The sequence below is a fragment of the Pantherophis guttatus genome, chromosome 5, assembly GCF_059756535.1.
Source record: "Pantherophis guttatus breed Tessera chromosome 5, ASM5975653v1, whole genome shotgun sequence".
NCBI lineage: Eukaryota > Metazoa > Chordata > Lepidosauria > Squamata > Colubridae > Pantherophis > Pantherophis guttatus.
Window position 1 is genome coordinate 37102019 of NC_142067.1, and position 144179 is coordinate 37246197.

The 144179-nt window shown below is 36.7% G+C and overlaps 3 protein-coding genes and 2 long non-coding RNA genes across 25 annotated transcripts in view; 3 read left to right on the forward strand and 2 right to left on the reverse strand.

The window, feature by feature from the left end:
* Nucleotides 1-31687: 31687 nt before the first annotated feature.
* Nucleotides 31688-84262, reverse strand: LOC148113328 (uncharacterized). Of its 5 annotated transcripts, XR_015734428.1 has the most exons (5): nucleotides 84207-84262; nucleotides 68893-68975; nucleotides 68060-68158; nucleotides 38509-38660; nucleotides 31688-31757 (listed from the first exon to the last, which is right to left on the reverse strand). It is a non-coding gene; the product is annotated as an uncharacterized LOC148113328 (long non-coding RNA). The 5 variants fall into 5 exon arrangements; XR_015734429.1 differs by lacking the exons at nucleotides 31688-31757; nucleotides 38509-38660 and adding an exon at nucleotides 64291-64495; XR_015734431.1 differs by lacking the exons at nucleotides 31688-31757; nucleotides 38509-38660 and adding an exon at nucleotides 64585-64682.
* On the forward strand, nucleotides 35409-92515 carry PHLDB2 (pleckstrin homology like domain family B member 2). Of its 16 annotated transcripts, none has more exons than XM_087894914.1 (21): nucleotides 35409-37186; nucleotides 43683-43795; nucleotides 46301-46386; nucleotides 46639-47975; nucleotides 58112-58492; nucleotides 59475-59618; nucleotides 60917-61054; nucleotides 70025-70153; nucleotides 71259-71414; nucleotides 72032-72142; nucleotides 72690-72779; nucleotides 74061-74204; nucleotides 74756-74929; nucleotides 76520-76654; nucleotides 77739-77838; nucleotides 82432-82639; nucleotides 83641-83731; nucleotides 85426-85572; nucleotides 86266-86485; nucleotides 87528-87613; nucleotides 89850-92515. In XM_087894914.1, exons 4-21 carry the CDS (start codon nucleotides 46650-46652, stop codon nucleotides 89988-89990), a joined length of 3921 nt encoding a protein of 1306 aa, XP_087751040.1. In that variant the 5' UTR covers nucleotides 35409-37186; nucleotides 43683-43795; nucleotides 46301-46386; nucleotides 46639-46649; the 3' UTR covers nucleotides 89991-92515. The 16 variants fall into 16 exon arrangements, with proteins under 16 accessions (XP_087751040.1, XP_087751045.1, XP_087751044.1 ...); XM_087894915.1 differs by having other exon boundaries at nucleotides 35419-36428; XM_087894919.1 differs by lacking the exon at nucleotides 74756-74929.
* A 2877-nt stretch (nucleotides 92516-95392) lies between these two features.
* ABHD10 (abhydrolase domain containing 10, depalmitoylase) lies at nucleotides 95393-118502 on the forward strand. 2 transcript variants are annotated; one of them, XM_087894929.1, is made up of 7 exons: nucleotides 95393-95568; nucleotides 97138-97321; nucleotides 98839-98950; nucleotides 99953-100090; nucleotides 105265-105380; nucleotides 110034-110101; nucleotides 118398-118502. In XM_087894929.1, the coding sequence occupies exons 1-7, from the start codon at nucleotides 95469-95471 to the stop codon at nucleotides 118460-118462; spliced, it is 783 nt and encodes a 260-aa protein (XP_087751055.1). In that variant the 5' UTR covers nucleotides 95393-95468; the 3' UTR covers nucleotides 118463-118502. The 2 variants fall into 2 exon arrangements, with proteins under 2 accessions (XP_087751055.1, XP_034269224.1); XM_034413333.3 differs by lacking the exons at nucleotides 105265-105380; nucleotides 110034-110101; nucleotides 118398-118502 and adding an exon at nucleotides 101816-102449 and having other exon boundaries at nucleotides 95394-95568.
* LOC117663298 (uncharacterized) lies at nucleotides 107276-110066 on the reverse strand. The gene is made up of 3 exons (XR_004590669.3): nucleotides 109932-110066; nucleotides 107522-107587; nucleotides 107276-107402 (listed from the first exon to the last, which is right to left on the reverse strand). It is a non-coding gene; the product is annotated as an uncharacterized LOC117663298 (long non-coding RNA).
* Nucleotides 118503-138716: 20214 nt separating the features above from the next.
* The window catches only part of TAGLN3 (transgelin 3), an 11384-nt gene continuing 5921 nt past the window's right edge, over nucleotides 138717-144179 (forward strand). Inside the window, exons 1-3 of the mRNA XM_034413355.3 lie at nucleotides 138717-138906; nucleotides 139245-139426; nucleotides 140471-140645. Coding sequence (XP_034269246.1) covers nucleotides 139247-139426; nucleotides 140471-140645 — 355 coding nt within the window. The 5' untranslated portion in view covers nucleotides 138717-138906; nucleotides 139245-139246. The remainder of the gene's footprint in view (nucleotides 138907-139244; nucleotides 139427-140470; nucleotides 140646-144179) is intronic.

Sequence of the window (144179 nt, forward strand, 5' to 3'; positions counted from 1 at the left end):
GTTTTAAAGAATTCGAAATCTCGCCACTGTCACTCTCATCACTCGACGCCATTTTAGGTCAGTCAACACAAGCTACAATACATTTTAAAAATGTGAAAAAAAAGACAAAACGCGATTCTCCTATCCTTATTCTCTTAGACTGTACAGCTTTAGATTACATACCATTTCATCATAAAGCTTTTGAATAAAAAAAATGTCCACTATTTTGTGAAAAAAAATAGTGAACATAATGTGAAAAAAGTGGACTGTCCGCTCAAATAGTGGACACCTGGCAACCCTAAATCTGATTCTTATTTTTAAAAACTGTCTAACTTTCTTGCAAAGAGATAGACCACTTGCTATTGCCTGCTAACCCATGCTTTTCCTTAATTTAATTTTTTTTAAACTTAGCAAATTTTGAATGTTTTTTCTATAATTAATCTTTGTGATAATTCATTTAGCTGTAGCCTGGAAACCAGAAATGTAAATACAGTATATCATTTGAAATTTATGTTGAATGACAGTTGGTCTTTGCTTTCTTTTAAGTTCCAACCTCACATATGCCTGAGTGGAAGTAAATTATTTGGCCTTTAACACGGGTAAAAAAAAAATCATGCTTAGCAATCTAATATTGAAGAACTTGTTACTTTAAAAGCACCAGGGAAACAATTGAATGGTACAATGTTTATAATCCCATCCATTCCTAAATATGGAATACAAACAGCAAGTAATGGCATTGGGATTTCTCCACTGAGCCAAAGGGTTAAATTGCTGCAGTTATTTTTTGGTTGATGCTGTAGTCTACAGAAATCCCGGAACCATAATAACTGTTTTGGAACAGACTGGTAGACTGAATTAAACTTCTCAGACTTGAGAAAAGGCATATTGTTCAGGAGAGCCCTGTGTAATCTCAATTTGTGTACCAAATGTTTATTTCAGTGCCAGTCCTCAGATATCTGAATGCCTTGCATGGTTCACATGCAAAGAAACATTTTTTTTCCTCAAGGGAAAGATGCACTGTGAACTTTGATAAGAATAGAAACATTTCTGAAGACATATTTTTTATTTTTTGAAAAGATATAACAGGGAAATCTTTTTTCTAGAGGCCAAATTTTTTTGATAACTTCTCATTTATATTCTTTGTTGGTAAGGCCCAAAAAAGATAACCTTGAGTATGCATACATGTAAAACACATAAGAATGCACCATATTCAATTGTTAATATATTTCATTTCCTAAGGAAAACATCTAGGGCTTTTAAGCCTCACATCTAGCTTCTATTCATTTTTTCTTTTCTTCTTCTTCTTCCAGACCTGGGCTCTGATTCAAGAAAAGCATACCATTCATATCTTCTTTTCCTTCCTTTCTTTTTTTTCTAAGCAAGAAATAATAAAAATAAAGCTCTACAGACATAGCCTATTGCCTTTGAAACTGTACTAAGTACTTTTAATAGCAGCAAGCAATGCAAGGTATTTTCCAAACTGGTAATCCTCAATTCTTCAAAAGTAGTTTAAAGATAATATGCAATATTTTTACTACTTACTACTTTAGAATACTAATGAAATTAAATGAAAAGCAGCAAAGAATACCATTCAGTAAGTGAGTGTCCCATGATCTAGATTTATAAAAATCTTATCTTTCCATGCCTTTTCTTGGTTTTTGTATATAGGATATATCCTAAGCATGCAACTTTAACCCATTTTGGAACACTGGATTAAATAGGATTCATGTTTTAATGTAGGTTTTCATAGTTGCTATAGGTAAAATGACTTTTGAGTAATGCCATGTGAGATAATGAATACAATCTCTCCCCTTTCACTCCTCCACTCTTCCAATCTATTCAATCTGTTTTATATATCGGCATAATTAGGGAAAACTAGTCACCACATTTATTATTCAACTCTAGGGTGTGAAAACTGTGGGAACCAGCTGGGGGAACAGAAGTTCAGTTGGTGTCAGAAGGGACAAACCAGTCCAGATGTAGAAGCTGTGGGAAGGAAATGTTTCAAAGAGATTCAACCTTAATTGGCTGCTCCAAGCTTGTCTGGAAATTTACCCTTACAGATTCTGTTTTTACATTGACTAGGATTAAAGATGCTTTTCTAAAACCTTTGTGGTTCTTGCTTTTGAGGTTTGCCAATTATATGAGCTTGACACACCATGTTAAGAAACTGGACTCAGACATTAGATAAATTTCTGATCTGTTGACATCAGAGATGGAACATTTTGCCTTAGTGGGAAAAGCAATGGTTAGTCTCAAAAAAAAAAAAAAAAAAAAAACCTCCAACAAAATCCTCTGGCTTTATATCTCCATATTCTATCAACTGAGAATAATGTATAGAGAAGGGGAAAGAAAAAAATAAATTGTTCCAAACAGGTGCTCTCTATTTAATTTTCCACTGCCCAATAAGTGCTACAAATTTTGATGCTCAAAGTCTTGTTCAAAACAGGAAATACAGAATTAAGTTAGGACAAATTCATTAATTTCAGTTGACATTCTAGGTGATTTTTTTTCCTTACCTTGTGTTTCCATTCTCCCCACCCCCACCTCCCCAAATTTGTTTAGCTAGAGCAGAGGTCTCAAACTTGGCAGCTTTAAGACTTGTGGACCTCAACTCCCAAAATTCTCCAGCTAGTATAGCTATGAGCTAGAGATTTAGCTTCATTGGTTTTAAAAAGGAAATTTCCCATGATTTGGCTTCATAGATTTGAAATGGAGACACTCTCACATGTGAAAGATGACATACTTCATAATTACCTTTTGTGATTTCGGATTGTTCATAAGATTTTTTTTTAAAAGTTCTTTAGTTTTTTACTTTGGGCAGGAAGATTTAAAGCATTGTTCTACTTTGTTTTAAACAGAACTGAAGAGTGATAGCTTTAGAAAAGCTAGGACTATTAAGAGGAGAATATACGGTACATGAAACTCTTTTGAGCTCCAAGACAAACCACTTAAATGGGACAATAAAATTAGAGATCTGTGTATCTCTTGGTTCCCATCTAAGAATTATCCAGATTTTTGCAGCCCAGACATGGCTATGTCTCTTCTCTTTCACCCAGTTTCTTCACATGCAGAAAAGAGAAGAGTTAGAAAAGAGCATCCAGCAACCATTATACTCTAGAGAATGCTGTTAGGAGCAACAAGGGCTTTACTTCTACTGTACTATATGTGGTGGCTACTGAGCAATAGCTGATCCAGGAGGAGCAAGAAAGAAGACAGAATAGGAACAGCAGTTTCCTTCTACAGCAGTCTTTCACTAGGTCTCTTATTGGGCTTTGTGCTTAGGCTAAAAAAATCTAGATTATCACAGACACAATAGTTCCCATATGGTAGCCCTACCATGCCTGACCAGGTTTGTGGGAACTTCGGGGCAAGGAGAAGCCAGCCTGGGGAAACCTTGGGGTCTAATAATAGTTTTCCTACTGCCTTCACTATATTTCTACCATTGGGCATTTTCTGGTCATATGCAAAGCCAAACCAAACCAGTAGTTCCTCTCTAAGAGCAGAGAGTGCAAAGGTGCCAAACAACCTTTCCTTTTGAAAGACCCTGTAGAATAGCCAACATCCAGGAGCCTAAAATAGGGTGACACAAAAGTCCCTGCAGATAGGACAATGTGGAGCAGATGCATTTTCCACAAAGCCACAATGCTGATTTTAAATTACAGCTGAATCAGTATATTCTCATCCCCCTGAGGTGAGATCTGCTCCCACTTTTTTATTTTCTTAAAGGCTGTGCCAACTAGCCTGGGGCCCTTTGGAGGTGACTAATGGAATAGATAGGACCCTACCTCTCCCTGTGCATACTTTGCTCTCTCCATCTCTAATCTGCTTAGTTTTATTTTCATTGAATTTTTAAATTTAAGATCCTTATTTAGTGTTTTAATGTTTTATAGTGCCTTTTATTCAATATCTGTAAGCTACGTATGACTATACGGGCAGCATAAAAATATAATAAACTAATGAATAAATAAAATATTTAAATATTTTATAATATTTTAATTTAGTTTTTTAATAAAAAATGAATTCTCCTGTATGGAGAATTAGTGCAGGGAAAGTGCCTCAGAGGGAGACCACCTCTGCAATATAAGGATATCTGCAAGAGGGACCTAAAGGCCCTGGGAATGGACATTAACAACTGGGAAACCTTGACCTCTGATCGTTCAGCTTGGAGGCTAAAGACGCAGTATGGCCTTCTCCAATTCGAAGAGACACCTGTTCGGCAGGCTGAGGCAAAAAGGCAGTCCCGGAACCAGTGAAATCTGGGGGCTGGGCAGGGGACAGAATGTATCTGCCCTCAGTGTGGAAGGGATTGCCACTCTCGAATTGGCCTTTTTAGTCACACTAGATGCTGTTTTAGGACCTCTTTCCAGAGCATGATACCATAGTCTCTTGAGACTGAAGGATGCCAATGAAATAAAATATATTATCTCAATTGAAAAATATAGAAGATAATAAATTTCACAAGTGTAAAACAGATTCCGGAGCAATAGAAAGATATTTTGTTAAGTTAGTGTCTATTAGTTTATGTCAGAGTTACAAGAGTCACTTTCAAGAGGAACACATCAAAAGTTGCACTGTGTGAACTTAAATCTTTCTGTGCACATTCCAGAGAAAATCGGATAAACACAATTTAAGCTGGAAGTGGGCTGCCCAGGGTTTTAACAGCCTATAATTTCTTTTTTTGTGCCTACCTCAAAAATCACTCTAACCATGCCACATTATTTTGGAGACACAGCTGCCAAAAATAAAAAACATAGTTTTCTGCCATTTGTACCAATGCATGAAAACAACAGTGTTTGAGCCCTTGAAATAGGATTAACAGATTTCACTTAAAAGTGACCTCCAATTGTCCTTTCCTCAATGCTGCTGCTTAGCATCTTTGCCTGACCGTAACACTTTTTCATCTGACAGAAATATTGTACAGCTTTTGGCCAGCGTAAGTTTTTCCATCTTCTTCCAAATAGTCTCATGTGTGATTTAATACAAAAACATAGATAATTCTTTTGTTTTTGAAGAAAACACTTTTGTAATGTATTTCAGGATATCTTTTTCAGGATGCATGAAAGAAAGGCACATGGCAAATAATTTTCCATGCCCCCTTTCCCCTTTAAATCTCTCCTTTTTACCTTTAAGGGCTCCATAATTCAGGACACAAGTCAGCTGTTTCAAAAAGAAAAGATTTAGCAGATACACTCTGGTGAAACAGGGTACTTTCAACAGCAAAGATGCTCTAATGGCAATGGAACATCCATGTTATATGAAACCTTATCAAATGCTCTAGACCAGTGTTTCTCAACTTAGCAACTTAAAGATGTTCAACTTCAACTTCGAGAATTCCCCAGCCAGTGTGTTAAATTTGCTAAAGTTGAAAAACATGGGTCTACAAGCTTAGGATGCAGGTACTTGAAAGCAGGCTATATACCGTAAGTGGTATTTAGGCAAGAGGTCCAGAATCTTAGCCACCATCAACTCTGAAAAATCTCTGGTCCCAGAAGCTACAAGAAACAAGTGTGAGAATGCAAAGCCAGGCTCAAATGATATTGGAAGTAAGAATTGTTAGTACTGAATCTGTCTGACTGAAAATGCTACAGTATTTCCCAGCACTTAAGTGATTCTACAGCAGTGGTGAAATCCCAATTTTTTTTTTACTACTGGCTCTATGGGCGTGACTTGGTGGGCGTGGTGTGGCTTTGTCGGTGTGACAGGGGAAGGATACTGTAAAATCTCTATTCCCACCTCACTCCAGGGGAAGGATACTGCAAAATCCCCATTCCCGGGGCAAGGATATTGCAAAATCTCCATTACCACCCCACCCGGGGGCCAGCCAGAGGTGGTATTTGCTGGTTCTCCGAACTGCTCAAAATTTCCTCTACCAGTTCTCCAGAACCTGTCAGAACCTGCTGGATTTCACCCTGTTTTACAGCCCTTCTTTCAGGTGGACTAGGAAGTAATGTAAAAAACTGTTGGTATAGATTGTAGCCTAAATTATTAACAGTAGAAAGAGAGAATAGTGTAAGGCTAAAAATGAGAAATAATACAGTACATAGATCAAGTGGAATATGTCACGTGATCAAATAGATTTAAGATAGAGGTCATCCTTCATTACAACCATAATTGAGCCCATAATTATGTTTATAAGTCATTGTGTTTGGAAGTCAGGCCATCTTGTGACCGACCCAATTTTTAGAGTGGTTGTTAAGTGAACACCATGGTGGTTAAACAAATGTGATGGTTTTTAAGCAAATCCATTTTTTCTTGTTTATTTTCATCTTAAATAATGGTAACTGATATTTCAAAAGTAGTTATAGAATCCAGCTGTTATAACTTCTAAATTGGGTTGTAGCTAGCTTTGAGAGAGTGGTCCATTGTAATTTTGAATAGTTGCTAAGTGCTTCTCACAAGTTGAGAATTAACTGTAAAATCTTTGTATGCAGGAGTTCACTGGTTCGGTCCTTGGCATTTCAGGTGGACTGGAAAAATTCATATTTGAACCCTTAAAGAAGTGCTTTTAGTCAGAGTCAACATATGGGGTTAAACCAGGGGTGAAATGCTACCGGTTCGGGCCAGTTCAGGTGAACTGGTAGTAAAAAATGCTACCGGTTTGGGTGAAACAGTATTTCCGACGATCAGCTGGATGACGATCAGCTGTGACGTGTGATTTGTATTAGCTAGAATTGTCGGATTTCCTGCTTTCTAGCTAATCTAAATCACGTGGCACAGCGGATTGCCCCCCCTCTCGCTGTTCTTCTTACCTTTGCAGACTTGGAAGGCTTCAAAATGTTCCTTTTTTAGCGTTGCATGGGTGCGCCTCAGGCGCGCATGTGTGCAAAGTGTGCGCTCGGTAGCAGACTCACAGAACCAGTAGCAGATTTCAGAGGATTACACCCCTGGGTTAAACAACAAAACTATTTATTCACAGGCAGCTTCCTGTATTCCTATATCATGCAAACCTGGAAGTCTACATATCTCTGATTTTGTGCCAATAAATATTTCATGGCCAAAAATGTTTTGGCTCTGTCATTTGCAATGAAACATTGCAATGCAACCAAACTGATCCAGGCAATGAGCAGTTTTATATCTGAAGACCTTTATGTCGTTAGGTCTTTACAACAAAACTGTCATGCTGGTAAATTCTGAAATAGAATTTCCATGTGATAAGTGAAAAAATATTTCCCTGAAATGTAGGCCAATCATGTTTCTTTTGGCTAAAATTCCAACTCAGAATATCACACCATCATCAAAGGAACCAACTGTTGAACCAAGAATATCATACCTATGTCATCATTTGAAATGCTCCTGACCGCTTAAAGAAAATTACAGTGCTGTGAAAAAGGAAATAATGTCTGTCAGTGAAGATTTAATAAATTACTCTTTAAGCACCATTCCACATTCAACTGCAGACTAAAATGGTGAAAACAATATCTACCTCTGCTATTTTCCCTAATAGCCAGAAGCCTTCTAGCTGTAGAGAGTACCTTATTCTCATTCATTCTTATATTCTTCATATGATCAACTCACTTTTTCTATACAACGTGACAATAGTTCATATTTTGAAATATGTTTTAGCATTTTCACCAGGGTGAAATGCTACCGGTTCAGCCCTGTTCGGCCGAACTGGTAGCAATGGTGGCGGGTGGTTCAGAGAACCGGTAGTAATGGCAGCGAGAGGCTCCGCCCACCCGCCCAGTCGTACTTCCTGGTTTTAACCAGAAAGTAACTTATTTTTTACCCTCTGCGCATGCGCAGAAGAGCTTGTGCATGCACAGTTCTAGTCTGGTCTGGTCTGGTCTCCAAAGCATCAGAGGCCAAGACAAGAAACAATGCATGGAAACTAATCAATGAGAGGGGTCCACGCGGCTCGTGCACTTCCAAACCGGTAGGGAAGGTAAGTAGATTTCACCCCTGATTTTCATCCATAATTAAACACTCATATTTGTATTCATTCTCTCCATTCATGTTAAGTCACTCACTCATCTTTTTCTTAAGACAGAAAAACTCACTCCCTTAATAAAGTACATATCAGAAAACAAGAATTACACTGAAATAGCAGACTTGAGTGGCATCTGCAGCGACATAATGATTTAAATAGCAATACATATGCAGCAACATCATTAGAGAAATCCTACCCTGATGTACTTGTATCCTGACATCTGAAATACTGTAGGTACATATTGTAACAAATATTTCTTCATTCTTCATGGACCCATACGGTAGGTATGGTGATGCTTCAGTATTTTCTACTAAATCTCCAAGAAAGGTGATTGTAGAATTGTGATAAACGTATTGTCACTCTTCAGATTATCATATTTTTATATGTATTCATGTTCTGAATCATCTACTGAAGGCTAGGCTATCATTGGACACTGTTCCAATGTGTTCACTGTGTGACAACATGCCCTTTTGAGAAATGAAGACAGACTTTTTTTGTTCCTTTTATAATGCTAAATAGTATAGTTCATGAATTCACCTGTGCTAATCATCTGTCTCCAACAGCAACTACCTCTTTGTATGAAACAGGAAGGCCCATCCCACTATTGTATATACAGAATAAGGAAATCAATTTTTGTTCCAGAGTTACGGTGATCTAGTTATACCACGAAGCATGAAACACAATTACTGTTATTCAAGGCTAGACCTAAAGGGGGTGATTGTTAGGATCATACTTTAGAATATAAGGGAAACCCTAGGAAAGAAGAAACAGGAAGCAGATGTCATAATTTCAATGAGCCATCACAAAACTTCCCTAGTAACGTACATTCCTACTGGTCTTTCTCAGAACTTAAGGTTTCTATTTTTATTTTGTGTACTGCTTGCTGTTGCTTACTCTGCTTTCCTTATGGAGATGGAGATCTGCCCCAATTAAGTAGTTCACATTAATTTCACAACATCCTGTATTATCAGGAAACACTTAGTAATCTGATCACTCACCATTCATGGCTACATTTTTTCATTTCTGATGCTTTGGGGAAACAGTGGAAGTAGAAATCCAGGACAAGCCATTCAAGAGTTCAACTGTGGAGTCCTTGGTGCTCTCTGAGCTTGGCTCTTTACCAAAATTATCCAACTTGGTAAAATGATTAGTGCAAGAGTAACAGTTACCTTCTTCAAGCTATTCTGCAGATTTCTGGCTATAGCTTCTAATTTTTTTCATTCTGAAATTAGATAGGAAAATGGTTTAGCTCAGTCTTTGGCTATAACTTCTTCTAATTAGTTTCTTCTTTTACTCCTCTTTTTGAATATCTAAGACACTCATCTCTATGATACTCATAGATTTGGATAAACCAAATGAAAATAGCATTTCTTTCTGAAAATAAGAAAACAGAACCAGATGCAATGCAATTGATTTTGCAAATTGGCAAAAGCTAACTTGACATTTAGTACTGAATTCATTACACATCAGTTCACAGTAAACAGTAGTAATCAACTGCCCAACCAAAGAACTGAACAAAGCAAACAGAAATAGCAGAATAGAAAATATAAAAATTACAAATGCTTCTTAATATAATTTAATGTAATGATTATATGCACTGAAAGACTGCAATATATTCCTTTGACCACCCAAATACTACAGATATAAGTAATAGAGAAGGGGCTGTAGCACATGATTTGCATACAATTAATTCCAGATTTAATTTCTGGCCCCTGCAATTAAAAAGATGAGACAGCAGGTGACGGAAACAGACTGGAAAAAGTCACTGCTGGTCAAAATAGACAAAACAAAAAGCCCTGCTCGGTTAAGACAGATGGCAGGCTGAAAGTTTCATTCTTAATTAGTCCAATTTTAACATCTGTGCCAAGCTTTCTCATACAATGGGTTCACCACCTCTTGGGTGTGTGAGACGGAGACAAAGAGAAAGAAAGCAATGTAAGGGGGTTGGTCACATTTTTAAAAAAAGAACTGATCAGGCTTGTACAGGAAATTAGAGCATTATCAAAACTTGCTCAAAAGGTTAGGGTTTTTTTTCTACATAAGCTTGAAAGGGCAATTGCTGTATTGCAAAGTTAGGGAAATTCTGCATATTTATAAATTAATATTTAATTACTAAATGTGCTATATTTAGTTCTTGCCCAACCCTAACATCAATGAAATCATTTGTTTGATTCATGGGGAATCACAACCATTCACTTGCCATTTTAGGAAGCTGAAGTACTGCTAAGTTTAATCATTGATTTATGCTTCATTTACACATGTTGTGAGGAAATATCGCCCATTTTTTCTGTAGAAACAAAAATGGATTTATTGGATATTTCCTTGATATCTCCTTTCAAATTAAAGGTTATCCATGTTCACTTAATAAATCTACCTAGATAGATTGTAGATTGTACAGTATCTACTTTTAGAAACAAAGATCACTATCTGTTTCGGTCTCTTTGTATAACTTGTGATCCACTAAACTACATAATAGGTCAGGGGCCATAGATTACCAGCCACATGCTCAACAAATCATCTACAGGAAACCAATTTACAGAGCTGAACAAGAATCAAGTTTATTTGGATAATTGATAGATCATGTATCAGGTTTGGTGAGTTCCAAACTAAAACTTTACAGTACAATTTGGAGGTTTGATTAAAAAAAACCTGAAGCTTTAGAACTTTTATCAAAGTCCACAGAATTGCTTTGCAGTGAGAGGATATATGGTACATATTGTTGGCCATAAAACCTCAGACGCCACACCATGCATTTTTAGTACCAAGCACACTGACCTAATGAAAATGTAACCATAGGCAACAGTTTTGGATACCACTTTGGAATAAGAATTACAAAGATTGAACAACTGAATCAGAAGATTTCTGTTATAGTTACAAACTGACAAATTAGTGATTTAGGGCAGGGATGGGCAACTGTGGCCCTTTTACAACCTGTGGACTTCAACTCCCAGAATTCCTGAGATAGCCAAGCTGGCTCAAGAATTCTGGGAGTTGAAGTCCACAGGTTGTAAAAGGGCCACAGTTGCCCACCCCGATCTAGGGCATCAGCCACTATAGTGGCAAGAACACATCCACAATACTATTTCTAGTCAAATCTTTTTGACTAGAATGTTGGTAAGAGTAGGCCCTTGGGATTGTATGTGTATGACCTTGCAATACCTTCAGTGATAAATCTCTCATTTAAGCATCATACCAATTTGACTAGTGACAACAAGCCTGTTTATCTTTTAGTTGCAAATCTGTGTCTGCATGACTTCAGATAATACATCTGTTTGAATGGGGAAGAGGAAAAAAAAGTTCCTTTAGAGCAACTGGTTATTAACTTCAACCATCCTAGAAGGTTTAATCATACACTGTGTACAAAAGGACAGCTGTGGTTTGAACAGGAACAGCTAACAGGGAAAATAGCTTTCTGTGTTTGCATATTAACCAAAATCTCCTAAACAGCATTTGTGGACATTAGAGTCACTAGATTTCAGTCAATAGATTTTGTCATGAAACAAGCTGCTTTTAAAGAGATAATATTCAATATTGATGTAACTTGATGTACGTATTCTGTGAGCTTTGTAATATACTCTAAATATATACCTTTATAAAAGGAAGATTAGTAGGTTAGCCTCAAGGAACTCTTAATTTTTTCCAAACATTAGACTCTATAATTAATCGGGGTTTTTTAAAAGGTATTTGGGATATTATTAGAATTCTTAGTTACAGATGTTGAGGATGGTCTGTGACACACATACAAAATGCATTAATGCATAAGAGTCATACCTCCTTTATATCTTAAGCCACCAAAGATTATACAGGTGAATCTCCCAAACGGTAGTGCCTCTGTGGCTGGTCGTAAGGCAATTGAATGTGAGGCGCTGCAACAGCCATAACTTCAGAACTGTGTCGTAAGTAGCTTTTGGGAGGTCCACCATAACTTCTAACCGCCAATAAATAACCAATAATAAATCAAGAAATTCCTATAGATGGGTGTAAAGAGTGTTGGCATGTGGAAGACTGTCAAATTACTGAGTACACTAATAAAGCAAACAAGGTGCTTATTAAGTCTAGTTTATGGTGATCATCCAATGAATTTTTTATATGTTGTAGATGGCAATTTTATATGTTATAGATGACTTGGCATCTGAAAGCAGTAGGGATGTGTAGAATTGTCCTGGATATTCTGAGAATTTATGCAGTAATGGTGAGATGAAGGTAATATGAGAAGCAAAAATAAACCATCATTTATGAATCAGAAAATATTGTTACACGTTTAATAAAATTAAAGTTTCTAAAAGAAAGTAGGTTTTAATTGTCTGTGGACTTCATTGCAAGAAAGTTCCAGAAACATAGGGCTGCAGAAGAGGACTAAAAGTCTGGAAACATAGATTACAGTAATCAGTGTTAAATATCTAAATCTCCTCGAATTCTTTCATCTTGGATTAGCCCATTCCACATTCCAAAAGATCCATTTGTTTGCTTTAAGCCTACTCTCCTCTTCTGTTATATAAACATATATATTTACTAGGAAATAATTAAATGGTTTCTATTCTTTGTGGCAGATGACTCATCCTCTCCAGCTGAGTTTGGGGGAAGTATCACTTCCAATGATGGTATGTGGGTTCATTTTTGAATTCTTAGGTTTCTCCTCTTATAAGCATATCAACAATGCATTTTTGGTATGTATCGTGATCCACATGTCCTAAGGCTACAAATCAGAAGTTATGTTTATGCCATACTTTTAATACTTCCTGAGATGGTAAATCTGTGTATTGTCTGTACTCTTTCTGATTATGGGGATGTGTATGAATATTATAATTACTATAAATGAATTATAGGGATGTGGTGGCTCAGTGGCTAAGACGCTGAGCTTGTCGATTGAAAGATCGGCAGTTCAGCGGTTCAAATCCCTAGTGCCGCATAACGGGATGAGCTCCCGTTACTTGCCCCAGCTTCTGCCAACCTAGCAGTTCGAAAGCACGCAAAAAATGCAAGTAGAAAAATAGGGACCACCTTTGGTGGGAAGGTAACAGCATTCCGTGCACCTTTGGTGTTTAGTCATGCAGGCCAAATGACCACGGAGACATCTTCAGACAGTGCTGGCTCTTCAGCTTTGAAACAGAAATGAGCACCACCTAGAGTCGGGAACGACTAGCACACATGTGCGAGGGGAACCTTTACCTTTTTACTATGAATCATGAGGACTAATGAATCCTCAGCCCATGCATTTTAAGATAAAAAAATAAACCTGCTGATATCAAATTATATTCAAAGCTTCTTTACCTTTAATGGAAGCAATCATCTGATGAAAGGTATCTTCTTTCAGGACAAAAATACCTTCCCATTGGGGAAAAACATCCCTTCTTGTAACAGAGGAAAGCAATAATCCTTTTGTTTTTTTTTACGGGTGGACTGTATATTGAGGCATATTACCATATATTCCTTCCTTAAATTGTTTAGTACATTCAAAGCAGGACTTTGCACTCAACACCTAGGCTTTAAAGGTAGCGACAAAGGCATAGGCATTTGCAAGGACGAATCAAATGATGAAATGTGCATGAATTTGTTACAAGGCAAACAAATAAATAAAAGGTTTGCAATATATCATATGACATACATTTCATTAACTCGGTATTATTGTTAGAAACAGATGCTTATAAGTGCAAGCCTACTACTACACTACATGTTGCCACACACCACAATCTGCTGTGCTTGCAAGGCGGTCCTTTGCTAATGGATAGGAAGCTCTCTTTCCTCCCATCTCACACTGCAGGTAACTTTCTGCAGCTTAACTCACTGTCCGCAACAGAGACCTTCAGTTTGCAATATCCAATCATGAACTTTGCAGTTTAATTGGCATTTTTTAAAGAAGAAATTCTTGTATTTCATTCAAAACAGCATTGGCACACAACTATTCAAAACAGAGTGATGTTTCTATGTGGCAACCGCATTTAATATGCATTTTGGAAGTGAAACAATGCTGTTGCGTTTGTGGGAGCAGTGGGTGGAATCAGCAAAGAGAAGCTTGTTTAATAAAGAAGCAATTCTTCATTGCCACATCTATAATGCCACATTCAGCTTTAGGCTGAGAAATTAGACAAGGCTTTATTCTGATCAACTATGCAAATCAGAATTTTCCAGATAATTTTTTTCTGGTAAAATTCTCAGCTGCAGCAATTAGTGAACTAACCAGAATCCAGCTGGATATCTCTAGTGCACTACTTTGAACATCTAAACATCCACCTTCTGTGTGTGTACACCAGATGCATTGGAATTCTAACTCCAATAATTCCCAAATGGCAAGGAATAATAGGAGTTATAATCCCCACAAACTTGAAAATTGCAAGTTTAGTGAAGGTAAGTCAATCTCTAGAATTTCAGACAGGGGTCATGCATTCTTCTTTCCAGACATGCCAGAACTGTGTCTGTGACTCGCATGAAACTGCCCTGGAAGTCTATTAAGGAAGGAGTTTGTTATTTCTGCCCACGTGTAGTTTCTGTTTTTCCTTAAATAGATGCCAAGCTAGCCAAGTTAAAAGAATAGTGGAACTGCTAAAACCAATAACCGTGCAATTCAGTGGTGGGATGCTCCCAGTTCTGTCCTGTTCTTGCGAACAGGTAGTAAAAGCAGCGGGAGGCTTTGCCCACCCGCTTGTCATAACTGACGATATGCGCAGAAGCTTCTGCACATGCGCAGAAGCACACACAGGCACTCCCATTGCGAACCGGTAGTAAAGGTAAGTAGAACCCACCCCTGATGCAATTCCATAAGAGCTATAATGTTACAGAGTACTGCTCATATTAAATAAAGTTATCTCCAAAAAGTTGCCAGTATTTTAAAAAGATTGACTCTAAGTCTACATCAGGTTTGACCAATTCAGATTTTTGGATTAAAAAAAAGCTTACTTATAAAGACTTCCTAACAAATCAAGAATTTGAGAGTATTCAAATATTTTTCTTGTGTATAATAATACCTTTGTTTCCTTCTGGCAATCTATTTTTTATCAGCAGTCTTATGTACAAAAGATTTGGTTTATTCCAAATTATCCTGAACTCATCAGCCAAGACCCACTGATTCTTCTGTGATCTTTATTCAAACAACTATAAACACTTTTAAATGTGTTGGTTGGTGAAAGATTGACAAAGACTGCATTAACATTTTATCAGATTTTTATATTATTTTGTATTGTTTTTGTAAGTAAATCTAATTTAGAAAAAAGAGAAGAAAGACACAAAGTGCACAAAAAAGTGCATAAAGTGCACAAAAAAAGAGAAACAACTAAAGATGACTTTTTGATCTTTTTTTTCAATAGATATTAACAAACCCATCATCTTCCTTTCGTCTTAATTATTCCACAAATATCTCCTGTCCCTTATTTTATTCTCATTTTTCAATCATTAATTTTTAGTTGTTTTCATGAGATACTGACCCCTTGGAATAAACCTTTTTAATGACCTGAAAATGGGATAGTTATTCCTAACTAGAGAACAATAAATACTTTTAAACTTTTGAAAAGTTTGAAGAATAAAGTTTGCTGCAAACAGCTGAATTGCAACACAATCAGAAAAAGTATTTGAGATATATTTGGCCAATCTGTTTTACTGACATTTTTAAAATGTGAAAAATATATAATAGAATATGAAAGAGAAAATTGGAATTTGTGTTGCTACAAAGTCAATTCTCTCAAGTTTAAAGAACTGTTAAGTACGCTCCTTTTTATTTTATCAGAGCATTATTTTTTGGTCTATTAGATACTTCAGGAAATATTTTAAAGGATTAGTTGCTGGTTTTATGTTGTGGATGCAATAAATGAAAATATATTAATGCACATTGTTTGAACTTGTCCCTTAGTTACTTATTGGTTGCAAATTGTTACTATGGTAAACTAGGTTCTTTTAAAGAAATGAGTCTATGTGTGTGTGTATTGTTAATTCAAAAATGTGACTTTCTTCATGAAAAGCTTTATGTTTGTCATGCTAAAATGGTTGCCAGAAAGGGGATTATATGTTCTTTGAAATACACTTGATATCAAATACTAATGATTGATTTGATAAAATATATTAACCAGTGGTGAAATCCTCCACAGACTGCCACTGGTTTGCTGCCCGCGCATGCAGTGCACACCAAAAGCATGCTGCGCGCGCATGTGCAATGCACACCAAACACATGCTGCATGCACGCATGCACAGTGTGCACCAAATACGCTCTTTGCACAGAAAAAGAAGCCTTTTCTAAGATAAGTAGAACAGCAAGGGGGGGGACAGCTGTGCCACACAATTTAGATTTGCTAGACAGCAGGATATAAATCGCGCAGCACAGCTGATTGTCGGAAATACTGGTTCGGACTACCGGTTCACTACCCGAACCGGTGCGAACCGTTAGCATTTCACCCCTGATATTAACTCTAGCCTTTGAATTAAATCTTCATTTCTATAAAACAAATACTGAACAGTAAGATTCTATGTGGTTATAGGTAAATTTATAATTTAAAAAGGAGTCTTATATAGTAATTATTATTGTGTTTGTATTTTTGTATTTAATTGATATTTCTCCTATCTGGTTTTATCTGTTTTGCATGTCTTGCTTTTATGTATTATATATTCATACATTTAGGGTATTTTATCCTCTTTTTGTAGTTTAGTTTACGGAACACCTAAATAAAATGAATGGAATTCATTTCAAAGATCATTTCTTTACATTTGAACACCATGAAATTATGCTCTGATGCTTGTTTTCCGTTTCAGGACCAGAAGGATCTTTTATTCTGTATCAAAGATTGATATCTGAATAAAGCACTTTCTGAATCAAATATTATTATTATAAAATATATGGCTCCATCTTTTTTCTGAATGTCCAGAAGAGTTTGCGGTGCTGTTGTGATTTTGATGGTTAAGCAGGGAACTTAGAATTTGTAGAATAACGGTATTTAATCTCTCCATCCAACTGTAATTATCTATTCCCCCTTATTTCTATTTTTAAATAAAAATGTGGTAGATGAGAGAGAATTTCTAAATGAAGTTATTGTTTAACCTTTCCATTTATACTTCAGCACTAGTATCTTTGGAAAAAAAGGTCTTGATTCCTTCTGGGTGAAACAACACTGGATTGTGTCTAATAGAAGCTTGAGGTATTTTTAAACTTCTTTGTATTTGGATCTAAATATAAAGACTGCAGAGGGTTTTGTATGTTTGTAGATAGATACAGTATATAGATAGATGATAGGTAGGTACGTAGTAATTATCAATCAAAAGAGAAGCTTTTTGCATATTTGTTTTTTTAAGTATTAAAATGCAAGAATTTTTGCCCTGTTTATTACCTTTCTGAGTCCATCATTTTTACAACATTACAGCTTCTCTTGTTCCTCACAGCAGCCCAAAGGAAAACCTAACATAAAAGCAAAGGTTCCAAATGAGTTACCAGAACTTCGCAGTATACAGTACCATAATGTTGTGAAACTAAGGGCATTTTTAAAAAGTTTATATAGCACCAGGGCCATCATGATACTTAATGGAAAGAATTTACATTTACATGCAAGAACCACTATGGAGACCAGCCAAATAGTGCTAGTTCATTTTGACTAATAGTGTGGACAATTACCAGTTGGTCAATGCTTAGTTGCTGGCCAATAACAGTCTACATATTATTATGAGAAGGGGTTGTTAAATTAACAAGTTAAAGATCATGACGTAGAGCAAAGAAAGACATCCATAATCCAATCTAATTGCTTCAATTGTTTTGTCTTGTTTTGTTTTGTTATGTGACTATCTAATTTAACTCCCAGTTAAATTATGTCCTTCCTTTTTGTAAATTTCTATTTGCTTTAGCCCCTCAGTTTCATATAAAATGGATTATAGAGGATGAAAGCCAGGAATGTGTACAGTAAATTTAAAGTCGATGGTATCAGTTAAAAAGCTAAGTTAGGATTAAATAGACCTAGCATGAAATAACTTTTTTTTTTTTTTAAAAAAAGAAGAATCAAAAGAGGGAAAAGAGTCATAGTGAACAATCAAAGACAAAGAAGCTTATAGTATTGCATGAATATATTTTCCAGCTAATATATGATTCTTGGATCAAAAACCTCTTAAAATCATTCTCACACATTTTCTATAGCATTTTATAGGGTCTTTGTTCTTCTGTATATCTCTTCATTTGGTCTAATAATTTCAAATATGTTAGAAATGCTTATTTAATGTGCTTAAGGAAGATTATATGTACATGGATAATTTATCATTTGAAATGATTCTGTCCTGCCCTGCTCTGCTGTAAAAATAAAAAAAGTCAGGAAAAGCTCTTGAGGTAATAGTACGATAAGAAATATTTTGCAACCTACTGGAGTTCTCTAATTCTTGTTGTGGTTATTAAAAACCATAAGACATCTGGATAGTTTATTGCTTGTTTTGGCCTTTTATGCAAATGCTGATCCTGGAGAACACTGGAAGTAAAGGGGAACATTCAACAATCTGATTTAAATAGATATAAAATGTATAAGTATTATCCATTAGCTGTTATAGGTAAAAATACAGTATACAAAGCTGCTTATTGAGGAAAGGTCTATTGATTTATTAGTCTTCACTAATTTAAAGTGAAGAATTAAAAGATTTATGATACCAATGCAATATTTAAACTCTATTAATAATCTTGAAATGGGAATATAGTTTATATATTTATATATCCTATTGTTAATTATACATTTTATGGGCTGCTAATTAGATTGGAATATAAGAGATGTCAGCTGATATAAGATTTAGATTTAGCTGATCTAGATTTTGTCTTTCTAGATGTGCTTTTTTTCTAAGTATGACACACATCTATTGATTATATATCAATTGGAACATAAACAAGCTGTGCCTTTTAAATAATTCTATGATTTTAGCTCTTTTTCTAAATTTACATCATCGTTCTCCAATTTTCTGAATATCCTTGAAAGATTGGCAATCCTTTTCATGTGAAGTTGATCCAAGGAAAATAAGTATAGGGAGATAGATAGATAGATAGATAGATAGATAGATAGATAGATAGATAGATAGATAGATAGAGATATAGATATAGATATAGATATAGATATAGATATAGATATAGATATAGATATAGATATAGATATAAACATTTTGCTATCTTTTTCTTTCTCTAAATAGTATTTAGCAATAAGCACATACTAGGATATGGGACTTGATGGGATTTCGTTAGCAGGGAGAAATGTTAAATAATCCAGTGTAGTATATAAATGAAAGAACATGAACCCAGCTTTAATAAACTTAAAAACAATAAGTATGTTAAAGTGACATCCTGTTGAAAATGATAACCTATAATTTCTACAACATGTCATTTTCATTCTTTAGTTCCACAAAAGCAACCTGGAGCTGACTTCTTTCTTTGTCGACCCCCCGACCCCCCTCAAATATATCAGTCACTTCTGGTAATCTTGAAGTACTGAGAAGGGGAAGAGGGAGAGAGATAACTATAATCCAATCAGTTTCCCCTCCAGTTGACTGACCCAGGAATGCAAAAATAGCATCCCAGTTTTCCACCCTCTAGACTACCATAGCTCCTGCAGTAACAGCACTTCCCCCTTAAAACTCACATAGACAATGAAATAAATTGCTATCACTTTACCATATTTTCAGTACAGTTTCTGTTTATTTGTCAGCTATATGTCGTTACCAGTGGCACCTACCCAGTTGCTAAAGCACCTTTCCTTTTATTTTATTTAAAGCCCGTAGAAATTTGTGTAAGGATGGAAGCCAATATTTTTGTAACCATATGTTGTTTTTATCTGTAAAGGTTGGTTTGACTTGGGTCAAGAGGCAAGATAAAGAAGAGTTCCCACCAATGGGAAATTCCTTCACCCCGAAGCTTAACATTTAAAGAATTCCAAACAAAATGTTATTTCACTGCTATTTCAAACATACCACAATTGAAGTGTAAATAAATCAATTAGTTTCCAAGCATTAATAAGTGCTTGCAATTATAAAAGGCCCAGGACTACTTTCACACTGATTCTGAATCCTTCTCTGGAGATGCCTATTTATCATCACATTTGCCTATCACTAAAATAAGGCCTACATTATTGAATAAAAAGAAATCAGATATAAGGAAAAATTCAAAGATATGCACTAAATTGTAGAATATTTATAGTACATGAGATAATTTGTGCATGTATATACTTAGTTTATAAAATTAGCAAATGATTTGAGTTTTGCTTTCTAGAGGAAGTCAAGGACCATAGTTTTTACTGATATTTGAACCAGAAGAATAGGTTAAAAAATGTATGATACAATTAGTTAAGAACTTTTGCAATAATATACAGGTGAATCAATAGGAAAATATGTGGGTGAAGGGACTGAAATTCATATTATGTTATAATTCAAAAGACAATTTCCACAAAACAATGTTCTGTTGGTACATAAAACCAGAAAAAACTTTCCAGAATTTGTAATGTTGGAAACGTGGAAAACATTAAGAATTATTTTATCATGCTTGGTGGATTTATAAAAAGGCTAGAAAATTTTGGCTCAAAAGCACACAGTGATGCGAAGAATTTTATAGATTAAAATTCAACTGAAACATTTTTTTCTCTGCTGGAACTAATAGACAATTAAAAAAGAATTATGGATGATTGTTTTTGAATACGGTAACTGCAGAGAGATTATTACATGGACAAAAATGGAAATATCTATATGGAAGAATGATTGGTGAAGATAATAGAATTGAGGAGATGGCAAAATTGATTTATTTGATTTGGAAGAAGACAATAACTATATTTGTTAGTGACTGGAAACCCTTTATGGATTTTTGGTGAAAATTTGTGGTTTATGGATTTGATTATTAAAAAAGAGAGAATATGGAAAGAAGGGAGCCATGATGTAACCTTACAAAGAGGACAAAATATGAATGTGTTTATAACTGCTGTAAGAAACATTGGAAGCCACTTCTTTTTCTTTCTTTCTTTCTTTCTTTCTTTCTTTCTTTCTTTCTTTCTTTCTTTCTTTCTTTCTTTCTTTCTTTCTTTCTTCTTTCTTTCTTTCTTTCTTTCTTTTCTTTTCTTTCTCTCTCTTTCTCTTTTTTATTTGCTCATCATTTTTCATTACTATCTTTTTTCTCTCTAAATTTGTATTGTTTTTACTTTGTAAAAGAATCTTTAATAAATTTTTTTAAAAAAGAAATATCCATTTATGTGGGCTCTCAGTTTAAGGCTGTAACACAAATTCAATTATACAGGGTACAAATTTTCAAGTAGGTGTATTCATAGTAAGCCATTAAGCATATCCAAAATTCTTAACTATTCCTGTTCTTTGAACTTGTCAGTCTGAGTAGCAAAGTTTCAAGATAATCCTATCCATATTTTCTTGAATATAGCAGACGTCTTGTGCTACTGGCAGTTCCAACAATGCAAAGTTTCTGATCTTATGGAGATGTCCCTTCAAACAACTGAATGGAAACTTTCTTTAAACCTTGATTCTATCATTCGGAATATGGAAGTAACCTGTGTTGTCTTATGCATAATTCATAGCCTTTTTATGCTGAACAGAACAAGGCTTTTACCATATATTATGTCTTTATGAATTATTTTTCAGCATTTACAAAAATATATCATAGGCTATTGTCATTCCTATTAAAGACCTCTGACTGAATGACCACACCTATTGTAAGAGACATTTTTTTTTCTCAGTTTCCTTGTTTCCTGATTTCCTTGTGATGTTCCAGAATCCAGATGATCAAACTTTCTGGCTGATTTTTGGATGATGGGAAAGAAACTCCTAGGAATTTAAGGCTCAGACTGCTTTCTGTTAAAATGATTTTGGTTTATTTTAAAATATTTTAATTTAAATAAAGAAAAAGAGGTGGGATCATTTTAAAAAACCCAAGCCTAGAAAAATTCTTACATTTGCTGAAGATGGAGCCAAGATTTGACCATGCTTGAATACTCAAATCAAGCATATGAGTGTAGGAGTTTGCTTTCTCATCCTTCTCTTGAATATGTACACATCGTGGGTGTTAAATAACAGTTATAACTGCACATAAGGATACACAACAATTATTTAATGTCACATTTTCCTCATCTGTATCTAGGAAATAGCTGACAGTTGGAGGCAGGAAAATAACCTTAAATAACCCAATAGTTGTCTATTTTCCCCATGCTTTTAAGTGATCCTAGGTTAAAATGTGCTTCCTGAAGGTGCACCAAACATCCAGGTGTGGGGTATGTTAATTATAGATGCTCTGACCTCACACCTCAGTGAAACTTTTCTTTACTATATGAGCCGGATTTCCTTTCTTATTGCACATACTTTATAAATAGCACTTTACCAAGGGAATGACTCCTATTAATAAAACAGAGAGAGACTACTGCACTAAAAATACATACAATAAACATGGAACCCTACCTGGCAACCGGAATCAAACTTTGCAACTCAGGAGTTATGTTTCATTATTGGGAGTACAATTAGAACTCTTCCTTTCATAGATTCTGCTTCTTGAAGGTGCACTCAGAGAGCCCCAAACAGCTTTTTAGCACTTAACTGAACAATTGCATGCATTAAGAATATTACAAGGCTTTTGCAATTGTGAAATCTGGATTCCATTTATATGTTTATTGGTTTTATTTTAAATTTCCATTTTTGTTTCCAAAGAATCTCCAAAGAAACTTAAACATATTGTAATTCAATATTATAACTCTGAGGCCACTTCTGCATTGACCATTCCCCAATTCCGTCAAACTAAGCTGAAGCTGATCTGCAATGTATTTATTACTTCTGCTTATTTTAAAACACTTGGATTATTTGTCTGTCTGTTACATTTATATGCCTCCCAACTCACTCTACAAAACAATTCTGGGTGCCTTACAATTAAAATTGTAAGTATTAAATATTTACAAGATTAGAGTCAAAACTGGAAAGCCGAAAGCAAGAGTGGTACATTGAAACATAGAACTGAGTTGCTTCCAAATCCCATCGGTAAAGGAAAACATTATTTTTTAATGTCCAAGGTATACAGACCACATTAGTCAAAGCCTTTTGTTGCAGAGCATGCCTACAGGTCTGGCTTTATTCACAATAAAATGCAAGCCAAATAGAAACCCTGCACCAACATGGTAATGAGGAGAACAACTGTGGAGAAAATTTTGCTGCTGCTGCTGATGTAGTTATCCAGTTGTGAATGATTTGTTGTTTCTAGCAATCAGATGAAGGGGAAGAGAATGCTTGTTTTTCTACCTTTAGAAAAGACTGAGGCATGTTTTCAACTAACACTTTGACACTGTTTTTAAACACGTTTTCCTTGTTTCATTTTATTTCTGTTTGCTGCTTTTATCATCCTGCGGGACAACATTAAGAAGAAAAGCAGGCTGGCTGGCTTGAAATTCCATTATGTCCACTATCCCACTACAAGGCCCAGAGAGAGCAGAAACACATTTCTCTGGAATTAATGGGAGTACATACAATAAATAATGTAAATTGCTATTGTATGACTGAGACAGCAGCTAGAGTGAAAGGAAGGAGAAAGAGATTAAGATTTCCTTTAAAATTCAGCAAGACTTAATTATATCTATTTCAAGACTGGATGGAAAAATAATTCAAGAACAAAAGGATGAGAATCTGAGACAGGTCACATATCTGCCTCCTTCACTTTATGAAGCTGAGAGATTAAATCTGTCTCCCTTTTTATTATCAGTCTAGCTCTTATTACAGTCGAGAAGCAGTATTGGAATTTTGATCTCTACGTATCGTATCACCATATTATTGAGGTTTTCAGCTAGGTTGTTGGGCAGTGCATAACAAACATGTACTCTATATCAAAGAGCATTCTAATAGCAAGGTCCTCTGTTAGTTCCAGAGGCTTTCTTCTCTCAAGGGACAGACTAAAACTATTGTCATGTATTTGTTTTCTCAAAGTAATCAAGCAACAAATGTAGCCAAATGCTGAAAACTGAAGAAAGTCATAGATTGCATTTCTTTTATAGCTCTTTACATTAATAGAACCCCCCCAGCAGTCCTGTTTACAGCGGCTAATTAAAACACTGATGAGAAAAGCATTTTAGTAAGAGAGCCGATATATAAGTTGTGGAAAGGAGAGGCATAGAAAAATACTTTCTTGGAGTCATCTACAACATACTATGTAAGGTCACTATGCAACACCACTACTAGGACTGAGAGGCAGAAGACTAGCAGAGCGCACCATGAACACCAACTAGCAATCAGAAACACAATGAAAACTCATTAATTTCACAACACATGGACAGACTCAACCATAGTTTTAAGTGGAAAATTGTAAGCAACCTAGACCAATTTAAATCCCAAAATGCTACAGAATTCCTGAAAGCATGGCATGTGAACAAATCAACCATCAGTAGACACATAAACTACATTTATACATTTAAAAAAAGACAATAAAAAACTCAGAAGAAAACAAAAAGACCAGACCACATCCTCTCAAGCAGCCAAAACCCAAATAAGCAGGAATTAACACTAGACAAACAATCAAGGACAAAACAATACCCTAATCAAGGAACTACCAAGGAGAGAGCTCTGAGCACCAAGGACTCCATGACTATCTCAATAATTTACTAATCCTGCTTACCTTTTGTATTTTTGTATTATAATTTTGTGTTATCTTCCTACAAAATGCAATGAAGTAGCGGGAAAGCTGAAAAAAAAATTAGTCCTAATGGTTTGTCAAAGAGAAGTATTAATAGTAGACAAATCTGTAAATCTTAAAGAACAAACTTAAGAGCAGATGTATTTGATTAAGCCAAGAGCTTCTTTAGCTGACCATTCCATACTGAGGGAGGGCCAAAAAGATATTATGGAAGCCAACAAGCAGGACATCAACCTATTCATACTGTCCTACTTAAAATGCATTACACTGAGTTCAATCAAGGGTTACCGAGATAAGTGGAAATAGCCTCAGTGTTAATTAGAATGATTTCCAGAGAAATACTTTATGACATGATAAGTGGCTCCTCGTTGTGACAAAATGTATTCTCCACAGTATCTCAAGAAATTTGAGCCTTATTTTGATTGGAACAAAATCTCCAAAATGCCTTTCAAATATGCATTCCAATCATTGGCCAAATAAAGTTCAATTCAATTCAATTTTGGAAGGTCCAGAAAGTTTGTTGTGCCAGCCTGGTCATTGAAAGGCTACTTAAACTGTGATGTTGGATTGCATCAAGCCTGTTTTTTATTGCTGTTGCTTGCAAAACTGTAAAATAGTCCATAATTTTATGTGTTCATCCATATGTTGTCCATCCCTATAAAACTAAATATTGATCAGCTTGGGGGGGGGGGAAACACACACGCACACAAAATTCATACATATGCCAACAGGTTACTTTTATTTTTTTAAAAAAAATCCATTAAATAAAATCTGCAGGAGAAATCACTGCAATTATTTTGTATTTTACTGATCTCCGTACTAAGGACAACAACAAATTCACATAAACTAAGTTGGTTGTTATTTAACACAGTTGTGTTTAAAGCATGCTATGGGTAAAAAGTATTATTTATCTTCATATCCATTTTTCTAAACATAGGTAGAGTGGCAATGTTCAGATCATTTTATGATACATATTTCCTTTAATTTATCTGAAGCATGCCTACCCCAATATATATATATATATTGCAATTTAAATACTAGAATATACAAAATAATCAGTTGAATTCACCTTGCTCATTGCTCTGCATTCATTCTAATTAGTGTCTCAAAATCAATACAAAAATAGTAACAGTAATTATATTGTTTATATAATTAGAAATCGAACAAGATTATAAGATGAAATAAAGTGTAAGTTCTGTGAATGTCTCAGTAGTGACCTCGTTTGGCACCTGCTAAAGGCCAAGCACCATGGCAAACCGAACCAGTAGTATCAGCCACAGTATCCATTAATTATTTCCTCTACTCCAACTGTCTAAGCAGCACCAAGCAGCACGACTTAAATGCTAGTTTAATTTCTGACAAATTCTATAAATTAGCATCACTGTAAAGTACTGCAAGAAATATAACACTGGATGGAACCATCTGTCCAGTACCAGTTAGAAAATTATCTCACAGCAAATTTAACTTATTAGTGTTCATTAAATATAAGGATCTAGAAGACGACATATCCAAACAACTATCTACATCTACTCAAATGGATGATTCAGATGGATAATTATGAAACAACCAAAAAATGGAAGAATGAAATATACAGAAAATAACATTCAGAACACAGACAACTTTAATTGTTGGCCTGTTTTATTAGAAAGAGCCTACAATGCTTTCTTGGAACAAAGAAAGCTGCAAAATGGAAAAGCTACAGATACTGCTTCTTGTAGATGCAAAGGCCTTTTGGCCAATTTAGATCAAACTGTCCAACATGTCTTTTATAAGATCATGCCATTGATCGTTGTTTTGATGTGTAAAGACTTACAAAGAAAAAAACATTAACTACTACTAGAAAAATCAGATTATTTGTAAATTATATTTATTTGTCCTGTTATCTGAAATAATCTCTTATCTGAAATTATCTGTTATCTTAAATGGTGCATATATTACTTAAGTAGCATAAGGTAATTCATGGATAAAAGGTACTTCATGGATAAAAATAATTGGAGTGGCACATAACCTGTTTATCAGATCATGCATCCTATGTTGTCGACTAAAGTTTAAATCATAATAAATTGGTTATTTTTTATAAGATGCTATAAGATTTGTTGCTATTGCTTTTATTTCAAGCTTTATTTAATTAAACATAACAGGAAAAAAATAAGAAGCCAGATTGGTATAGTGGTTAAGGCTCTAGGTTGGAGACTGGGAATTTTGGTCCTGTTTTAGGCACTAGGTCAGTTGCATAAATTGGATCGGCCAGTCTCTAAGCCTTGGTCTCTCAGCCCTCGGAAGAAGGTAATGACAATCTTCTAAAATCTTGCCAAAAAAATTGCAGGAATTAATCTAGGCCCGTGATGGCGAACCTATGACCACAGCTAGCACGCAGAGCCCTCTCTGTGAGCACGCCAGCCATCACCCAGCTCAGTTCGACTGCGCATACGTGCGTGCCTCCCATCGGCCAGCTAATTTTCAGGTCTCTGCCACGTATGCGCGAGGGTGGGGCACATGTGGGAAACACGTGTGCATGTGCGGGAGGGATTGTGCATGCATGGGTGGGGGACAGGGGGGCACAGGGGGTGCAGCGAGCCCTCCCCCGCAGCCTGTTTTTGATCCTAGGAAGATGCAGGGAGGCCTACTAGGCCCAAAAAGGGGCACAGGGTGTGTGTGGCATGCCCCCCCGTGGCCCGTTTTTGCGCCCAGGAGGCTGAAGTGAGGCCTACTAGGCCCAAAACGGAGTGCGGGGTATTCGTGTGCACATGCGCGGGGGTGGGAGGGCACAAGGAGGGTCATGCACGCATGCACAGGGGTATGGGGCACTTGAGCGGGTGCGCAGATTGTATTATGGGTGCCGACACATGGGCATGCTGTTGCGCGCCCACGCGCACACTTTTGGCATGCAACAACAAAAAGCTTAGCCATCACTGATCTAGGCAGTCACCAAGAATCAGCAGTCATATGATGGCACAAGAAAAAGAAAATGAAGAAATATAACAAAACAGCATACAGTAAATACTGTATATTATACCTGTGTAGGTAGATAGATAGATGAATGGATGGATAAATAAAATTGTACGCAATTGTTACAATAAAGACAATCTTTCACTGCAATTGTCCATACAAAACCTATATTTATAAGCAATTTCTAGATAACCTATACGCAACAATAACAATATTAATTGTTCATAAAATGATCTAATTCCAGTTCTTCAATGCATTGAGTAATTTATCTATTGAAGGACCCTTTTCCACTGTTGTCAATTTCCATATAATACATATGCAGTTCAAAAGGCATAGTAAATCCAGTCTCAGAATCAAATTAAGATATGTAATTACTTATCACAACATAACAAAAATGGCAAAAATATGTTTCAACAAAGCATTATTCTCAGTGCATGTTGGATTCTTGCTGTTTATGCTGCAATGTGTTAACATAACTACCTTTCTGGAAGATGTTTTTATATGCCTCACAGCAGAAGTGAAGCCATGGGAAAAAAATGTGAAGCGTCTACCCAAGAAATGAAAAACAAATGTGTGCTCAAAGTGCTATAAAACTGATTATCTGGAAAGACTCTTAACCTCCTTCAAATGAAAAGGAGTAACATTCATTAATGTTCTACTTATGTAAACCTAAAGTTTAATTTAAACTTTAAGTTTAAACTTTATTTTTTCTCCTATGTCAATATTAATGAGTCCAAAGTAATATAACATGATTTAAATCATATCTCATGACAAAGTGAAAAAAAGCTAACTAAATTGTATAAAAAAGAATTGCTTTGAAAAATTCTTAATTAAAAAATTCTTCATTTTTCAAAAGGCATAGAAGTCACATCAACATTTACAACCAAGTAGTTCTAGTTTTATTCTTTCTGAGACTATAAGACCAAGGTTATTTCTCTTATATGCAATCCTTATTTAGTGACAATTCGGACTAGTAACTTGGTTGTTAAGCAAAGCTAATCACTAAGTGAAAATGCGACAGCGCTTATGATCTTATGTCAGCTTTTCTGTGCTTTAGAGCTATGAAAATCATAAATGCAAAGATTGGTCGCAAAGTTGCTTTTTCATTACCATCATAACTACGAATAATCACTATCAGAAGCAATGGCTAAATGAAGGCTACCGTACCTTATTTTTGAATTGCATTTTATCTCAACAAATGTGTTGCCCTCAAGGTTGTTAATGCTTAACAATGGTACAAAGTGTCTGTTTCAAAAATTTATTTCACTAAAAGCTGTGAAGGCATCCAAATATAACTGAGGAAGGCTAATGCCCTCTGCCATCCTTGCTCTTTTCTATGCAGCTTTACATATTTTGCCCTTCATCCATTACAGTTTATGGACCTTTTTTCCCAGCTCCTAGAGTGAAGCAACCCAAGATGAATCTGATTGTCTCAATTTTCACATTACAAACTCAGCAAATCAGGCCTTATTTGCTCATCAAATCTCCAATTTGAATGTAATTAGGAGTGATTTTCCCAGGAACTGTTTATACTGTATTTTTTGCTCAATAAGATGCACTCCTCCCCCAAAAGTGGGTGGAAATGTCTGTCGTCTTTGGTGAATAGCAGCCTGGCCGCGGCGGTGGGGTCCTTTTACAGTGCTGAACCCCCCTCTTTTGTCTTTGTAACTGCCCGCCTCTTCTGTCTCTTTTCCACAGTGCAGGAGTTAATAGGCAGAGCTGGGACATGAGAGGACACCTATCTGTGGTCCTCTTGGGCTCTGTCTGAAAGTCTTTTGTCTTGTTTTTCTCCTCTAAAGCTAGGTGCATCTTATATTAAGGTGCGTCTTATGGAGCGAAAAATATGGTAATTATGCAAAAATTTCCTGCATTTTAGTGAGTTTTAATATGTTATAATCAACAGCCCATTTCATCAAACAATTCAGTGAGACTTTAATATTCATATCTATTCATCTACTCATGGGATTATAACTAATACTTGCAGCAGCATTATTTTAATGTATCTTCTGCTGACAATATTCCCTTTCATAACAAGGCTAGATGCCAAAGCAGATTGTTTCATTTTTTTAGATTCCTTAACACCCTGGCACAAATAGAAGTAATTTCCTGAAAGTTAGAAACAAAAACCATCAACTTCATTTCTTCTCACATCTTCTTTTTTACAATATAATGGCCTTACATTACTACAGTATGCTTGGTGGTTACATCGTCTACTACTATGTACAAAAATTGGGGTGGGGGGGAGGGAGGAAGGAGCCTCTATCTGTAGAAGGGACAATGCAAAACGGCAGATAAGAAGCATTATTAAAAACAATAAATTAAAAAATGACCATTTTAAAAACAGGCCGAATATAGAAGCTACAGGCACACTTAGGCAAGCATGCAATAGAAGTAGCAAAGAAAAACGTTTTTCACTTTTGATGGATAGAATAAACAATATGTCACATGCAAATGCAAATAACAAAGCATCAACTTTAACACACACAAGTCACCCTGGGGAGTTGAGATTTTGAGATAAGAAATTGGGAACAACTTTTCTACTGTCTGCCAGCATTAAATTCTAGATGCTACCTATCCCCAGGCTTCCAAGTACTTATCTCAAGTTGTGATAAAAGGTAAATAGTAAAAATAGGGTGGAGAAACAAACTGGAATAAGAAAAATTCCACTGAGGCAGGACATATTTAGGCTGTGCTAGAAAAAGTCAGGCTGAATTTTCATGGTGATGCTAGAGCTACGGAGAAAAATGGAAGTTAAACATTCTGTTTAAATATACCACCCTGTATGATTCCTAATTCCCATCTTGTATGGACTTTGGTTAGTAAAATCCAAAGCATTTTCTTCTCTCTTTTCTTATAGATGGCTGAAAAATGGTGAGAGGGCTTTCTTGTGTTATCAAAAATGTGCCTAGAGGTTCTACCTGACTAATAGCAATCTTTTACTGGTAACCCTTGGAAGAACTAATTTGCCAAGGAGATTTAATTACACTCTAGCAATGGGTAATAACTCTTAGAGCCAGTTTGGTTAAGAAACCAGGCTAGAAACCGGGAGACTGTAAGACTCTCTATACATTTAAAATTACAAGTATGAGCGCCCCAATATACAGTAGCTGACTTTCTTGATCATGTATGTAAGAGCAAACCAATCTTTAAATGTTTAAAGTTACAAAATTAATCTCGACTAATATGAACATAATATTACAAAGTTTAAAAAACAGACAGGCAACCAACCTGTGATAAAAAATCTCAAGCTTAATTCTAGAGAAAAGATTCTAGCAAGGGCTAACTATATTTAGTAGAAAGGAAGGCTCATCTAAGTTAATATGATGTTATTCTGACTAAACTTGTTAGAACTAGCCAGTCAATTATTTGAATTAATCAGGCGTCTGTCTGAAGACTGTGAAGATTGTATTTTCAGGAAGCTGTGAAATGCAAGCAACAAAAAAAGTGCTGTAGCAGAATAAGTCTGGTTTGATGGGGCTGCGCTGCAATATTGCTCTGCAAAGCTGCAACATAATCAGTTTAGGTTAATGGTTAAGTTAAATGTATGCAAAATCTAGGGCCGTGATGGCGAACCTATGGCACGCGTGCCACAGGTGGCACGTGTAGCCATATTGGTGGGCACACGAGCTCAGCTCCAGTGCACATGCACGCGCCGGCCAGCTGATTTTCGGGCCTTCTGGGCCCACTGGAAGTACGGAAACAGGCTGTTTCCTGCCTCCAGAGGGCCTCCGGGGGGGGGGGAGGCCGTTTTTGTCCTCCCCAGGCTCCTAGAAAGGCTCTGGAGGATGGGGAGAGCAAAAAACGGGCCTTCCAGTCCCACTGGAAGTTGGCAAACGGGCCATTTCCAGCCTCTGGAGGGCCTAAGGGGGGTGGGGAAGGCCATTTTCACTCTCCCCAAGCTCCTAGAAAGGTTCTGGAGCCTGGAGAGAGAGAGAAACGTGCCATCGCGTGCCAGGAGCAGGCGGGAGATCGCACACACATGCACAGGGGTGGGGCACATAGAATTATGGATGTGGGCATGCATGCACGTGACACCCCCTCTCCCCCCCCCGCTTATGGCACACGATGGCAAAAAGGTTAGCTATCACTGATCTAGGGGCAACAACTTACATGATTTAATTTGATACATTTCTTCTATAACAGAGTATCTCTCCATTTTCTTATTATCAACTCAAAATGTGTTTTTCCCTATAATGTTTAAATGTATCATTTAGACCTGTTATCATGAACAGAGAATGAATCCTGACCTCATCCAATGCTTTTTCTGTGATCCTTCATTGCTGCTTCAGCTAATGCTAATGTTGACCTTGGCTGATCCTGAAAAAGGAAACATGGTCAGACAATACAAAACTAATAATGTAGTACCTTTCTATATTCACCTACACTGAAAGATCACAGAGAGAAAACATGGTAGCAAAATTCCTCTACAATCATAAGCAAAGTACTTGGAAATAGAATGACTCGTCTACTTGTGCCCTAGGCCCCAAACTAATTTTGGCTGTTTTAGTGACATGTCATATTTTATAAGTGCCCAAACATGTACAGGAAAGAAGCCAGTGAGAAGCTGGAATATAAATCAGCTGAAACAGCAAATAAATTAAAATATCCTTTGAGCTAATCTTGAGTGCTACTGACTTCATGGGCATGTCTGTGTAATTTTATTTGCAACAGTATGGGAAGCCTTTCACCACTGCCTTCATCTGAGAGATATGAAGGGTGTACCATAAGCCAAGCCCCTGACTTATTAATCATATAATATGTTGTCTGTAGGTCCTGGCTTTTGGTACACCATACATACCGGTATAAGTACAATTTCTAGTGTGATGAACATCCATGGTAGTTTTCTATCCAGGAATGCATTACCGGTATGTTTCAGACTTAAACTGAAACTAGACATGTTCAACTAATTGCCTCATTTGTTATCATGTAACAGCAAATGTTTTTTCCACAAATTTTGCTTCCGGACAGTGGTGGGTTTCAAAATTTTTTACTACCGGTTCTGTGGGTATGGCTTGGTGGGTGTGGCATAGCTTGGTGGGCATGGCTTGGTGGGTGTGGCAGGGGAAGGATACTGTAAAATCTACATTACCACCCCACTCAGGGGAAGGATACGGTAAAATCTCCATTCCCTCCCCATTCCAGGGGAAGGTTACTGCAAAATCCCCATTTCCTCCCAATCAGCTGGGACTTGGGAGGCAGAGAATAGATGGGGGCGGGGCCAGTCAGAATTTTTACTACCGGTTCTCCGAACTACTCAAAATTTCTACTACCAGTTCTCCAGAACTGGTCAGAACCTGCTAAAACCCACCTCTGCTTCCGGATTAAGTAAAACTTAAAGGAAAAATTTAATGTTCTTGAGTTCTGAGCAGCTGCCTAAAGATTACAAGAACTGAGACTTCTCTTTTCTCCCTGACTCCCCCCACCCCCAAAAAGTCAAGGAGGAACAATGTGCCATTTTATTCACAGATAACAATGTGATATTACCCTGTATTAGATTAGAGGAATACTGTAACATGAAAAGTGAATGGGAAACACATCATCATCATCATCATCATCATCATTATTATTATTAACTAAATTTATGTAGTATGCCACCAACTTTCAGTAACTTTAGGCTGTTTATAAATGATTTAAAACTTAAAAATAAGATAATAAAAACAGCCAGAAAACAAAAAGAAATAATAAATTGTAGAGATTGCAGAATCACAAACTGGATGAAACAAAAGAAAACCACCTGCATTAAATGGAAGCTTCAGTCATTTCCACCAAAGGCCTAGGTGAAGAGCCAGGTCTTCAGTCCCCTTAGAAATACCAGCAGGATGGGAACATCCTTCACCATCCTAAAAGCCAACAATAACTCATTCTCTGAATGAGTATCCTTATACTGTCAAAAATGCACAATAAGAAGGGGAAAAAAGATTTGGAGAAATTACAAAGTTTGCAGAAGTAGGCAACATCTACGACTTGGAATGCCCATTCTCAAAATGGAAGGGTAGAGGAGGGCTAAATGGATGGTCATTGGACTGACCTTCCCACCCAGTGCTAATTAAAGAATAGACACTTCTGGATGACATGTTGTATAAATCATTCACCAATGTAAATATATTATGGCCATGTGCTATGTGGCAAACTGCCTGCTGGTCTTCATCATCCCTTTCATTGGCTGTGTTAGGAAATAGTGGTATTGGCTGCCTTAAACAAAGGGCTATCATCCTCAAACACAACACTTAGAAAACAAGCACAGGCAGCACAGAAACTGACAGACTTGTTCATGGAGACAAGTAAATGAAATATCCTTCACTTAGTTCAGCTGCCTGCCTGGAATCCTAATAAGAGCATTCCATATTGAAATAATTTTGCTGTGGTTCCAACTGTATTATACTGATATCATTAATGTTTACGACTTACATTTTTTATTATAAAACCCCAGGGCACATGCATAGAATCCCCATATAATTTTCAACATAGGCAGTATAGATAAAGCACAAGTATACTGGCTTCATCAGAATTGTTGTCATTTGCTTCCATATGATAATCTGACACCCAAGGTAATTACCCTTAGCATGCATATGGATTTCATTGCAACAAACTAATGGACTAGCTATTTAAAAGGTAGTTCTGCCAGAACACTGTTTCCTGTTTAAGGGAATTTATAATATATATGCTATTGTAAATATGGCATTTGTGCAAAGCAAAACTGGATAATGCATTGTTATGAAATCCAGGCAAATTTCTTTTTCTTCCTCTGTAGACAGAATTTGTAAGAGCTATGCTATAGAATTCTCACTGCTAACAGAATCAACTGATCAAGTACAATATATGCACATACACAACATCAAAACATTTCTTACAATTCAAAAACAACTAGCTCATCAAACCTTATAGAAAACAGCCATCTAAAAAAGAATGATCATTATGTTTCTTCTTGGATTGATATGGAATTACTACGATATTCGTAGTAGACAAGATGTTATCATATTACAAAATATGATGGTTATAGTTCTTTTGTCTTTGGAGTAATCTAGACATCAGGAATTATATGAATTATATGAATAGGTTTAGATATTAGTTGTATTATAATGTACATTGCTCCTATCCAAATTAAATATTGGTTTAGTTGCAATTCACTTACAAATTAGGAATATATTACAAGACACTGATTTAAATATAAAATCATATTTTCAAGAAATATCTAAATAGACTTTTACATTAACTTTACATTTAAGTGCAGAATGATATGGTTCTGATTGAAACTGCTGTGTTGCAGGTATTTGCAGTGCTAAAAAAACCTAAAACTTCAGACTATATCAAGTTGAAGATAATATATCAAAATAGGTGGTAGGATAAAACTATAGGAACTGAGAGGCAGGGTAGAATCTGACAATCTAAGAAAAAAAGAGTCCATGGCAAGTTCTGGCATGTCTTCACCAAGTAATACACATTTCTTGATAAATCCACCCAAGGACAAGCAGTAACTGGAAGCAATCTGTTTTCTAGAGCAATGGGAACTATATTCACCAGTGCAGGGATAGATTGAACAGACTGTTACATTTGTCTTAAATAGTTTTGTAAAGTATATTGTATAAAAAGAAACAACTAGAATAAAGATACCAGAACAAAACTGAATTACTGTAATACCTTTGTTAAACAAACTTGCTTGGCAATTGTAACATTATTTTGAACATCCGCAGAACTTCTGCATGACATTTTAAAACTGTAACTTCATGCAGCCTCTGTCCTATTTTTCCACAATTCAGTTCAAAATGATAGTTTTGACCTTTAAAATCCTTCATGGCATGGGGCCAGGTTATTTGAGGGACTGCTTCTTCTTGATTATATGAGCCCGTACCATCAGATCCAGCAGAAAAAGCATGCTATGGATCCTGTCTGCGAGTGGGCTATATGGGCCTTGGGAGGTGGTCCTTCTCTGTTGTAGTGACCATTTTCTGTGGGAATGCCTTATGGAATATTACTCCCCAATTCACTCCCCCAGTGAGGTTGGCTCCATCTCTGTTGGATTTTTGAGGAAGTCTCCCAAAACTGGTTATATCATCAGACTTGGGTGTCCTGGGGATGTGTGAAATCTTGAGGTGGCGCCATTGGAGTTAATACTACTATTCTCTTAGCCTTGTTATTTTTTTTTAAAGTTTTTAAATATTTACTGTTTTATTATTTTGTTGTACATCACCCAGAGTTACTTTCAGTGAGACGGGTGGCCATATACATTTTATAAACAAACAAATATTTTTATTTTTTCTTTCTTGCTCTGTGAATAGCTTGGCAGATCTTGCAGGTTTAACTTACAATGCCCAAGTTGTAGCAGTACAAGACAGAAATATGTTGTACCGTATAAAACTCTGAACCTAAATTTGGCAAAGTGTTCAGATGACAACATTAATTTGTTGAGTTCGTGATGCATTCGATTGCCTTTGTCTGGAACAGAATTTTCCAGGATGCCCAACAAAATAATTTTAGGAGCTTTGACCTAGAGGAGCCCAAAGAGAATAGTAATGTTAACTGAGTCTCTGTCTACATTCTTGCAGCCTCTGTGAAGACGGCCGAAAAAACACAGCTGGATTCATGTGGGAGTGGGGCTCCAGCAGACATCCTTTTCCTGTCAGTTTGAGCGCCGTCCAACTTCTGGACGGGAGAACAAGGAGGGAGAGGAAAAGCCAAGCATTTTCTCTCTCCCCCCCTCCCCCCCTTTTCTGGCTCGCCTTTCTTAAAACCCAGGTCTATTTTTCTGCTGATGTCAGAGCGATAGGAAGCTGACTCAGGGTGAAAAACTGTTTGCTTGTTTTCCTAGCCTGCGCTTTGCAGAAAATTGGTCCAAAGTTTACGGGATAAATTTGTCAAGCTGAAAGCAACACCCTTCACCCCTCTCCGGGTGCATTTTTCGAGAGATTTGTTTGCATGATGTCACTGGAGAGTAATTCTGGCGGGGAATTTTTTTTTTTTTAATCACCAGCGAGGAGCTGTGCCTTTACAGTAAGTCAACTCTCTGATTTGCAAGGCGCCCTCCAGCGATCGGGCAAACAGAAGGTACAACTGGTGGCTGATACGAAGCGTGTGGCATAGGAGGTACTGCACCTTTAAAGTCACTTCCAGGAGGTCTGAAGGAAAAGCTGCTCGCCGGACCAAACGCTCCTTTTCTCATGAGAGAGCTGAACACGAAGACAATGGTCTTTCTTTGCCACTTAGAAAAAAACTTTAGCCAAAGTTAGCTACCGGGTATAAAAGCGCAGTTGTTATTTTCTGGGGTACTTTGTACTACATGGATGGAATTTGAAGTTAGTGTAAATTAACACTCCAAGATATTACCTCTCATGGTACTCCAAAGTCATTATTGGGAGGGGGGGTCACATAAAACGGATGCAGAGCGATCCGGTGAAAAGCTTTTCAAACGCCACGAGAATACGAGCACGAAATTACAGTTTCTCTCACCCACCCACCCCCTTTTTAATATGTTCTTCGGTCCTGCCTTCTAACTCTTTTCCCGAAGGGAACGAACCATTCTAGGAGCGGGAGGGGTGGTGACTTGCTTCTTCTGTTGGAAAACGGAGGTGGGGTACCCTAATGGGCGGGACTGATTGTTGCTTGGGTTAAGCTTGAGGGGGGAGGAGAAGGACGGCGCTGGATCCTGTCCGGCTCGGAAGGGAAGACTCCGCTGAAGCAAGTGACGGAAAACGAGTTTCTGGAAGGGGCTCGAAGAGAGAAGGATGTACAGCAAGCTCGAGGACGCAGAGGTGAGTGTGGATCGACGCTGGGATCCGGGCAGCTTTTGTCCTGCGCGCGGGAACCAGCGGAGGATCCGACTGGGTGGGAAGGCAGGGAAAGGGGCATCGCTTGAGAAAGGATCCCCACGCTTGAATCTGCGGAGTCCGGAAATCGAGCAAGCAATGCCGGAGGAAACGTTTAACACTGGTCCCTTGTTTCTCCCCCTCCCCCTCTATTTACCCTCTGGCATTACTATTTTAAAGCTCAGACTCTTCGCACTTCTTTCTTTCCTTCCCCGCTTTGCCTTTATTCTCAGGAGGCAGCCTGTTTTGTCTGAATTGGGGTGAGTGTTTAGCTGGGCGGTGCTTTCCATGGATTTTTTTTTTTATTTTAAAAAGGATCTTTCCGTCCTTTTCTTTAGCAATCCGGGATGCTTTATTATTCCCCCCCCCCCCCTTTCCCAGTTCCGCACATGTCTGCTACCGGATTGCTTAGATTAGGTTTCCAAGCTTTCGGATTAAAATGGGACAGCCAGTGTTTGAAAACCGAAGTACTGCTGACTTGGTGTAACTGTTCCCCTTCGCTGGGAATAATGTGCTAAGCAAAAGATTTGGCTGGATCCCCTGGAATTGAGGAGATTAGCGTTTGCCTTGAGACAGATTTTATGAAAATATAGAACTAAGCAATTTTCTTTCACCCAGGTAGTAGTTCCCCCAGGGATTCCTTACTTGCTATGTGTTCCTCTATTAGTTGTGTTTGAAAAAAAAAACAAAGCTTTTTTATATACTTCATTGCCTCTTCCTCTGGGAATTTTTAATACAGCAAAGTAGTTTTCCAATAGTGGAAATTAAAATAGAACAGGGGGCATTGCTCTACAAGAAACCAGTAAATGAAGATGTATATTCACTGTAGACAAACGTGTGCATTGATTTGTTTGTTAAATTTATATGGCCACCCATCTCACTCAAAGTGACTCTGTATGGTGTACAATAAAGCCAACAATCAAAACATTCTACAAAACCACTTACAATGTAAGAGAGAAGAGGTAGAAGCACATCTTTCGTATTGCCTAAGAGCTAAAAGGGCAGCAGTTTCAGGCTCAGTCTATTCTAAGCCAAAATAGGTTTTGGTGTTCTTTTAGAAGAGCTGAAGCTAATGAGGTTGGAAGGAAGCTTTTTGACTTTCTCGAGTGATATCCTTCTGCAAGTCCATCATAATTTCTCCACTTTGCCAAGTGGTTTTTTGGCACAGTGGGAGAAAGATAATTTGGGTGAACAAAATGACCGATCACATCTTTGTGGTGCTTTATGAATTGGAAACTTTTTAGTCTGTTGGCCTAATGTAGTCTTACCATGCTGACTTCTTTATCCCATGGAGCCTTAAAGAAGACTCCCTATGTTTCTTCTAAGTCCAACATGTCATTTGTTTGAAAACATGCCTGCCATTATTACATTTTATAAATGGGAACTTGTGCAGGAGAGATACTGAAATAGCTTCATTTTCCTATGGAAGAAATACAGAGAAGTGTGAGGCATTTCAAACAGTTACTATTGTTATCCACAGTTGTTTTAGTAACATCTAAACAACTATATGTGTAAAAATAATGGTAAAACATTCTGCATCTTGCAAAATAGTGGACAGAATAGCAGTTATATATGAAAGCTGTTATTATGTCACTGTTAGATTCCCTTAACTATTGTTCCAGTCTACCAGTGTTATGTAGGTGACTGATTTGGTAATGCTGGTCACATGTACTGAGCAGAGCTTTAAATATACACATAATAATTAACTGCCTTGCAGAACTATGTTAACTGCCATGGAAAGCAAGTTACAGAGCTTTGATGTCAGCTTGATTCTTGTTCCTACTTTGACACAACTAAATGGGAGGTTGAGAGGGAGGGCCTCTTTCTTGGAATAAATTCTTGGAAGTTTTCTAAAATCAAAACTTTAGCAGCTCTTCCTTCAAAAAAATGTGTGGTTAGGGGGAGATGGACTTAAGTATTCTAAATCAAGGAAAAACTTCTCTTGAGCCTGGCCTTTAGAAGAGAATAGTAAGTTGACCCAAGATTGCTTGGGAAGCACATCTTGTTCTGTAGCCTGTGCCTGAGGCACTGGTAGCCTATTTTACATATAATTCCTCTACTGATAAAGGAAATAAAAGTTGCAAATATTTCAGCAACATATTTAAAATGCTCTCAGAATTCAAGGACCAGACATTTGCAACTAGAAATCAGTGTATTTTCCTGCCATCAATATCTTTTTTTATAGTACATTTGTGTCTTTCTTATCAACCTTTCAGATGACAATGAAACTGGAAAGCTACAACAGCACTGAAAAAAAAATGACTTATGACCGTTTTTCACACTTACAACCATTGCAGCTTCTCTTTGGTCACATGGTCAAAATTCAGACAGTTGGCAGCTGGCATAAAATTATGACAGTTGCAATGTCCTGGGGTCATATGATCATTTTTTGCAATCTTATGACAAGAAAAATCAATAGGGAAACTGGATTCACTTAACTGTATTAACCTAACAGCTGCAGTGTGGCTTAACTGTGGCAAGAAATGTAAAATGGGACAAAACTCACAACATCTGTCTTTCTTAGCAGGAGAAATTTTGGGCTCAATTCTGCTTGTAAATCAAGGAGTATCTATAATATGTGTCCACAACTTGCTTTGCTAAATATATGTTTAAGATCTAATGGATTGTAAAGAATTACTCATGACTAGAAAACCCTCTGACTCATTGGGCTATCCTTTGAGACAAAGGTATGTAGTGCAGTCTGATATGATCAGAATGAATATTAACTTTTAAGCCAACCACATTTTTTTACTCCAATGCTGCATGATCCCATGATCATCTAAGAAAAGTATATACCATAAATATAAAAATAATTGTAATGGCAAGCAAACTTTGAGTAAGTCAGTATTTAGTTATAGATAAACAAAATGATCATGTATGGGTAAAAAAGTAGTGGGAACATGAGTGATATCCACTTTCTAACGGCTTTCCTATTCACTTTGCTTATGGAAAGATAGAAAAATCATATTGGCATGACTGTGAGATGCTGTGATGGCCATAACTTTGTAAATAAAACTAGTCTGAACCTGGAAATGTCAATTCCATAAGAGAAATGAAGCCCATATTTTTAATGCGTTATTTAATTTAGCAGCCTGGATTCAAAAGTTGTGTAATGCACCATTTAGATTAATTTAAGAGGACAAAACAGACAAACAAACTAGCAAACAGTTTTAGTGTAGGTAGATAGGTAGATACAATGCAAAAAAAATTTCAATGCAGTAAGTCCTACTGATCCACAAAGGGATTTATTTCTGATACATTGCTATTCAAGCTGCTTTCATAGAAATGCATAGGAGTCAACCCATCACAGCTCTCTAGAATTGTCTATATAAACCAGGGATGTCAGACTCGCGGCCCATCAGCCGGATAGGTAATGCACTGGCCAGGCCCATCCCCGGTTTAGCAAAGGGGAGGAAATCGTGATACATCACATGACAATGTGACACCGCGAGTTTGACACCCTGACATGAACTGTCAGACTTTGTTGGAATATTTTAACGAATATTTAATATTGAATTAAACATAACTTCCTGTGTCGTCTCAATCCCGATAAACTTGTTAAACTAAATTCTAGATAATGGAAGCACTAACCAATTAGCAAACCAATTAGCAAAAGTTGATGAAGCTGCCTAACTATAGTTAAAATTAATCACAATTTAGAGTTCAGATTAAACACTTGCAATCTGCTGTCAACTGGAAAGGAAGAGAAAATTAGGTTTACACCTATAAATTATATAGGCTTTGGTTGTTCTGTTTTCTTTCTTTTGCTTCATTGTACTGTACAACAGGCAGAAAACTCCTGCAGCCACATGGTTCTCCTCATATTTGCTGTATTCCATCCTTTGAAAATGTGCATTTACTAACTAAACAGAGATAGTAACTTTTCCTCAGTCTTAAAGCCTGAAAAGAGTATTGGCTGTCACTGGAAGATTTTTATAAAACTCTGCCAAATGAGAGAATAATTTACAAGTGGGGCTGGGGTGGTCACTGTTCGGGAGAAAATGGTTCACCTTCCACTTTAAAGTGTTCTGCCTGTTCCTTAAATAACCACTTCAGGCTTTGAAATAATTTTAGCTATTGTGAATGAAGGGAATGTTTCTGTGCATAAAAGTGAATATGGTATGAGTTTGAGAAGATTGACGGGTTATTTGCATATCTGAGCCACTTTATTGGTGGCATCTCACCTCATAGCATACTGACCTAGTTCCTCTTTTGAGCCGAAACAAGAGTCCATCATTTATAAATATGTATATAATCACTATTGAGTGTATGCCACTTTTTTCACTTGTGGTTGATTTTATTACTTACATATTGGTAGAAGTTTTTGTTGTTGTTGTTCCTTTAAGGCAATAAAATAGTATGCTTGGTTAAAACTTCTTATTCCATTGAATTTTATTTTCTTTTGAAAGTGCAAATGCAAATGATTATCTTAGTATCTTTCAGAGAAACTTGACTGATAGAATTCTTTTGATAAATATTTATAAAGCTACGGTAGTTAAACTCTCTTGTTTTCTACTAAATATTCTAATATGTGGGAGCATAAATATGTTTAGACTAACTGCTCTATGAACTCATGAGCTTATTTAAGGGGGAACATGAATAGACCTTTTAGTATTTGTTGTACTTTCAATTATTTATGCCTGTTTTAGATCACTCATCTATGACATATATTTTCAATGCAGCAGACAAAAAGGGGAGTCATTTAATAATCTTTGGTGAGAGCACACTTCAACACGGCATAATAACATGAAGAAGATAGGAGTGTAGACATGTGCTGCAGGTCTTCTCTCAAGAGGGCCCCACAGAATTCATTTGGCTTTGGTCCTAATTAAATGAATATAAGGTTGTAACTGCATGTTAATAATGGGTTCCTGTGATCTTCCCTGTGGTCCTTTCAGATGATTCAGTAGCAATTTTTTTTTTTTTTTTGCTTTTGTTTTCATCCAGATTCATTTAACATGTTTGTTGTTGCAGATAGAACAAGTTTGCTTGTATGTATGTACATATGTATATATGTATGCCATCCATCTCACTGATACTGCAACTTTGGGCCACTTACAATAAAATAAAAAGTTTAAAAGTACTAAAAACCATTAAAATTAGAAAAATTGAATAGAGAAGTTAAAAGTTAAAAATTAAGATAATGGACATTTTGGGGGTGAGAATCTGCTTTAGCTCGTCAGCCAACCCCAATGTAACAGGTTCCTGTTTGGGGCCTCAGGCCAAACAACACAGCCATAACTCTTCCAGAAGGCCAGGAATGTGAGGGCAAACTTCACCTCTAATTGCAGAATATTCCAGAGGGTGGGAGCCACAGCAGAAAGGGTCTTCTCCTGGATCCTGCCAGTCAAAATTCTTTGGCTGACAGGATTTGAAGTAGCCTTTTCCACTGGAACGAGTAAGGTGGGTTAATTCCATTGGGGTGCGGCAATCTCTGGACTGTATGGACATGCCATAAAGAAGTTCAAAAGCAATGAGCAACATCTTGAATTAGACCCATAAACAGCCAGTACAACTTACATAACAGTGGTGTCACATGTGTTACTGAGGGCCTCCAAAACAATGCACACTGTACTACTACATTCTGTACCAATTGTAGCTTGTGAACACTCTTCAAGAATAGCCCCACGTAGAGCATGTTGTGGTAATACAGTTGGCAGATGGCCAGGGCATGACTGACTGTATGCAGGGCCTCACGATCCAGGAAAGGGCACAGCTGCCTTACAACATGAAGTTGCAGAAAGGGTCTCCTAGACATGACAGCCACCTACTCTTCGAGCAGGAATTGCAAATCTAGAAGAAGCCCCAGATTTTGCACTGGGTTTGTCAGGGATAGCACAACCCCATCCAGAACTAAGGATGATAACTCTTAGGTCTTGAAGCCCCTGGAACCCTCCAGCTGAATCATCTTGAACCCCCCCCATTCCAAGTTGTATTCCATTATAACTAGAGACCATCAAATTTGAAGGCTTCTATAATCCCCTGTTGTTTAATTGAAGGAAGAACTGCTTATTAATAAACGGAACCAAGAGAAAATGCAAACAAATGGTCAAGCAGATTTGACTTTTATTAAAACAGAGATGATTGCATGGACACAAATACTGTAGATAACATTTTAAGTTGTTTTGTTTTTTTAGATTTCAGTTCTACACTAACACTGAAAGTATATTTATTCTATTATGCATCTCTTCTGTCGTCCTCATGTTCCCTGCTTAAATTGTTGGCTATTTCCAGTCTCACTTTCCATTTGTTTCATAAGAGATTTGTCTGCTTTGGGTTTTTTTTTTCTTTTTTGACGACTTTTGGATTTTAAACATATTGTATATAAACTAGAAGTTTTTAATTTAGAAAGCAAACTGTAATATTTTAATATATACTTAGTTTTTAATTTTTTTAAAAAGTATTGTTTATTATGAGTTTACTGTTCTTGCATTGTTTACAGGTGTCAGAATTTATCTGTTTTCATCTAATTTGGCTGTAATAATCCATCCCTTTTGGCGAGTAGCAACATGATGTCAAATAGAAGCAATCTTGCTTACCACAGTCTTAGAACAGGTATGTAATTTATTTCTTATGGTAATGCTTCTTTAGCATTTAATGACCTACAACTATTGATTAATTATGATGCAGTCCAAGTTACACTAGGCTGTGTGCATGCTATCTCCTCATTAATGATCAAAATAACTTATTCATCTGCAAAATGTTCAGAATTGCAATATCTACAGGAGACATTGTTTGAATATATTCTACACAAGATAAACTTTGGTTTCCTATCCTAAGTAATGTTGAATCACTAGTTTTCTGCCTGTTTAAGAAACTAACAAGACAGCAAATACATTGTTTTGGTATAACTTTAATAGGCAAGTATTTACTAACATATGAAATAGCTACTGTGCAGTGAAAGTTAATCAATTTCAACTCTAGTTGACCTACAGAGATCTTCTTTCCAAAACAAGCTGTTATGTTTGTATTAACCTGGAAGTGCCAATTAAGGCATAACAGAAATCATATTTATGACAATATCATAAATAAGTCATTTTTTAAAAATATTGTGGCTGAGTAAAATTAGCACTATTCATATTTTGCTTCTATGTTTGCTATGTTATTTTTTTTAGATAAAAAATAGAGAGCCGGTTGTTAGGTTCCATTTTTCCCTTATATTTTGGTTATGATGATGTACTATGGATATTTTTTAACTTATTATGGATGACTGTATATTTTTATTGGACTGCTGTAAACTACTGTGAGTCTTTATTGATTCATCAGTAGATAAATGGTATAAATACGGTAAAGTAATTTTCCCTGTTCCTTTATCTCCATTGAAGTTAATGGACTTAAAGTATTGCCTATAAGTACAAAATGCTGAAAATAACTCTTGGAATTATGTTTGAAACACATGCAAATATTTCAATCTCTGGAATTTCCCAGATGATTTAGAGAGCTGCTGCTAATCAAAATAGACAATAGTGAGCAGGATTATTGCTTCCCCCTCTAAACCTCTTTTAAGATTCCATATATTTAAACATAACCAGATTTGCAGATGCTCAAAATCTGCTTTCAACAGCTTAATGTAACTTTGGAATGAATATAGAAACAATAATGAGTTTAGAATATTGTATGTGTTAGCACTTTAATCAAATTATTCTTGTATGTGCTGGGTGGAGTAATACAAAGTTCTTGCTAAGGCACAATATTTTCCATGCTTTGTTCCCTCCCTCTTGCATATATATATATATATATAAAATTACCACTGATAATTTGAAATGCATTTTAGGAAAATAATGCTGTGGTTTTCGTTAAAGACCTGCAAAGTGGGGAGATTCTCTCTAGTACTGTAGGTCTTTTCCAAAGACAAAAATAATCAAAAGTAAAAACAGGATTTGAAGGTGAACATATTTCACCTTGAAATTACAACCTGACACTGCTAGCCTGATTAAATTATTTCTATAGTAGGAAGTTATTGATATCTGATAATTTGATTGCAGTAGTAAAAACAGTTTTGATATTGTGAATTGACCATGCAATAAACCTTAACATTATAGTCCTCAGTACACTTACATAAGAATTAATTTGTTGGACCCAGTGGGATATACTTCTAAAAAGTCATGTATAAGATTGCAAAATTAACATATTTACACCTTTATTTTTATGAATGTTGTCCTAGATTTCATCCAGATTCTAAGAAGTTTTCAACTGAGTTTTACTTATTTTAATTGGTGGTGGGGATTAAAAGAAATGAACCTAGGATCTTATATACCCCCTGTTGCCTGGGATTTTGGCATCAGAGAACTATTAAATTTTATTATTTTTCTAAAATCAGCTTCTGACATCCTCAATAAAGAAATTATGCTGGATCATGTATTAGAAATAATGTTTATCAATCTGGTAACTGTGATGAGAATGATCCAGTTGAATAATGCCCCCTTGTAGACTGATGAGCAATAAAATTCCTTTTCATGTTATGGCATTGTTTTAAAATAGGTTTCTACTTGGTAGCCAAATTTCCCAATGATTCCAGAGAGCTTTGGAACAGGGAGAGAGATTGAAAAGCAATACTCAATCTATTCAGGAATCTTCTCCTTCTACTTGCATAAATGAGGTGGCAGACTGAGATATCTCTCCCTTTCTCTTCAGTTACATCCTGTATAAATTGGAGTGTAGAGTTATTTGTCATTGTTAACATTTACAGTTTTGAACTCTTATTTTTCAGGGTTTTATGCAATAGGAATGTGGGTTGTTGTTGAAAAGGTTCATATATATATATAAAGTAGTGCAAGATTTTCCCATAAAAGGGAAGTGTTTGTATGTGACTCTGAATATTATATTATCACTAATTTAATGTCTACCCATTGCTTGTTGGGGCAAAATGAGAGAAACCATTATAAGAACAAATTTAAGTGGCAAGAATTCACTTAACTTAATGCATAAATAAATTATTCCTGAAACTGAGACAGCTTTATCAAGCTGTTTCTGCCTTTTATCCAATACAATCTATTACCTACTTGTAAGTAAGAATCTTGACCCTTCCCCCATCCATTCATTTTCTTTCTTTCTTTGCAGGCAGCTAAGATAAATAGCTTATACAGGAAATTTGTTTCTGGTGTACCACTAACATCATTGATTTGGTGGCGTCTCATCTTGCACAGGTCTATCTTGATTCTTTTTGTATAACAGGGCTGTTTAAAACAGTAATACTTTTTTAATCCTGTGATTTGAAAATAATTTCTAAAATTACTCATCTTTATATTCACTTTAATCAATATTTCTACAAATTTGTTGTTGAGTTCAAGTTGCATGAAGTATGAATTGTAAAAGTACTGCAAGCTAGGAAAAGAGTGAATAATTCACTTGTTAAAACTCTTTCCTGTTCTTCTCTCTGTTCTTTTTTCTTTTTGCAGATTCCAACAAGATGTTGGAAGAATATGGCCATATGCAAAACCAGGTGGAATTACAAAACACCAGTTTGGGAAAAGAAGTAGTTATGAATTCCCTGGAAACTGATCTCCAGCACATAATGGACAAACTCAGTCAGAAAAAATACTCATCAAGTCTGAAATTAAAAACAAATGAAGACTACTCTGGTTCTTATTTAACTCTCTCCCAGCCTCTGGCACCTAAATTGAGTCCTGCATCCAGTGTTAAAAGTATGCCATCTGTTTCCAAAATTCAGGGAATCAAACCTTTGGCTTGTGAGAACTCTTATCTTTCAGATAAAAATACTTCTCTAAAGCATATGGGCCCCATTTCAGGCACATTCTCATCGTTAAGTGGGTGCAGCCTTGGAAAGAAAGACGTCGATGTTTATGCTACCAGGGAAAATGAAAAACAGTTTGGACATCTGAGTAAATTTCCCTATTCAAAGTACAGTCAGAAGAATAAATCTCATGATAGTGTCTATTTCCCAGGAGCACTGGATGGGTGGAAAAACTCTGGATCTCTTCTTACAATGTGGAATGGGAATTCAGGAAATGATATCATTATTTCACCATTCGGTAGCTCTGGAGCTGCCAGTATGCCCTCTAGTCCAAAACAAAGCAGGAAAATAAATATACATGACATTATGTCCGTTCAGGCTAGGTCAACTAAACAAAAGGATTCAGCAATGGAAGCTCAGGGGCCTAGAACCAGAAAATATCCGGGTGGTTCATTGAGCCACATGGGAGTTTATAGTCGGTCATTGCCCAGGCTTTATAAACCAACAGAAAACCAACTCACACCACTGAGTTTACCACCTAGAAACTCTTTTGGGAATTCCAAAAGAAAGAAGACTATTGAAAAAGACCTTCTACCTCAAAATATACTGGATGCCGACAATTATCTTCATTTTTCATCTTGCACTTCAGGAGTATTGCCATACTCAAATTTTCCACCTGAAGTGAATTCTTACATAAATTCAACTCTCAGTGTTCCTGCAAGCCCCCGGATAGCTAGGAAAATGCTACTGGCATCTACTTCCTCATATGCATCTGATGACTTTGATAGGGTTGGATTGTCAGGAACAAGCCCTAATAATTCATTTCTTCCCTTTGATGCTGAGAGAGGGTTTCCTGCAAGAAGAAGGATTTCCAATAGCTCCATGGAGTTTGATGAAAAAGATTTGGAAAGCCACAGGCAGACTCCTTCCATTCGGGAGAGAAAGAGCAGCATTAGTTCTGTTTCTGGAAGAGAAGACCTAATGGACTACCACAGGAGGCAAAGAGAAGAAAGGCTGAAAGAACAGGAAATGGAGAGACTGGTAATATATTTTTTTTCCCAGTTAATTTTTAACAATGTTTTGCTGTTACTATATCAAATATTACCCTTAAAGTTACTTATTATGTGTGCAGCTGTTGTAGTAGTTTACAATGCAGGTGTTTGATTTTTCATGTGCGTCAGTGTTTGCCAGTGCACAAAAACTGGTCAAATCACATCATGTTTGAAAATCTAAGCAGTGCAATGAAGCCATCTATTCCATCAGGAAGTTGAAAGGAATTTATGGTGCTTCGACTTGTGTGTTCTGACAAAACGATCAGGTACAAATTATATCCTGCAGGTATCCAGAAAAAAAAACGTTGATGACACTGTTGTTTGCAGTGGTAAGATATGTAAAACATGTTTCCCACCTAAGTTCTATAAATGATAGTCATAGGTATTACTTCAACAGAGAATATTTCTTTTTTGGCTTAAATGGTATTTATTTTCAAAATCAGTATATATTAGATAAAACGTAGGCCAGGTCTATACAGTTTGTAATTGCATGTGCATTTTTTCTAAGCCATTATTATTGTCATCAGTTTGCTTTTAAATTATCTAATATTAATATATATATATAATATTCTTAATTATAAGAATTTTCTTTTTTTCTGTTTAAAATGACGTGATTCATTATTTTTTTTAAAAAAAACAGTGGAAAACCTATTAATTTGAGCACATTGAATAGTTCCCATATCTTAGAGAAAAACCTTAAGTCATCTGTGATATTTTTTTCAAATCTGTGAAACATTTTACAGTAGGGAGGCATAATTTCCAGAATACATCAGAAATGAATGTATATCTTAAAAATGAAATTTTGATAATGGAAATTCACTATTCATTTCATTTTATGGGTGTAATACGTGAATCCTTCATCTTGACTTATTCGCACTTAATTGAGTGAGACTTGCAGACAAGGACATCTTTGCTTGGAATTGTTCCCATTGTCTTTTTGTGGAAAAAAAAATGGCAGTCAGCTAAACAAAAGTTGAGTGCCTGTGCCAAATATAGTAGCAGTTTATTTGTTCTGAAGAAATTGTTTTTTCAACCTCATCTAATTAAACAGATAAAGTGCACATTGCATTGAAAAATAACTAATTAGTGTCAGAAAAAAGGAAAGAGAAAATTGGAAACCACACTGTTAATCATAGGCAGAATCTAGTTTAGTCTTCTGCTGCCGTTAGTTTGGAACTGAAAATTCCAAAACTTCTAGGTCTCATAAAGTGGAAACAATAAGTGTCTGTCTACAGAATGTCTGCATTTAATATTTAAAAAATGAATTGAGATAGTCCAGATAAAGACACAGGTACAGTATGGGAAAAATTCTGAATTCCTAGGTTCCAGTTCACCCTTGCTTAATGTGTATACAGTTTATAGTTTTCCTTTTTAAAAATAACTTTGTCTTTTGTATGTGCTTGAATTAGAAAAACCTCTACTATGAAACTACTTGGGACACATTAGGGATGGACAGGGATGAAAACCTTAGATGGGTTAAAACTGATTTAGAATTGCCTCATAGTTATACTCTAATTTTAGGCTCCCAGTTCTGGGCTGACAAATATTACTCTCTACTGCTTTTGATGGAAAGAGGGAGAATATTCTGTATCTACTGTTTCCATCTAGTAATTGTCTGGATTTTTGTATCCAAGAACTTTACCCTACCTAACTATTGTAAAAAATTTACTGTATTTCCCCAAAATAAGCCCTCCCTGAAAATATTTAAATGCATGCACAGCCGGTCCCTGCCATTTCCTCTGGTTAGGGTTAGGGAGACAGAGCTGGAAATCAAAAATCAGGTAAGATACGGTAAGAGGAGGCCCGTCTTGCTCCATGCACACCAAAATAATAAGACCGCCCTGAAAATAAGACCCAAGTGCTTATTTCTGGGTTCAAAAAAATATAAGGCAGGGTCTTCTTTTCAGGGAAACACAGTCATTAAAAAGTACTAAAAATGGTTTTGATTTTTCAATTCTCATTTAAGTCAGTAGAGGCTGATCTATGCAGCCTGGGAAACAATATAAACCCAATATATTTTGTTTCCTAAGAATCAATGGTATACCTTCTTTAGTCAATATACATACTACCCAGGGATGGGTTCCAATTTTTTTTACTACTGGTTCTGTGGGCGTGGCTTGCTTGTGGTCATGTGACTGGGTGGGCATGGTCAACTCAATGTCACTCATGTCAAGGGGTGCCTCGCCTGGCCCCTCCCCTCCCAGTCATTCCTTGTCACACCCAGCCTGAACATATCTATAGTTCTGTAAAAATGTTGTTCACCATTTTTCAACTTTATTATCTACATACTATAGATGTACTTTCATGGACCACTGAAAGGAGGAAATGGCTCACATGCTTTGCCCAAGAGTGTGATAGGCAACAGGCTTTTAAGGGGCTGCCAGAAAAAAGGAGGGGGCAATGTATTTTCCAAAGCACCAGAAGGCAAAACAAGCAATGGATGGAAACTGAACAAACCTAAAACTAAGAAGAAACTTCCTGACAGTGAGAACCAACATAGGTGCAGAAATATTTCAGTCATGATTTCACATATAAAATAGCCATGCGTGTAATACAACCTGCATATTGTTCAAAACAGTAATTAGTATTATGGCTGCTGTTTGACAGCAAGCCTAAAAGTCAAAGATCACAAGAGTACTTTCTCTACATACAAAACATCACTTACCCAGAATAGCATATTAAGCTGGACATATGCCACCTGATGTACAAAATAAACACACACATATTTATGCTCTGGACTATAGACATTGAATGCATGTAAGTCTCTGAAAAATGTGGTAGCCCTGGGCAAAAGAAACACAGTAAAATCACTCTAGGTGTAGGGACAGTGTAAAATATTAATACATGATAAATAATGGAACAATTAAAAATAATAGCACAGAGTTTTTTTTTTCTCTCTCTCCCTTCCTTCCTCTTTCTTTGTCTTTTCTCTTTCTCTCCTCTCTCTCTTTCTCTCTCTTTCTTTCTCTCTTTCTTTCTTTCTCTCTCTCTCTCTCTCTCTCTCTCTCTCTCTCTCTCTCTCTCTCTCTCTCTCTCTTTCTTTCTTTCTTTCTTTCTTTCTTTCTAAATCACTCTAAGGTTTGATGAAAGCAGTTACAAGCTTAGGGTGAATTAAATCTTTCTCCAAAACTTAAACCAGGATTCCAACAAAAAACCTCTAGGTTAGCAACAAATTCAGGTTTTGACTTTTATCCAGAGCCCACCAGCTTCAAAAGTTCGGGACAGACCAGGTCTCTCCAGCTTAGATTTCCCAATTAGCCCTGGCAATCAGGAAACCATGGGTGTGTGCCACCTCCGAAACCTCAGCCACCCTTGATACCACAAGAGGACTTATTGATGCTCCACTATCATGGGCTTTGGGAGAGTGGCCACCACAAGGGATGGAAAACAAGCAAGGCTAGGAGGCATCAGAAGGAAGGCTAGGATGAGGGATGTCTATGGGGATTCTCAGTCATCCAGGTTGTCCCAAAGATGCTCTGAGGAGCTGAAGAAGCTTCCTGGAGGAGAAGCGAAACGTCTTCAAAGAAAAAGCAGAAAGTCCAGCTGCCTCTTGAAAAAAAAAAAAGCATAATTGAATTCCTTCCAAAAATGTGTCTTTTGAACATCTTATGAAATTGCATAAGATTCTGAAATTTTTGCATGATTTCTTAGGCAAGATTGATGAAATATATAGCAACTGTATGAGATATTTTATTATCATAAAATATTTTTATTTTAATTTACTGTTCAGGTTCCAGGCCTTGATAGGCATTGATGAAAATGGAAAAATGCATGCTTTTTGAATTGCATACAATGATCATTTGCTGCTGTGCAACAATTAATGTGATACTCACTAACCTACCTTACAGAGTTGTTATTATGGGAAAATAGGAGGTGAAGGTGTGTTGGATATATTAATTGCCTTGAGTTATTTATAAAATAATAAAGGTGGGATACAAATAAATAAATGCTTAAAAAATAGGAAAAGCAGGGATAATATGTTTCAGAAGCAAAATAAAACTTCTGAGAAAGATGTCTTAAAACCCTAAAAGTAATCTGAAATATTCCTATATTGTTAAAGACTCTTGATATTAGTGTAAAAATTAAGGAGAAAAATATGCAATGAATTATTTTGATGACTTCTTCAATTATACCTTTATAAAGGCTGAAAGAAACCATTTTCTGTTTAGAGCCTGGGTAAAGGATTTTTTTCCCCAATTTATTTGACAGCTGTTTCCTTTGTACAAATAGTGTTGTTTTTCTGAACAGGATGTAAGTCCTTTGCTTGAAACATGTTAAAAAGTTAAAGCGAGTGCATGTTTATATATAAAGGAATTTCCTCCCACTTAATTGGTTTTCTCTTTTAGCATCCTGTGAGGATTATTGTTGTGAAAGATCCTGGATTCGAATATACATTCAAATATTATGCAGGCATTCACAAGTAGAATGATGCATCCATTCGATAAATGTTTTGAAGGTCAACTCACTTGTAGTGCTAGTTCAGTTGTCATTTCCAGAAGCTTCTTGAAGTTGTGATTTAGTTAAAACTGTTGGTTGTACTGCTACAACCACTTTTTGATTCAGCTGTGCTTGGAGAGGGATAATCAGAACAAAGGAAAACCCAAATTCCCTTGAATTGAAGTCAATTTGACATTTATTCCTTTGAAAAAGAATATACATTCAATATTGTGAATTCTGATTTTAAAATTCTAAATTTAAAATTAACAGTGGCCAACATCCAGATAGGCAAGCAGTTGAATGGAAAAAAATATTTTTAGAGGGGGAAAAATGAGCATCTTCAAAAAATAGATATGAAAGGTAGTACGATTTATCTGGGAATAGACCTCATTAAACTCACTGTGATCTGACTTTATAAGAGGCATCTGGAGGAAATGAAAGATGGATGGATGGATGGATGGATGGATGGATGGATGGATGGACGGACAGACAGATGCATAAACATCCACACCCATTCGCTGACTAGGGATATTTGTGCTGTAAAAATCCAGACCACTGGAAAGAATAAGTATTTAAGAGTTTTCTGCATCTGATATTTAATGTTTTCCCAGACTTTTACCATTTAGATCTGTAATCTTAGAACTGATTCAACTTTCAATACCCTGGAGGCAGGCAATACTATATACATATTTTAAATGTTTGAAATATGTGAAAATTCTGAATCAAATTTTGTCAGGCTGAGAAAGAAAGAAAGAAAAAGAAAGAAAGAAAGATTAATGTGAAAGCAAACACTTGAGTGCTGAGTTATTTTTCTTGTTTGGTTTTTTTTGAACTAAACTACAAAGGCCATTTTTAGTAAGGCAGGTAAATAACTAGTTATATGTCAAAGGTGAGTCAGTATCTATACGTAAAAACTTTGAATAAACAATCTTATTTTTTAGTAAAAAAACAACATTTTTTTCAATTTGTTACCAAATAACCACTTGTTAGTAAATGCATTTCAATTCTGGTTTTCATATCTGGTTCTGGAGGTTTGAAATTAAATGTGCTTCTGCAGTAAAGCAGTAACTTAGTTACTGGAAAAAGAGAGAAGACAATAACAAGGAGAGTTTGATAATTTTGCCCCTAGTGCCTAAGATGAGAATTTCACATTCAGTTTTTTAAAGAAATTCACACTTTTACCTCTAGATGGTAGTCTTAAATTAAAAATAATTGATTTTCATTCATATAGTCAGATAGATATTTGGTTTCAGTTGTTTCATATCATACCAATGAATAAACTGCAGATGAGTCTATATACTTACATTTTAGTCCAGCGATCTTTTAATACTGCCTGGGCATGTGTATGTGTATATATGTGTGTGCAATGTATGTATCTATACATGTTGATTCCATATTTCTTAAGATGCTTTTTTTAAACCGGAAAAACCTATTTCTTTTCATTAGTATAGTTATATATTTATTTCATAAATAACCTTATAGAAATATTTTCTTCTGTATATTTCTCAGTAAGAATGGCGACTATTAAACAATTTTTAACAAAAAGTTATTGCACAGTAGCTTTAACTGTATATGTATGCAGAGTTTATGGATGTATAATTATTACCTAGTTTTTTTTAACTGCCTAGAAACCAGTGATATTTGTTAATATATCATCAGAGGTTGCAATCAGTTATCTGGATAGCTATACGTAGGACAGTTGTGATTTTTAAATAGCTATCATGTGATTATAGCCATGTAATTTTATTGTGAATTACATTATTGTAATAATCCAGACTGCTCCTGGATTACTGTTTATATTACTGGTATAATTATGGTAATCAATAAGTATTGGAAATGTAAATTTGTATATAAGAATATGTAAATAGTTTCTATTTTTACTTTCTGATTATTGGTCTATATATACATGGATATTTTGGTGATGTTACACCGTGATAGAAAAACTATTATACATTTGTTTTTATTTTTGTTTTTTTGAACTATAATAAAAATTTATTTAAAAAAAAAGATTCTGAGGAGACGATAGCTATCTTCAGTATAAGAAATTAAAGAATTATTAAGACCTGTTCCATAAGACAAAAAATAGTTTACTAATAATTAGAATAATACATAAAATAAGTTTTGGTTGAACATTGGGACAAATCGTATCAGTAAAAGCTAACAATGAAAAATTATCTTGAAGTTGTTTAAATAGACAAGATGACCATTTAGCAGAAAGTTGAAGGAGTAGATTTCACTGAAAGGTGATTGAATTAGATGATCCAAGGACCCAAGATAATTTTTCATTGTTAAATAGCTTTTAGTGATATGATTTTTCCCAATGGTCCCTTCCAATATTTTATGATTCTATTAATAAAAAATAAAAAAGTACTTAAAATTCTGTTAGAGTACATTTCTTATCTTTGACTATTATTTCAAAGTTATTTTCCTATCACTTTCATTGCAAACAAGCAACTAATTTGATGACCAACCACTCAGATCAGCTATCTGTATTTTAAAATACAATACTCTATATAAAGATAAACTGTTGGCTATGTATTTGTATATACATATTTTTGAATTGGCTTTAAAAACACAGTTTACTGTAAATTTGTAGAACGAAAGTAAAGTGAAATAAGGAATAGCTGGAGACCTGTGATGAAAATAGACACCACAAAATAGCAGCCCAAAGAATTTCCTGCACATAAGTTCTCTGATATCACGTTGTGCACTTTGAAATAGAAATGATGTAATGTAACATGTTACCCAATTACTACTGTAGAAGTGATTAAAGCCAAGGAAGTATATTTCTTGCTGAAAGATAGAAGCATTTTTGTAAAAATGGGGTAAGCAGCAAGAATTTGTCGTTTCCTACTATTTTCAGCCCTCTCTCTCTCTCTCTCTCTCTCTCTCTCTCTCTCTCTCTCTCTCTCTCTCTCTGTGTGTGTGTGTGTGTGTGTGTGTGTGTGTGTGTTTGTATGTACATGTGCAAGAGACAGGGAGAGAAACTTCCCTTTACCAATTTGTGTTTTTAACTGCTGGTAATGGTAGATTTTTTTTTCCTCGCTAAGAATCATGCCAAGATAGCATTCTGTCCAAAAGTAAGTTTGGTACATATCATTGTCAAAGTACACCTCAGCTGCATTCATTTGGAACTGGGCAGGGGAAAATATTTGTGTGTGGGCTACTATTTGATACATCCTGCATTCTGAAGGGTGAGTGAGGAAAAAGACCAAAACGAACATATCCTGTCACTATATGTGGGGGTGGGCTCAGAGAACAAGCATTGTTTATTTCAGTTCTTAATTTCTGCAGTGAAGGTAGGATTAAAGTCGAGGAATAATGGCTGAATGTTGGTGTCCCTGGCCATCAGTCAGACGGAGCTTTCAGAAATGGGTTGGGTACTCCAAGGACTCGGGTTTAAGAGGAAGAGAACAAACACTGTTTAAGCAAAAGAAGAGAGAGCTGAAGGCTTACGGTGAAAATGCTTGGAAGGAAGAAAGGAGTTTTAAGGTGCAAGGATTTCATTGTCATTTTATCTTTCTAATTTAATGTTTTGTTTGAAAAGAGGAAAGAAGGGAATTTAAATTAAGGGATAATTTAAAAGAATAAACTTAATTGTTAGTACCACATTTGACCTTTTCTACATAGGTTAAGCAGACTTAAAAATCAACAGAGTTTAATAGTTAAGAGATTATTTCCTTTTTAAAGAAGTTTCTGCATTAATTTCATAGATATGCAATTCCTCCAATTCCTACTAAAACAAAGGGTTAAGCGAACTTCAGTACTTATTATGTCCATTTATTTAGGATTATATCCTTTGAACTCAGCAGGTTTTTCTTATTAATTAAGCAAAGGCTTTGATTACATCTAATTCCTACCAGTATACCTTCACTTTCTCTTACCTTTGCATTTAAGGAAAAGCAGAATTTGAATTCATTGTTTCGGGTTATCTTGGAAAATGAGCACCACTTTGAAATACTATGAAGAATATGCGTCTTGAGATGAAGCTTCTCAGTATATGTGTTCATTGTTACTGCTTTTTAATGCAGAGTAGTCTTTTATGGTACTTTAGCTCACAGATTGAAAAATACAGTCTCTTAAAATTGTGACATATTTCACTTAAAGATAGAAAGCTCTTGAGTTTGCAGTAGATTTTGTAATATTGTTATGTTGTAAAATAACTAGACTTTCTCAATAGGTATGATTCAGCAATACAGTTAGATGTTACTAAAGTGAAATTACCGTATTCATACAATTTGCTGTTTGTTTCTTTAGGCTAATATAATTTTGTACCATCATCTTAATTACTTTCAGACCAATTATGGAAACACAAGAAGAAATTCTAAGGGCGTAGAGTATAAGATATTGATTTTTTTTAAATTATACTTTTTCTTTAAAAAATATGTCTTACATGCAGAAGATTTATGAAAGACATAACCTTTGAAGGGTTCTTCATTAGTAGGTAGCCACCAGTAGAAATATAGAACAAAATTTGTTGCCGGCCTGAAATACAAAAGTGTAACTGTCCAAGCTGGCATTAGATAATACTCATTAAAGTATTATCTAATGAGAAATTCCCATATTAAAACAATGAAGCTGAAGCTATAGATATTTATTTATTTTAAACAAATTTATAGGCCACCCAATTCACACACATTGACTCTGGCTGATTTACAACATTAAAATATAAAAGTGTAAAACCCCATAAATGTCCCTTCCATATTCACCCCAGCCACTTGATTGACTCCATATCAATGAAGCGTCCCCAGATCTCCTGACAAAACCACATATTCAAGTTCTTCCAGAAAAGTTAACAAGGTTTTATTTTGTTAAGTAATTTAATCATTGGGAGAATGATATTCCAAAAGGAGGCAGGCACCATAGAGAAGGACTTTTCCTTAGTCCTACAAGTTGTGTCTCTATAATGGATGGGCCTACAACATACCGTTTCCTTCCTGCTCTGGAAAGGCAGGAGAGATGTGGTCCTTCAAAAGATCTCACTGGAAAAAGAGGAATGTGGGGGAAAGCAAGGGAAGACAAAAACACACAGAGAATTTCAAAGCAAAATCAATAGAGTCAGCATAGTAAAACTAGTTATTTCCATGAATAGTCTTGACTTAATTAATGCTCAGGGTTTACTGTGGACTTGGAAGAGATACTGTGGACTTGGAAAAGATTATTTCCTTGGATGCCCTAAGATAGGCCTTTGTTCTTTCTTTTGTACTTCTTTTTTATGTTAAGAAATGTCTTCAGTTTTACAGAATGGAAGAAAATGAAAGCCGTCATTTTACTGTCATTTTGCACAATTGAATATTTATCAATGTTTGCTGCCCATGTCATGGTTCAAGGTAACTCTTGAGTGCCTTGAAATGCGAACTATATTCAGTCTCTGATTTTATGAGTTTAGTAATAAATTCTAAAATAAATGGTGGGTTGGGGGTTTGAAACTGCCTTTCTTAAGGCCCTGTGATTGAATGGTAAAGTGCTAGCCAATTTTCACTGATAGTGCCATTCTGATCGATCATTGGATTCTGATTATCCATTAATACTGAAGTTCTGCTTTAATCTGTATATTAAATATCAATATTAATAGTTAAAGTTTAGTTGACATTGGTAATTGCTGCATGCCTGAAAAAATGTTACAATGCCCACAAAATATGTGAATGTGGTATGTATTCTACTTTTCATTATTTGTTTCAATATTAGGAGCGCCAGAGATTAGAGACCATTCTTAATCTTTGTGCAGAATATTCTAAGGCTGACAATGAACCTGCCACAGTCACTACCGTAGCTGATGTTCAGAAAATTAATAAAGAACTTGAAAAACTCCAGTTGTCTGATGAAGATTCTGTCTTTGAAGATTCTCAGATAATAGCAGACTCAAGATTCAGAGATCATTTGCAGCTTCCAGCTGAAGATTCTGATTTCTCTGAATTCAGTGATCTTGGACAAAATTCTATGGGTTTCTTTTCCTCAAGAGGAATCAGAACGAATAAACATTTAAATGGCAACAGGACAAGTTCACCTTTATCTTCTGCTTTCCTGAAGGATGTCACTGAATCTCCCTATCTAAGCATTATGTCAAAGGTAAATACTTTTCTGGTGGAAGAATCATAGATAAATTTTAACTGTTGGTATATTTTGCCAAACAGCAATTCCAGACATACTTAGTTTTTTTTTCTTTTAGGACTGTTCCAAAGACTCTTTTTTGGAGGATGGGTGGGAGAGGAAAAGACAGTTCTTTTCTGGAGGCAAACACAGATTGCAGTGTAGTTAGTGATTGATTATCATTATCAATACACAAAAGAAAGCTGTGTAATTTTCCGGTGCCACTTCTTTTTAGCAAAATCTGCTTTCCAGAAAATATATCTTTGATATGACAGGAAAGAATCATAAGCACCATCACACAGATTGCAGTTATATCAATAGTCAAAATTAAAGAGGGCAGCATTTTAATTTTACATGTTGACATCTAGTTCAAACAGATTGTCACCAAAATTTCTAGAGAAAATGATCAAGAGATGTTTTCAATAAGGGAAACAACGTATCTCAAAGGGAGAATGTGTATCTTTTTTTCCTGATCAAGTCCATGTTGAGTCTTAATGACTGCCTGGACCAGTCCCGGTAGGGTTTTTTTGCAAAATTTTGGAAGTAGTTTGCTATTGCCTTATTCCTTGGCTGAGAGAATGTGACTGTGTAATCAAGGTTGCACAATTGCCTAAAGTGGAGTTAGAACTCATTGCCTCCCACTTTCAAGCTAGATTCCTTTAACCACAGCATTGTAGGAAACACACGAAATAGGATTTATAGAATTACATTTTTAAGAACTTTAGTACCAAGCTTTGAAATGATTTAACAATAATTATGCTTTCTGTGTGTGTTTGTGTTTATTTTGTTCATAGAAAAAAAAGAATATTCTAGATAGAATGTACTGTAACAGAACAAGATTACTTAATGTGTATTAGGTTACTATTATTTAATTTTAAGTTAGTTGTTTTTAGAAAAAGAAAAAAAATGATAATTGCATGTTCATCCTTTAAAAGCTCTTCTAATTATTGATTTGTTACAGTCACCAGAATGCATAAGCAATGAACAAGTAACTTCAGAACTTAATCAAATGGAAGAACAGCGCATTATAATACTAAATAACCTGGAAGAACTTGAACAAAAGATCAAAGACTTAAATGATCAGATGGATGAATCCTCCAGAGAGGTATAACATCTCTTTTGTTTATTTCTGAATGATGAATTTTCATCTTTAAATATGCTATAAATTCTTGTTATAGAATCCATACTTATTTTCAAGACATTTATACAGATAATTAAAATAGCATTTCTCATAAAGAACATTTCATAACCACAAATAAAGTGAATATACAAAGAAATAATTATGTCAATTAACTTGGTCCACAATATTAACTAACTCCTTTAGCACTTTCCTACATGGAATTAGTCCTAGAAATTAATATATTTCAGATGCAAAACTAAGATAGGGTAGGATAATTAGATTTAGTAGTTATAATCTGGACTGTAAATTGGATACTGGTAAATTAAGACTTAATTTAAGTATTCCAGAGTTGTTTGGTGTAGAGATGAGCAGCATACAAATTTAATTAATTTAATAAAAAAAATAATTTGCGGCTACACTCTTGCTTTTCATACTGCCAATGAAATTATACATATTAGTTCAGAATTAAACCCTCCCACATATTCTGTACAACATCTTTAAAGAATTGTACCTGTGATGATTAGTCTGGCAGAATATTATAATATGTTGTATTTATATTTTGTACATATAAGAACATTACAGATAGATATCAATTTGAATTGACTACTCCTGGCAGTGATAGCCAATATAGCAATTGCTCTGGATACTGTATGATGTTCAGTAAATTGTACTTCTGAAAGCCCAGAGCATCCAAAGGCATGAGCCGTATGACACAGTGGTTAGAATGCAGTATCGCAGACTAATTCAGCTCACTGCCAGGAGTTTGATCCTCATCAGCTCAAGATTGACTCAGCCTTCCAAGGTTGGTAAAATGAGGACTGAGATTGTGAGGGGCAATATGCTGACTCTATAAACTACTTAGAGAGTCCTGTAAAGGACTATGAAGTGGCATATAAATCTAAATGCTATTTGTAAAGTGTCCTCTCAATCCATTCCTACTAATTTTGGCCCAATTATGTACATTTCCATTAATTTTATTTTATTGCAATCTTACTTTTGCTCCAATGTGCTAGTGCAATGATTTGTCATAAGGAAGTTCTTAAACTAGAAGAGCTATACATTCTATGAAAATAAGCTTGTTGAAGTTTGATTTAAGCATTCAATATTTTGCAGCATTTTCTGTTTGTTTAAGTATGCCTATCTATTTAAAACATTATGTTTCTTTCTAAGGACAATGTTTGTATTCAAATGTATACCACATATAAATAAGCTTTTAAGATATACTGTATGTTGGAATTACTTTATGAAGAAGATTGAGGCAAAGAATTATTTTATGTTCTTAGATGGATATGGAATGTGCCCTGTTGGAAGCAGAGCAGAAATCTGAAACAGCTGAACTGCTGAAGGAGAAGGAAATAGTAGATCATTTGAACAGGAAGATAGCAGAGTTGGAGAGAAATGTCATTGGTGAAAAGGCCAAGGTAAATAAGTGGATGATATCACATTTTTTTCCATAGGGTTGGAATTTTAGAGAAGGATTTTTTTTAAAAAAAGTCTCATGATACATTGTTTAAAATTAAAGGCAGAAAAATGTTGCAACTAATTAAAAGACAATTGCTGATTTTCCAAGTTTGTGGAAAATAAAATAGAAGTATAAATTGATGCTGACATTGATATTTACCATATCAGATAATAAAGAAAATAAATAGTATCTTGCATTATAAAAATTTTATAATTTAAAAAATTCTATAATTTTACAATTATATAAGAATGAAAGAAAATCTGTAATTTAATACGTCTTAAAATATATACATTTTATATATGTATAATTCTCTTTCTCTCATAATGAAAATATATGAATTAAATATTTTACTTTGCATTCTGTAGCTATACAATTATTTAAGATTTAATCTTACACTTTAGGAGACTTTGTCATAACATAATTTAACATTTCAGACAGAACCTTCTGATGGGGATGATGAGATGGAATTCCTGCACTAAGCCATAGGATTGGGCTCAATGTCTAAATAGCTACCTCCTACTACTTATTTTCATTTCTAAGTGATGCACATTAGTTACATGTGTGATATATTCTTATAGCCATAATTTTGGCAATAATGTAATGCTAGTTACAGTATGTAAACAGGAAAAACTCCTACAATCTAAGTGATAAATGAACATCAACTATTTAACTGTTTAAAATTAAATATTTGTAAACTTGAAGAAGAGCAAAACTGTCAAAACACTGAATATATCTCATAGGCTCATCATATCATATATGGCCATTAATTGTACTACCTACAGTATCTTGGGAGGGAAAAGAAATATAGGGTATTTATTAAATTTTAATGGATTATCTAAGGGTTAAAGAGAGATGCAGTTAGAATGTTACTGCTACATAAAGAGTATCTAAAGGGAAAACCAGAGAATATGAGGATATGCTTTTCTCTTCCTGTTATAGTTTTGACAGCTCTAAAGCACTTGCATTTCTAAGCAAATTCCATGGCTTCTTTTGAAAAGCAAATAGCTTGGAAAAATAATTTTGGGAGATCGCCGGTCAAGAGTAGATGGCCCCTCCCCTAATTTTTACAAATAGGATCAAATATCGTATTTTTCAGAGTATAAGACGCACTTTTTTCCCTCCTAAAAGAGGCTGAAAATTTGGGTACGTCTTATACTCCAAATGTAAACCACCCCTACCCGCCGGCCCCCACCCTTTGGCCGCCGCATGTTCTATTCCTGACTGCAGAGATTGCCACCAACAATGACTTGTGTTTTTGGGCTCTGCGCGTCGCGCTTTCAGCCTCCCAAGCACTCCGTTTGAGACCCCTTCAAGGCTGCGGGGATTGCCAAAGCACATTGGTGTCAATCGCTGCCCGAAAATGGAATGCATTTGGAGGCTGAAAATGCGACGTGCGGTGCCCAAAATGGCTACCCAGAACAGCTGTTGCCTTCTCTTACCCCTTTGGCGCTTCGCCTGCTTTAGTCACTGGAGCTCCCTCCGACGATCAGCTGTGCTTTAGAAGCTGTTTTTTAGTCCCAATCTCAAAACCAGCGAGCGAACTAATGTGCTGAAGCTGACCAGGCTAAGGATGCTAGCCAGATGAATACTTGGTAGGCAGAATATTTTTTCCCTATTTTACTCCCCAAAACTAAGGTGCGTCTTATACTCCAGTACGTCTTATACTCCGAAAAATATGGTAATTATATATCAAATGTTATGCAATCTAATTGCCTTTATACACAATGAAGCTTATTCTGGTCCTAATACAGCTCTGGTACATACTAATCTAGTAGTTCCTTATTTGATATAGCTTTTTATTTCATATACACAGAACCAGCTCACGTTCAGGATCTTCCCCATTCACTTCATGGAGAATAACAATATAATTTTATAGCAATAGCGTTGGCTTAGATTCATAGATTGGATTACCAATAGAAAAGGAGATTGAATTACCTTGCACCATTCTAGAAACTCATTAGAATGTCTATACTATTCTGATTAGAGAGTCAAGGTGACATTTGTAATTGTTGCTTATGTTTATGTTTCAATCTGTTCTGAAGGCTTTCAGCAAGTTTTTAAAACATAGAAAAAATAACCCTGCTTCATTTAGGCATGCTTTGTTAATCTCCAGTTAGTGAGGCATGTGCTACTCTACATAGCACATATAACTGGTGGGAAGATGTGAAGGCAGGGGATATGCTAGTTTGAATCTCCTAACTCCCCCGTCCTGTTACTTAATACAGCTCATGAACTATATTCATTCATTAGTGATGAATGAATCTTATTGGCTTCCATTTCAGTTCCAGGGACAATTTAAAGTTTTAATGTGAATAATAAAATATAAGTTTGTCATATCCTATTGCTTATTCTTCTCTTTAGAGGTTAGTTTTCAATATTATGCTCAGTAATTAAATTGTAAAAGTTTTTTTTTCCCTATATGGAGTTTTGTAGAAAAAGATCTATTGAGAATATTTTGGTAATTTATTTTATATTTTTTGTAATTTCTAAAAGAATTATTAATAATTCCAAACAATAGTGCAGTCTTCCAATATACATTTCTTTCTTTTAGATTGGAAACATCCACTTACTTCCTTGAAATAAACACAGCTGAATTCACTGGGACTGTTCGTTAGTAAAACTATATAATTTATATTAAATATTATCCTGAAACGGATATCATGTTCCTACCAATTTCCATTTTATGGTTTTGCCTTTCATTTCTTTTTTATAGTAATGTTATTAATGATTATAGTTACAACATAAAAACTAATAGAAACTAAAAAGATAGAAGAATAAAAAGAAAGAGCAGAAGGTGCAGAAAAGAAAGAAAAAATAGAACTAGAGAAGAAAGAAAAGTACAAATAGAAAAAGAAAAATATACAGAGAAGTAATTTACCATCTGCATCACAAATACCCTGTTTTCCCCAAAATAAGACATCCCCTGATAATAAGCCCAATCGGACTTTTGAGCGCATGACAATAAGGCCAAGAACTTATTTCATGGTTCAAAAAAATATAAGACAGGGTCTTATTTTCGGGGAAACACAGTATAAATATTAGTAATTTATCACCTCCTCTTAAAATATAACAAATATAACAAATTGTCTATAATCCCGGATCCTATTCCCATAAACAAATCCATAAAGCATCGTCATTTCAATTTTGGTGTCATTCAAAGTCTATTGAGGGTTACCAGAAATAATAAGACACCTATTGTTACCTTGATCAAATAAGCCAATTTTATATCCCTTTCTTTTATAACAATCTTCTAAAAATTATAATCTTTAGGGTTGTCAGTTCTTTTTTCACAGAGCCTCTTCAATCTGCCATTTTTTTCCCTCCAGAAACAGCTCTTCTTTTCTTAACAGTTGTGATGTTTATTAGCAATTGGATGTTCATGAAGAGTGAAATATTAGATCTATGAAAGATAAAACACTTTCGCTCATTAAAATGTAGCAGTTGTATTTGTACATTTGATAGCCTTGTGTTCAGGAAAAGGGTTAAGAACCCCTATGAAGTCTTGATCTGGACACCTGCTTGATAGGAAATCTTGTTCGGATTTGTATGACGGTTGTAAAGCATGTGTTTCTGGGGCTTGTGAAATTCTGAAAAAGCAATGCCATGAATGAAAATGGAACCAGATTTCCATCTAATTGATCAGCAGCTGCACTGGCTTCCTCTTTCATATGATTATTATTAATGGCAGTTTTTCAAAGTGACTGCATTTATGAGCAACTTTATCTGCAAAACATTAAAACGTTATATAGTACACTGTCAAGGCAAGGAAACTTTTTACAACTCTTAGACCTGGGTTTATGAATTATTTTTAATTATTAATCAATTTAATTAATAATTTGATATTATGACTTTTAGACAATGAACCTAAGTATGGCTTGTGAATTTATAGGTATACCTCTCCCTTGTCCTCTCTACCTTTATTCTGTTGTGCAGTATCTTGACACAACATTAATCCAGAGATAAAGTGTGATATCAAAAATCAGGAAATCAAGTTAATGTGAGGATATTTTGTTTTGTTTTGTGTTAATACTTTGGAATAATTTGGAGCTCTGGTTTATCACAAGCTTGATTATTCATTGTAAAGCCCTGATGTGACCAAGATTATGATCATTACATTTACCTAACTTAACATCTAAAGCCTTGTTTTACAAAGCCTTGTATGATTATCCAAGTGAGGTCTATTTGGGATGTAGTTCTGGAATTCTGGTATTTTATGGAAAGTATTGAATCATTTTCTAATGGGAATTTATAACTTTTGAGGGATTTGAAGTTCAGCTGATACAGTTTTTTTCAGTTATACTGCTGGCTTAACAAACATTTCTTAAGCAAGTTTGAAGTCTTTTGGGAGAAGGAGGACTACATTTTTCAAAACTGAATGTTAATACTTGGGAAACTACAACATTAAATTTTACAGTTTGCAATTTGTTTCTTGTGTAAAATACATTTTTTCCCTCCCTAACAGAGTTTATAGCTAATTATTTTCATAGTAGAAAAAGCTTTGATATAAGCTGAGACAAATAAAACAGGTGTTTCAAGTGTAATTTTCTCCAGAGAAACAGATTTCTTGCTTTGTTTATGTGAAGCAGACGGGGTTTATAGGCTCCTGCCACAGCTGGGAATCCAAGCAGGATTTGGATTTTGTTGGTGATATTTGATACAGTCACAGCTGTCTAAGGGAAAAGGACATATATTCAGAATGGATAGGGACTTCTCCCTTCTTCCTGCCTTAGGACTTCAGCAGGCTTCATTTCTCCTTTGCTATTTATCTCCTGGTCAGGATGCTCAAATCTTCCTAAGAGCAAAGTTCCAGTGGAAGGGCAAAGAGATAGCTGCATTCAATCATGCATGTTCATCTTGTTGGAAAAAGGCCTACTGTGAAGAGGGGAAGGAAATGGAGAATGATAGCAGCAGCACTAAGAAGCAGGAGTTTGTTCTGGGCCAGTTCCCAGTTGAATACTTGGCTAAGCTTGTGGCTTCCTTTGAGGTATCAAAGGGTATGTAGAGAGATAGGCTATTCCATAATACCCTTTAGATTATGCATGTGGTCATCTCTAGGATTTCCTAACTATTAGAGAAAATAACCCAGTTCCCGTCTAGCATCACAAACTGCTATTCGATTTCTGATATATTTTTTTTAGTTATAGATTTTTGTGTGGCTTGTTTATAGCTGCATGCATTATGTCAGGCCACTGTATTTTATAAATGAAATACACTTTGGGATTTGTATGTAATAATGAAGATATAAGTTGCTGTTTTAAAAACAAAGTGCATGAAACCAATGACAGGAATAAAATGGTATATAAATATTTTCTTTTGTGAAAAATATATGGCAAATATAATCAAAATAATTGTATATGTATGGAGGGGATATACATGATTATGTTGATTCTGTTCTGATCAGGGTTATATACCGTCTAGAAATTGTGACTAACTTTTAGGGATAAGAGATGCAGGCAGTGGTCTATTCCATTTTCCTCCTTTCATTCTATTTTATGGACATTCTATTTATAGCAGAAATTTTAGAAATATGTATATTAAATTAATAAGCAAATTGTATAGGCACAGCATGCATACATGTGGATTACAAAGTTTGTATAAAATATCTACTGTATTTTTAAAAAAATACTTTGAAAAATCTTTCCTAGGTATTGCTGTTTTAATCCCAAGTATCTATATGAGGACTTTTAATGATTTTTTTTAAAACAGAGGACAATAAACAATTATATTTGTGTCTAGATACAATTCTGGCCAATGTACACTTTTATATATATAATTAATACTTATTAAATAACCCCTTACTTCCATAAGGGTTTGCTGGAAATTGTACAACTTACAGAATTTAGTCTTATTTTACAAAACAGATATGTCTTGTACTCCATAACATTTTATTCAGAAAAAAAATGTCCCATTGTATCTGTCTGTAGCACATAACACAGTAAGTGTATTATAGGGTAGTGGAATAAATCTTCAATATATGGTGGTCACTGTCTGTTCAAGATAGTGCCCTTTTTTTTAAAAAAAAAAAAACCACCCTATTCTTTATAAATGTGTTCCTGTTGTATAAAAGACATTAATTCTCATCTAACAAAATGTATGTCTCCAGTCTTAAGAAAAAATAGGAAATGGCTCTTCCATTTGGCATTATATTTCCTTGTCTATCCATTACATGCAGCTGTTAACCTTCCAAATTAATGACTTCCCTTGTAAGATGAGCTCAATGACATCCTTGTATTTAGTATCACTGAACAACAGAAGATGCTAACTTTTCTCATTAGCTTCCTTGTTACCCTGGCAAATGAAGTGTTTGAATGAGAAGCTCTAAGAATTCATAAAAGTACCAAGAGTAGTTTATAGGATTATTTTTTGTTTTTTAAAGGCTCAGTAACATTCTGGGAGATTAAGATAATTTTCAGTTTTCATTGCCAGTGGAACAGATACAGATAACTTATTTTTCATGAAACAAAAATTGGCTAAACAATTTTTAAACTTATAGCTGTAAAAAACTAGCTTTGCGATGGATTTTTTAAAAAGGGATCCAGGAAGACCTAATAAGTTATTAAGCCAGCAAGCTTAACGTCTATTATGTGCAAACTGATAGAAATAGTAATCAAAGAAAATGTAACTAAGCATGTAGACAAATACACCCTAAAATCAGCATGGACCCTGTCCAATCAACCTGCTTAAGAACATTTAGGTAGACTAAGGTTAGCTTTAGTATGATTCAGCAGGATTATTGATATTCTCCTACATTCATCAATACTGCTACAATATAAACTGAAACTTAACAGTATGGCATCCCCATGGAGTCCTAGGAACCCTTAAATTAAATATAGAATCAATGTGCTTTATATTATAGAAAATTGCTTATAAATCAGAGAAAGAGATAGAATAAACAGTTCTCATTGATAGGGCAGCTGTGGAAGTGTGTAAAACCCTGGTAGACAGCTGTGAGATATTGGCTTACCTCTTCTGCTTTGTATGAAGTTCTCTGTTCCCAAAACTTTTTCTTGTTTTATAGGAGGAGAATATGAAGATATGCTTGTGATGCCCCTATACCCCTTTTCTTGGAACATATGAAAGTAAAGAAAGGATTAAAGGAAGATTTAGCTATGAATGAGAAAATTTTGTGACTCGTAATCAAGTTTAGAGTCAAAAGAAGAAAATTAGAAAAAAAAAAGATAAAGCAATTAGGTGAAAAGTTAAGAAAGATGCTTCTTAGAAACTTAGCAGATAGAAATAAAAATATTTTATTCTTCCCATTAGAGTTGCACTATCAGCAAACTTATTGCAAAAATCATAGGAGTATTCAGAAAAAAAAAGAAACCTTTAATCTTACTTGCCAGTGGAAGTTAAACCTACAAGGGTCTATTGACAGTGGAATAACACAAAATATCTGGCTTATATGAGAATATAGTTGATGAAATATCAAGATTTTATGGATTTGTAGTCTTTTTTTTTTCAAAACCAAAACCAAACATGTTTATGATAAATTTGTAAAGTAGTGTAACCTTAAAATTTAGTCTGCTTTGATTTGGGGTAAAATAAATCTACATGACTATGGAAAAATGTTTTGCCATATTTGAGACCGGAGCTAATTGGCTTAGAATTTGTGTTATCTGATCAGGATAGGCTTCCTTCAGCTAAACTAGTTTTTTTCCCCAGCATGTCTGATCACTGAAACAGAATTTCCTGCCCCAAACCACTTATTGTTGAATGATCTGTCTTTCTCTGCTTATATACTGCCTTAAGGACTATTTATCTCTTTGTCTGTTATCTTTATGTCATCGCGAATAATACCTGTTTTCTTCACACTGGAAAGCATGATTGTCCAACCTTTTGGCTTGCCTGGGCCACATTGAGTGAAGAGGAATTGTCTTGGGCTGCATATAAAATATATAATTAATGCATATAAATAACAAACTTTCTTAATTTTGTAATATTTTTTTATTATAGTTGGATTGCATTACTTAGCTGTCCAGGGCCACATGCAGCCAATGGGCCGCAGGTTGGACACATCTGCTGTAAAGCCTTTGCCTTGTTTTCCGTCTGTCGTTAGGAAATTAACATGTTATCATTTCTGTTTCATCATAGCTAATGTATCATTGAACTTGAACACTTCATCTGGAACAAAACCCCAGAAATAATATGATAGCTCCTGGAGTATAATTACAAATCTAACTGTGACTTTGTTTCTGCTAATTAAGAATGCATACAGAGAATGGAAATTAATTAATAAAGTTTATACTGGGAACATATATGTTCTCAAATCTGAGTATGGCTTTGTTAAAGATACAAGTCATTGTACAGTAATGTTTTATCTTCATTAATGTAAAGATAAGTTTGAAGAATTTGGAATTAATAAAATCCCCATCATAAGGTTCTTCACTTACGTTGTGATTATGACTTCCACAATTTCTGTTCACCATGCTGAGAGTTGTGATCCCCTATACATCTGTAGGGAGCTAGGTTGCTGAAGATAGCCTTACATCACACAACATATAGTATGATTTATGGCAACTCTATTTATGTAACATTGTAACATAGAATTACCATATGTTCCAAACTACAGGACAGTTTCTCTTTGGTTACCATAAAGGTCCATATCTTCTGAATATACCTAAGATTTTTTTTTATTATTATATGAGATTAATCTAATTTTTTCATATATGATGTTAAATATCAAAATATATTTTGACAAGTATCTATAGCAGGCTGACTAAAGCACCTTTTGGATATTCCCAGGTTGTTAAAATTATATTCAGAATATTGCGCTAATATGCAAAATTGCTACAGCCTACCAGCATGCAAAGCATTCTTTTGAAGCATTTAGCTCATTCCTTCAGTTTCACCTCTTTGCCCTTTAGAATCACTAACTACTGCTTGGGTTTGAAGGTAATTCTGTTGTTTATTTTTCTGGCTCAAACTCCAGGAAAAAATAAAGCTTGATGCTGAGAGGGAAAAACTAGAAAAGCTTCAGGAGCTTTACTCCGAGCAGAAGACTCAGCTTGATAATTGCCCCGAGTCCATGAGGGAACAATTACAGCAGCAGCTTAACAGGGTCAGTAGCATGGATGTGGTGTTTCTTTAGTGATTGTAATTAGATCAAGCCCAAAGATTTCTAACCAATTCTTTTTCATGGCTTCAGTGCTGATTTTCTATATTGCTGTTAAGAACATAAGTGCATGGTGACAACTAAACAGAATGTCAAAAGCTGGATTAACAATGGATGTGCACTACATGCTTCAAAAGTTATCAGTCATCTAAGGCTTAGCACTCTGTGGCATTGAACACTAAAGATGTGTCTGACTGAGTATGAGTGGAATTTTGATGTTTAATCAGATTAGGAATCTATAAGATTTATCTGTCTAAATGAGGAAAGAATTCTCAATTAGGCATGAAGGATTACTCTCATTGCAGCATTATAAATCTTAATTATACATACTCATTTTGAAAATGAAGACATGTATGAATTAAGTCCTTCCCCCAAATTATTCTTTTCTATTAAGATTGTATTTTCATCATTCCATATAATTCGATGACTGCTTTGTTTTAATTTTACAACCGTTGTGAATATAAATTTGTAACAATAAAAAAGAAACATAGGAAATAGTGGGAAGTTTGGGAATATGAAAATGTCATCCACACTAGAACCATCAAACATTTCCAGATCAGATTATTCTGACAGCAAAATTCATTTTTTTTCTTTCATGAAAAAGAAAAAAATTTAAAATGAAATCCGGTTAAAAAAAGAAAGAAATCTGAGGGATGTACCTGACGTCAAGCAGCCTAGAACTGTTTATTCATGATCCAAGCCGCAATAATGCCCATTCTAAACAGCAACAATTCTTCACATTGGCACCCCCTTTAATTTAATTTTAAGGTTTGTTCTCTTTTTTGAAGTGCATATTTAGCACTCACCTCTGTTCATGATGACTAGGCTAAAATAAAACAACGGATATGTTATTATTAATTTAAGGATGTACATGATAATTTTAATTTCAAGTCAACAGATATTTTAAAAAACATGCTTAAATAGACTTAGACTGCAGTTGAACTCTTTAGGATTTAATTTTTGTTTTGGATTATGCTTTATGTCATTCTATTCCTTTTCGCAAGGAATAGAATGCCTTTAAAACTGATACGTTTATATTTTCATATTGAAGGATGCAGACTTGTTGGAGGTAGAAAGCAAACATTTTGAAGATTTGGAATTTCAGCAGCTTGAAAATGAAAGCAGATTAGATGAAGAAAAGGAGAATTTAACACAACAGCTTTTGCGTGAAGTTGCTGAATATCAGCGTAGCATTGTCAGTAGAAAGGTAATTTTTTTAAAAAATTGATTAGATCGTTATCTTTGAATAATTTAGTTCAGTGCTAACTGATTGCAGTTGTTAATCTAGCCAACAAGGAGCAATTTATTAACAATTCAGTTAATTGTTAATTTGCCCACTAAGGTTTAGTAATTACTTAACATAGGAAAAATAATCTAAAGTATTATATTTCCTTTTCTTTGTTTCTTAACAAGAAAGGTGTTTTTTAATTTTTAAGAGAGATGATATCTTTCCCAGAAATGTATTTGTGTTTGTACATGTGTTCCATAACTTTCATATAGTCATATCCTCTCATAATTCTTCTCTTTCTGCTTACTCTTCTATTTTGGAGTAGTAGTAGTAGTAATAATAGTAATAGTAGTAGTATTGATAGTGCCAGCTACTAGTGCTGCTGGAATATGCTTGCAAGCATATTCCAGCTGTGATTGAAGTCCAATCACAGGACTTCTACCAATACAAAGAAGAAGAAAAACTTGTGAAATGTTACTGGTGTACAACTTCTTCTATAGTTTTCTTTGTAAATTTGACTTTCAAATGGGTAGGAACTGTGTGAACAATATTCTAAAGCTCATATTAAGTATGTATTAACATTATCTTTATGATAGGAAAAGGTTTCTGCTCTCAAAAAACAAGCCAATCACATTGTACAACAAGCACAAAGAGAACAAGATCATTTTGTGAAAGAAAAAAACAATTTACTAATGATGTTGCAGAGGGTAAGCAATTCTTCCTTGTTCTTCCAAGAACTTAATTAAATGTTAAATTACAAATATTATGTGGCTCAACTTCCTCTTTTTTTAAAACAAGTATGTAAACACGTGTTAATATTATACCATGTATCATGGAGAGGTTTGTAATATATAAAGTCCAATGAAGAAGTGAATAATGTATATAGTGAAGCCAACTGGAGCTGTGTTTTCCATAACAGTGGAATGTATATGAATCTTTACATTACATGCAGATGTTATACAAATATTTAAGTTGTATTTCTTTTCTTTCAAAAGTAACTAGATTTGTAAAAACATTTAAGATGTTTCAACTTTAAGATTGTTCATAAATGCATTTTTAAAATTTTTGTTTCTATCTTCACAGTATAAACAATACAGATATCCTTCTCAATTTGTTTGCTGGATTGGTTTTAATACCAAAATTTCCCTCAGCAAACACTTGATGATATACAAAATACACTTGTACTTTTTCTGATAAACCTGCTGGGGAAAAGTTAACAAACCCACTGTCTCAAATGTAACTCATTTTCTACAGGAGAAAGAAAATCTTTGCAATCTAGAAAAGAAGTATTCTTCACTATCCGGAGGCAAAGGATTTCCTCTGAATCCCAGCAGTCTAAAAGAGGTAGTGTGAGATTTGGGAGAAAGGGTTTGAAACAATATGGTAACTGCCTTATTTTTCATATTATTGCAACCATTTCATAAAGTTCAATGAAAAATGACTTGTACTTCCCTACTTCTTTAAAAGGGCTCATTAATTTTAATTGCTAATATTTTGAAGGTGGTCAGTTATTCTAAGGAGGATTTTTCTAATAAAATGTGACATAGACATGTGCACTAAAAGGAAATATGTATTGTTTTGAACCACAAACAAACCATTACATTCCATATGTTCTGCCTAAGCTTTTGGATCAAGGATGGTTGGGCAAGTTCTTTGGGTTTGAATGAAACAAAATCAAGAGGAATCACAGATTATTTTAACAGGGCATATAGTATAAGGCTGTAAGTGTGGTGCTGAAATAATTGGCATTCCAAATGGTCTTCAATTTCCTTAGATTTCATGTCCTTTTTTTCATCTTACTCCATTTGCATGCATATTTCAGTGATCATTCATTTTTTGATTATGCAGACATTTATTTCAGTGTTAGTAGAGTTATTCCAAATGTGACATATTAGAAAGAAAGAATGGAAAATCAGATTCTTTGAGTGCATCCTTTCAGTTCTTGCTTATGCCTAAAACTTTTCTGCTACTATTGCTGCTGCTCTAACAACTTACTTATTTTTACTGAGAATTGCAGCTGTTATAATCCTTGTAGTTCAAAAGAAAGTATTAGCGTATTCTGCAAAACATTTGATTTCAAACATCCCTAAATTATTAATGGTTCATGAATTTTTTTTGATGGAATTGAAAAAGTAAGTTTCTGTCATATTTTTGTTTCATCTAATATTCATTACTGAATATTAATGAATACATACTGAATACATTAATGAATATTGTAATATTCATTACAATATTGATTAGGGAGCTTCATATTTTAAAAGACTTTTAAGTGTTTGCTTGCTTAAAAAAACAGCTTAATTCCCATTCTTTATTGGGATCATGCTTGAAAATTCAAAGAGTCAAATTTTCAGAGTGCTACATAGTAAAACAATTTTTTCTAGAATATGGTAGTGTTTTAAACAGTTACTATATTAACGTGAGTTAATGAAAATTGTAGTAAATTTAAAGCATGGAGGGTTCAGCATAGATGATTGAAAAAGTATGTCAAGAAAATAGTTTTCTAATATCACAGCATTGGCTGTATCACTCTAAACTAACTTTCACAGAGAATTTCAAAATTTAATATTCTTGCATGCCTTTTGACTTTTGCTTTTGTATGTTTAACCTCTGAATTCCTCCTTTTAGGATTTTATGAATGTAAATGACATTAGTGACCTGCATGGCAATTCCACGAATATCTCCCCTTCCACTCAGGCCCCCTCTGCTGCTGATGCTGTTCCCACTGAACCTTCCACAGCTGGCCTGATAAGCCAGTCACAAAATAAAGAGGTTTGTTGGAGAGACATTTCCCATGTGTAAACATGCTTTCAAATTTTGTTCCCTTGGTGTTCACAGGTTGTGGTAAACCTTTTTATTAAATTAAAAAGTTGGGTAGGGAGCTGAGTTAATTTTTCCCCAATGGGTCTCATTCAGGAACAGATGTTGTGTGTATGTCTATTTGTCTTGGGGATATCTTGTATCTTCCTTATGTTCTTTTCCAGAGTGCTGATAAGTTAACTGGGACTTTATTATACTCTCATTGAACACCTTATGTTTACACCATTCCCATTTTGATTTCCAGGAAAAACAGCAAAGCAAGGTCTATTTTCCCCTAGTAGGATAACACAAACCTAATATCAAAATATTAGATGCAGTGGGAGAAAAATACCATTTGTTTATTTGGTTTTTTTTCCTGTAAATTGTTAATAACACTTCATTCATCTGAATAAGTGAACTCTGGCTTTTAAAAAGCTTTTCCCATAATAAACTTCTTTGTAGTATTTGCGTCTTGTATGTATTTTTAAAACTCTCATTCCATTTCTTTTTTTTTTTCTATAAAGCCAAGATCACCTTTCTGTTATGGATCTGTGATTCCTCACTCTCTCTCTCCTCGCCCTCTTACACAACTCTCACCAGCCGACTGGCCTGAGGTCAGGGCTGCCAATGTAGAGTCTTTTCCTTTACCTGATACACCACCTCCTTTACCAGCTAAGAAAAACCGAAGGGAAGCCCAGGTAACATGCCAGAAAGCAGGCTGACTTGGTAATGATATGATTATCGTTGCATGCCCCAGTTTGAAAAAGTGCATGGAAAACAGCCATTAGTAAGCTCTTCAGAACCCTAAAGGTCTGAATGTATGGTCCAATGCTCTTTCCCTTAAAAGTGACTGATGGAATTCTAGCATTTATAAAGGATTTTGCACACAAGAGTTCTATGTACATTAGTTGAAAAAATTTGCATATGCATCTTGTTAAGGACCACCCACTTAAACATCTTCTTACGCATGCACAATTTCTTTATTAAAGCCAGTGTCTTTACTCTTAAGTTTTATTTCACACTGACATATTAAGACCAGTGTCTTTACTTAACAGTTTTATGTCACACTAACATATACAGTGCTGATTACTAATATTACAATCTTTTTCTGTAAAAGTAGGAGTTGAAGTCATGAGTTGAACATAACTGTTAAAATTTATCTTCATTAAAACTTTGAATGGCTATTTTCTCATTCTGATATCAGCATAGTAAATAATTACATCTGGTGTGAAACATTAAGAATGCTTCAAAAATAATTCTGAAGGCACATTCACTGTTTACAAACAAAGCATTCTGAAATCTGTTGTCTGAGATTATATTTCAGTGAAGAATACACTCATGGGATCTCCTGTATCTGTAGCCACAAGTCGTCTTTGAGCAGATCCTGAGTTCCATAAAAGTTACATTTTTATTACATGGTAAACTTTGCTGGTGTCCCTGTGTGTTACTGTGAAGAAATCAATTTTTTACTACATTCTTTAGCTTCTTCTGGATAGAACAGCTCAGAACCCTTATTCTTTACAGTATGGCAAGACAAGTTAAACAACTCTACAATAACTAATTAGTTTTACCGTTATATGGAAGGAATCAGGTATTACAAATTGGTACATTGATTGGGTAAGTTGTAAAATAGGTTAACAGGACTTAGATTAATCCAATGAGAAATGATCATTTAGCATGCAGTTGGCAATAATACATTTCATTAACATTAAACTAACCTTCAGAAACATCAACCATGTGAAATCTTCCTTTCTTATTAGTAAGTGACCACTTTTATTATACTTTGCATTTAAAACAAATTAGAGCAAATAAAATCACCAATAAAAGATCAGTGTAACCTTTTTGTCTTTTTGTTCAAATGTTGTATATCAAACTGTATTATATGTGCCACTGTTCTAGTTCAAAAATATTTTTTGTACTTAAAATCACAGTGAAAATATACTATTCTCTTTGCTTATATTCAGCTATTAAATAGAACAGAGAATTTATGACAGGTATAACCACAAAACACTTAAATTTATCCCTTTAATATAAGGATATATTGCTGCAGTATGTTTACATTAAAAATTACTTTTCTTGTGGAAATAATTCATGTAACGGTAAATGATTTAAAGAGCTACTTTATCAGTATTTTAATTTTTGTGACTGGAGATGTCTTGACTTTTTACTTGAGTTCAATCTTTGGCAATTTTCAGTTCAGTTTTAAAATTAAATCATGACTTTTCAGAAACATTAACATTCATAGAATGTTATCACACTAGAATTTTACACAGTATTTTTATTTTAAGCATTTCCGAAATTTGGAAGAGAGAAAGAAGCAGCACAAAGAAGGCCTGTACATGAGTGATACTTTGCCTCGTAAGAAAACAGCTCCTCCCATATCACCTCATTTTAGTAGTTCTACTCTTGGACGAAGCGTTAAGGTAAGGAACTGTACAGCTCAAAGAATTTCTTAATTCTTAAATTTAGTCAGAGTAATTTTCTCTACTTTGTAATCATTGTGCTTAAAATTACATTATCAATATTTACACAATATGATAATATAAAATTTTATTACTTTAATGTGCAAATAAAAGTTTTTGCTAGCAGACGTGAGACATAATTCCCTGTAATTTCCCACCTGTGAGAGAAACTAGTTGATTTTAGGCAGCCAAGCTGTTTCATGGCTGGACTAAATTTGACTTTAGAGCTCCTTGTTAAAGGATCAATCAGATAATCATGATGTATTGCATGGTAAAATTCAAAATATTTTATATTCATATAGTCCCTGCAGGGTCTGATTTTTTTTTGGGCTCCATCTTCTGTAAACAAGGTGAATTGCCATATTTTTCAGAGTATAAGAGTATAACTTTTTTCCCTCCTAAAAGAGGCTGAAAATTTCGGTGCGTCTTATACTGCAAATATAGCTTTTTCGAAGCTTTTTTTCAGCCCTAACGAAGGGCTAGCAAGTGAAGCAATCTCCGTGCTTTCCCTGATCTCTCCGACTCTCAGCTGTGCTTTAGAAGCTTTTTTCATTGAAGCGATCTTCCAACTCTCCATTGAAGCTTTGTCTTCCAACTCTCACCTTTGAAGTTTTTTTTAGCCCTAATAAGGCGCTAGCAAGTGAAGGCTCGCCCGTGCTTTGCCTGCTTTTCTCATTGCTTCTCTCTCCAAAGATCAGTTGTGCTTTAGAAGCCAGACTAAGGATGCTAGCCAGATGAATACCTCCCCAAAAAGTAAGCTGCATCTTATATTCCGGTGCGTCTTATACTCCGAAAAATACGGTAATTTTAAAAGAAACACTCTGAGTGTATGCTGAGCATAAACTAGAGTTAATGCCATCAAATATTTCCTTTGAATTTATCCTGGATTCAAACCTCCAGGACATGCACAGATTATGTTTTAAACTGGATTGCCTTAAGCTACTTTAAATTAAAAGCAATTTTTCAGTTACACATAAAGTTCATTTGAAAAAATTAGATATAAAAAGTAGTAGCTCTAAATAGTGCTCTCTTTTTTTTTTGGCAGGGACACTTGCCACTTGGACAAAGCAGTAGCTGTGGCAGCATACTTCCTCATTGTTCAGGATCTATGACCAAAGATTTGGAGACAAGGAGAACACATAAAGGTAAAGATACTTAGAATTATTCCATATATTTACATGTAATAATGTCTTAATATAAATCCTATTAAGTACATATTTCCTTTAATTGAATAAACACACGATAAATTAATTCAACTTCATTCAGCTTCGGCTGTTTTAAATGAACTCTTAAATTTTCTCATGCAAAACTTGAAGCATCCTTATTTGTATACTTCATTGTTGCACATTGTCTATGTTGAATTGACGAAATCTTGACTCAACTCAGTATGCATTCATTTTCAGATTGATCATAAATAGAATAGTTTTTTCTTGAAAGTAAAGTCCTTTAGCTGTTTTTGATGCTTTGTTTATTATTTGTATAGTGCCTGAAAATTACTACCATGCTAAATCTCATTTGCATTGTTGAAAATCAAGGGCACATTCCCACCTTTGCATGCATGCGTGCGCGCGCGCGCGCGCACACACACACACGTATTCTATACCTATATAGAGTAAAATACACTGGGAATATATTTATACATGCTCACATTCAGTCTTCCTACACTTGGAGCCTTTAGATATCAGATGAAAAGCTAGAAGGTCCTTCCCAAGACATGCCTAATTTTATTGGGCCTGCTGAGTGAGCATTTGGTATCTAGCCAAATCTGTTACTACCCTGCTGGATTAGAAGTCATATATAGGAAGGGATATACACTGTCATTTTAAAATATTTCTAATATTTAAGACAAAGTACAAAATCTCTAATTAATTGAAAGTATAACAGTATAACTCTTACGCTTATTAATGTTCGTAACAGCAACAGAAAATATATAGACAAACAAAAATATACTTTCAGCTGCCTTCTCTGATTATAAAATTAGATAGTACAGCCCTAAAATTACTTAATTAAAAGTAATAGCCACTAAATTCAAAAGGATTTGTGCACTTATCTTACCTATTTAAAATACAGGCAGTCCTCAACTTACAACAGTTCATTTGGTGACAGAGTTCTGACAGCACTGACAGTTTTTCACACGATGGTTGCAGCATCCCCATGGTCACATGATCAAAATTCAGACGCTTGACTACTGGTTCATATTTATGATGGTGGCAGTGTCCCAGGGTCATGGGGTCACCTTTTGTGACTTCCTGACAAGCAAAATCAATGAGGAAGCCAGATTTATTTAACAGCCGTGTTACTAACTTAATGACTGCAGTGATTAACTCAACAATTGTGGCAAGAAAGGTTGTAAAATGGGACAGAACTCTGTCTCACTTAGCAACAGAAATTTTGGGCTCAGTTGTAATCGTAAGTCAAGGACTAATTGTAGTTGATTTTTTTCTTTTTTAATTTATTATGCATACTTTTTTTCCCAGTTCATTTTTCTACAATTTCATTTCTTTCTACATTTGTTTGATTTGTGCATCTCAATAAGAATATTTGGTTTTAAAGATTTAATATTTTAAAATATATTTTTTCCTTTCTACTGCTTGTGTCATTAAAATCAGGTAAAAGCAAAAAAGGTATGACAAACATTTTTCTGTGGTGTTATATGCTTGATTTTACATTACTAATGGCAGAGGGGACACCGTCAAGTTGTTCAGAATCAATGTGTGTGTAAACTTTGAATTTCCTATTCCACTCAAAAACGTAAGAAAGGTATTAGGATTTAAACAATCCCATGTTTAAATCATACATACTCTCTCATATAATTAAAAATAGCATCCGATGGAAAATAAAACTATGCCCACTGGTTTTTGTCCCCAAATCTGGAGGGAGGGAGGGATACTGCAGTGGGGGAGCCTGTTGAGATTGATACCACCAGGATTCAAATGACAGTATTTATTCAGTAAATTCATATTCTTGATATGTTTGAAGATAATGAATCCAATATTGAGCTAGATCAGTTGAAACATCCTACTCTTTTCTGCCCCTATTTATTAATCACATGGACATAATGTAAAGACAGCATACAAACAAACACTTCAGGTTTATCTCAATTAATCTAGCTTGGATTTGCAAATAGAACAAGCCCGGTTCACACATTGCAGCTAGGTCTTGCAAAATATGTTGACAAATCTAAACAATTGTGGCTTTGTTACTGCAATTGATATCACAAAAATATTGACAATATTTATTTTCATGAAAATGCTGACACTGATTAATGAAGTCAACATTTGCTTAATTTTGAAGAGAAGATATAAATATATAATATGCACACAATTGGAAATATAGCCTGGTATAGAATAAAAGTAGCATTGTTATAAATTTGTAGTGAGCTATTTGTCCATATATGTATGTATAGATCTGTGTATGTTAATTATTTAGAAATTTGGTTCTCTTCCAACTCTTTTTTCTGAAAATCACTGTTATTTGCAGAAGACAAATTAATGTTTGGCTGTCTAAATAAAAGGAAGAAAGTTATCTTATGAGTTCTGTTAAAGCAGTGGTTCTCAACCTTCCTAATGCCGTGACCCTTTAATACAGTTCCTCATGTTGTGACCCCCAACCATAAAATTATTCCTAAAATCATCGAAAATATGTGTTTTCTGATGGTCTTAGGCGACCCCTGTGAAAGGGTCGTTCGACCCTCAAAGGCGTCACGACCCACAGGTTGAGAACCACTGCTCTTTCACCCCTCTGCTGCGGCTCCCTGTTACTCAAAATATGCATCACAACTGCCAATGTGCGACACCCACCGGCATGCGATTTATTGAGCTTTTCAAACCCCGGTAGGCCAACCACGGATAAATCCAAGGGGGGAAAAAATTCATTCAACTACATATGCTAGTTTTGTGGCCGCTCAAGAAATAGTCAGGCACGGGAAGGGTTTTGTGGCTCCCAGTGTTTTCTTTTCTGTGGGAAATGGGTCCAAATGGGTCTTTGAGTGCTTAAGGTTGCAGACCCCTAGACTAAGGCAACCATACATGTGGAAGAACTAGCTGAGGTGTCAACTACTGATTTTCTGGATTGGCAAAACTATTTAAAATTATTTCTATTAGCATATTGAAAGCATCTCTGATCCACAATAAACAAAAACGGACTCTTGACTGTGTTCTTTGGTGTGGTTTACACTTTTGTGTGATTTCAACTCTGTTCTGTTATAATGCTAATAACAACAATATAACAGGTTTCTATTTTAATTTCAATATGTTTCTGACAACTGTTTTTCTGCTTATTATTTATGCTACTGTCAATTAACTCGGCTTGGGTTGGGTTTTTTTTTTTTTGCAACAATTTTGTGCAATGCTTTGAATTAATGATATGTTGAATTGAGACATTAATTTGAGTTTTTCATTGTCATGCCAATATTAAAAGTCACCTTTTGTTTTTAGCAAATCTATTCATATTTTTAGCAGGACATAATATATGGATATTTATCTTACCTAGAATCGCAGAGTAAATAAAAATTAAAAGTGTGGATTTCATCTGGTTTATCAAACTCTAAAATAATTTTGCCTGCCAAAATATATTCTCCCAGCAAATTTAGTAGTCTCCTGAATTAGATATGCCACTACTTCCTAAAATATATAATGTAAAGAATTGTTGTCCAAATATACAATGGAATACTATTTCCATAGAACATTTTTAAAACATCACTTTAATTCAAGGGACACAAGCCTATTCAACCTTTATTGCCCAAGTTATTTAAATGAAAACTCACTTATCAGAAGCAAAATTCTTTTTCATATTGGATGTTACATGTCCAGTAGAACAATGATTCACATTGCAACCTTACAAAAACAATAATCCTAGATCCTTTCTTTAAATGAGCTCTTAGCTTCCCCTCTCATGGTGCTCTAGTTTTCAATTAATAAAAGTTACAAAACTGTACAGATTTTTCTTTCTCCTTCCTTGACTTAATCCAGTTTTAAAGTTGTCCACCACCACATGCTATGTAACATAAAACAAACATGTGAGTGGATGTGGATGGATGGATGGATGGATGGATGGATGGATGGATGGATGGATGGATAGATAGATAGATAGATAGATAGATAGATAGATAGATAGATAGATGATAGATAGATAGATAGATAGATAGATAGATAGATAGATAGATAGATAGATAGATAGATGGATGGATGCAAAAAATTAAAATCTCAGGTGATTTCCCGCGTCATATTAAATAAGTTAGTAAAAAATATTTAAAATTCTGATTAAAATCCTAGCTTAAAATCTTCTTAAAATCCTTACAGGGCACTCTGCAAGGTCCTTTAAAACCTTAGCTAAAATCCTACCAGTAACTTTAAACGTTTTTCTTATAGCAACGTTTCGACAGGCTCACAACCCTGTCATTTTCAGGCTCTTATCTAGTTTAGAAGCTGTGGGTGTGTTGCGAGGTCGGAGCTGTCGCTTTTCTATGTTTGCTACTGCTGACGTATGCTGGTTAGTCTGTAACTCTATGTTGTGATTGGAGGACAGCAGTTTTTCTTCCTGCTTCCTCATCCTGGCTGTTTGGCTGCGTGTTACAGGCCTAACTTTCTCAAATAAAATTTTACTCAATAAAAATGGCTTTTAAAACAGATTTGAATTTAATATACTGTATTTGTGTTCACTATCACAAATTATTAACCCAGCTTGTTTTATTAAGTCATACTATAAAACATAAATCAACACTTTCCTTCTATTTCTAGGTTATAATCATCAGCACCTCCGTGAGGATCAAAGCCAGAAGTCTCCTGAATTCTACAGCAGAACTGCCTCAGAATCAAATGTGTATCTGAATACCTTTCATTATCCTAATTCTAATTTGAAAGACCACACTTTTGATACCCTTAGTTTAGATAGCTCGGACAGTATGGAGACAAGTATATCTGCCTGTTCCCCAGATAATATTTCCAGGTATATTGTGACACTGTTTAATTTTTCCAGAAAATACAACACAATAATTAAACATACCAGAATATATGATTATTAAATATGAGTTTATTAAAATGTAGTTTTGTAGATCATAGCCAGTGCAAGAAAAACATTTTATATTTAGAAATACCCAGACAATACTGAGAACTATTTATGTAAGCACCATGTTGCCCTTAAAATAAGACCCTGTCTTATATTTTTTTGAACCCTGAAATAAGCGCTTGGCCTTATTGCCATGCGCTCAAAAGCCCATTTGGGCTTATTATCAGGGGATGCCTTATTTTGGGGGAAACAGGGTAGTTATAGTTATTATAATTGAGAAGATAGGAAATTGGGAATATTACATCTATTCTGCCTATTTAATGACCAGTTAATTCTGGTATTTCATCAATTGTTAGTTAGCAGCCATTTCATCAGAGTACCTGAAATGTTTCCATCTTTACTGATGGTTGCAATATAAGACTCTTTAAGTACTCGTATTTTTTTCTTCCTTACATCTCTTATTCTGTGTCACATTTTCCTGTGTATGATTTCAATGGTAGGAAGTCTTGTAATAAGAGTAATAAGATTAAATAACACATAAATAATAATTAAAATTTAACACAAACTGTATTCTTAATGATGATTTTGCTGAAAACATAATTTTATCTACAGCGTTGATTTCTTTGGAAGCTTCTGAGACTATGTTGTCTCATAAGTAAAATCCTGGTCTACTTGAACACCCATGTTGACTCTCAGATTAATCTGACAAAAATTGTTCTGCGTTTTTGCTCTCTCTTTTTTTTTTTGCTGATTGATTGATTCTTTGCTTTTTCTGTACATGTGTGGACAAAACAAGCAGTTGGCTAAACAGTTCCTTTTGATAAGTAATTCCACTATGAAGGAAATACATAGAAAAACAATAAAAAGCCTAGAAATATATTTTTAATGGATTGAAATGTTTTCTCAAATATTTCAGTTATTATTGCTGGTTTTTGTTACAGTGCCAGTACTGCAAATGTGGCAAGAATAGAAGAGATGGAAAGACTTTTAAAACAAGCTCATGCTGAGAAGACACGATTGCTTGAATCCAGGGTAATGATATACATAGAAACTTCAAAGATACTCCGTTGTTGAAGTTGTACATTCATTAGATTTTGAAATTAGTAGATTTTCATAGAAGTTGATAGGACTTGCCTTGTAATTAATTTCAATATGATCAGCCAAAAGATTTAAAAGTGTACAGATACCCCGGTTTATTTATTAGATTAATAAGAAATATGCAATATAGTCCAAAACTAGTCTGGTAAAGTAAGCAAATTAAGTTGTTGCTTGAGATAATCTTATTTTTAAGGACATGAATAATAAAGCTCGGGGCCTAAGAGAGGTATCTATTAGACATACATTGTGCATTGTAGAAAAGGAATCAAACTCCTATTTGCTATGGTGGTTGGAATACTGGTTTGGAACCAGTAGAAATAGAAATATTCAGGTTATTACGACTTTCTGTCAGTGCAACCTACCATATAAAGTTATTTTGAGAATAAAAGAGAGAGACAATAGTATTTACCTTACTTTGAACTTTTTAGAAGAGGAATTTTGAAGTTTTTTGAATCTATGGAACCTGTTAGTTACAAAAAAAAGGTAAAGAAAATTTCTGAAAAATTCTAGTAATAGAAAATAGCCTGCATTCAAGTGAAGTTTAACAAAATGTTTTTTGCCCTTAATTTTTCATATAACTCAATCAATATAATTGGAAAACTTCTTATAAAAAGTAAATATAAAAAATATGATTGAACAAATAAATGTTGAGTCTGCTTTTCTGAACCAACACAACTCGTCCTATCTAGCAACATGCATGTTTAGAGAATAAATCCTATGGCCCCTGACAGTCTGAATATTCAGGACACTAAATTTGGATAATGTTTTAAGAGAAACTGTAACTTCCTCTATATTTGGAAGTCTTTAAATAATCTGTCTTAATACAACATTGATACTGAACTTGAATATATTAAACCTAAATCTGCTTTAAAAGCTATTTTTATTGAGTCCCATTGTGTTATTCAACTATCATTACAAGGAGGATGCAAACTATGTGTTATCAAGGCTCCAGAATTAAACGATGGCTATCTATAATGCCTAATGGTAGTTGTAAACTTGAATATTATACATGTGGGCATATGTCCTTAATTGTACCATAGATCCATCCAGTATTTATATTTGTATTTAAAGTACGTCAACAGCTTTTAAAAATAAACATCTCAATAGATTTTATAATCAGTATCATAATCCAGTGATTCCAAAAAATGTTGACAAATAAAATTTTATGATTGGGGCAAAACCACCCCAGGCCCCAAGACAGAGTGGGTGAGTGGACTCCTTATGTGATAGTCTTGTGTGTCAGATGTTTGCTAATATTTTCTATATTTTTATATGTTTTTACTGTGTATCGAAGATGAACCATTATTGCTTTAATTTTTATCAAGTAAAAAAAATGCAAATCAGTGCCTTGCCCCAAACTGAAGCAAGAAAATCCCACTCCACACGATAAGAAAAGAGATAGGAGACATGCACATATCATAAATAGACAGGCAATAATCAGCAAATCTGAGGAGGATATAAAAGTGGCAAAACTCACCACTTTCACTCGTTCCTATTTACCGGGGCTCAGAAACTGGGAGGTAGATTAGAAAGCAGTAAATTTAAATTAGATCAACTTGTGCTAAACTATGCATTTTTTAAAAAAGTGGAGAGTGTTCATTTATGTTAAGCTGCCTGTATTCTTTTAGGAACGAGAAATGGAAGTTAAAAAAAAGGCACTAGAAGAAGAAAAGCGTCGCAGAGAACAGTTAGAAAAAAGGTTACAAGAAGAAACTAGTCAGCGACAAAGACTAATTGAAAAAGAAGTTAAGATACGTGAAAAGCAGAGAAGCCAGGTATGTAATATCTTGAAATAGAGAAAATACAGCTGTTTGAAAGGAAGAGAAGAAGTTCATATATATTAATAGCTCATTTTGTTGGACCAAGATTAGAAAGACCTTGGTACAAGTCTACACTTATCAAACGTGACAAAGACCAGGATAGCTATTTTTATTAAAAAGTAGAGATAACGTTGCAGGTTATATACAAGTGATGAAAATGTAGGGCAAATAGATTTCTACCCTGAAAAGATAGGGAAATGGTTTTTTTTAAAATAAATGGGCAAATGTAGGCAATAAATTAGTGGATAATGTTCTGTCTGTTGTGAGGATTGTATGTTTATTAAAATAAGCTAGAATGGCTATCTATAGACCAGGGGTCTCCAACCTTGGCAAAGCTGGCTGAGGAACTCTGGGAGTTGAAGTCCACAAGTCTTAAAGTTGCCAAGGTTGGAGACCCCTGCTACAGACCATACTTCTCATTTTGTTAGATGAATTATGAAGGGGAGATGTCAGGAGAAACCTAAGCTAAATGCAGTTGAAACGGGGTCTTTAAGAACACCCATCTTTTTTCTATATAACATTTTCTTTGCATAACATTTTTATCCTAAAAGGGAAGAATTGTAATGCCATGTATTGAAAAAAGTGGACTAATTGTAGTAATGAGAACAGAAAATTTTAATACCAGTATTAATTTTATCTTTATTTTAGTCTCGTCCCCTGACCCGTTATTTACCAGTCAGAAAAGAAGATTTTGATCTGCGCGGCCACATAGAGACAGCTGGTCATAATATAGAGACTTGTTACCATGTCTCACTCACTGAGAAGACTTGCCGAGGCTTTCTTGTTAAGATGGGAGGGAAAATTAAAACATGGAAAAAACGATGGTTTGTGTTTGATAGAAACAAGAGAACATTTTCTTATTATGCAGGTGAGTTATGGTTTTAGTTTCAACATGGCATTCTTTCTGTTGCTGTACTAAGATTATTAAATTCATATATTCTATTATTTTTGTAACTTAAAATATTTAGATTATTGCTTACCAGTCTTGTATGTTTACATCTTGGAATGGAGTTAAAGGTTAGAATTAGTGTTCTTTCCTCATATGCTAGATCTCTAGAAGCAGGGAAATGCCCAGTACAACTGTGTGCATAGATGGAATCAAAACTGGTGAGTTTATTTGCATAAGCTATGAATCAGTATTCTTCAAATTAAGGACCTGGTCACTAATTGTTTTCTAAGATTTTTTTTTTGTACAAGTCATCGGTATTTGGAATCATATATATCTATTTGGCTAGAAAATTAGGACTATTTCAAGTTCAACTTGCAATCTGGAGAATCTCACATCTGCCGAAAGTTGATTTTTTTTTTCCTGCTTATTTTCTGTAATTGACTATCTGCACTGTGCAGTTTACATTAGTCAATATTATAGCAAACCAATAAGATTGGCAAGGAGACAAATGGACGCTTAAGAGCAAAGAATGCAAAGGCAAATGTAGCCTAAAGAAATACAGTTTTTGTGACTTTTATTCCTGTGCTGTCTCTCTTGAGAGAGTAATAATGGCCTTCTCCAACTTTTGTTTTACCATCAGCAATCTCTCTCTAACTAGTATTTCAAACCATAGCTAAAAGCTTTTAGGTTTGAGATAGAGAAATTTAAAAATACAGCTGTGTACCAAATGGTCAATAATTTTGGGAACCAACTACAGACAGACAAACTGACTTATCTATTGATTAGTTGATTGAGTGATAGATTGATTTTAGGACACAGTAAATACATGTTCCAGATAAGAAATACTGTACTTTATTAGGAGTATGCGTTGTTCATATTCTGATGTGTTAATGTATTGTCAAACCAAACTGATACCCAAGTAAAACACCAGTTTATTTTAAATTAAGTAGAGGTCTTAATGTTAATCTGTAATCTCTATGATGGCTTGTTTATTTCAACCCAATTTTTTATTTTACTCTAGACAAACATGAAACTAAATTAAAAGGAGTAATTTATTTCCAAGCCATTGAAGAAGTCTATTATGATCATTTAAAGAATGCTTGCAAGGTAAGAAAAGATGCATATCTTGCTTAGCACATATTTAGTGTTGCCAGGTGTCCACTATTTGAGTGGACAGTCTGCTTTTTTCACATTATGTTCACTATTTTTTTTCACAAAATAGTGGACATTTTTTTTATTCAAAAGCTTTATGATGAAATTAAAATGTAATTTAATATTTTACATATTATTATAATATATTTGATGTTTTGAATTTTAAGTAAAGTTTTGAAGTGATTATTTTAATACGTGTTAAAATGTTTGTAAGAAAATATATAATTTAATTGTAATTTTTTTTAATTTTTTTTACTACTTAAACACCCCCTCCCCCCTGTCTGCTATTTTTTGGAAGCAGACCTGGCAACCCTATACATATTTTTAATGTTTAAATGAAGTAGACACTAATTATTATATAGATAATAGAAAAGGCCACTTAACAGCAAAAAGCTGATGGTTTGAAGAACAGTATATGAAAATATAAGGGAAAATAGAGGGAAATTAATAAATCCTTTGAAATGAAATGTGCTATCCAGATGCTAAGAAATTTTAAATATCATTACTTTCTTGCCATTCATTAAAATTAATTTACCAATAAATGTTATATTTGGATCAAGCTCACATGATTATGCTTAGGTTGTATAGTATCCACATTTATAAGTGTTTTTACTGTAATGAAATGAAACTGAGGCAGAAACGGAGGAAACTAAGTTCAAAAAACTTAATTAGACTATAGATCCTATGCACATTCTGATTTTGTCAGTTTATAGAGATCATGGTTTTGTGCTAGTTTCTTTGGTTCCCTACCTACATATAGAATTTCCCAGCTAATACAATAAATGCAGTACAATAGAGAACTAGTATTCCACTACAGAAATATGCAGTGATGGCAAAGCGTTTGGGCACAGCATATCAAAACTTTAGAAAATATATAACTTGACTTGACTGGTATATCAAACACACCCCATTCCCACCTTCATCCTGGACAAAAGGGGCATCTCTGGAGGATACTCTTCTCTCCTCTCTCTCATATTATTTTCTCTAGAACTTCTGGAAGTCATGCGAGAAGGCCCATTCTCATGGAGCCTCTGGAGCATCAGAAAATTGTGCAACAATGTTTGCACAATTTAGAGATACATCAGAGGTTATGGGAGAGCAAGGACCTCTCGCAGAATTTCTGGAGGATTAGAAGGCCTGGCGTGTCATCAAAAATGGCATGGCATGTCCGCCACCAGAAGAAAAAATAATACAAAAAACAATGGAATGTGCAGAAATGGATAAACTGACCAAAGAAATACAGGGAAAAGAAGATACAGACTTTTATTTAATTTGGCAAGAATGGTACAAATGGTTAGATAAAAAAGACACGAAATAAGAGAATACCACCCAATGATACAAAAATAAGGAAATAAAATGAAATATCGTTATATAAACATTGATACAAGATGAAAGACAATATATATAGATATATTGATATATAATTACCGAAGTAACTCTATTTTCAAAGTTCAAGTTCTATGACTTGATTTCATTGTATAGTTAGTTTATGTTAGTTTGTTTAAACGTTTATGTCTGTATGTGTATGTTTGTTTACAATAAAAAATTAAAAAAAAATGGCATGGCATGTCAACTGCGACACACATATCATAGGTTCATTGTCACTGGAAAAGTATTATGTTTTCATCTGGAATCTGTTCAAAATCCTAGCTTGGAACCTAAAATGTATAAAATCTGCACAGCTTCTAGGTGTTGCAGAACTACAATTCCCAGTCCACATAACTAGTAATGTTGGGACATGTTCTCTTTTTACCCAAAATAAGAAAGTTTTGATTTTAAATCTCCTCACAAAATAACAAACCGTTTACAGAAAGAAAAGTTATACAAATAAACAATACAAATAGTGTAGAGTAATGTTTATATGATGCATTATATGTCACAAATATTTGTATTTGTGTGTGTGTCTCTGTGTGTGAGACAGAAAGTGTGTTTATTGACTGCCAATAGCCACATTCCTAAGAGGGCAAATCCAGGATTAAAATAAATGTTTACTTTAACTAAATCAATAACTAGTAATGAAAATGGCATATAAAATTATGCACTTAATTTATTTTTCAACTCAGCTACATTCTTTATTTCACAACTGTGCAGGAAAAAGAGTAAAAATGTAATATTCAATATTAGCTTGCCATCTGTTTTAAAATGTATAATATCAATAATTATACCATATAAACTTCTACTTTCTTTCCAGAGTCCTAATCCATTGCTTACCTTCAGCGTTAAAACTCATGACAGAATATATTATATGGTGGCCCCATCACCAGAAGCTATGCGAATATGGATGGATGTAATAGTTACAGGAGCAGAAGGTTATACACACTTCATGTTGTAGTTAAATGTAGTGCAAAGTTTCAACAATAGGGCATAATGCAATAATAGCTGTGTTTGTGAGGGTGGAAAGCCATATATGGTCATATTTGACGTCATATGTATAAAAATCTATTAGTAGACCTAATCTTTTATCTCACAAGGAAATGCATCATATGTAAGGGAACATGAAATTCTGGTGGGACTGACTTTATTTTGTTATGTATTAGATTCATTAGATGTTGACATAACAGACAAACCACCTTTACTTAAAAGATAAGAACCCTCCAAAAATGAATAACCGGATAGCCATAAGCCAATTTCTGTGGCATTTTCTTACAAATTCTACCATGCAGAACTTTCCTTATGGAAAAAAATGTCATTAAATTAACAGTGTTGATATGCTTTTAAGTATAGTATTTTGTATTATGAAAGTGAAAGAGAAAGATATGATGCCTCTATATTTAATGTACAGGGATTATGAACAATTTTATGTTCTTTTCCTTACAAGTATTTTATAGCAAATTTTAAACTACTGTTTGCAGTGTCTTTTGTCTTAAAACACAACCAAAGATTCATACCCCATGTGTTGAGATTTAATTTTATGTAATAGAACAGTTTTTAAATTCTTTTATATATGCTATGTTTTAAAATCTTTCTATCTGTATCTTTGAAATGCTGGATGTTATTTTGAATGTTAACAAAAATGATATCTTTAGGTATTTTAGCTTTCGTTTTAGACGATAGAATCAGATAAAAATCTATAGTGAGCAAACATGTCTGCATTTCAACTGAGGCTGTTGCTTATTTTCTTAGCAAATTACAACTTCTTTACAAGAGTATTCCTTCACCAGTTACAGCGTAGTAGAATTAAGAACCATAATTAAAAAGTCATAACCATGTAAGGACCTCCCCAAATAACATGGTTTTTGTGAGTAAAATTACAAGTCTTTGGAACAAGTATTCACAAATTTTCCATATAAAATAAATATTTAAATGTAGTTTAATATTCTCCCAGCCTAAATTGGTTTGTAAACTGGAATGAAGAATTTCTTAGGATATACCGTTCTTAAGATCAGTCATGAAGAAAAGTCTTCAAATCTTTTCTGAATTATATTTCCATTGATGATGAAGCATTTTTGGTGGCACACAGACATATTTTGCAGCTAGTTTTATAGGTGTCTGAATAAAAGCCACGAAAACTTATTTTGCATCATTAAAAAAAATTGCAACAGTTCCATTACACATTCATTTTAGTGCTATGCTTCAGATTTCATATTCTAGATCACTGTTGTTAGCATATAAGTTTTTTTTTTCACAAATGTACTGAGGAAACTATAACAGCATTTCTCTTGAATAAAGTGCAGTACAGTCCTTTCTGTTCCTTATTATGTCTGAAGAAATGATATGGGGACCATAACTCAGTAACAGAGCATATGCATTATGCAGATATTCCAGGATCAAGCTCAGGCAACTCTGATCAAAAAATTATTTAGTGCTGATTATAAGAAAGATAGTAAGATCTTGAGATTTTACCAATCTGCTCTCAGAGGGGATACTGGGCTAAATCACTAAGTCTTACGGATTCCAGACTATGGGTCAATTAATTGGTGGTCTGGAGCCTATATCTAGCACTTGCCATACCAAGTTTAAAAAAATTTATGCATTCAAGGGATCACCATGTTATGTTCTTAAGATTATATATTCCTTAAAGATCATTTCATTTAAAATAATCTTATGGTCTTTAAATACTGTATTCAGAGGAAGTTTGGATTTTGAATCATGCTTGTATTTGATGTTGCCTTTTAATATTTTGATCTTATACATGCCATATTTTCAATGCACTAAACTAAAAATCTTAAATCTCCTTAAGGAAATTATAAATAAGCCACTTTCTAAAATAGTTAATGAAATATACTGAATTTAGTATAGTGTGTGATGCCAAGTAGCATGATTACAGTAGTTTGGAGATGCCACATATCTTCAGATGCATTTACATGAAAAATCACATAGAAACTTGCATTTAAATTGTTGAATCAGGGCTTAAAGTTGTTTTCTTTTAATTCAACGCAAATAAATAAAGAAGTATTAAACTTTCATTGTATATACACTGTGTAATATAAATTATTTAACTTACTGGTATTTACTCGTGTTTTTGTTAACCAGAGAAAAAGGCATTAAGTTTAATTCAGACTTAATCATATTAAAAAGTAAGCCCATTGAAATCTATCAAAATTAAGTTTGTATCAATAGCAAGGTGGATTGCTTCCAGAATTTTGTTCTAGACACAATTCATCTAGATCCATCCCACTATAAAAAAAATCAAAAAGAAAAACAAATGAAAAACATAATTTGTGTCTTCTGAAGGAGTTTGAAAATTTTGCTTCACCAATTTTAGAAGATAAATTCCAGAAATTAATGCCATTGGTTTCAGTGTTTCTAATGAATATTTTAATTTTACTTCTATATAAATTTTACAGGTTTTCTATTTTTTTGTATCTTGCATGTTGTAATGGCAACATTTAAATAAATGTTAAAAACATTTTCAAATTCTGGGTCTGATTTCTCAATAATTTTCTGGAAACCTAACTGGTATAAAGTGCTAGAGATCTGAGATTCACTGTAGCTGTTAATGCAGTTATTAATGAGCAGCTCAATCCTACATATCTACAATAATAGAAGCAGTTGAACCACTTTAGGTTAGTTGAAGGTGCACTGCCATCTGGTCTCATTTAAAGTTGGCTTTTATTACTTATTTATTGTATATAGTAATAACTTATTAAATTTATATGCAGCCCAACTCTTGAGTGACTCAGATTTTTTAAAAAACAACAGAAAAAAAGACAAAATCATCACAAAACTAACAAAGGTGGCGGAAAATTCATAATGGGGACAAAGGAAAAAAAGAAAAGAGGTGGGAAAACAGCTTTCAGGGCCCTTCCAAATACCGGTAGGGTGGGGGTTGTTTGAATCTTGGAGGAAGCTCATTCCAGAGAGTAGGCATTGTTACAGAAAAGGCACACTTCCAATAGGCAGCATTATTTAAGGAACCCAGTGCACCAATTCAGCCAGATTAGAATAGGTTTCTTTCTAAAAACGTTTACTGTTAAAATAATAAAATATAAGAAGACATACATTGAATAGTATAATACAGTGAAAAAAAACAAAATATGAAAATCCACATGATAAATTTAAAAATGTGTACAAAATTAAAACTTCTGCCAACCTAGCAGTTCGAAAGCACGTAAAAAATGCAAGTAGAAAACCCCCTTTAGTGGGAAGGTAACAGCGTTCTGTGCGCCTTTGGCGTTTAGTCATGCCGGCCATATGACCACAGAGACATCTTTGGACAGTGCTGGCTCTTCAGCTTAGAAACGGAAATGAGCACTGCCCCCTAGAGTCGGGAACGATTAGCACATATGTGCAAGGGGAACCTTTATCTTTACAAAATTAATTCAGTTGTTAATTTATCATTAAATCTGAATTATTTAGCAATCTAACGTCATCTCATTTTTAGAGAATAGAGACTTTAGATATAGATACAAACTGATACCTTGAATACATTCCATAAATTCAAGATATATATATATTTTGCCAATAAAAAAAGATCCTTTTTGAGTACCAAGACTTAAAGATCTCTGAAAACTAATGTACTGTATACGTTATCTAAATTGTAGAGATCTACGAGTTTAATTCATGCCAGAATGATTGAGCCCCACAGAATAAGATCTGGCTGCTTGTGACTGAAAAGTCTCAGTAAAGGATGAAATGACTCATGTTGCCTCCTAGTGGTCAACATCACACCAGATTTTTTTTCCCCTCCTTCAATCATGTCCAATTCTCAGAGACTACCCAGACAAGTCCTTGCCATTTTCTCAGCAAAGTTTTTCAGAAGTTGTTTGCCATGGTTTCCTTCCCAGGGTTGAAAGTGACTAGTCCAAGGTCCACCCAACTGGGACCTGAGACATATAAGCAATAACACTTACATCATCATCTTTTAATGACCTCATAATCCCTTGCAGGGTGGAGTTTGGGCAACTGGAGCTGAGTGTTTACTCGCTGATGCCCTTCCTGTCGCCAATGCAGAGTTTTGTTCAGCAGATATATTCTCATTGTGCCCAGAGAGAAATATCTGCCTCTACCTAGGATCGAACTCACAACCTGATTGTGAGGCGAGAGCTCCATCTCTAGGCCACCGCATCACTTCCAAAATATAAGCACTTAGATTTATATACCGCTTCATAATGCTTTACAACTCTCTCTATAAACGGTTTACAGAGTCAGCATATTGCCCCCAGCAATCTGGGTCCTCATTTTACCAACCTCGGAAGGATGGGAGAGTTGAGTCAACTTGAACTGGTCAGAATCGAAGTCCTGGAGTAAGCAGTGAGTTAGCCCTGCAGTACTGCATTCTAACCACTCTTGTAATTTCTTTCCTGCTACATTACTGGCTCTCACATAGGATATGCACTGGGTAAAAATAGAGAATTTCCCTCCATCAATAGAGGAGGGGGGGGGGTGTAAACGTCAGGCAAAATCCTTTATAAATAGGGACATGATATAATTAACATCTGTATCTCTGACAATTTAATAAAGACTATATAAATTATTCTTATAAATAACCATGTAACAGGAGTCAGATACCATTTTTTTTCAACTAACAAAGTTTGTTAAAGTTTGTGTGAAATTGCCGATCATTGAATGCATTGAGTGGCTTGATAAAATAGGGTAGTTATGCAGATTACATGTGAGACACATTACAACTACCTTATCAATAATTACAGTGTTTTTTTATAATCCAGTTTGTTGAAACTTTTTGGAATTGCCCGAATCAACTGATGTGTGTGAGTTCAACAACCTCTTATTCAAAAACAGTCACTAATCGGACTGTCCTAGACTACTGAAATGCTCTAACAATTTGCTAGCTGAAAAAAAGTGTTATTAGACTTCTTCTGATTTTTTTGCCTCTATAGACTAACATATCAAGATAATAATGTATGCCTTAGTAACACATTTCATATCATGTTCTGTTTTATTTACATTTTCAAAGCATCAGTCTAACATACATCACGGTCTTCAGACTAGTTTTTAAATCCAGTTCTCAAAAGCAGGCTTCATCAGATGGATGTATAAATGAGGGGGGGGGGTTGGTGTTCAGTTGTCAGCTATTAAAAAAAGAAAACAGAAAAAAAATCTAAAGTGAACAACCAATCCACCAGTAAAATTTGCAAAGAACAGATTTGTGAGTGTAAATGTATACATCTCCCTCTTGGAAGATCTACCATAGAGAAACCAGGCTTGGAGCTCTATTGTATTTCATAGAGATATGCACCACAGAGACAAAAGCAGTTTTCGTTGTTCTACAAGCAAGAGCGGTACCCAGTTGGCGCATGCGCGTGCCTAATTGACGCTTCCTCTCCCTCCTTTTGCGCATGCTCTCTCTCTCTGGCAAAGCAGCCGAAGGAAAAGGCGTGTGCCAGTTCCGCCGTCGGGCAGGAGGGACATGGCAGTAGCGGGCGTTACGAGGGTATTTTCGCGGGGGAAGCAGAAATGGGGTTCCCCTCTCGCCCGTAGAACAGGCTTAGGCTTCCCTCAGTTGCTGGGTAAGTGCGGAGTGGGCGAGGCCTTGAGATCCTGCTTCGTCCCACAAGCCGAATAGAGGAAAAGGGCAGCGACCGAGGAGACGCCTCCACTTGGCGCTAATTTGTAATTAAGATCGGGATTCGATTGATGCCACCTCGACGAAAATGCACGTGTCTTTTACACATCAATGGGAAAGAATATATGCTATTTTTCTTCGGTCATAGTGGTTTCCCCCCCCCCCCAAAAAAAATCACAGATTTTTTTCCCCAAAACGTTGAGCTTTAGTTTTACTAAATTCTTTCAATCGAGTCTCAATTCCCTATTAATCCCCTTTCATTGCGTGGAATCTTCAAGGTTGAACATGTTACATTCAAGAATGAATAAAGAGTGCTGCTTTTTGTGCGGGTATAAAGTATTCTATAGACCTGCTGCCGAGATACACGAATAATGCCGATTTACGTTGTGCAGTTATTGTAAGTCAGTCTACCTGCGCTATCTATCTAGGCTATGTTATTGTTAACAGCAAAAATCGGTAATAACATGCATGTTGAGTGCTGTACGCCTGTTTATTGGGCTTTCAGATGTATTTGGCTGCAATATTCAGAATAGCCAATTAGTGCCGTCACACTTGCTGAAGGTGATCAGATGATTTGTATTTCCAGAAGAGAAGGAAGAATGTTGAAGTTGGAAAGAGCCATCACAAATCACTATCAGTATCCCTTCCCTTGTAAAACCCTGCAGCCTTGGAAAATAGTTTACAAGTACATTGTAAAACTATTACAAAACACTGTTTATTTTCTCATCTGAAATTATAATTCCATCCTTTACATGTTAAGTGTTAAAAAATTTAAATCGTGGTTTCGTAAAAATAGATTTTTTTAAATTCCTGTTTTTGCCTCAACCATTGAAATAAATAAACTTTAAAAACTGTCTGTTTTTATGTAGATTAATAAATCTGTAATCCAGGTTCACTTAAGGAATACCTCTTTATTGCGAGCTGGTTAGCTTTTAGTCTATGGCAAAAGATTATTGGACATTCACAGATCTATTACAGTGTGTTGTTTGGTAGGTTCCACACTAGATTAATTTTATGACTTGTTAGGATGTGTACCAAAACAACTCTGACCTTTGTTTTTTTGTAATGAGTGGGAGGTGCTGCTTAAGTAGTTTTAACTCCCTCCAAACGTTTTAAAGATTTTTTAAAAATATATTTATATTTATAAATACGTATACATAGTTTCAAGCCAGACATTAGCACATGAATTTCCTCCCACAAATACACTATGTGGAGATTGTGAAAGAGTGAAATAGGAGGATATTGTAAAACTAGGAGTTGAACATCATATAAAATTAATAAAAGGTTATACATCAGAATAATTTTCTCAAATTTCCTAGATTCAACGATGTCATTTCAAAGTATTTGGGATCCTAAAACATGCCCCAAACTTTATGTAGTGACTCCATATGAAAAGTTGTGAATTCCAGCCTTAATGTGTGGATTTAATCAATGTCAGTTTCTTTTTATTTGCATAAAAATTATTTTAATACTGTCACCAAAATATGAATGGTTTGCTGATTTTTTTGTTTAGGCTGTAAACAGAAATCTTCACACAGTTTGCTTAACCGGCCTGATCAACCCAAACTAGCTTATAATAAGCTGAAAGGGAGGAGTCCAGGGGTTGTCTTCCTGCCCGGTATTTTTTCAAATATGAATGGTATAAAGGCACTTGCATTAGAAGATTTCTGCAAATCAGTTGGTCATGCTTTTGTAAGGTATATTTTTTTAAAACTATTGCTTGGTGATATGTAATTAACTAATTTATATATGACTTTCTAAAGTGTTGCTTTGTTGTTAAATTTATCAATCCCATTCACTGCCTGTCGGGTATTTTAATGTTATATATAAATTAACAATACTGCGAAAAACATAAGCATGATAATCCACTCATTAAATTGGCAAAAACTAATATAGAATATTACGGCTCTCTAAAGGGGAACTGGTAACTTTTATTTTCTGCTATGTGGGTTTCTTTATCCAAACCTATCCTTTATGGAAAGTGTGGCATATAATAGTGAAGTATAATGACAGCGAAGTATAAAGGTAGGATCAACAAGGACCTGGTTATCCAAAGGACCATCTCCCATTGTTTCTACCATTTGATACATTCAGACAGAGTGAACAAACTCCGAGTCCTTTCTCTGCTGCCATTTTGTGGAACTTAGAAAGCTTGCCCTCTCCTGAGGTGCTGAAAAGCCCTTAAAACATGGCTTCGTGGCCAATGTGTTTAGCAGCAGGGAAGGGCTCTCACATTGTATTTTAATGGCTATTTTTAATCCAAGCTATTTTGTTTTGTCCACTTTCATTATTTTAACTTATTTTTAGATTTTATGAGATACCCAGAGTCTGTTGAAGTGGAAAGCTATAATTATTAATGAAATGAATAATAATAAAATCATGGAATATAATAAAAATATCAAAGCAAAAATATCAAAATATCATAATATGAAGCCCATCATAGTAATCCAAATAAGAAATTATAAAGGCATTAATTATTATAATTATCTCCCAAAAGATACCTTATATGACATAGGGCATAGGCTATATAAAGCATTCCTGGTCACTGATGAAATGTAATCTTGTAGTACTGGATCTATGAGTATTCTAAGAAGTTTCAGAAACACTACTCCGGAGCAAGTGGTTATACTTTTTTTGTAAAATTCTTCATCTGCTTGTCAGAACTGTTTCTTTTTTTGTCAGAACTGAGCTTCCATTTATATACCTGCATTTAGTCCTTCATCCATATTTAGATTTAGGATTCTATAGCTTCTTTAACATTAGTAAAAGAAGTGTAAAGTTTAGATGCCATTTGCATATTAAAACAATCCAGCATTTACATGTCAAATTATTTCCAGTATACATAATATAGGTGCAAACTAGGGCCCTGACAAAATCAGCGAAGAGGTCAAGCATACATTACCACTGTAAGAAAATATTCAGCCAACTAGGACTGGGACTTGTATAATAACATACCCCATATCAACCATATGTTCCAAGAGATAATATGGTTGACAGTATTGAGACAGTGGTGAAAGAATAATTAGACATGCATTTCAGTTGTAAGTACCGTATGTACCAAGCATCAGAATTGTCAAGAATATTTCTGTTGCAACTCTTGCATGAACAGAAATTATAACATCTTTATTTTGATAACTATTGGTAGCCCCATTGAGTGCTGCTTGTAAAACCCTAACTTTATTTGGACTCTTTTTTTTTTTTTTTTAATTCACAGGTTTGATTACAGAGGCTGTGGGAATTCAGAAGGCAATGTAAAAGAGTGTACTTTAGGAAAGTGGCGGAAAGATGTGCTTTCAGTACTGGATGAACTCACAGAGGGACCACAGGTTGCCTAGCTTTATTTTTAAACAAAGCATAATGTTTATTCAACTTTTACTGCCTTCCTTCCTTCCTTCCTTCCTTTCTTCCTTCCTTCCTTCCTTCCTTTCTTTCTTTCTTTCTTTTTGAAAATAGATGAATATATTCATACAATAGCTGCTGTTTTAGAGAAGCTGATATAAAGACTGTTCAACTATCCATGCTTAAAAGAGAAAAGATGGTTCAGAACTTGCCTAAGCTTACTCATAGCACTTTTTAGCATTCCTTCAAAACAAATAATGTTTTTATATAAGCTTAGGAAGAGAGACATATTTAAGGAATTGCTGACGGTGGAATGTAATCACTTTCGTACAATCCAGATCACTTTATTTCTCTCGAACCTGGATCACTGTGTCATCCTGGCAAATATAGTCTTGATTTGTAAAATACTTTTGATTGGTGATGGTTACTGTGTTAGCATTGTTGCTTATTATCTCTACAAAATCGCCTTTTAAATCAAACTGCTTTAAGAATACAGAAAAGTTTGAAACTATGCTAAATAATAAGCCTTATTAATACAAGTTCCAGTTTAACTACTGTGCTATTGTTTATTTCCAAATGAGCCAAGTATAGATGAATGAATATCATAGTACTATGCAATTTTTGCTTATGTGAAGAAATCATGGAGTCTTGAGTTAATTTTATTTTTTTCATTACATTTCTTTTGTATGTCACTAGGAGTCAAAAATGATTTGATGGCACATAATCAAAATCTCCTTAAACTAGCTCACATTGTTAATATAAGTAACATTATTCAACTATAGTTTAAAATTATATGGTACTGTGAACAAGCCTCTTGTATATTGACTTATTAAAAATAATAGATATGTAAAATACTGTGAATACGGTTCCATGTTCAATAACACTTATATTTAATAGGCAGTTCTGTAATTTATCTTATTAAGTATACTGATGTATATGTCTGTGAGCTGTTTATGTAACAAAAGTGCTATTAATATTTTTATGTTAAGATTTTAGTTGGTTCCAGTTTGGGTGGATGGTTGATGCTTCATGCTGCAATTGCCCGTCCAGAAAAAATAGCTGCACTAGTTGGAATAGCTGTAGGTGCAGACCATATTGTATCAACTTTTCAACAACTTCCTGTAGAGGTAAGTAGCAATATAGATCTGGTATTCAAATGCAAGTGTACCCTCTTGTTTCTTGAATATACAATCCTAGTTAAGGACCTGGGAAATTGTGATGTCAGCTGGAACAGGAGTACTACTTGAGGATTAGGAAGAATAATAGTCTTTTATTATGTAAAGTATATGTGGTAATGTTTTAAAAAGCCCCCTTTTAAAATATCTGAAGTAACTGAAGTAACTTAGGGTTATCCCAACAAACCAAGTTGAAAATGGTTAAGCCAAAACTGCTGCTTCACCCTGCTTCAGGGTTTACAAAATTTCATTTTTACTGCAATCATTCTTTACTTTCCATTGTGTATGATTCAGGTAAAGACCCAAAGGATTGAATTGATGTGAGGTCAGTGAAGAATCTAAGCCAGTGAATAAAAGATAAAATATGATGAGCTAAAGCTTATTAGGAAATGTTGAGCAGAAAGAAGTTAGTGGAACCTTTTTGTGATAAAGCTCTCAGATTCAATGTAATCTTGCTCTTCATGGACAGAATTTGATATAGTTCCTGGAGCAACACCTTGCAATATTATCTGCTTATTTTTTCAACAAGTGGACTCCAATGAAACAAAAAGGTTTCTCTCTTATATCAGTTCCATCACTTAAGAGGTTTGTCTATGTCCCTTTTGGCTGTCTTGACAAACCAGAACAAAAGTTGGTTCCATGTAATAGCAATAGAACTTAGATTTATATACCTCTTCACAGCCCTCTCTAAGCGGTTTACAGAGTCAGCATATTTGCCCCCATCAATCTGGATCCTCAGTTTAAACACCTCGAAAGGATGGAAGACTGTCAGCCTTTAGCTGGTGAGACTTAAACTCAGCAGAATTAGCCTGCAATACCGCATTCTAACCACTGCGCCACCTTGGCTCTTGAATAGAACACTTAATTGAAGAAGGGATGTTTTTGTGAGCCTTAAAAGAGCAGTAAAGCCATTCAAGTCATTAGGATGGAGCCTAATGTTCCTAATACCATAATTTAATGCAAATCTGTGAAAGGCAAGTGAAAAGGACCACACAGTTTTGCATTTTTTTTCAGTTTCAGTCCGCATATTATGTACATGCTTCCTCTCTAGATTAGATTGTGACCTTCATTGTTAGCCTTCCAGAAAATGTTAAAAAAAAAATCAAACAGCTGTTCTGGGGGCCTTTGGGAAATAATTGATTACTGGTTTAGTTCCTACTTTGCATGTGTTTTCATTGGCTGTTATATTTTTATTGTGTTTTTCTTGCTGTAAACATTGAGGAATAAATAAGCAACCAAATATATAAATAAATAAGACTTTAGTTGCTGGGAGGTGATATTACGTATAGATAGGTTTGTGATAGGTCTAATAAATCTCCAAGAGTTTATATTAATACTTTATGTGAACCAGAATCCTCTTTCAGAAAGAGAAATTGTTCAGTTATTCATGCTAAGAAGTATTCAGACTAAAGGATTTTCATGCATTGTACATGAGTGTGTTTCAAATGTTGTTTGGAACTTCAGTAGGTACTGTGGATAATGTATATTTTCAGCCAAAGTATAATAATTTTGAGAACATTTTGTGGTTACTTTTGTAAAATTGTTGCTTGGGAGGTTGGCTTCTGAGTACTGAGCACTAATTTATAAAATGTTACCATCCATTCTTTATAGAGTGCCATTCCTGCATTTCTGCCTTTCTTTCCAGTATATCAACCTTACGCATGTTTAACATCTTAGGCAAAAAAAGAAATAGAAGAAAAGGGTGAATGGAAACTCCCAACCAAACACAGTGAAGAAGGATTTTACTCTGTGCCATATGAACTCATTCAGGAAGCAGAAAATCACTGTGTGTTGAGCAGTCCACTACCTATTAAGTGTCCTGTAAGACTTATCCATGGCTTAAAGGATGAAGATATTCCATGGCAGATTTCTATGAAACTTGCAGAGAATATTGTCAGTGGAGATGTGGATATTATTCTCCGCAAATCTGGCCAACATCGGATGAAAGAGAAAGATGATATCAAAGTTATTGTGTATACTGTGGAAGATTTAATTGAGCAGCTAAGTACTTAATGTGAATTGTGTTGTATCTAAGTTTACAAATGGTTCTAGAAGAGAAAAAGAAAATAATTTCAAAAGGGTGACTGGTCAACTAGAACCTGGAGCTTTAAAATTATTTCTTATTTTTTAATTTATTTTTTTTTTCTGTAAATACAGTTATTTCTTTAATGCTGCATTTGCACAAGTAATAAAATGAGAAGAAATGCTACCGTTAACCACATTTTACCACATGCAAATCATCACTATGCAATATGCATTTCTAATATTTTGTACTCTGGTATATTAATGTCAATAAATAATATGCTTTTTATCTTTGGGTGAAGCATGACTTATTTTCCTTTTTATACCTTAAATACAAACTATACTGTTCTTCCAATTGATTTGTGAAGTATAAGTTGTCTGTGCATGTTAGAATTGTAGCTAAAATTATTTCTTATGTGTATTTATGTGTATACATATATAATCAGGTATTTTTTAGTATTGGAAAATATTAAAAACTAGGGGTAAGTATGCTCTGTATTGAATTAATTTAAATTATTAATTTTTATTTCTATGTTCAAAGTTTTATTTCTTACAAAAGCTATGTATATGTAGAATTGTTTTTCCTTAGTTGAACAGAAAATAAATTCAGATACCATTAAAAGTCAACCATAACAGCAGGAGTTTAGTAAATTACTAACATCCTGTTGTTAATGGCTGACTTTGTATGTTGCAAGGCAAACATTGAATCCATTTCAGCTGCAAAACAGGTGACATGGATGATGAAATTAAAGATTCAAATATTCAGTAGCTAAATGTATGACAGTCTGTAGATATCTTGTTGCTAACTATTGCAAATAGAATTGCCTAAGCGCATAGTTTTTAAAAGACTTTAACCAGTATATGAAATGCAGATGACATTGTAAAATGTTCTAAATCACAAAAATTAGGCAGTAGTATGAAAGCAGTGGACCTAAATTCACCATGAGTAATTAATCATGAAGTATTTACAGGAGAAATACATAGGTCTGGAATGGCTTTCAGTCTCAAATTTGTTATAAAAAGAAAATATCTGGCTTAAAACAAAGTCCCAATAGCTTGTTTTCCAGAAATCAAACATTAGCAGGAAATGAGGGCAATATAAAACTAATGTTATACAGATCTAATTATTTCAGTATTTTAACGTTGGTTCTATCTTGGCTGTTGAGCAGTAAATTTGAAAGCAGAATCTAGAGCAAATGATGTCTTCCTTTTTTTTTTTGATATGCATAACACACACAGACGCACACACACTCATATAATGCAAAAATGCCTGAAGGCCAAGGATGTTCCTTTCAGCTGAGTGAGCCAGAGAGTTGGCTTTGAAATCTTGTTGCGTTCATAGTTACGATTGAATAAATGGCTGTAATTATTTTTTGTACATCAACGCTAAGATGTATGAAAGTGATTAGGGGCATTTATTTGCTTATTTAACCAATCTCATACCTCTCCAATTATAGACTTCGAAAGACACTTAAAAATGTAGAATTATATTAGTAATAAAGCATAGTATTCTAGGATGAAAAAAGTGACACTTTAAATAATAGCAACAGAATAAATATGTAGCAGCTATCATATTTAAGAATCTACCCACTGTCAACCTCAAAACATCGCGGTTGTCATTCAGGTGGGCAGAGGGAGGGAACCCCTGTTTACCAGGTGTCATGTCCAGAGTGAGTGCCGTTGCCGATTCCACCTTGCTTGCCATTTCCGCAATAGCAGCCAGAATGTGGATGCCTTGGATAGGACCGATGCCACTGAGGGAGCTATTACAGCAGCTCCAACTCTATCGCCACTGCACAGCTGAGAGGTGGACCCAGAAGTAACTACAGAGTTTCTGATGTTCTGAGGACTGCTTTTAAAGGCGGGATAACTAATCAATGAATAATGTTCAGCGGATTGGGACCATTTCTAGATCTGCTTGCCTCCAGCAGTTGTGGGTGCTCCATCACTGGAGGTTTTGAAGAGGAGACTGGGCAGCTATTTAAATAACAGAGCAACAGAGTTGGAAGGGGCCTTGGAGATCTTCTAGTCCAGTGATGGCGAACCTTTCTGGCACCGAGTGCCAAAAAGGTCACGTGGAAATGTTGCACGCACACGCACGTGCTCATTGGGGCCACGCTCCAGAAAAGCCAAACTTCCGGGTTCTACCACGCATGTGCGCCCAATGATCAGAGGGCCGGCACGCATGCGCAATCTGGTTTTTCCGCACTGCCACGTGCGTGAAAGGATCACGCTCTGGAAAAGCTGAACTTCTGGGTTCTGGTGCACATGCACACCCAACAATCAGCTGGCTGGCATGCATGCACAATCTGGTTTTTCCACACTGCTCCGTGCATGAAGGGATCACACTCTGGAAAAGCTGAACTGCCGGGTCTGGTGCGCATGCACACCCAACAATCAGCTGGCTGGCGTGCATGCGCAGACCAGTTTTCAGCACTGCTGCGCACGCAAAGGACACCTGATCATTGTGTGTGCATGCGTGCCAGAGACCTGGAAGACAAACAGGCAAGGCCGTAAGTGATGGGTGACATGGTTTCGTGTGCCACTTTGGGCAGGCATGCCATAGGTTCGCCGTCACGGTTCTAGTCCAACCTCCTGCTCAGGCAGGAAACACTATACTATCCCACACAAATGGCTGTACAATCGCTTCCTGAAAACCTCCAGTGATAGAGCACTCACAAATTCTGTTGGCAAGTTGTTCCACTGGTTAATTGTTTTCATTGTTAGGGATTTTGTCCTTAATTTTAGGTTGCTTCTCTCCTTGATCAGTTTCCGTCTATTGCTTCTTGTCTTGCTTTTAAGTTCTTTGGAGAATAAGTTGACCCCCTCTTCTTTGTGACAGCCCCTCAAATATTAGAACACTGCTATCATGTTCCCCCCCAATCCTTCTTTTCATTAAACTAGATACACCCAATTCCAGCAACTGTCCTTCGTTATGTTTTAGCCTCCAGTCCCCTAATCATCTTTGTTGCTGTTCTCTGCCCTCCTCTGTCCATGCTGAGAAACTGGCTGGGACATGTTCAGAAAGTCCAAACAAGGTATACCATATATATTGGGAAATTCCAAAATTGCAAAATCAAATTCTGATTATTATTTTTTTACAGAACTTGGCTGAGGGAAGACTTGTAAGATTATGCCACCATCTTCTGGAAGAATTTGGAAAGATTTGGCAGAAAGTGGAGAACAAAAAGAAAGGAAACCAAGGCCGCTTTGAAGAAAGGTACTCCTTGACTTAAAACAGCTCATTTAGTGACCGTTCAAAGTTACAACTGCACTGAAAAAAGTGACTTAGGACCATTTTCCACAGCATTTCCCTGGGTCATGCAATCAAAATTCAGATGCTTGGCCACTGATTCACATTTACGACGGTTGCAGTGTCCCTGGATCATGCAATCAACTTTTGTGACTTTCTGAAAAGCCAAGTCAATGGGGAAGCCAGATTCATTTAACAACGGTGTGATTAATTTAACAACTGCAGTGATTCACTTAATGGTGGCAAGAGTGGTTCGTAAAATGGGACAAAACTCACTTAAAAATGTCTCACTTAGCAACAGAAATTTTGGGCTCAATCGTAAGTCAAGGACCAGCTTAGGTTGTTGGAAATCAACCATGCTGCAATGGTCATCAGTGTGAAAAATAACTGTAAATCATTTTCTACAGTGCTATTGTAGCTTCGAACGAACACGAAATGAACAGTTATAAATTGAGAACTACCGTATTTTTCAGAGTATAAGATGCACTGGAGTATAAGATGCACCTACCTTTTTTGGTGAGGAAAAGAAGAAAAAGAAACCTCCCTCTGCCTCTGAGCAATTTTGCCTTGTTACAGCAAACAGCCTGCTTTACTTTCATTTTCGTTTTCAGCATAGCTTGATTAGCACAAGGGGACAAAAATCTGCTCCAGCAATTTACCTCTTTGCAGCAAGCAGCAGAGCCCTGCGCAAAACAGCTGAGAGCAAATCATCTGAGAGTCAGGAGGCCGATCCAATCAACTTGTGCTAATTAGGCTGTGCTGAAGCTGAAACAACTCCCTTAATCCATTCAAAGGTCATTAAATCAGGGATGGACCCAGTGTTACCTGGTTTATGACGGGTGCAACTTACAACCTGTAAGGCCGGCCTCATTCACGGCTGAAAGTTGAAAGGACTGCCTGTAACAGATATTAGGAGGGGACCAGTGCTCGGCCACCTTCTGGCTTAACAAACTAAGTTGACAAATGTCACATGCTTTCCAAACACGATCAGGGACCATGAGAAGACGCGTTTGGGATCCAGAGGTTTTCATGAAGGCTTTTATTCGATGCTCCATCTATGTGGATAATAATGAGCATCTTTTTGGAAGACATTAGATCTTCCCCCAGGGGAGTGTGCAGTTCTCTGCATCTGCCCTACTCTACGCGTTCCTATTTCTGCTGGAAGACGACCAAGAGTGGAGATGTTCCAGACATCGTCGATGGTTGATGGTTGCTACCACTCTTCTCCATTGGCACCTGTGGCTCTGTGACCTCATGGAACCTTCTCTCTCTGAAATTAAATTGTCCTGTCTTTCTCCAGGGCCTGTTTCCACAATCTCCCTGCCAGGTCCTGTTTCCACGATGTTCCTTCGTGGTCCTTCACAATGTAAGAATTCTCTCCATGCTTCCTCTCTTTCCCCAAATACCAGCTGGAAGGCAGGTACCCAGAGGATCATTGGTTGCTCCCTCCCCTCTTTGGGAGAGCTTTATAGCTCCCGCTGCCTTAAGAAAGCTCAAAACATCCTTAAGGATCCATTTCATCCTGCCCCCCCCCCCTTTTTTTGAACTATTACCATCTGGCAGATGGTACAGGACAATAAAAACAAGGACAAATAGGCTGAAAAGCAGCTTCTATCCCAGAGCAGTAACTATATTGAATTCTTCTGTATTGTGCAATATTAACGCAATATCAGGGTTTTCAATTCAATTGCATACAATGTGAGGGAGGTATGTTTTTGTTTTATTTATATAGGATTTTTTAAAAGTATAATATACAGTGAAGATGGCACTTAATTTCATTGTACGAGGTGCCATCACAATAAAGTAAACTACTAAATTATTAAACTATTATTGCTTGGTCTCGGAGATCCTCCTGTTGACTTTGGAGAGGAGTTGACTACTAATAAGACCCGGCTTGATCTGATGGCCACACTGCCGAAAGATTTCTTCCATTGAATCAGCTGCAGCCTAAACCACCAAGGCTTCGCAATCAGCTTGCAGATCCCGGACCTGAAACGAATCCAGAAAACAAATGATTTCCGGGATCAACCATGAGAACCAGCCCTGATCAGCGACAGAGCTTCTAGAGAAAAATTCCTTGCTTCAAGCGAGGGAACTTTGAAACTCACAGAGGAAAACTTCTTCGATTTGTTTGGAAGTCACCACATCCAGTTTCATGTATTGCGTGCAGCAGCCTAGGCACATAAAAAGAAAACATTGATGCAGTTAGTAGAGATGGCTAAATCGACTGATTCAAGAAAAAAACACGCAATTCATTGGTTTCCACTTGGAACAGTCGCTTTGGGACTTTACAGGATGGTTACAGGAATTGGGTATGTCTGGAGGTCTAATGAAAAGAAGGACTAGATGTAACTGTTCTTCATGTGTTTTTGTCTCCAGGCCTCACTGGAGGCTTTTAAGAAGAGATTGGACAGCCACTTGTCTGAAATGGAATAGGGTCACCTGCTTTAGCAGGGAGTTGGACTAGAAGACCTCTAAGGTCCCTTCCAACTCTATTATGTTCTATGACTGTGCAAACAGTGCAAACAGTTAAGGCACCCTGCTATTAAGCTGGTTATTAAGACCAGCTGCCTGCAATTACTGCAGGGTTCGAATCTCGCCAAGGCTCAAGGTTGACTCAGCCTTCCATCCTTTCTAAGGTAGGTGAAATGAGGACCCAGTTTGTGGGGGCAATAAGCTGACTTGGTATAAATATACAAAAGGATGAAGGCTATTGCTGAGCACATTGTAAGCCGCCCTGAGTCTTCGGAGAAGGGCGGCATATAAATCAAATTAAAAAAAAAAAAAAAAAAAACATCACCTTGGAAAAAAACCTAAGCAGCATTGAATTCAGTTAATACTAGAATGGGAGGCCGCATGGAAATATTTCCAGACAGAAAACCACTGCTGTGGGGTTGCCTACACAATAGAGAGGGATACAGGCCAGGTAGTCCTCGACTTATAACAGTCCTTTTAGTGAAGGAGACAGGAAGTGGAAACCATAGCAAGGAAGAAGGCTTCCTGGTCCTTCTCTTCACTAGACTAGCCATGCCCAGTTCCTGTAACCGTTCTTCATCTGTTTTAGTCTTCAATCCCCTAATCAACCTGGTTGCTCTCCTCTGCACTTTTTCAAGGAGAGATTCAACCTGGAAATAAGGAGGAATTTCCTGACAGTGGGAACAATCAACCCATGGAACAGAAGTTGTCTCCAGAAGTTCTAGGAGCTTCATCACTGGAGGCTTTCAAGAAGAGGCTGGACTGCCATCTGTCAGAGATGGTGTAGTAGGGTCTCCTGCTTGGGCGGGGGGGTTGGACTAGATGACCTACAAGCTCCCTTCCAACTCTGTTAATCTATTAATCTGATGACCACAGCGTCTCCGTCCTGAAAGGAGACCTCTCTCAAGATCTCCAACAGGATGATGGACAAGCTAACCAGGTGCCAAATCTCTCTACAGGTAGTCCTTCACTTACGACCACAACTGAGCCTAAAATGTCTATTGCTAAGCCAGACCGTTGTTAAGTGAGTTTTTCCCCATTTGGGGGGAAATGGAACGACCTGCCCCCGGAGATACGTAGGATACCAGATCTCCGTGCTTTTCGCCGTGCCCTCAAAACTTTTCTATTTCATCAAGCTGGGCTGGCGTAACACCCCGCCCCCCTTAGATATTTTTAATTGTAAATGGATTTTAGTCGGGAGGTTTTTAATTTTGGCCCAAAATTTGTTTAATTCTTTTAAAATTTCAAATTTTGTATTGGGATGTTTTTTATTCTAGGCTGTGCCCCGCCCTGAGTCCAGCAGGAGAAGGGCGGTATAAAAATTTAATAAAATAAAGTAAATAAATTTTACGACCATTCTTGTCGCAGTTGTTAAGGGAATCTCTGCAGGGGTTAAGTTAGTAGCAGAGTTGTTAAGTGAATCGGGCTTCCCCATGGACTTTGCTTGTCAGAAGGTCACAAAAGGGGATCACATGACCCTGTTTATTCATAATTGCCTAATAAGGGAAATAAAAGGAAGAAAACATCACTCCCACCCACACTGAAATGACAAGCCACATATATAAAAACAGAGAAACCACTTCCTTCCAGCACTGATGATGTTACGTAGTTGGGTCATGAAACGTCTGCAAGAAAACAACCAAGCAGAGAGCACCAAGTACCCCACAATTCAACCCTGATTCTCTTCTATTGGTACTAGGCAAACCATAAAGCAGAAAACAATACCTAATCAAAGAAGGACAAAGCAGAAAACCTACACCTACATCAAAATGATAGGGGATTAAGGAGAGATTAAACCCTGCCCTCTAGTGTATTGATGCTGTCACCTAGTTGGGTTCATGAAAGATCTTCAAGAAAACAACCAAGTTCAGGGAGCACCAAGGAGCTCACAACTTCAGGATTGTCCAAATCTCTTTGCATTCTCCAGGGGGTCCACGTGGTACAACCACATTGCTCTGAGTGAAGATGGTGGTACAGAGTGAGCTCATAGAGAAGGGAGCATGAACAGACCAGGAGCTCAAGTTTTGCAGCCCTTCAACTCACCTCTTTCATCCGACCATTTGCCAGTTGTATGACTAGTGGAACAAGGCTGTTCAGAATATTTTTGGTCACATTACTGTTATGTATCTCCTTCACCCCTTACAGGAGCATGCCAAAAATAGTGATGGAGGTATTCTTCAGTTCGATGTCATCCTACAAAGGAAGACAAACAGGTTAGTCCCTTCAATAGCAGAAAATTGATGTAGCTCAATGCTGAACTGTTGGGTTCTTGGGGTGGTTGGTGGCTGCCATGCAGAAGTTTCTTTAAGTTTTCAGGAGAACACACAAGTTCAGAGCACACTTATTCCCAGTTCAATGTCCATGGAGATGGTCAATCATCCAGGTCATGGTTGCCCCAAAGTTGTGGACTCCAACTCCAGTATGCTGGCTGGAGAGTTCTGGGAGTTGAAGTCCTCACCTCTTAAAGTCGCCAAGGTTGAAAAATACTGATCTACACCAGTGTTGTTCAATCTTAGCAGCTCCTTCTGGAGTTCTCAGGCCAGCAGAGTTGAAGTCCATACAGCTTAAAGTGTCTGAAATCAAGCAACACCAATCTAGATTTTCTAGATGTGAAGAATTGTCATTTTTTTAGATAGGGTGTCTGGTGTTCTAGATTTTCTAGGTGGACAAATGGTTTGGTGAAGCTGAAGAAAATGGCAACCTTCCTTCTCTTCTACTTCATCTGGCACTTCTCCAGCTCTCTAGAAGGGCTCAAGGATCATCTGCAAGTTTATACACTGTTTTAGATGAGCACAACACAGTGGTTGCTGAACTATTTAAAAATTTCTAAGATTTTTGATAAAATTAGAATTCTGCAGATGGTACTCAGGCCATCTTTATGGGAGAAAGAGAGAGAGAGAGAGAGAGAGAGAGAGAAAGGGAGGGAGAGAGGGAGAGAGGGAAGGAGGCAGGGAGGAGGGAGAGAAATCGAGATCGAGGGAGAGAGGGAGAGGGGAGGAGGGGGAGAGAGAAAGAAATGGAGGGAGGTAGAGAGGGAAGGAGGGAGGGAGGAGGGGGAGAGAGAGAAAGAGAGAGAGATGGAGGGAGGGAGGGAGGGAGAGAGAGGGGAGAAACTAGTTTGTCGTGATTTGGTTGACTTACGTCAGGAAATATTTCAATTGGAGAGGAATAAGATTGACAGCCTTGCGTCCATAGGTTGCTACATCAAGATGTCTGAAGGGTCCAGAGAGCTTCCTTAGCTATACTCTTTTCTGGGTGATAGGCACAGTTTATGACAGGCATGAAAACTGGCTCTAAGATCTTCTTCTGGAGGAAACAGGGAAAGAAACGAGCAATTAAACACGGTCACTGGAGATCTCTGAGTCTAGTAGTGATCATGACAAACACATAGAACCCACAGAACATAGAATAACACGGTTGAAAAGGAACTTGGAGGTCTTCTAGTCCTGCTCAAGAAGGAGACCCCATACCATTTCAAATAAATGGTTGTTCAGTCTCTTCTCGAAAACCTCCAGTGATGGAGAACCCACAACTTCTGGAGGCAAGTCGTTCCAATGATTAATTGTTCTTACAGTCAGGAAATTTCTCCTTAGGTCTAGGTTGGTTCTCTCCTTGATTAATTTCCATCCATTCCAGCTTCTTGTTCTGTTTTCAGATCTTCTCCAAGAGGATCTAGTCTCAACTTGATCCTTCAGATCTTCCAGGGGTGCACCCATGTTTGTAGAAGAGACACCACTTTAGCTGAATGCATCCTCTTTCTGCTGGTTGTCTTCTTCGTCTCCTTCTTCTATCCTTTCCAGCCTTGCAGACTTCCCAGAGAGTGAGGTCACACCTGCTACTATGTTGGAAGCAGGGGTGAAATGCTACTGTTTCAGACCGGTTCAGGCGAACCGGTAGCGTAGATTAGGGCTGGTTTGGCAAACCCATTGTGATTGCTGGCTAGCAATGTCCCTGAACTAGTGCGCGGTCTGCAACCCTGACATGCTTGCCTGCCTTTCATGCGGCCTTCCTGGCATCCCTGTGGCCAGCTTGCGAAGGCTGGCAAGTGAAAGACCACGGGAGGGCAGGCAAGCATGGCAGGGCTGTGGGTAAGGGAGCTAACAGCCTACTCCCTTCGCCGCAGCCCTGCCATGCTTGTCTACCTTCCACGCTGCCTTCCTGGCAGTCCCCATGCCCACTTGCCTTCCGAGTTTGCCATCCAGCCTGGCCTGGCCAGTGGGTGGGTGGGCGGCCCTTGGTAGAGATGCAGCCGCTGCTCCGGGGCTGAGAGGGGCGGCGCCACCGTGGCGGTGCTCCAGGAGGGCAAGCTGATGTCCTGGATGGTGCTGCACTTGTGGTGCCCTCCCGAAGCACCACCGCCACCATTCACTTTCATTTCATGGTGGGAGAAGGAAGAAAGCGAACGGCGGCACTGCGGTGGTTCTTGAAAGGGCAGCGGGCATCCCGGGGCTGCTGCATATGCACCCGCCCCATTTCTGCAAAGGCAGAGCTGCCCCCCCTCAGGGTGATCCAAAGAGAGGAAGGGGATGCTGCAGAAAAGGCTGCATTCCACCCACGCTTGCGTGCCTCTCGTGCTGGCTCTGTGGGGCTTGGGGCTCCGAAGCAGCCCACTGGCTTCCTTCCTGGCCACCTGACTGCTCTCTTTGCAGATCATCCCAGCTGACTGCTGGCACCACTCCGGGAACTCAGCCCATGGAGTTGCTTCCCGGCGGTGAAGAAGCAGAGCGAGAGGCGCAGAAGCTGCCAGCTGGGCAGCAGTCCCATGTGTGAGGAGTGGGCCAGGTCCAGGCACAATCATGGAGCCCGTGGCGCTTTCTCTTTGGCCTAGGCGGCGATGCTTACCCAGGAGGGCCAGTGTAAGGATCAGGTCACTGCACTTGTGGTCGTGCAGCTGGTGGGTGTGGGACATGGCATGGCATGGGCAGACATGGCATGGGTAGAGAGGTCGATGCAGCCCCACTGAGGCCACCCTGGCCAAGCAATCGCTGTGTCTCCCCAACAACAGGCACATTGGGGTCGCCTTGCCCACCGCCTCTTCTGTTCGCTGCATGTGGAAGGGGCCATCGCCATCTCTCTCACCGCCTTCCCTCTTTGCCTGGTTGCAGACCTCTACCTGCCCTCCCTGAGCACTGCTGCCATTCACTTTCTTCCTTCTCCTGCCGCGAAATGAAAGCAAACAATGGCGGTGGTGCTTCGGGAGGGCAAGTGAAGATCTGCAGCCAGGTGGGGAGGGAGAGCAGTGGGTTGTTCCAGGAAGGATCTGGCGTTTCCCTCAGCTTCAAACGCTGAGATTTGAGGTCTACAAATTGTGTTAAAGGGTGAGCTATTGATGGTTGGATGGAAGGGAAATGAACTGAGCGTGGGATGGAAAGAGCGCAGGGCTGGCCCTGGCCGCGGCTAACTGCATCATCCCACCCTGGCCCGCCTAGCTTCAGCTCCATATGCCGATGGAGGCTTGGAGGGTTCAGGTGAATGTGCACCCCAACCCTGAGGCATTAGCGATGAACTAAAAGGCGCTTGCTTCCCCGTCGCTCTGGGATTCAAACCCTCCCCCTAAGCAAATGTGACAGGTGACAGGGAGTCCTGTGCAAGTTCTGAGAAAGCCAGATTTTGGGTTCCTGGGCCCCGTTTAAAGCCCTTTGGCCTCAGGAGTTCTACAGGAAGTTTAGAATGGAACTGGCCACCAAGGAAGTCTTTTCCCCATGCTCTCTTTGTCTCACGTTCAGTTCATTTCCCTTCCACGCAACCTTCAATAGCTCACCCTTTAACACGATTTGTAGACCTCAAATCTCAGCGTTTGCAGCTGAGGGAAATGCCAGGCCCTTCCAAATGCAGCGCACACTGGTCCACGTGGGTAAGCGTTGCCACCCAGGCCGAAGAGAAAGATCTGCAAAGAGAGCAAGCAGGTGGCTGGGTGGGAATCCAATGGGCTGTTTCGGAGCCCCAAGCCCCGTGAGCCAGCATGGAAGGCACAGGTGGAAGGCAGCCTTTTCTGCAGTATCCCCCTCCCCACTTTGGATCACCCTGCGGGGGGGTCCTCTGCCTTTGCAGAAACGGGGCAGGTGGTTTGTATGGAGGATTGGTGGGGGGGGAGAATGTGCGGCCTTTCGGGATGGAGAGGGGGGGCAAGGGAAGGCTCCGAGGTTCACTTGGGCAGTCAAGCCAGATGGCGGAGGGAAACTCAAAGCGTTGGGGGCTTCAGAAGGGCAAAATGTGCTTCAGAATGTGCAGCAGCTGGCTCTAACAGTGAGTGACATCAAGTTGGCCACACCCACCAAGCCACACCCTCATAACCGGTAGCGACAATTTTTAGATTTCCCAACTGCTTGGAAGCCACTCACTTCCTACCCCCCATCTCTTACCTCAAAGGGGTGCTGCATAAGGTACCCCAGTCCTCGAACAATAAATATTTGAATGAGAGGATACGGCTGAGTCATCCATTCGCGGAGAACATCTAGAAGCATCTTAAAGAAGTTTCCAACTTCTGGGTGATACAAAAGCTGAGGAAGAAGAGTGGAGATACAGAGAATTAGCAAAGCAAAGGAAGGGAACTTCCCTGAGAGCCTCTGCTAAGAGATGCCACTTTCAGCCATTACGGGGAGAGAAAAAGAAAATAGAGTCCTCGGTTAGTGACCAAGCACTGACAAAAGGGACACGTCCATTTTTCAGACTTATGACCACTGTAGCATCCTCACGGTCATGTGATAAAAATTTGGGTACTTGCCGCTCCATATTTATGACGGTTGCAGTGTTTTGAGGTTACGTGATCCCTTTTGTGATAGGCTGATAGGCTAAGTCAGGGGAGAAACCAGATTCACTTAACAACCGTGTGACTTACTTAACAACTGCAACAATTCACTGAACAACTGTGACAGGGAAGGTGGTACAATGGGGCAAAAGGTGCTTAAGATCTGTTTCACTTAGCAACAGAAATTTGGGGCTCAGTTGCGGTCGTAAGTCGAGGACAACTTTTAGAAGGAAATTACTGAAAGATCTGGTTTATCCTAAATATTTGACTACGGCATTGGCTTAAGGACTGCTGCAATCACTTAGTGACCACTGGAGGTTCTATGACTGTCATATGTCAAGGACTATAACATGGCAAAAGGTAGTGTAAATGCTAGCTGTAAGAATACAAAACTGCCTATAATGCAAAGAAGAAAAGGAATTGTGGTCATTGAGCCTTCCTTCCTTCCTTCCTTCCTTCCTTCCTTCCTTCCTTCCTTCCTTCCTTCCTTCCTTCCTTCCTTCCTTCCTTCCTTCCTTCCTCCCTCCCTCCCTCCTTCCCTCCCTTCCTTCTTTCCTCCCTCCCTCCCTCCCCCCTCCCTCCCCACCAACAACTTCTGGAGGAAAGCCATTCCACCAATTAACAGAATAGCAGAAGACCTTGGAGGTCTTCTAGTCCAACCCCCCGCTCAACTAGGAGACCCTCTACAACAGGCATCCTCAAACTAAGTATCTGGCCTGCGGAGTACTGTGATTAAGCCCCACCCCTTGCCCAGCCCCTAACTATGGGCCTTATCTTCCAGTGAGGCAGCTGTAAGGCCAGCTGAGGGGTGATCTCGATGGTGCAGCCTTGAAAAGCAGCTCTGGGCTTGTAAAGTACTGCTTTAAGTTAAAAGTCTTTGAAAATAATTTAAATGGGAGCTTAGGAAGGAGAAAGGCAAAAAAATGGACAGTTAAATTGGCCACGTCCATCCAGTCACATGACCACCTAGCCACACCTACCCACCCAGTCCGGTCCCTCAACAGTCGGAGGGACTGTGAATTGTCCCCCTGTTTAAAAGGTTTGAGGACCCCTGCTCTACAATGTCAGGCAAATGGCTGTCCAGTCTATTCTTCAAGTCCTCCAGTGATGGAGCACCCACAACTTCTAGTTTCTAACCATAAAGTTCTGGTGAATCCTTGAGCTCCAGAATGTTGGGGTGCATCCCAAGGTCTCCTCACCTCCAAGAAGAAAACTATCCCAATGGTCTTCTCTCGTAGATCAGGACGGTGCAGGTATTCATTGGCCTGTCTGAATATCACCTTCAGCTCATGGGAGAAACAGGCTCAAGCTCAACCCTTCAAGACTGAGTGGCTGTGGTTCCCGGCATCCCGATATAGTCAGTTGACTCCATCCCTGACTATTGGGGGCGAGTCTTTGGCCCCCTCGGAGAGTGCTCACAATCTGGGAGTCCTCCTGGTTACGCAATTGTCCTTGGAGGAACATCTGACGGCTGTAGCCAGGGGGACTTTTTGTCAGGTCCGCCTGATCCACCAGTTGCGGCCCTTTCTTGATCGGGATTCCCTATGCACAGTCACTCACGCCCTCGTCACCTCTCACCTGGACTACTGCAACGCTCTCTACATGGGGCTCTCCTTGAAGGGCACCCAGAGGCTCCAACTGGTCCAGAATGCAGCTGCACGGGTAGTTATGGGAGCTGCATGATGCTCCCATACAACACCTCTCCTACGTGAGCTGCACTGGCTCCCAGTGGTCTTCTGGGTGCGCTTCAAAGAGTTGGTTATATCCTTTAAAGCGCTCCATGGCATAGGACCTAGATATCTTCGAGACTGCCTGCTGCTACCGATGGCCTCCCATCGACCTGTGCGCTCCCACAGAGACGGCCTCCTCGGGGTGCCATCAGCCAAACAATGTAGGCTGGTGACCCCCAGGGGGAAGGCCTTCTGTGTGGGGGCACCTACCCTCTGGAACCAGCTGCCCCCAGAGATAAGGAGAATCCAAGACCTTGGTGCCTTCCGCCGTGCCCTTAAAGCTTTCTTTTTTCAGCAAGCCGGGCTGGCCTAACACTTTTTTTAAAATTGTTTTTAATTGTTTTGTCATTGCTTTTAATTATGGGGCCAAATATATATATCTTTTTAATTGTATTTTAATGTTTGTAGTTTATGTTTTTACTTTGGCTGTACACTGCCCTGAGTCCTTAGGGAGAAGGGCGGTATATATATTTGATATAAAATAAAAATAAAATAAAAGAGTAGCTGAACAACTTCCTAAAAGAATAAATATGGAGAGATCAGACAATATCTGCTGGTTAAGGAGAAGAAAATCACCAAGCTAGAGAAATCATGATCTGAATTATCGATAAATGAATTACTCAATGAAGTACTCCATTTAGAGAATTTCTCACCCTCCCTCTCTCTCTCTCTCTTTCTCTCCCTCCCTCTCTCCCACTCCCGTCCCTCCCTTTCTCTTTCTCTCTTTCTCCCTCCCTCTCTCCTCTTCCTCTTTCTCACCCTCCCAGTTCCTCTCTTTCTCTCTTCCTCTCCCCTTCCCTCCCTCTTCCCCCTCCCTCACTTTCTTTCTCTCTCTGCCTCTTCTTCTCCCTCTCCCCTCCCAACCCTCTCTCACCCTCCCTCTCTTTCTCACTCTCCGCTTCCCTCCCTCTCCTTCCCTGTAACCTTCCCTCTCTCTCACTTTCACCTTCTGTATCTCCCTCCCTCTTTCTCTCTCTCTCCTCTCCGTCTCACTCTCCTCTCTCTCACCTTCCCTCTCTCTCTCTCTGCCTCTTCTTCCTCAGCCTCTCCCCTCCCCTCCCTCTCTCACCCACTGTCACTTGTAGCCAAGCTCTTTTGACTTTTAATTTCTTACTGGACCAGGTAGAAAATAGCTTCAAACAAAGTGTCCAGGCTCAAAAGCATATCCCAGCATCCCCAAATTTGTATTCCTCCTTACACACATGATCAAGTTTTGGATAGCTTGCACTGCGGTGCTAAATCAAACAAAGAAAGAAGAGTTGATGTGAATCATTCAACTGATCCCTCCTGCAAAGCCTAGGCTTGCGCTGACGCCAATCAGCCTCCTGCTGCTGTTCGGGGTAGCACTTCGCGGCTTGTGCAGCAACCACAAAACACAATGCAAAACAAACAACAACAAATTGGCCTCCCATTTTTTTCTTCCCCCTCAAATAATAGAGTTGATTAAGTTTCCTTGGTCACTAAGAAGCATAATTTAGAATTTGTAGGAAGTCAGCAGATACACACACACACACAGAGAGAGAGAGAGACACAGACACACACACAGAGAGAAGGAGGCTTTCCTAGGATCAAATAATTCCCTTCTCTCCACTACCAGGAAAACATTCCAGGTGGTCCCTCCAACAGTTAAATTTTATGAATGAGATACTTTTGCATCTATGGAGAAAACTGGAGCATTTCATTCAATATCCATCCATAGAAAGCCTGGCCTACAACCACAGTTCCCCCAGGATGGGACTCATGGGATTAAGAATTTACATCCCCCACCCAAACTCTAAGGACAGGACAGGACCTTTAGGATCTAAGAGAATTTACCCACCACCTTTAGAATAGCAAGAGACACAAGGCTCATTACATTGCACAACCCCCCTGAAGCATCTCAAACACAACCCAGAACCCTATGAAAATCCACCCATTTAATCAGCCGTTTTGTCAGCCACTCCTTAAATATTGCTGCGGTTACTGCACTTTCTGGAAACTAAATCAACAGAGACCTCCTTTCAATGCGGCCTGCCTCCATTTTATTTCCAGAGTCGTCCTTCCGGCTTGGAACTGGACTGGATTTTTCTTCCCACCATTTTTCTTCTTCTTCGTAACTCCAGGAGAAATAAACAACAAACAACAACAAAAAAAAAACAGAAGCCACAAACACCTGGCCCAGGAAGAGGTAATGGCAGCCACAAAATAAAGATGTTGGGGAAAAACGGTGGTGTATTCTGAAGAGTGTGTGACTACACAACAGGGATTTCCTAGCTGGTGAGATGCATGCAACGATGAATCAGTTTGCAAAGCAGCCTGTAACTTAGAGATCATGGTTTGCCCAGGCTAACATGAACTTGGGATAAAAGTGGGCTTGAACTGCACACTGGCCCCAATATCACCAAGTGAGACAGAATTGGGGTCAAAGAGATTGGTAAACTCACGTTTTTCTGACTTCATTCCTAAGTGAGCTCTTGACTCTCCACCTATTAGGTTATTGGAGGGGTCCTTGGTGCTGTCTGAGTATGGGTTTTTTGTTGCAAATGTTTCATGACCCAACTGGGTAACATCATCAGTGCTAGAAGAGTTAGGCTTAGAAGTAAGGCTAGACACCTCCCCCTTTTAGCACTGATGATGTTAACTGGTTGGGTTGTGAAACATCTGCAAGAAAACCACCAAGCTCAGTAAGCACCAAGAATCCCACAGACCTCCTCCTCCTCCAACTCCTCTTCTTCCTGCTGATATTACTCATAGAGCACCAAGGACCTCATAGTCGTCCTCCTCCTCCTCCTCCTCCTCCTCCTCCTCCTCCTCCTCCTCCTCCTCCTCCTCCTCCTCCTCCTCCTCCTCCTCCTCCTCCTCCTCCTCCTCCTCCTCCTCCTCTCTCCCTCTTCTTCTCCTTCACTCCACAAACCCCACTCCCTTCTAGCCTTGATGATGTTACCTAGTTGGACCATGAAATGCCTGCAATAAAACCACCCAGCTCAGAGGTCACCAAGGACCCCACAGTTCAAATCTGTACCACAAAAATTCTCTTCTATTGGTCCTAATTAATTAAATTTCTACACCAACCATCTGAGCTATCTGACACTGGGCAGTTTACAACAATGTAATAAAACAATATAACACATAATACAAACACAGGTTAAAAATATATAAACTAAAATATGACGCACAGTACTCAGCTGGGTGTTCCCCTTTGTCAGTTCCTATTATGTATTTTGTTAAATCAAACTCTTTTTTAGTTATTTCTGTAAGCCACCCAGAATCGCCCTGAGTGAGTTGGGCAGCCATATGAGTTTTCTTAAGAAATGGATGAAGGAAACAATAAATACATGAATGAATGAATGAATGAATGAATGAATAAAAGAATGAATACATGAAGGGATGGATGAATAAATGAATAAATAAATAAATGGATACATGAATGAATGGATTAATGAATAGATGAACCGATGAATGGATGGATGGATGGGTGGATGGATGGGTGGATGGATAAATATCAAAGCTGTTCTGGCGAGGAAGCCCACAGATGCTTCTACCTTCAGAATGGGTGGATAGATGATAGACATGGATGGATGGATGGATGGATGGATGGATGGGTGGATGGATGGGTGGATGGATGGATATCAAAGCTGTTCTGGCGTGGAAGCCCACAGACACTTCCACCTTCAGTGGGGCTTTTTGAGTGGGCCATACGCCAAATTTGCTCCATTTCACCAGTTTGCCCACTGCCTCCCTCCAACCTGGGTATGCCTGCACCTGATGGGGACTCTTCTGCTCAGCCCCTTCCCCCTTCCCTCAGGCATGGTCCACTTCTAGATCAAGGGAAAGCAGAGCCACCGGTTGAGGGCTTACCTCAATGGGCATGGTAGACTTGCTGTTTCTCCTCCTGATGGCTTTGGTGCTGGGGTCTTAGTCCTGAAGCCTTTTGAGGAGGGACCTCATGATCTTTCTGTTGGCAAAGGGGTCAGCAGCTAGCACCCTCCATAGCTCCTTGGCACTTCTGCACAGGTGTAAAAATAGATTGGGTGAAAAAATCAAATTCTTTCCCCATTTCCAAAGAGACAGCCAGTTCAGATAGATTAACTTCCCCCCCAACGGAAGAAAGGATTAGAAAACTGATGGCCAAATGAACTTATCTAATGGAAGAAAAAAAATATATATACAGGTAGTTCTCGACTTGCAATCGGTTGTCTAGTAGCCATTCAAGGGAGGACGTGTCTACAAAATTAACCCAAAGGTGCTTTCACAGAATAACCGAGTTGGAAGGGACCTTGGAACGGTGGTGAAATTCAAATGTTTTCCCTACCTGTTCTGTGGGTGTGGCTTGGTGGGCAGTTGACTGGGTGGGCGTGGCTTCATGGGCAGTTGACCGGGTGGGCGTGGCTTGGTGGGCAGTTGACCGGGTGGGCGTGGCTGCACAACTGACTCACACACAATGTAAAAGCAGCTGGATTTCACGCAAAATGGTCCCTGCAACAAGCAGGAACCTCACAGAGTCATAAAGAGCTCAAAAACGAACTATCACACTTTACACAGAAATAACACAAAAGCTGCACTACTGACTCACACACAAGGCAAAAGCAGCTGGATTTTACACAAAATGGCCCCTGCAACAAGGAACCTCGCAGAGTTTAGGAATTAAACAAATTTGAGATATTTATCAATTTAGGTCTATTCTAGACTCTAGTTTTGAGTAAGAATTGAAGATTTCTGGAATTCAGTTAGTCTTACAACAGTTCATTTAGAGATGTGGTGGCACAATGGTTAGAATGCAGTATTGCAGGCTAATTCTGCCCACTGCCAGCAGTTCAGCAGTTCGATCCTGACCAGTTCCAGGTTGACCCAGGCTTCCATCCTTATGAGGTCGGTAAAATGAGGACCCAGATAGTTGGGGAGAAGAATCTGGGTCCTCAATTAGAGGGGGCTGCAAAGCACAATGAAACGGTATGTAAGTCTAAATGCTATTAGTATTTAGTCACTGCTCAAAGTTACAATGGCACTGAAAAAGGGACTTATGACCATTCTTCACACTTACGACTGTTGCAGCATCCCTGTGGTCATGTGATGAAAAACATTTGGCAAATGACTCATCTTTATGACAGTTGCAGCATCCCACGTCATGGGAATCACCTTTCGTGACCATCTGACAAGCTGTTCGGTGCCCTTGTAACTTTGAACGGTCACTAAATGAATGGTTGTAAGTTGAGGACATCCTGTATAAGTAGTCCTTGACATATGACCAGAATTTGTGGTGCTTAGCAAGGTGGACGTTAAGCAACTTGTGACTGGCTTTATGACCTTTTTTTGCCAGGATTTAGTTTAGTTTAGTTTTCTTTATTCTCACTGCACATGGTACAACAAAATTAAATGCTGTCTTCAGTGTACATTATAACTATAAAAATAAAAACACAAACATACATTCTTTACATTCTATATAATTGAAATTGAAAACCCGATATTGCACTATACCGTAGAATTCAATATGGTTATTGCCCTGGGATAGAAACTGTTTTTCAGCCTATTCGTCCTTGTTTTTATTATCCTGTACCATCTGCCAGATGGTAATAGTTCAAAAAAAGGGGGCTCAGGATGAGATGAATCTCTAAGAATGCTTTGGACTTTCTTAAGGCAGCGGAAGCTATAAAGCTCTTCCAAAGAGGGGAGGGGGCAACCAATGATCCTCTGGGCAATGACGTTGACCCTCTGGATTGCTGTCCTATCTGCCACTGTGCAATTGGCAAACCATACACAGATGCAGTAAGTTAAAACGAATGGAACGAATCCCTGTGGTCCTTAAGTGAATAATGTAGTCATTAGCTGAATCTCGCTTTCCCCTTAGACTTTGGCTTGTCGGAAGCCAGTTGGGCAGCTCGCCAACAGTGGTCAGGTGACACCCACAGGATGCTGCAACCATCAAAAATACAGGTAGTCCTTGTTTTATGACCACAAATGAGTCCAAAATTTCTGTTGCTAAGATGAATCCCATCGGCATCGACAAAATCTGCATTGGTCAATTGCAGCTTTACTTGGAACAGCTGACAACAGGGGTGTCAAACTCAATTTCATTGACGGCCGAATCAGGGTTGTGTTTGACCTCGGAGGCGGGGGGCATGGCCAAAGTGGCCATGGCCAGCTCAACATCACTTATGTCGGGGGCACCTGTGGACTTCCTTGAGACCCTCCCTCACTCTCATCATAATCTCTTTCTTCCCTCCCTCCCTCTTTCCCTCCCTCCTTCCCTCCCTCCCTCCCTTCCTTCCTCCCATCCTCCCTCCATCCCTTCCTCCCTCCCTCTCTTCCTTCCTTCCTTCCTCTCTCCCTTTCTCCCTTTCTCCCTTCCTTCCTTCCTTCCTTCCTTCCTTCCTTCCTTCCTTCCTTCCTTCCTTCCTTCCTTCCTTCCTTCCTTCCTTCCTTCCTCCCTCCCACCCTCCCTCCCTTATCTGTTTTGGCAAAACACTACAATGATATAAAAGCTGCAGTTGAAAACAAAGGTTTTTTTTTGAAAAAAGCCAAACAGGTTTTTTTTAAAAAAGTTAAAAGGCATAATTGCAGAGTTGAAAGGAGAGGAAGCTCCTCCGGCCCACCAACCACTCCATGGCTTGCAGGGCCCCCTTGGGCCCCCCAGACCAGCCGACAGAGTTGAGTCTTCATGCTCTTCTGGAAGGACAGGAGGCTGGGGGCCTGCCTCGCCTCTGGGTCTGGGCTACCTAGACTTACAGCCACAATTAAGCCCAACATACAGAGGCTTGGCAACTGGCATGTACTTATGACGGTTGCAATGTCCTGGGGTCACGTGATCCCCCTTTGCGACTTTCTGACCAGCAAAGATGATAGAGAAGCCGGATTCACTTCACAACGGTCTGAGTAACTTAACGAATAGAATAGAATAGAATAGAATAGAATAGAATAGAATAGAATAGAATAGAATAGAATAGAATAGAATAGAATAGAATAGAATAGAATAGAAGGGACCTTGGAGGTCTTCTAGTCCAGCCCCTTTCTTCTTAAAAACCTCTAGTGATGAAACACTCACGATTTCTGAAGCCAAGCTATTCCACTGGTTAATTGTCCTCACTGTTAGGAAGTTTCTCCTTAATTCCACTCTAGGGATTCACTTAACAACATTGGCAAGAAAGGTCGTAAAATGGGGCAAAACTCACTTAAGAACCGTCTTGACTAGCAACCTAAATTTTGGCCTTGATTGCAAGTCAAGGGTTACCTTCATTTCAGTTTCATTGCAGACCATCCAGAATCTCTTCCTTTCTGAGATGGACAATCCTTTAATTTAGATGAATAAAGAAATAAAGTTTGCTTTGAAGTGTGTGATTTTTATGATTCAGTGCAGCTTCTGGTTTCAGAGCTGAGTTTGCTTCAGTGGTTTTAAAAACCGGCAGCTTTTTAATTTTTGAGTTTCTTGACCTCTTCAGCTTTGAACAACCTTCATGGCATCAGATCTCTCTACAATCAGTTTTGCGCCTAACAATTCCTTCTTTGTTACAGGGTTATGAGGCATATCAAAGTGTCTGCTGTTTTTCCAGGAATTTGAGTTGCCATTCACTTGCTGGACATTTTCTGGATTGGACAAAAATAGTTTCTGTTATGTACCATATAAGGAGTGAGCTATAGGTAGTGGTGGGATTCAGCCAGTTCGCACCTCTTCGGGAGAACCGGTTGTTAACTTTCTGAGCAGTATGGTGAACTGGTTGTTGGAAGAAATCATTAGGGCAGAGATCCGGTTATTAAATTATTTGAATCCCACCACTGGCTATAGGTTTCACTCAAGTCCTCCAAAATGGCGGGAAAATACTTGAAGCTCATTGGTTAAGCTGTCTGGCACCCCTCTATAAAAGGGGACACTGCCAGACAAACAGGTTGTTGAGTTGTACTTGTCTACTAATAAAGAGCTATTTTCATGGAAAGAGCTGTGTCCGTCTCTTCCATCATTGAATCCAACACTGGCAATGAGGATGGGATTGGGAGACTAAGGACTAGTAGACCAGAGTCTCAGCGGAGTAGGAAGCAACCGGTATCACTTGCTGTTCTGCAGAGTCACCTTCTGCCAGCATGATGACCACATATGCCCCACCAACTCCGTTCAACCCAGCCACCGACAATTGGGACTCCTATAGAATCATTTTGAATGCTTCATGGAGGCAAACAACCTCCTGGGACTGTCCAATAACTGCAAGCAAGCACTGTTCTTCAGTTATTGCGGTATGGACATGTTTGACACGACCAAGGCAGTCGTCGAACCAGTCGCGGTTCAAGTGGCCTTCATTCAATCAACATTAATCTTTCATTTTCTTCTCTTTGTCTTTCATTAGCACTGACAGATAAGGAATTAGGGAGAAATTGAAGGCACGCTTCGTATTATGTGTCCTAAACTGTTCTGATGTAGGAATTGTCCTAGGAGGCACCCCAACATTCCTCTTCCGAGCAGTTTTTCTGAAATATAATTTGGTTTCCAGGTGGTCTTTTTCTCAGCAGATGGCAGCACCGATCTGCCTTTTTGTGGTCTTCTAAAATCCTAGCATGGTCAGGAAGTCTTCAAGGGCTGAGAGACCAACAACCAGAAAGTAGGGGAAGAGATAGATTTTTTAAAAAGAAAGAAAGAAATCATGGAAGGAGGCAAAGAAAAACCAATCATGCTGAGAAACTGACTGGGACATGTTCAGAAAGTCCAAACAAGGTATGCCATATATATCAGGAAATTCTAAAATTGCAAAATCAAATTCTGATTTTTATTTTTTTGGCTAACTTGACTAAGGGAAGACTCATAAGCAGTGGTGGGATTCAGCCAGTTGGCACCGGTTGTTAATTTTCTGAGCAGTTTGGTAAACTGGTTGTTGGAAGAAATCATTAACTTTCTGAGCAGTTTGGTGAACTGGTTGTTGGAAGAAATCATTAGGGCAGAGAACCGGTTGTTAAATTACTTGAATCCCACCACTGCTCGTAAGATTATGCCACCATCTGCTGGAACAATTTGGAAAGACATGCCAGAAAGTGGAGAACAAAAAGAAAGGAAACCCAGGCCGGCTTGGAGTAAGGTAGTCCTTGATTTACAACAGTTCATTTAATGACCATTCAAAGTTACAATGGCACAGGAAAAAGTGACTTAGGACCGTTTTCCACAGCATTTCCCGGGGTCACGTGATCAAAATTCAGACACCTGGCCACTGATTCACATTTACGACGGTCGCAGTGTCCCTGGGTCATGCGATCAACTTTTGTGACTTCCTGAAAAGCCAAGTCAATGGAGAAGCTGGATTCGCTTAATGATGGTGTGACTACTGCAGTGATTCAGTGGCCGGAAAGATCGTAAAATGAGGCAAAACTCACTTAACAAATATCTCACTTAGCCACAGAAATGTTGGGATCCATTGTGGCCATAAGTTGAGGAATACCTGTGTTAAGTATCAGGCAGTTCTCGATGTACAACCATTCATTTAGTGGCGCTTTGAAGTGAAAACAGTAAAAACAGTGGCTGATGATCATTTTTCACCCTTATGACTGTTGAATTATCCCCACGGTCAGATGATCAAAACTCAGGATGCTTGGCAACTGGCATGTACTTATGATGGTTGCAGTGTCCCAGGGTCACATGATCCCCTTTTGCGACCGTCTGACCAGAAAAGCCAATGTAGAAGTCAGATTCACTTAACAACCTTGTTACTGATTTAACTGCAGTGATTCACTTAACAACGGTGGCAAGAGTGGATTGTAAAATGGTACAAAAGTCACTTAAAAATGTCTCACTTAGCAACAGAAATTTTGGGCTTAATTGTGGTTGTAAGTCGAGGACCAGCTTAGCTTGTTGGAAATCAACCATGCTGCAACGGTCATCAGTGTGAAAAAGGGACATAAATCACTTTCTTCAGTGCTATTGTAGCTTCGAACGGACACTAAATGAACGGTTATAAGTTGAGAACTAGCTGTACTGATATTTCTATGCATTTTTGATCCCCATTTCTTCACTTTTGGGCATCTACCAAAATTAGATGCTATACTTTTCTAAAGAAAAGAAGAATTAGGGGCAACATGATAGCAGTTTTCCAGTATTTGAGGGGCTGCCCCAAAGAAGAGGGGGTCAAATTATTCTCCAAAGCACCAGAAGGCAGGAGAAGAAACAATGGAAACTCATCAAGGAGAGAAGCAACCTGGAATTAAAGAAAAACTTCCTAACAAAGAAGACAATTAACCAGTGGAAAACAGCCTGCCACCAGAAGTTGTGGGTGCTTCATCACTGGAGGCTTTTAAGAAGAGAAATTTATCTGAGATAATATAGGTTCTCCTGCTTGAGCAGAGGCTGGACTAGAAGACCTCCAAGGTCGCTTCCAGCTCTATTCTATTCTTCTTCTTCTATTTTTAAAAACAATTTCCCCTAGGAGAGGCACATGAATATATGATTATTTACAATGTCTGTACTTTTGAACAACTCCCTTAATCCATTCAAAGGTCATTAAATTGATGATGGACCCAGGGTGACCTGATTTATGACTGGTGTAACTTACAACCTATAAGGCCAGCCTCATTCACAGCTGAAAGTTGAAAGGACTGCCTGTAACAGATATTAGGAGTGGACCAGTGCTTGGCCACCTTCTGGCTTAACAAACTAAGTTGACAAACATCGCATGCTTTCCAAACACGATCAGGGCCCATGAGAAGACGCGTTTGGGATCCAGAGGTTTTCATGAAGGCTTTTATTCAATGCTCCATCTATGTGGATAATAATGAGCATCTTTTTGGAGGACATTAGATCTCCCCCCAGGGGAGTCTGCAGCTCTCTGCATCTGCCCTACTCTACACGTTCCTATTTCTGCTGGAAGACAACCCAGAGTGGAGATGTTCCAAATAACATTGTAGGATATGAGAAAATTCAAAAATAAAATAGTATGTAGGTATATAGGCTAGAAATGCATATAAGTGAAGATTCCATTTTGCTCAGGCAGGAGGTTGGACTGGATGACCTGCAGGGTCCCTTCCAGCTCTGCTACTCTGTTAAATTTGTTAGACATTATTCTGCTTTAAGATAGTTGGAGAACATGCTAAAAGCATACCAATATGTAACAATGTTGTGTTAGAATAGATCTTCTTTTGTTTGAGGCCCGTTAGAAAGAGGCCCACTCTTGAATGCCAAGGCAATAGAGATAAGAAAGCCATGCTTGCAAAATATTTATTTATTTATTTATTTATTTATTTATTTATTTATTTATTTATTTGTTTGTTTGTTTGTTTGTTTGTTTGTTTGTTTGTTTATTGGTTCGATTTATATGTCACCCTTCTCCAGAGACTTGGGGCGGCTTACAATGTGTTAAGCAATAGCCTTCCTACTTTTGTATATACCTGCTTAGTAGGGCTTTCGCCCCCCAAGTGGTGTTTTTTTAGAGAAAGAGATGATGTTCTCTCTAAAAGGCACTTTGGATTAGCCGTGATTGGTCACTGGATGCGATGTAAGAGGGGCATGGAGGGGTATTGGGATAGGGAACTATAAAATGTAATGCTTTTGAAACTTTAGGTGTGGCTTCCTGGCTCAAACTCCTTGTTGAGGTCTGCTGGGAAACCACCCTATTTTGCAAAATTGTTTTTGTTATTTTCTTTTAATAAAGTCTCTTTGTTTTCATCGACCCATGCTTGTTGGTTGAATTCATTTCCAACAACGTCGATGGTTGATGGTTGCTACCACCCTTCTCCATTGGCACCTGTGGCTCTGTGACCTTCTCATGGAACCTTCTCCTCTCTCTGACATTAAATTGTCCTATCTTTCTCCAGGGCCTGTTTCCACAATCTCTTTGCCAGGTCCTGCTTTCATGACATTCCTTTGTGGTCCTTTACGATGTAAGAATTCTCTTCATGCTTCCTCACTTTCCCCAAAGACCAGCTGGAAGTCAGGTCTTTGGTCCATAGGGTCATTGGTTGCCCCCTCCCCACTTTGGAGGAGCTTTATAACTCCACTGCCTTAAGAAAGCTCAAAACATCCTTAAGAATCCATTTCATTCCGCCCCGACCCCCTTTTTTTGAACTATTACCATCTGGCAGATGGTACAGGACAATAAAAACAAAGACAAATAGGCTGAAAAGCAGATTCTATCCCAGAGCAATAACTATACTGAATTCTATTGTAGAGTGCAATATTAATGCAATATCAGGGGTTTTCAATTCAATTGCATACAATGAGAAAGGGGTGTGTTTTTGTTTTATTTTTATAGGATTTTTTAAAAGTATAATATACAGTGAAGATGGTACTTAATTTCATTGTATGAGGTGCCATAACAATAAAGTAAACTACTAAATTATTAAACTATTATTGCTTGGTCTCAGAGATCCTCCTGATGACTTTGGAGAGGAGTTGACTACGAATAAGACTATTATTATTATAATAAAGACTACTGGCTTTATCTGATGGCCACACTGCCGAAAGATTTCCATTGAGTCAGCTGCAGCCTGAGCCACCAAGACTTCACAATCAGCTTGCAGATCCTGGAGACCTGAAACGAATCCAGAAAACAAATGATTTCTGGGATCGACCGTGAGAACCAACCCTGATCAGAGACAGAACTTCTGGAGAAAAACTCCTTGCTTCAAGCGAGGGAATTTTTAAACTCACTGAGGAAAACTTCTTCAATTTGTTTGGAAGTCACCACATCCGGTTTCATGTATTGCGTGCAGCAGCCTAGGCACATAAAAAGAAAACTTTGGTGGGGTTAGCAGATGGCTAAATTGACTGATTCAAGAAAAAAATACACAATTCATTGGTTTCTACTTGGAACAGTCACTTTGGGACTTTATGGAATGGTTATAGGGATTGGGTATGTCACGAGGTCTAATGAAAAGAACTAGGGGTGGCATGATAGCAGTCTTCCAATATTTCAATCAATCAATCAGAAGACAGCTGGAAGGGATCTTGGAGATCCTCTAGTCCAACCCACTTGTTAGCCATCATAATGGGCTCCAGGAGGAGGGGACTCTCCTTGATTAGTTTCCATCTGTTGCTTCTTGTTCTGCTTTCAGATCTTGTTCACATACTTGACCAAGGACTTGTTGTGGCCCGTCAGTTGCCTGTGCAGTTAGTAGCTGATTCTGACAGCGAGGAGGTTGGTGTAGTACTGCACCAGGAGGCTGTGCAGTTGGCACTCGAGTCAGACAATGAGGAGGCTGGAGAAGATGTGGTGCCAGAGATGGGGATTCAGCCAGGGCCTTCAGAATCTCCAGAAGCTCCCATAAGTGAAGAGGAAGAAGAGGAAGAGCCTCTTCTCGATGCACGAGCACACAGAGCTGCGAAAAGGCAGGAGTGGCTCCTCAGGAGGAGGTCTCCTTGAGGGTAAGGCTTGGGGCTAATTGGCCACTCCCCTAGCTTATTTAAGGAAGGACGACGACTGATGCAATTTGCAGAAAACAACTTCGTTCACATTCCTTCATGTCTTGATTCGGCTCTTGTTTCTCTCTTATCAATTTTCCTGCAAATTGCTTCTGGGCATTCTGTCAACCACAGTAAGATTTCAGTTATCTGAAATATTCTGCTTCAGAATTGATTTATTATTCTTTGGATTCTTTTTTTTTTTTAATTGAAAAAGTTTTTCGAATACAGATTTCCCCCCTTTTTTTCTCCCCCCTCCCCCCTAACCCCCCCTCACCACCCCTCCCCCTGTGACTTCTTCAAAGTAAAATCCAAATTCATAACAGATTATATAATACTTTAGCATCCCCTTACTCCATCCCCCAAATACTGACCCTTTCTTTCTAATAATATTATTATATCCCCCTTTTACTATACATTTCAAAATAACATTCTACTATAACATTATGTAATAACTTCTAATTTAGCATAGTAATATTATTATAACACCCAATTTAGGAATAATCTGCCCTTTTTCTCCTTCCCCATACATATATCTCTTAAATCAAACCTTTTATGTATATTAATATAACATTTCAAAACAACCTTCCACTTTAAAACTATATAATAAATCCTAATTTAATATTTAATCTTTTGTGTATATTAATATAACATTTCAAAGCAGCCTTCCACTATAAAACTATATAATAGATCCTAATTTAACATTTATTCAACTCATAGTCTATCCATTTCCTCCACTCCCATAAATAAACAAACAATAAACTAGCTTATCTCCTCCCACTTTCCTACAAAATAACAATTCTTAATATCTTTATTCTTCTGCCCATCCTGCTAAAAAAATATTCCCTTATATAGATAAAATCAATGACTTTAAACTTGTAATCCATATAATGTCTTCTATAATGTCTTTCAACTGGATTGTTAACTCCATCACCCATATTAGGGTAACATCACATCCTAATTCCAACAGAATGTTCGGAATCCTCATTTATCATCTGCCCCCATCAGTAATAAATATCTTCATGTATGTATATATAAAAAAGAAAACAACCACCCGAGTGACATTATAATTGTATTCCATATAGTATCTGTAGTAGTGGCTTTCTTCAAGATTATTAATTCCAACCATCATAATGGGGTAACAACCAGATCTTCTGCATGCCCCAACGTAGCTCTCTTGCCATATAACTCAACATAAACGTAATACATTTATCAAAGAATCCAAAATAGATAATTCCAATCCAACAGTTTAAGGCCCTCTTCACATCCCAAAAATACGGCATTGCAGAGGTCTGTCACTCTCCTCAGGATAATATTAACCAATACTTCGCCTCAAATGTCTTTTCATATATTCAATCATCCTTTAGATAACTGGCTTTGCTGTTGCCTAGTTTAAAAATTTTTATTTTTGTGAGACCTATTTCTTTTTTTCTTGACTTTTTGTGGGTTTGATCTCCTTCCTGATTTCCTTTCTATGAGTTGTATATCAATTGTTTGATTTTCGTTCTGATCTATAACTTGATCTTGTTGGTTTTGCTTTTGTAGCTTAGATCGCCATTCAGGTTTCTTTTCTATAAGTTGTATATCAACTGATTGATTTCCATGCTTGTCTGTGACTTGATGAGTCATCACATTAGAATCCAACGCCGCTTCTCTCGTATTTATAAGTAGTCCAACTGAGACATCTAAAGGATCCAAAAGCAATTCATCTACAAAGACCTCTGTAGCTCGATGTTTTTCCATTAATTCCAACTCCTTCTGCTTATCCTGTGTTATGCATGAAGATGTTGAACTCATTTTCAAAATCTTATAATAAAATTCTTCCGCTTTTTCAACAGTATTTAATTGGTATCTTTCTCCTTGATATCTCAATATTATACCCACTGGAACATCCCACCTAAATAAAATATTTTGTTTTTTTAACTCAGTCACCAAAAATGCAAATTTCTTTCTATCTTTTAACACCTTAGGCGGCAATTCTTTATATATCCAGATTTTTCTCCCGTACAGTTGTGGAGTTGAATTAAAGGTTTTTTGCACAATATCATTTCTTATTTCTTTGTCTGTAAAATAAATCAGCACATCTCTAGGCAGTTGCCTTTGCTTTGCAATCCAAGAATTTACTTTGTAGACTCTATCAATCCTGCAAAATACTTCCTCAGGATGAACCTTTAAAATCCCAGCCAGAATTTCAGCAGATATTTTCCTTAAATCATCTCTATTATTTTCCTGTAAACCTCTCATTCTGATCGCAAATTCTGTGAACCTGTGTTGCATCATTAAAACTTCTTTTTCAATCCGTTGTTTTATATTTTCTACATTGCAAGTCTTATGATCAGCTTCCATTTTAAATTTTTCTTCTGAGCTATTGTCTTGAGTATTTATCAAATCATTTTCAATTCTTTGTATTTTATTATCCAAATTATAAATCTTGTCATCAACTTCCTCCATTTTAGACTCTAATAACTTAATATTATTATCCATCTTTATAAATAATTCTGTAAAGGCATCAGCCACTGTTATAATCTTTTGTTTCAAATTGTCATACTTTAATTGTATCAATTCTTTAATTTCCTGCTTGAATTTTTCAAGATTCTGGTTCACAATCTCATCCCTTCTTACCATCTCCTCCAAGAGAAATTCAATTAAGTTAAAATCATTTTTCTGAGTCTGTAGGTTTAAAACTTGTTCACGTAGTTTATAAATGGGGGAATCCCCCCCCACTGCTTGTTTGTCTGGCTTTGTTAATTTAAACACCATCCTTCCACACAGACAAACTCTTTTTTAAGAAAAGAAAGCTTCTTTCCAAACAAGATCAGTATCAGATCTCCAGGAAAAAAGAAACATAAGAGTAGAACTTTTTCTTCTCAATTGTAGCCAGCAGTATTTATTCCGCTACTTTGTGGCTTGTTAAACTATTGAAACAGAAGGACTTTCTCTTTCAGCTTTCCCTTCTCAAACCTGAGCAGTCACCATTTTAAATTTCTTTTTTCCTTTCTTCAATATCATTTATAAAGTCAATGAAAATACTTGCGATTTAGGGTCCCAGGTCCAGATCTCATCCTCTTTCAATAAACGATCTGTTAATTTTCTTTAAAAGGCTTGTTCTTGTCGCCTGGCTCTGCAAAAAGGCAGAGGTCTCCCGAAGCCCGGAGCGGCGGCGAGGGAAATAGGGAGCCTCATCTGCTTCGTCCCCCGAGAGTAAAAAAAAAAACTCTGGGGGCTTCGCAGAGAGCTCTACCTGCCCTCACCTGCTCTGTCTCACATTTCCTTATGGAAATGGAGTTTTTCGAGCCGCCTTTCAGATGTAGAGGCGGCTCTTTACAGGCGACGGGGCTGGTGGTCCTGAGGGACCGTCTGGCAGCGACAGAGAGCAAACAGGAAGATTATTATTCTTTGGATTCTTGTCGGCTGTTAATGAAGTTAAATTAACAGCCTTTGTTCAGAAAAGACTGATTTAAATTAGTAAATTAAGGTTTGTACGGACTTTGTGTGTGCTGTGCTCTTTGGGGTCCATAGCTGGGGCAGAACACCACTGGAGGTTCTATGATGGTCATATGTCGAAGACTACACTATGGCAAAAGGTAATGTAAATGATAGTTGTAAGAATACAAGGAGAGGCATGGACAGTGTCACGGCGATACGACGGGCTCTTTGAGGGCTCTCAAAGATCCGTCGATATCTCCACTGTCCAGGGTTCCCCAGTGACCTAAGTCATCCTTACAGGACAACAAACAAGAGGAGCATGGACTGGTCAGCACAGGGAGATCGCAAACTCCCGGGCTGGATTGGAAGAAGCTCCTCAAACTGGGCAGTGCAAAAAGCAACCATAGAAGTTGCTAGGAAGCTGGGACGGCCGCAACAGAAGAGGAAGAAAAGAGACAGAGTATGACATCGAGGTGAGAGTGATTTGGGTGAGGGGTGAGTTCAGAGTTTCCTTCAAATCCACCTGAAAGACCGATAGGGTGGAAAAAGACTACCTGAGAGTGAGAAGTGAGAATGGGTGTGTATTCGCTCTCACATCCGGTAATTAGGTGGTGACGAAAGTGAAACTGGAAACTTTTACTTTATTCTTACTGATTAAGAAAGACTTGGGGAATTTTTAACCTTTTTAAAATTAATAACAAGAATTTGGACAATGAATTGAAGATTGAATCCCATTTGAATGAAATGTTATAGAACGATGGTGATTGATAAAAGGAAATTTTGAAACAACAATCCTTAAAGGAGTGAAAGTACTGTGTTTTTGTTGAAAGTTAACCTGCAATGCCATCTAGTGGCAAGAAGGGAAAAAGATTTTGACTCTGAAGACTCTGAAGAAATTTTAATAACAATTGAACTTGACATTTTGGCTGAATGATAACAGAGCAGATGTGGAAGAGAGAAGACTAGACTTGAACTTGCTTTTGAACTTTTTTTTGGCTTTTAATCTTATATTATTATTATTATTATTCTGGGGTGACCAGTTTTTTGGCATAACCTTTTGTGAACATTTTGAAGTACTCCGTTTTGAGACTTGCTTGAGGGAAATTGAAAAGTTTTGTTCTTTCTTTTATAATTGCCTTCTATTTAGATGCTTTTTTGTTACTGAACTCAATAGAATTAGAGTGCTAAGAATTTGGATTATGACTTGAAGAGTCAGAATAATTTTTTTTCCCCTTTTTGTTATTGTCTGGATTTTTAATTTGAACTTTTACCTTTTGTAGTTGGATTGGCTTTCTTTTTTTTTTTCTTCTCCTTTTTTTCTTCCTCTTCTCATTTGCTTCTCTCTCTCTCTCTCTCTCTCTCTCTCTCTCTCTCTCTCTCTCTCTCTCTCTCTCTCTCTCTTTCTTTGATGGGAGATTTGGAGCTTTGAATTTTTGGAGGGAGGTGGTTGATTGGGATTTTTTTCTTTTATTTTTGCTAATCCAACCATCGGGTGGATTAGACACTTGGATTATAAATAAACCACAAATGGATTATAAATTATTTGGAAAAGTGGAAATGAAGAAATTTACAGCTCATTTACATTCAACATCAAGTCCCTCAATGACAGAAACACAGAAAATGTAGGAGATGATGGAACTAAAAAACTTTATGCAATAGCTTTATGATGATTTAAAACAGGTGTTAAAAGAAATGAAAGCTATGATTGGGAAAAATGAAGAGAGAATTCAGAAAGTAGAAGAAAAGTGGAAACGACAGAGAAGAAGGTCGAGAAACTAGAAGAAAAATTGGTGTTAACTGACAAATCACAAGAAAAAACAATTATCCTGTTGAAAATGGAGTGTTCTGAATTTTACTTAAGATTCCAAAATATAAAGAAAGAAAAAGGAGGATATTTACCTGAGGTGATTGCTGAGATTTTGTCAGAAATTTGGGACAATCCAAAGAAAAGATTTTAAATGAGATTGATGAAGCTTTTAGAGTATATACAAGATATGCAATGAGGAATAAATTACCAAGAGAAATACATGTAAGATTACAAAGAAGGCAGTGAAAACAGAGATATTACAAGCAGCAAGAATTACAGTACTGAAACATAAAGATAAAGAACTTGTGGTCATAAAACAAATCCCTAGAATAGCCAGGGATCTGAGGAGAGAATATCAGTTCTTAACAAAATGTTCAATCCAAAAAGGAGTGAGTTTCAGATGGCTAATACCAGAAGGAATTTTGGTGACATGGCAAGAACAAAGACATAGACTTGACTCTATTGAAAAAGCGAAATTATTTTATCAACAATTTTGTGGACCATTAGAAGAAGATTTGGGAGCAGTAGGGGAGACAAAGTAGAAAGATGAAGAGAAAGACATAGATGAAAAAGCAAGAGAAGAAACAATGTACAAGAAGTAAATATTGGTTCAAATATTTGGGCGGACCTTAGCCAATGACAATAATGTGGAAAGGACGAAAGAAAAAGACAACATGGACTTTGAACGCAACAATATTAAACGAAAAGGACTTTCAGCAGTTTATGGAAAAAGAACTAGAATTTTTCTTTAAAATAAATAAAAAAGACACATCACTTCAGAATGTATGTGATATGATAAAAGCATATATAGCAATATATGCTAATATATTTGGCAATAACGTATTTGGAAAAAAAAGAATAAAAAGAAAAGGCAAAAACAGATAAGATTGGAAGAATTAATGAATTTTATCTCATGATTTTTTTCCTGTGTATGCGCACTAATTTATTTATTTACTGTTTATTCACTGTTCACCAAAACAGGTAGAAATCAAGGTCCATTAGCTTGTCCATCATATGTCAGCTGCTACCCTGAAACACCCTGTCTAGTATGCAACTTATTGCTTTGGATAGCGAGATGGGTGGTATATAAATTTAATAACCAAATAAAAAATAAATAAAAATCCATAGAATACCATGGTTCTTGATAATCATTAAAAAGTGGAGCTAGAAGAGATGTATTATTAGTGCTTAGGATAACCTATACTATCCTGAATGTAACCACTAGATGCTGGATTCTTTTCGTCTTACTGAAATATTAAAAATATTAAAGATTTGTTGGAGGCTCAGGTTTTTAATAAACTCTTGAGCTATCAATCAGTCTGTTATTTGCACTGTCTCCATACTGTATGTCTACTAAACAGAAGACACTGTCCCATGGGAACTGTTCTGAATGGCTGTCTTTGGCTCTATACAAAATGAAAAATGACTGGATAGCTCAGCAGACTGATAGCATTATGATTAACACCAGCTGTCTGCAATTAGTAAGTTCGAATCTTGCCAGGCTCAAGGTTGACTCAGCCTTCCATCCTTTCTAAGGTAGGTAAATTGAGGACCCAGTTTGTGGGGGCAATAAGCTGACTTTGTATAAATATACAAAAGTATGAAGGCTATTGCTTAACGCATTGTAAGCCGCCCTGAGTCTCTGGAGAAGGGCGGCATATAAATCATATATATATATATATATATATATATATATATATATATATATATATATATATATATATATATATATATATATATATATATGCAATTTATTATTAAAGAAAACCTTAAGGGATGCCCATAGGTACTGAATGCCATTTTGAATAAATCAGTGCAATTATGTGTTTTAATTTTTATTCAAGTATATTAAAACATGGAATGAAAGACCATAAGCAGTATACCTTTCAGGTTCCTTTTTTTAAAAAAAACATGCACATATCTATGGTTTGTGGCTAGACAGAATAAGTGCACAAAACTTGCCTAAGAACCTTCCATCTTTGAATAGATAGCTTCTAGCTTCTGTAGTTGTTGCCATGGAAGCTATAAAGGAATTCAAATAAAGAGCAATGTGCTAAAATCTTGTTTCTAGTATTTTGTTTAAACTGATTAGGAATCATAAATATAGTTTCAATGTTTTCTATTCTAGAATAATGAAAACCAACCTGATTGACCATATTCATTGGAAATTTTAATTTAAAAAAAAAATTCTCAGGCACTATTTAATACACACGGCATACTGGATGCAGGGAGACAAATTCTAAGAGAGTAGATTTCAGCCTTTGAAAAATAAAAATAAATCAGTGCTCAGTACAGAAGACTTGACAGGAAAATGAGGTCACCTACTGAATTTTTCATGTATTCAAGTCCAGGGGAATCTGAGATTTATATAAAGCAGTGAGCTCATTATTTGCATCAGAACTCAATAGCAAGGGGGTGGGGTGGGGTGATAACATGGGAAGAAATGTTGACTATCCAAATGTCCAAAGTAGCATGATGGAATCTGCTCTTTTTTTTGTTACAGGGACTGTGAAGAATTTACATTGAAATTAAAAGGTATTCTAAGGTGTATATTTATTCAAATCTAAGCTTCCGACTATGCAACTGTGCTTAGCTTTTCAGCCTAAACAGTTTGTGTTTTGATGACATTAAAAGGATGGGCTACGAGAGTGATGAAAATGTCAGCATTCTTATCTAGTTTTATTGGTGACAAAACAATACCTCTTGGCTGTTTGCAAGTAACTGGACAAATAAGTTTCCTCTCAAACAAATAAGTTTCCTCTCTGTTGGAGAAAAAAAAAATCCTCAGACATGCAAAATTTTAACATTAAAAAGTACTCTTTATGTAAGATTGTTTTATAAAAAGGATATTCAAAACAACTTTCTGTCTGAAATGGTGCAGAGCCAAAAAGATTTCCATAAAAAGGCTACATTATTCCTGAATAAAGCCTGAGCTTTTCCAAGACAGTCTTGACTTAATGTCCTCAAAGAAAAGGACAATCAAAGCTATGTACTGAACCATCATGCCCCTTCATAGTGATTTGCACACAAAGCTTGTCTTACATTAGGGAAAATAATGACCCAATCTCAAAAGATTAACTTTCTTTCCAGAGAAATACAATCAATGTATAATAACAAATGGATAAATTCATTCATTATATATCAACTGAGGCTTACATGGTATAATTTACTGTTCTATCCAAGAAAACATAATCTCTTGGGCAAGTCCTGAAAAATCCACATTATCTCCATTTGCTTATTAAGTGCAATTCAGCAAATAACAGCTGTGATTTGGCAAGGATTTGGAAAGTTATGATGCTTTAGAATTTGAAGCTTTCTGCTCTGCATTGCAGATCTGTTGGTTTGGGATGGGATGGGATGCTGAAAAATCTAGTTTTTTCTTAACATGTTATTTAGAAATGGAAGTATTTTTTTTATTTTCTGTGCATCTTTTCACAACTATCAGATGCCACTCTACTCAGCTTCCATATTTCCAGATTTTACATCATTGCTATAGGTGCAGGATTGTCTTTAGTTCAATAAAATTCCACTGTTGTCTGTGATTCTGAGAGTATTTTAAACAGCTAAATTCTCCGGCGCTATGACAACGGCTGCAGCATAAGAGCATTGCACAGAATAACAGTCTGACAGCAGCGGAAGTGTGCGCAGAGAAGCTGGTTGCAGCTGATTGAGTTGAATAGGACTCCTTCTCTGATTATGAGGGAATAGGAGTGCCTCTTTAATAGCTCTTAGCAACGCCCCTGCTTTGACCCTACTCGACTGTGAGGGAAATCAAATCAATACAACCTCCTCCAAACCACAATGCTTCCACAGCAGCAGGACCACGACCAGCAGAGCATCACAGCTGCCTTTGTCTCTTCTTAAATTTGATCAAGATTTCTTCCTTTGATTTGGATTCGGGTTTTGGATATAGTTAATTGCTGAAAAATCTTCACGTGCCTTGCCGAAAGGATCTTCTAAATTGTTCTGTAGGAATGCTTTTTATACTTCTGACTTTGGTGGCTTGCTGTAGTTCATTAAAGAGAGAACTCTGAAGTTGCAACGTTAATTTGAAATATAATTAGCAACTTCTAATGCTGATGGTAATTGTATGTGGAAATTTAAAATATGCACTGTAATAGCAAAAATTCACACACTCTTACGATCATGAGAGCTTGTTTTGGAACAGCTTTTTTAAAAAGGTTCACTCACCTTTTTAAAGATGTTTTGAAGTTATCTTTATCTTTAGTAAGATGCTTAAGATAATAGTTGATAGGTAATTTGTGGCTTTTAAAAGTTAATGTGTTTTTTTCTCCTTCCTTCCTAGAGATGGCCAATAGAGGACCAAGCTATGGCTTAAGCCGAGAAGTTCAAGAAAAGATTGAACAGAAATATGATCTAGAACTGGAAAGTCGTTTAGTGGATTGGATTATTATACAATGTGGTGAAAATATAGAGCACCCCCTTCCTGGAAAACAACATTTTCAGAAATGGCTAATGGACGGAATAGTAAGTAATAATTGGATATTGCATCTAGCAATGTAACATTGTTGAATAATATAATTTGTTCCTAAATTTTTACCATTTCAAAAATATATCAAATAATCAGTTAACTTTGGCATGCATTCCTGACCTCATTAGGTAGCATGTCCTATAAAATCAATGTTACAAAGTAATGTTTCAGAGTTTACAAAGTATATTTGATTTGTTTAATTTAAAGCAATTATTATCTCCATCTGTAAACTGCCTTTCTCTAGACTCCAATAAAATAATTCAAACATTGAAGGTGATTGCTGTTATGAACAGAGGACAGTATGAAAAACAGTGTATAGAGCTGTATAGAGACAGATGGAACAATGGTTATGCAATATGAGGAATATAAATTACAATTTTTTGACAGTTAATTATAGATCCTTTACAACCCTGAGCTTTTCCCTAATAGTATTATCCTCCTTTAAAATGGGTTAGTTATGTGTATTCGTTTATGAAATGCCACTGTTCTGGTTTTTTTTTTTTCAAGGAATAAGCAATTCTAAGTCTTTAAGTGATAATTTATTCATTTACTGAAAGAACGGCACAAAGGTGCTTTCATTTATATGGAAGACTTGGCAAAATTATTAAACGTAGTGATTGTGTTTTTATCAGCTTACTGTGTTTTTATCAGCTTACTACTTGATACTACTTACACTTGAGCTCAAGCTGTGTTTTGCTCTCCCATGTGACTATCAATTGTTATATAATCTGAAGTGAATAATTTGATTTTGCCTGCTTCATTTCAGCCATGTATGTTTTATCTGTGGAAAGGGAAGCTTTGCCAAGCATTGTTAACGTATTTGGCTCAAATGCATCCATAATACATGCTGTCAGTAGCATACACTTATGTTTGTATTATGTATTTCATTTGAGGAGCAAAGAGCCAGGGGACCCTTTCTAAGTGGCATTAGAATATCTATGTTATAAACAGAGTAATACACACATACTGTGTTGCCTTTAGTTGGTGAAATTAATTGATTTTGTCTCTTTCAATTCTGCTTTTAATGGTCAATCTCCCAGCTGCTCTGCAAGTTAATAAACAATCTTCATCCCAAGGGAAAAGAACCTATTGCAAGGATCACAGACTCAAAGATGGCTTTCAAACAAATGGAACAAATTTCTCAGTTCTTGAAAGCTGCAGAAAGCTATGGAGTACGAACAACAGATATCTTCCAGACAGTAGATTTATGGGAAGGTAGAGACTTATTTATATATAAGAGTGTTTCTTTTTCTGTAACACTGCTTAACCTGATATTCACTATATATTTCTTTATGAGAAAATTCCCAAATGCCATTACAATTATTTCTAATTTGCATTGCCTTTAAGCACTGTTCTCTCCAGTAATGCCTTATTGAAATTTATATTGATGCAAGATTTAATGAAATATTTTATACCTATATCCAAGTGAAAGATATGGGGTTGTTTTTTTACAGAAGCACATCAAAATTAAGCAAGTAGAAGTTATATTATAGCAGATATTTCAGCAAAATAACAAGTTATCATTTTAAGGATGGTGAAATGTAATTAGTTTTCATTTAAATGTAAACATAAACCAGTTCGCATTTTCTATATTTAGCTTGGAACAAAGTTAGCATGTATATCAATATTTGCTGAATTTCATTATCTAATTTTAACCTGTATGTATGGGAAACATGCACAGAAATTTAAAAATGTACATATTAGGAGAAAGTCCAAACAGAAATTAATTATATTAGTGGAACCCATTACCAAAATTAATGCATTAAGAAAGATACATAGAGAAAGAGTATACTCGGAGAAATATACAGCTATTTGTTAAAATCCTTTTGAAATTTGACTGGGGACATTCATAGTATGGGATTGATCCAGTTTCAGATTGGGAAAAGATACTTGAGAAATTCATTCATTGATTGTAGTACATGAAATTAATCATCCCATAAACAACAGCCACTCTCTTGAATGAAAGAAAACTCAGGACAAATAGATCTGAAGCCTGACAATAATAATGTTGTCAGAATAGTTTAGACTGAGTTTATACTGGATGAAGCTTCAAATTTGTATGCTGTCATTTCACCTCTGGAAATGGGCTTTATGCAAGTAGAGTAGTACCTTTATGATTTATGCAAATCCTACAAAAAGGTGTTTTGAAACTCAGCAGCGCAGGTAGAAGACAACTCTTTTTAAGCAGATTAATCTTTTACCAAAATCTCAAGAATGTTTTAGAAGTCATTCCTGACTATCCCAATGAGAATGTACAGCATATGCACAGTCACTGCTCCACATTTTTTTCAGTAAAAAGGTGAAGTAACTTTATAGGCCCCTCTTTTTATTATACTCTGGAATAAAGAACATTCCTTGTATGTTTCTTAGCATCAGGAAAGACTTGGTTTAATGGAAGTAAAATGCTAATATCTACTCTGATATTCTGATAATTTAGTCCAGTGCCTAAAATCAGGCCTTTTTTTCAACAGCTCTCTTCCTAGTATTAGAAGAATCCATATAATTAATAATACTGTCCTTGTAATGATGAATTTGATATTTCCTTATTTGTATCCTTTATGAGTATTCTGATGGAAGTCATGTATGTGAGTCAAAATAAATTCTTGCATTCTCCATTTAAACAATTGTCCGTTCTTGTTATATTTACTTTTCCTCTCCTCCTCCATTTCCTAGACTTGTGCAGCTCTGCTTTCCCTTTTGTATTTATTTTGTGCTTTAAATTAAATTATAAGCCTGAAGGCTTGCCTAACCCATTTACAGGGACTTTGGTATCTAAAGAACATTTTTTAGATGTGAATTGATAATGATAGCCAGGAAGCAATGAAAGAACTCCTGCTAAAAGCCCTGCCGGATGTGGCTACTGCTCTGAGGAGAAAAGGATAAAGCAATCTTTGCTTTCTGTTACTAATCACGTCTCAATGGTTTCCAAGAAAAAGTTAGGCAGGATAAGTGCCATATCAAAACTGTCAAGTAATATAGAGAGAAGATTCTGGATTTTGACCAAGAGAAATGATCTTTACAATTCAAACCGCATTTCTTTGAATCTTGGACCAGAAACTGGATGAAGGTATTGGAGTCTTCCCAATTCTGATAATGTCCAGTTACTTACAGCTGTATTGCCAGAAGAGGAATTCTGGGACCTGTACTGCCCTCACAGCTGGAGGGCACCAAGTTGGAGAAGGTTTACTTATAACATGACCCCAGGTTACACTGAGATTTCCATCTTGGATAGCCATTTACAGATCTCATAGTTTAGACCTGTATTATGCTAAGGTTTGGAATAGGAACAGAGAAACCCAACTCCAGTGACATTGACTAGAATATCAGTGTTGTGAAGAAAAAAAAAATGATTAGTACACTTAAGCACATACTCAAGCATAATACGCTTGAGCAAAAACTGGCAAAAATGTTCATCTGATATATTATGTCTTTTCAATGGTGCAAATAATGAATAATTAAATGTGGTTGACAGGGCACAATAGTAGGTATCTCAATAATGCTCAGTAAGACTCCAAACTTGTCCCTAAATTGGGAAGCAGGATTTTGTATTGTGATTATCCCATCAGAGTAATGAAAAGGATTCTTGTTTATCAAGTCATAGATGGCTTCTTTTGAATTACCAAAACAGTTCTATACAGATCCGCATGCCCTAAAATTACAGAAGGTATATGTGCGTGGGAGGGAAACTAGCATAAAAAATTGAGTTATTATGTAATACCTTATAAATATTATTTCTACATTAAAAACAATAAACCTTTAGTTTGCCATGGGGCTGCCTAGTCCCTTGAGAGCCCCAATCCAATGTTAAATAGCTATTTTAGATTCTCTGTCTTTTGTTGTTAAATTGTCATTATTCTATAATTTTGAAATGTTTAACCCTAATTTAATTTTTCATTTCTAATTTAATTTTTATACATTGTTTTCTTTATCGGTTATATTATAATGCACAATGCCCAGAGCCACTCTTTAAGGGAAAGGGAGGTTTAGAACTTTGAAAAATAAATAAATCAATCTCATAAAAAGAGATGCACCACAGGTACTTAGAAATAGTACATCAAAATAACAAATTAAGTATTTGAACAGAATATCTAATAGACCTGAGAAGCCTATCACTGTCTCTATTAACAGAATTTTAAAAGGTACCATATTTCATTTTAAAAAGGTTCTGTTTATTATTGAATACATCTTATTTATGTTTTATTTGTTCCGTAAATGTTATATTCAATATTGCTAATTACTCACCTTATTTCAAAATTATTTATTTTAGGGCATTCCCATTAAAGATGTAAACATGTTCATTTTTAAATTGAGAGACGTCATAATATTATGAAGTATTAAGGAGGTTTCATTTTCTGGTCCAAAGTCCTTTTTAAGAGAGTTCTGATATTAAAGCCTTTGAGATTTCATTTCCAAGGTTATCATAAGAGCAGCAGAATAGATGTGAGGGTAGAGAAATATTTGTGATTCTCCATTTCCTTCATCTAATGCTAATTGTGAAAAGCTAGTACTTAATTTTTTTTAAAAAAGAAACCTTTCCCTTCCAATGCAAGCTGGACTATATACTACTCTTTTTTAAATATCCTACAACCTATGAATATGGCGTAAGACCAAGGACCTGTAGAACGTTAATCTTCTCCTTCCAGCTTGCCCTTAGCCAAACAGTTCTGCTTCAGTCTTTCCATTATTAGACTACCACATTATCAAAAAGTGCTGACCTCAGATTTCCTTTTCCAAACCTGGAGCCTTTGT

Bases quoted from the DNA above. Each gene is read 5' to 3' on its own strand.
- PHLDB2 (XM_087894912.1), top strand. From the start codon at position 43,750: ATGATGTCAAATAGAAGCAATCTTGCTTACCACAGTCTTAGAACAG. The intron at 43,796-46,638 runs GTATGTAATTTA...TTCTTTTTGCAG, and splicing joins TTACCACAGTCTTAGAACAG to ATTCCAACAAGATGTTGGAA. The intron at 87,614-89,849 runs GTAAGAAAAGAT...CTTTCTTTCCAG, and splicing joins ATTTAAAGAATGCTTGCAAG to AGTCCTAATCCATTGCTTAC.
- ABHD10 (XM_034413333.3), top strand. From the start codon at position 95,469: ATGGCAGTAGCGGGCGTTACGAGGGTATTTTCGCGGGGGAAGCAGAAA. The intron at 95,569-97,137 runs GTAAGTGCGGAG...TTTTTTGTTTAG, and splicing joins AGGCTTCCCTCAGTTGCTGG to GCTGTAAACAGAAATCTTCA. The intron at 100,091-101,815 runs GTAAGTAGCAAT...TTAACATCTTAG, and splicing joins TTCAACAACTTCCTGTAGAG to GCAAAAAAAGAAATAGAAGA.